The sequence below is a fragment of the Phacochoerus africanus genome, chromosome 1 (assembly GCF_016906955.1).
Source record: "Phacochoerus africanus isolate WHEZ1 chromosome 1, ROS_Pafr_v1, whole genome shotgun sequence".
Lineage (NCBI taxonomy): Eukaryota > Metazoa > Chordata > Mammalia > Artiodactyla > Suidae > Phacochoerus > Phacochoerus africanus.
Window position 1 is genome coordinate 263,489,580 of NC_062544.1, and position 144,179 is coordinate 263,633,758.

Sequence of the window (144,179 nt, forward strand, 5' to 3'; positions counted from 1 at the left end):
CTAGGCTATTAAACAGAGCATCAGTTTGAGGCATGCATATAAAGCTATGGTTACTCAAACTCCAATTGGTCGATACATTCATTTCACTCACTTGACCTAAACACATTGAGACTTTCCCAGCAAAAATCCAATTTTACCTATCAATCATTGTGGCATATGCTGTGACCAAAATGATGGCTCCTAGTAGCCACTTTCAATGTAGCACAAACATTTGGTTTCTGTGACTAAGATATAACACAGCTAGAAAATTATAAATTGCTTTTTGTTGGTTTGAAGCATGAGTGGGTAGGCAATATCATAAAACTGTCTATTTCATGTGGTTAATTTTTTTGGTTTCTGTAAACATTAATTCACACTTCTTTGGAAAGTTTCACTAACAGAAAAAATAACTAATGAAATACTGATTGTGTCATAACTTTTTTCCATCACCTTTTGTGAGATCATAAATATAGGTTGACATTTCTTCCCTTTAACATGTAACCTTTGAAGGGTATCAAATAACCCACAGATGATAGGTTTAAAATTACAGTAAGGATGGGTTAATTACTTGGAGCATCATCTTGATAGGAAATTCGTATCCAATCATTTGGAATTCATACACAATCTTCTTTATGAAATGAGGTAATAAGTCAAAGTGCCCTAGATGCCTGAAAAATAGCAGGGTCCTCTTCTACAACTCTGACCTTTTTCAAGTTTACATTTCCATTGTGTGTGATGATTATAAGAAGTATTGCTGTGTTTCTGGCTTCTTGGTATGCAGGATTTGCAGCTGAACATTTAGAGAGACATTGTTATATATCAGAAACAAATTTTAAGTCAGATACAAATTTATAGGGAATTGTGCTTCTAAGACTGTTAGACATCATTCATTCTCTTTTTATAAATATTAAGAATCAGAGAAATGGGAGCCCGGGAATGGGGCATAAAAACCTCCTAAAGAGATGGTATAAATTAATATCTCAGATTCAAAATTGGCCTCCATGGCCTAGCATTAAATGCCCTCACTTTTCTCTCCTTCGCATCAGGATTCAACATTCTTTTTTGAAGGCAAACTTGTTTTCAACTATCCCCATCTCAATAGGGGTTCCATATTGAAAGAGGAGCTAGGTTTTAAAGAACAGCTGCTTTTTTAATCTTGAAAAACAGACAGGAGAACTGCTAATAAGGTGAAAATTCAAAAGGGAAAAATACACAATAAAGGGTGTATAGTATATAGTAGCTGTTGTCATTTATATTTTATGCTACTTTTCATTTTGGTATAAGAAAAATGTGCATTTTTTGTTTTTATGAAAATAATTCTATCTAAATATCTTCACTTACATAAGATGTACACAGCCAATTCTAACTAGTATATATATATATATATATATATGATTATATATACATATATAATCATATATATATATATATATATATATATATATCCTGCAAGTTTATTCAACAGAAGCAATTTTTTGAGTTTCTAATATTTTCAGGCATTGTGTTAGGTGTGGTGATACTAGGTGAATAAAACCAGACCTGGACTCAGATTTCACATAGAGGATTGCATCATAATCTAAATACTTATAAGCATAAAGCTGTACCACAAAATCATAACTGTAACTAAAACATAAAGCAGCGCAGTACTATGAGCATAGGCAGTAAGAGGATATAATAAGAAATGCTATTTGAGAAGGGGTCTGGAGGATTAGTAGAAATTAAATAAATGGCAAAACTGAAGAGTCACAAAGACCGTTATAAGCAAGAGTGGCACAGGTAGAAACCTTGTAACAGGATGCAGTAAGGTATTATAGAATGTGAACAAAGTTCAGTGTGTCTAGAGCAGGGAAGGGGAGGTTGTAGAAAAGCCTGGTAACTTCTCACCAAAATAAGTTTATTCTCCCTGAAGACAGCATGACTTCTTTCCCATTCTGCCTTATAATTGTGTGTGGCCACATGACCGAATTTTACTAGTAAAAATGAATGGGAGTTATATGTGGCAGCCCCTAGAACTTCTCCTTCTCATGCTTCTCTAGGATGGTTGCCTTCCCACCAACTCGTTGATCATTGTGCTAACCTTGGGAATCACATGTTGATAAGGACAAAGCCTCCATAACATTCTCTTACTAAATAACTGCACAGAGTGATTGTTCTTAGTGTGCATCAGAGTCACCCCAAAACTTGTTCAGTCACAGATCACTTGGGTTTCTCATACATTAGGATAGGGTGGACTCTGAGAATGTGCGTGTACCACTAGTTCCCAGGTGACAATGATGCCGCTGGTCTAGTGACCATGGTTTAAGATCATTTGCATACAGCAGGGCACTCTCTTGTGAAAAATCTGAGGACTCTCATGTGTGAAGCATATGATTTCTACTGTTTCTTTTGTTTTCCTATTGTGTAATTTTAGCTTATTTGTTAAAATAGACACTGTGTCCTGAATCAATATGGAAATGAGTGTAATATAAGGTGGATATTACTCCTCTTTGGAAAGATGTCTATTTTCTAAACACTATCATTGGTTTATATAGGCAGCATGTGATTCAGTGCTGATTAATGTGAATGAAGAAGAAGTTTTTTTGTGGAATGATGGTGAGAACTTTACTTTTTTACCTCCACATCTATTCAGCAGATATTGTGGAGATGGTCAGTTTCTGCCCTGCTGCAAGATGATGTCTAGAACTGCTGCAGCCACACTGTGATAATGCTATGAAACAGAATGAGGACAAAGTCACCCAAATAAATGTAAAAATATTGTCCCCAAGAATGAAAGTCCCCCCAGAATGATGGAATGGAGACAAGAAACATTAGAAACCAACCCAATTTAAGGACATCGGACTGTGCCAAATGACATTACCTCAGTGGTTCTTATCCTAGGCGAGTTAGTTAAAAAAATTTTATGAAGAAAATGTATGTAGTGTTAAAAGTTTTTTGTGCAAATAAAATTAAATAGAATAAAGGAGTTGTATTCTGAAATGATGTACCATTGAGCTAGTATACTTAGGTACTCAAGTTTTTCTTCCATGAATAGTTATCTGTAATTTTTTCAAAGCTACTAGAACTAGAAAGTAATCTCTCCAACTCCAGTTAGCTAAGAATAACTCATAGCATTACTATTTTATTATATAACTATTTAGCAATATTTATCCAAATATATGAAACTTTGGTGTTGCTGCCATTTAATGTATAAAATGTCATTACTCCCAGTTGAAATCAGTCATTATATAGAATGTTTCAGACAGAAAAGAAAAAAATGTATTCTTAAAAATTAGATAATTGTAGGATTTACATTAATAAAAATTAATTTAGATGAAAAATCTTGTCTAGAATTTTAAAAGATTAGTCGTTTGTAAAGTCAGTTTTCCCAGGGAAAGATAATTTAAACATGCATACCTGATCCAGTGAACATGGATAAAGTTTGAAGGCATTTCTGACAGAAAACATAATAAAAAAATGAAAGAAAATAAACTCAGGATAATTATACCTGACTAATAGTAACACAAGTAAATTTATAGATTACTAAATATATTGAGAAATTATTAAGATTATGGGATCCCAATTCCCTTTCTCATGATAGATGATGTTTCCTTCCTCCTATGCAGAACCAATTCATCATTTATTCCCTGGATAGGAATCCCTCCATCTTTCTGCAGGATTTATATAATTTTTCTCTTTCTACTCTTCTTCCAACTCACTCTTTCCCCTGTTTTTATGTCATAATCATTTCAAAAGAGTCTGGTGTTTTTTCATCTAAAAAAGAAAAAAAAACAAATTCCCTCATCCAACTATTCTCTTCCTCATGGTTACCTCATTTATTTAGGAAGACTTTCCCAAATATAAATATCAGGGTTAAAAATTCACATAATACCGACAGGTATGTTAGGCCAACAGTAAAGGTCTCTAAATATCTGTTTAAGTTGTATACTTTAGGTACAAAGTCAGTTTCTCGTATTAGTCACCTATCAATAGCTTTCACTTATCTTTCTCAAACGCTATGGTGTTTTGGTATATCTTTACCTTCCTATTTTTGTTCCAGGCAGAGAATAAAGCAATATTTTACTTAATTGTCCAATAAAAACCCAGTACTAGAAGATCATGAGAAATAACAGCTGACATCCAACTCAATGTCAAGATGATTGGAAAGAATCGTGGAAACAGAGTCAAGTTCTAGAGCGATATGATTCAAAATCACATCTATGGACTTTGCTCTTGGAAACATGGATTACCAATGAGAAATTTGTTGAATATGTTGCCTCCTTTTAATTTATTATATACACTGGACCCAGGGTGATTTTTTAAGAAAAATAGTCTGTTCATGCGGATTCACCGTTTAACATAATTGAAAGTTTTCCCTTTGCCCTTAAAAGTTAAATACTAAACATCATTTCCTGATATTATCTGACTCTTGTTTCTCTCTTTAGACTTGATTTATACTTCTTTCTCCATTGTCATTTAAAACCTTCTGTGTAGCACTGGGAACTATGTCTAGTCACTTATGATGGAGCATGACAATGTATGAAAATAGAATGTGTGCATGTATGCGTAACTGGGTAACCATGCTGTACAGCAGAAAAAAATTATATTGGGGAAATAACTATTAAAAAAATAATAATAATAAAAAGAAAAAAAAAACAAAAAATCCATCCAGGGAGTTCCCATCACGGCACAGTGGAAATGAATCTGACTAGGAACCATGAGGTTGTGGGTTCGATCCCTGGCCTTGCTCGGTGGGTTAAGGATTTGGCATTGCCATGAGCTGTGTTGTAGGTTGCAGATGCAGGTCAGATCCTGCATTGCTGTGGCTGTGGCACAGGCCAGCAGCTGTAGCTCTGATTAGACCCCTAGCCTGGGAACTTCCATATGCCACAGGTGCGGCCCTAAAAAGCAAAAAAAAGATTTTCTATTTCCTGCCTCAGTCAATTTATCTTGCCATTTTTTTGTTCTTGAAGTGTGCTTTCCACTTTTTGTGGTTAACCCCTGATAATTATCTTTTCTAGTACTCATTTTTCTTCCCTCCCACCTCACTTTCAAGATTAAAGTACATTCTGATAGTGATGACACTTCTTTTTACTGAATTTTATTGAAGTACAGTTGACTTACAAGGTTGTATTAATATCAGTTGTACAGCAAAGTAGAATAAGTTTTATATACACATATTCTATACTTTTTTACCAAATAGGTAATCTTAGAATATTGAGTATAGTTCCCTATGGTACAATAGGTCGTTGTTAGTTATCTATTTTATATACTATAGTGTGTACATATTAATCCCATCCTCCAAACTTGATAGCACTTGCTTTCATTTATTAAACATCTATTTTCCCTACTAGACTGTAATCTTGATGAGAGTAGGCATTATGCTTATTTTATCTTCAGCATCTTATAATGTCTCTCAGAGTGAGTTTTGCATTTTTATTTGTAAAATGAATGAATAAATGACTCCAAATTGGTATAGGTGAGTATTTTATTTGTATTTTTATTCTTATTTTCTTCTTTCTTATATTTTAAGTCCATATAAAATATTACTGATTACACATTTGTAACTATGTACATGGTTCTAACCTAGTTAGTATGTTAAATATCCAGCTAAAAATATCCTTGTTCACAAACCATATACATTTATCTTGTATAAGGTTTATTTATATATGTTATACATCTTTTTAAACTGTCCTGAAACAAGTTTATTTAAGCATATGTATCTTTAGAGTTCTCATTGTGGTGCAGCAGGTAAAGGATCCAGTGTTGTCCCTGCTCAGGTTGCTACTAAGGCATGGGTTCGATATCTGGCCTGGGAAATTCCATATGCCATGAGTAACCTGTTATATGTATCTTCATTGTCACTCTGTCACACTTATTTCATAGTTTGTCAAAAGTAAAATATATTCTCCAAGAGACATATACTATCTCTATGTGTGTGCATATGTACATATATATATATATGTACGTATATATATATATATGTGTGTGTGTGTGTGTGTTTGTGTGTGCAAGAAAATAGATGGAATCTGACAGAATTTTCAAAAGCCTGATTTCAAGCATTGTCTCCAGGTAAACATAATTGGTAATTCACTTAACTTTGCTGCCCTTTGATTTCTACTTTGATAAATTGGAATAGTTACAGCATGCTTCTAACCTATTTCTAATGATCTGACAAGATGCTATTTATGAAATTCCTTTGTAAATTTTAAATTTTATTTAAATTGATCCTATCATTAGTTATTTTTTTCATAAAACCTGCAAAATTATTCCACATCTTTATCTTACAATGAACTCAAATATGGCTTTTAAAAATAGTATGAGAAAGAAAAATACATATTGCTGGCTGTACTTAATAAAATGAGTATTCTCATTTTTTGAGTGCAATATATTTGATTTTGAGTATTTTCTTTTCTTTTTGTATTTTTAGACTTTTGTCTCCACTCACTAAATCCTTACACACCCTCATATATTTCCCCTTTAGACCAAGTATCTAATTGCTATTTTTATTCTCTGCTTTATAATAGCTGTCATTGGATAATGGAAGAATCAATCAAACTTTTTTCCTTCATGTCCCTGCAGCCACAGAACTTTATTATTTTTACTCCAGTGACACTGAGAAGCTTGAATCACTATTGACAAAACATCAGGTCTTTTTGAAAAACCTTGCTATGATAGCCCTCAAAGCTTAACCATTTCACATCTTTTACAGCCGCAGAAACTCAAAATTTATTTTCCTCACAAACACATACATTTTAATCCCTTGGAAAATAATTCTGTTGCATTTGAAATGCAGTCACCATAATTGACTTCCAAAGCACAGAACTAGGCTTCATCTCTGTATCTGAGAGTAGAATCAAACCCCAAACAAAAAGAACTTCATAATCAGTTTTTAAAGATTTTTTTTTTTTTTTAGAAGTAGAAGCAGATCTTGGGAGCAATCTTATTTTATTTCTATTATTGATAGAAAAGTTAAGTTTCTGGCTGAAATAGTAGAAAAGCTTACTTGTAGATAAATAAATGCTTTAACCCTGGAAATAATTCACACTTAAACCTTGTTCATCATGGATATTGATTACTTGAAAATTCTCTAAACCACATGCATACCAAAATCTCTTCCTGTTGAAATACTTCTAATATTATTCCTGAAGCTTTATTTTTTATGTGGCAAAATAAATAATAGCCTTTTTCCCCCATAGGTCACACAACCTAGTGCATATCTTCAATTTTTTTTCCCAAATCTATCATCTAAGCCCTAAATGTGCTTTTTTTTGTTTGCTCATTGGTTTGTTTTCTGTGATCCTCATTTGCTCTTTATCCCTGAGAAAATTTATCTGAATCTTGAGCCTTGTCATTAAACAGTGCTTCTTAGACAAGACTACATCATTCAATAGTTTATCTCATTCTTAGTTATTAAAGTATGATGAAAATTGATAGAGAAAAAATTGTAATGTAGTGAAATAGAAAAACAGATTATGAAGAGTGGCTATATAAAAATATTTGTCTTACAAAGTCTATTCATGTGATTATCTTTTGGTCCTCAAAGCAACATAAACTTGTGCTAAATACACAGTTTCTGATGTTGGCATCTTCCTCTTTTTGCAATTATGAATTATTGTCACATTTATTTATTCAGTTTTGTGTAAACAGTTGAGAGATGTGTGACTCTTAACTCACATTTCCCAACCACTGTTCTGGATTTCTTTATATTGAAGCATACTGCCTATTCTTTAAATACAAACATAGAAGTTCTCACCCTCCTTTCTTTCTTGAAGTTTGATATTCTTTCTGTTGCCAATGAATTTTTCTAGACCCTTCCTTTTACTTTTATTCTTTGAAGTCAATGTCTTTAGTATCTGTGGCATCAGGCTTACATGTTAGCATTTTAAAAATTCAGTGGTATTTGGTGATTTCCAAAACTTTAAATACCATTACATTAGAATAAAAAAAAATAAGATAGTGGTAAAATAGAGAATATTTCTATTTTTAAAATATCTCTTGGAGTTCACGTCGTGGCGCAGTGGTTAACGAATCCAACTAGGAACCATGAGGTTGCGGGTTCAATCCCTGGCCTTGCTCAGTGGATTAAAGATCCGGCATTGCCGTGAGCTGTGGTGTAGTTCGCAGATGTGGCTTGGATCCCGCGTTGCTGTGGCTCTGGTGTGGGCCGGCGGCTACAGCTCCAATTGGACCCCTAGCCTGGGAACCTCCATATGCCGCAGTATACAAATATTGCAAGTATATTCTCAATAAAACCAGTTTCAATGTTTTTTGAGTTCAGGGTTAAATTTTTAATTGATTTCATGTATATCTCATAATGGTAGCCTGATGAATCATAGAGACAACTTGAAAAATTAGTAATATTAGTTATTAAAGGAAATATATATATGTATACATATTTATACACACACGTGTGCAAGCATTTCCTATATATCTTTGTCATTCTCCTCACTTATCATATTATATATATGCATGTTTGTATAGATATAGATATGCAGAGAGTTATATGAATATTATAGCTATACCTGCTTATTTATATAGAAGTAAATTGCAAATCCTCCTTTCAAGTTGAATTCTTTGTAATGTGTTTACATTTATTATCATTATTGTTTTGAAATACAACACAAATTTGAAAACAAACACAATTTTTATTTTCTCACATGACATATGCAAACCCAAAAACTTTAGTTTATTTTTGTCTAAATATAAAGTATTTATGTGGAAGGAAGTGTGTGCAAATAAAATAGAAGTGAAGTTGAATTTCTTTCTCCAAAAGACGGAATTAAGAGTGACACAAAATACTAAATTTGTGTAACCTCCATGATCCAGCTAGCAAAACTGAACTTTCCAAAGGAGACAAATATAGATTGATGTTTTAAAAATTACTACGGGGCATAAACTATGCTTTCACTGTACAACAAGCCTGACCTATTAGCAGAAAATGTCCATGAAAAATTGGCATTTTTAAACAAATTTACATCGCATCATCACTGTTATGCATCTTGTTATAGACATAGTTGATGATTTGAAATCATGATTGATTTAAGAGCACTGTAAAAACGAGGCAGAAAAATACCACGGAGTCCATTTATGACAACCAATAATTACCCCGAAAATTAAATTGTATGAAATTGGAAAAGTGTTTTTTTAAAGAGTCCATGACATCAGTAATTACACTGAAAATGAAAAGACTGTTTTAAAAGATTTGTTTTCATATATAACTCCACCTTGGGATATTATATGTTCTTCATCTTCACTTTCAAAGCTAGCAACCATTATTTTATAGGCATCTGTTTTAAAGTCAAGTAAAGGGAAAAAAAAGGCTTTCTTCAAACTGTGGGTATGAAGAGAAAGAAAAGATGGGGAAGGGATTTTTTGTTAATATCCATACAATACCATACAATACAATTTCTGTCACTTCTTCTTTCTGTATAACATTTGTTCCGATGAGAGTTGGTAATTTCATTCATTTTATCATTCTAGTGGATTAAAAAGTCCTTGCTGAATATGTTATTGTGTTTCATTGGTTAAACACAGACACATATACAAACAAAAACATGCATACTTTTAAATGGTTCTATTAATTCTACAATCTGGATAGTTTTATCAATAAATGTTTAAAACTTACACTCAGTAGCAACCACAGAACTAAATAATTTATTCTTTAGAGAGATACTTTATTATAGAGTGTATGAAAATACTGAAATTTACTTTATATATTATTATACACCATTCGAGTCAGAATATTGTATTTGTTTATTATATATAATTATGAATAAATCCAATGTAAATATAATTTACTAAAATTATAAATGCTATAGTTTATAATTTGAATTAATAATCTAAAATACATTTAAAAGATTGGTTATATACTCTTTTCCAATTCAAATACTTTTCCAGTAATATCAATATTTTTCTCCTAATGTCTCCCAAAACTTTTTTAGTGATAGAAATTGAAAATATTTTGAATCATCCTCAAATTGTTCTGCCTTTGACCAGAAGTAATCTTTCAAAAGCAATGCTTTCAAAATGCCCTTTCCCATTTCAATAATTTGCAATGAGTCTTTGCTTTCTATAAGTAAAGTCCAAAATAAAATTACCTTAAAACAAATTTAACTTTATAGATGTGCTTTGAACATTTATACCTTGAATTTTTTAAGATAGAAATGAATAACCTGGAAGGTATTAATAAATTATTTTACCACTATATGGGAAAGTTCAATTTTGAAAAAAATATAAATAGAAGCACATAAAAAGGAAATAAGTGGTCATCTATTCCAAAAGTATGGGTATAAGAATAGTATGCTTTGATATATTTGGTGATGTATTCTAACATTCAGTAAATTTGCAGATCCAAACTATTAAATAAATGGCATGCTTCACTTTAAGAACAAGATGAAAGCTTCCAACAATAATAGGGTCATTACAACTTTAATCTTGAATCTGGTTTTATTTTTCAAACCATAGTGAGACACTATTCTAAGACATAGGCATCTCCCAGAGAGAAAAGAGAGACTCAAGTTCAAGATATTTTTCCATGTCAGAAGCATAGATTGGAAAATTTTACACAGGAAAAGAAGAATCAGAATGTCATATAGAAAGAACTCCATCTGGACAGAGATGGGGTGGAAAGGGTAAGAAAGAATGTGATAAAACATTTCAAAGAGGTCAGTGTCTTTATTTCTTCTATTTCTCTTTTATACTTCTCCCTCTAAATAGCACTGTGAAAAAAAATACAGATATATTTGAAGGAAGCCAAGGATATCAAAGTTGATAGATGGCTTTCCTGAGAATAGCCCAAAGGTCCTTAAGTTTCCTAACAAAGCTCATATTCACACACTCAGCTTGGGGTAATACCTAGTAGGTAGTAATAGAGAAATATTGCCCAAGGAAGGCGTCTAGTTGAATGAATCTATGAGAGACTGTAATGAAAAAGTGACCCAGAATTTCATGCATGCTCAAATTTGGAGAACATTTAAATATAAGCTAGGAGTGTCTATGAACAACAAATTCAGAGGCAACAAATAGAGTTAACAACATTTGTTATCACAGCCAAACAGATTTCAGCATTTTGACTGAAGGACCAGTCAAAACCAGGTCCACCTCATAGGTTCCAGTTCAGTGAACAAAATTAGCCAATAGAGGATCTGTCTCCTTTACTGCACTGCTATTTGATCATCAGATCCCTTAACCCTAAATATATCCAGATATAATCTTGGAAGTAATTAGGAGATCAAAGGGGTGAGGTGATATACAAGTGTGAATAATGATTAGAAAGAGACTATTTACATGGGAGAAACTGAGCTGCAATTAATTGGAAAGTTCAGTTCGTCTCTTCATCCTCAAAGGATAGTCATCTAGGAGACAAATTAAGTATATTTCAAAAAATTTTAAAAAAATACTAAATTTTCTTTATACATTTTAGTCATGTTAATTTTGTTGCTTGTTATGTGGTGCATTAGTTTCCTGTTGCTGAGGTAGCTAATTACTACAAACTGATTTAACAGAAAGTAAATTTATACTTAACAGTTATGTATGGCAGATGTCTAAAATCAAGGTCATAAGCAGGGACTCCCTCATTCTGAAGTTCTGGGAGACAATCTATTTCCTTACCTTTTCCAGTATCTGAGCCTACCTGCATGACTTTTCTCATTACCCCTTCCTCTATCTTCAAACAAGCAGGGTAGTATCCTCAAGTTTCTTTTTCTCTGAACTCTGACACTCCTGCCTCCTTCTTATTATAAAGACTCTTCCAGTTACAGTGGCCCCTCTGTGATGACACCTAACCATCTCCCCAACTGAAAATCTTTAATTTAATGAACTCCATACAATTATTTTTGCCACATACATTAGCATTTTCACAGGTTTGGGGGATTAAGATGGGGACAACTTTGGGAGGGGCATTACTCTGCCTATCACACGCATGATGTATAGATAAAAAGAAAAAATCCAAACATCTGTTTCTGCCATCAGATCATCATTACTCCAACATAAAGAAAAACATTGAGATTTGTTGGAGAAACAAACATATCACGCATGTATGGGGTTAGGGTATTTTTGATTTATTCATTTCAAGATCATCTGAAAAACGTGTTTTTTTTTTTTTAAGTTCTGTACTTAATACATTATTGTGGGTATTTGGAGCTTTTGAATAGCTCCCAGAATATAAAGTTAAGGTGCCTCTTACTCCTTGAAATGTGCCTCAAATAAATAGTAAAGAGACTTGGTCAGAGACACTTAGTTTTCTTTTAATAGCCATACTCCTCGTCTTCACAAATAACAAAACACATTTTGATCCAGTAACATTTCCAATTTGTTCAAAGCTTACATTTTCCATCCCTGATTTTTGGTAGGGTTAAAAACAAGACAAACAACAATGAGTAATTTCTATGTTTAATGAGGCCTGAACCCAGGTTCCATAGTAGTGTCTAGCACCGAATAAGAGACCTAAAAAGAATGAGAGTGTGCTACATCTAATCCACGGAGATTCTAGCCTTACTAGAGATGTCCTCTCTCCAACTCAGTATGGGTATAATAGAACCACCATAGCCAAAATTGTTCTGTGGTCAGAGAGGAAGGGAAGTCTCACTGGTAACTGGAGTTGTCTGATGAATGCCAGGAGTACAGCTTAGTCGTCTATATTGCTGATTCTATAGATTAATATGAATTTCTATGTTGATAGTAGCAGCCTAAACATATATTTCCACTGTGATAGTCCAAATTTTAAATTTTGAGGGCCCTTAAAATTAAAGAAGGAAATCAGACGTTATAGTTGAATTCTGAGTGGTATAATTTTGATCATCTACTCAGGGATAGCAAAGGGCAATGTATTATTACAAGAGTTACTCAGACTATTTCATATCTGAGACCTACATTGCCTATTGACTTTTTTTTTTTTTTCCATTTTTGGGGCCACACCTGAGGCATGTGGAAATTCCCAGGCCAGGGGTCAAATCAGAGCTGCAGCTGCTGGCCTTCGCCACAGCCACAGTGACACCAGATCTGGGTTGTGTCAGTGACCTACACCATAGCTCACAGTAACAATGGATCCTTTAACCCACTGAGTGAGGTCAGAGAGCAAACCAGCATCATCATGGATACTAGTCAGGTTTTAATTGCTGAGCCACAAAGGGAACTTCCCACAATTTTCTCCTTAAATAATCCATAGGATGTTCTAATGGACTGATCTCATTATGATCCTCGAAGTGCCATGGGCTACTCATGCACCATTGCTCAAGTTTTTAATCCTCCAGAATGCCCGTCTCATCCTTCTTCATATAATCTAAATTAAGTTCATAAATCAAGGAGTTCAACAAATATTTTATGGCTAACTTTGGTTATATATTCATTTGGTTATATATTATACATATTTTATATGTTATATATTATATGTAACACATATAATATATTATATATATTATGTATTCATTTGGTTATATATTATAAAGTCTCTGGAATGATAGTAAAATAATCTTTCAGAGTTTATCAAGAAATTATTTTTATTTTACACACATACACACACAGAGAGTATTCTGAAGTCTGAATAGAAGCAGAAACTTCTAAAGTTCCATTGCATTTTAAAATGGAAAACCATGACATAATCTCCTGGCCTGTGCGCAAATTGTCAAATTTCAACCCAGAATTTTTACTCATTCACACACAAATCAGTAGTGACTGAGTCTGACTAGATAGATAGATGACAGAGATAGACAGATAGAAAACAGATAGATGATGGAAGATGATAGAAAGTAATACATATTTTAAAATTTATATTTTGCTATTTGCTAGGCAAATTTATGTATATAAATATGTATATCTAGTATAAATTTACATTATATATATATCTACTTTACATGTTTATTTTTGTAGTTATTCTAAATTAAAACTCCCTGTATAATTCATAGTAATTTATCAAATCTACTTACTTTTCTTTCAGTGGCAATTTGTCATATTGTCAAAATTATTTCTTAATCTACTGGCTTCATCTGCTCAGGTTACTGTAGCAATGAACCATAGACTGGTGGCTAAACATAAATTTATTTTCTCACAGTTCTCGTGGCTGAGAATCTGAGAACAGGATATCAACATGGTCAGCTTCCCTTACAAGCTCTCTTTTCCTCTTGCAGACAGTCATCTTCTGGCTATGCTCTCACATGGTGGAGAAAGAATGAACCCTCCTAACTCTCTTCTTATTAGGACACTAATCCCATCATGGGGCCCCAGCCTCACAGTCTCTTCTAAATCTATTTATATCCCAAACATACCGCCTTCACATTCCATCAAACTTCAGCATATGAATTTGGAAGAGCACAATTCAGGTCACATATGGCAATATAATCAATATAATACATTTACTTTTTCTTCTTTTTTTTTTGTCTTTTGTCTTTTTAGGGCTCTACCCGTGGCACATGGAGGTTCCCAGGCCAGCAGTCTAATCAGAGCTGTTGCCACCAGCCTACACCAGAACCACAACAACACCAGATCTGAGCCACGTCTGTGATCTACTCCACAGCTCCTGGTTATGTCCGATCCTCCTTAACCCACTGAGCAAAGCCAGGGATCAAACCCGCATCCTCATGGTTCCTAGTCAGACTTGCTTCTGCTGTGCCGCAACAGGAACTCCTACTTCTATTTTTCAAACTTACATTTTTAGTTCTCCTAAAATATTTTTGGTATAAATGGAGAGATACTTTTTCTAATAAGACATATGGAAAAATTCATTTTTTGAACAAGTCCCATAATATCCATCACCAGCGTCTACTGTAGTTTCAAAATGATTCCAATTTTATAAGAAATAGCAAGTGCTTTGGGACAAAATAAAGAGCAAATTTTCAGTTAGTAAATTCGTACTGGAGATTTTTGTGCTTCCTCCAAATTTTTACTGAACTCATGTTTACTCCTTAATTTGATTTTTTCAGTGCTATCAAAGGTTGAAATTCCAATCCCCACATCATGACCGCATTGCCTCTCTATCTTGCAGGTGTTATTCTCAAACCTATCAGCCTGGGTCAGGATGACACTTCTTTACCACTTAATTCCAATGGTCTATCAGTTCGGTTAAAAGGGTATGGTCAGTGGAGGTCTAGACAGAAGCAAAATATGATTTCAATCAGAAGTATGTGTGAGTACAAAGACCTGAGTAACCTAACAAAATACAGCCATAATAAGTTTCCAATCCTATATGGCCTCATCCCAGGATTCAAAAAGAAAAAGTCATTAACAAAAAGTAATGTGTCTCTTAACATTCATTAAAGTAGATCCTCAGCAAACACTTTCCCCTTCTTATTTTCCATATCTCCCATTGCATGAAGTGGCCCCGAATCTTTCCCATCTTCTAACTCACTCTCCCTTACTCACCAGTATTCATATGAGCTATCTATGTACCCTTCTATTTTTATTCCAAAGCCCATCTCATCCAATACACTGATCTTTCTTCCACCATGGGAAAATTCATTCTACTATTTATATCATTCCTTACCTTCTTTTCAGTAATACCTCCCTCTGAGGTACAAAATGACTTCTGAGGATCCACTATAATATATTATCCTGGTAGCTTGAATGTGATTCACTTAAACCATTGTTTATCTTGAGGCTCTCTGACATTTACACTTGCTAAATATCATTTTCCAAATTTAATGGCTCCTAACAGCAACAATTCGTTTAGCTCATGATTCTGCAGACTGGCAATTTGTGTTGCATTTAATTAATTCTTTTGGTACCTCTGCCCACAGTAAGCTGACAGATTATTTGTTTAGGTCACTGGTTTATGAAACCCTTGGCTGGAAATTCTGTTGACATGGACCCTTCTCCATGTAGTTGCTTTTTGCCCACCAGCCTAGCCTGCATTTATTCACTTGGCTCCAGGGTTACAAAGGCATTAAGAGAAGAAGACCTAAGCTGCGAGGGCTTCTCAAGTCTCTGCCTCTGCTGCATTTGCTACATATCCATTGTTCATGGTAAATCACATGGCTACTGTGAAAGTCAGGGGCACATAAACGTCACCTCTTGATAGTGGAAGCTAAAAATCATCCAGTAGGGGAGAAGGAAGGGAGACTCTGTGGCCACGTCTTCCATCTGCCACCTTCTTTTCTTGATGGTGTTTCATCTGAATAATGTAGTGATGGAGCTCATAGCTTGTTCAAGATAGCAAGAATCACACCCTGATTTTGATGTCCTAAGTGGTATTTTAAAAATAAATCCATCCTTGTAAAGGTTAGTTTTCCCATATGGCCCAGGTTGCTATTTTCTCCTTTCTGAAATTAAGACTATGAAAATTGATGAATTGAGACTCAAAATAGAACAACAGCACTTATAAGTTTCTTGGTTACTCCTAGTTCTTTAAATCTCTTTCTGTTGAAGCCTTATTTTCTTTTTTTTCCCCCTTTGTGACTGATGGAATTGTACACAAATAGTAATACAATTAAATTAGGTTATTTTACAAATTAATACCTTTGGGATGCTATTTCACAAGTTAACTTTCTGTTTCAGATATTTCAATTCATTGACTTCTTGTATTAAAGCAAATAGACACCTAGATAAATACATACATGTGAATATGTGTATGTTTAGTATATATGCATGTATAAGTATATACATAAGTTAAAAACATGCATTTATTTTACATATACGTGTGTGTCATTTAAAATAGTTATACCTTTAAAATGCCTGTACCTTTATGGGACAAATTGAAAATGAATTTTTTAAATGATCTCAAGGGTAATCATAAAAGTTTAAAGGGACTTCAAAAAAAGTGAGTTTAAAAGTGCTTTTCTTCCAAATATATAACATCATGTACTGGCCTTTATTTTCTTCAGATGGGAATATGTCTAGATGCCTTTTTTTTAAGGGCTGCACCTGCAGCATATGGAAGTTCCCAGGCTAGAGGTCAAATTGGAGATGCATCTGCCTGCCTACACCACAGCCACAAGAACACCAGATGATTTAACCCACTGAGGGAGGCCAGGGATCAAACCCACCTCCTCATGGATACTAGTTGGATTCTTAACCCACTGAGCCACAATGGGAACTCTTAGATAGATTTATATCATTTTTGAAAAAGCTTTCATTGAACCAGAGAAATATGTGTGTCGTTTAAAATGGTTATGGTTACTAATGATAGTACTTTTTGCCTTTATTGACTCTCAGCTCTCAAAACATAAGATTTACTAACTGTTAATTCTTCAATTCAGAGAACTGGGGAAAAGTGCCACATTTGGTTGTGGATTTTATGGCAAAAATTTTGTACTGATTGGAGTTCCCATTGAGGCTCAGTGGGTTAAGAACCTGACTAGTATACGATAATGCAGATTTAATCCCTGGCCTTGCTCAGTTGGTTAAAGGAGTCAGGATTGCTATGAGCTGTGGTGTAGGTTGCAGACACAGCTCAGATCTGGGGTTGCTGTAGCTGTGGCTATGGACAGCAGCTGCAGTTCCAACATGATCCCTAGACTGGGAGTTTCCATATGCCACAGGTGTGGCCCTAAAAAAAGCAATGAAAATGTACTGATGTTTGTGATTGGATGTGTGTATGTATTTATATATGCCGAAGCCAGCTCAGCCTGATGGGGCTGAAGAACGGGTGCTGTGAAACTTAAGGAAAAAAGTTAACATAAAACAAGACACAGAGACATTTACCTTAAGTAAAAGTGGGAATGGGGGGGACTCAAGGTCTCAGGGATCAGAGCACCTCCTCAAGAAACCACACTGCTTTTATTGTATTCTTTAGGATTATGTCAAGTGAGAAGGGGGTTGTAGGTGCAAGATATAGGTTTTTTTAAGTTATTTTAAAAGTCACATAGCCGGCTGCTGATTAAGCTTTTATTCTGAACTTTAGGCATTTCACAATCATTAGATTTGAGGAGTCTTGGCATCAGCTATCTATTCATAGCATCTAGAGAATTACCCTTGTGCTTCTGCAAAGGGCATGACTATCTGCAGCAACCCTGTGTGCCTAGATTTGCTAATGCATATCTTGCTAATGACCCCCCTCATAAACCCCTTGGGGCCATGAGGCTCCTCTTTCTTTTATTCTTAAGAGGACATATCATGCTGTGCAAATCTGCGTGCCAATCTGCACATGTCCCTCTTGCCTAGACCAACGCGTTAAGTCCTCATTTAGCTGACCCTATGAATAACTTATGCCTTTAGGTCTTTGTTCTTAAGATCAAGTCATTTACCAGCACTGCGACTGTTTTCCAAGCAGGAAGATGGAGTAAAGTAAAGCAGGACAAGATGGAGTTCTCAGCAAAGAGGCTAAGAAAATATTGTAGAAACATGTCTCGCAATATATATATATATGCATATATATGCATGTGTGTATATATACATATATATGCTTTAATAAGTCAGTATTAACACTATAATAATATCGCTTTCACTTATTCGTTGGTAATGCTATTCAGAATAGGCTAAAACAAAGCAGTAACTGATTCAGAAGAAGTTCATAGGAAAGCTGTGTATGAGACTGTCACTCATTCTCTCTTTTAAGATGATAAGAAGAATAGAATGGAGAAAAACTTTTTTGATCTCTGTTTTGTAAACTTAAAACTTAAGGAAACATAGCATTAAATTATGTGGGAGTTCCTGTCACTGCCTCAGCAGTAATGAACCCAACTAGTATCCGTGATAATGCAGGTTCAATCCCCAGCCTAGCTCAATGGGTTAAGGATCTGGCTTTGTAGTGAGCTTCGGTGTAGGTCACAGACGTGACTTGGATCTTGCATTGCTGTGGCTGTGGCATAGGCCAGCAACTGCAGCTCTGATTCAACCCCTTAGCCTGGGAACGTCCATATGCAGCATGTGTGGACCTAAAAATAAATAATAATAATAATAATAAAGTATCATGTTGCTATTCATACGAAAAAATGATACAGCTTCTGAGTTCATGAACAAATTTCTTCCCATATATTGCCCCACGAAATTTGACACCTGGATTTGTTGTTGCAAGGAGCAGGTGCCTAAAATTACAGCATTATTCAAGTCATCAACAGAGGGTAAAGAAGAGAGCACTGAGTGATACTTTAAAAAAGAAATCTGGAGTTCCTGTCGTGGCTCAGTGGTTAATGAACCTGACTAGCATTCATGAGGATGAAGGTTCGATCCCTAGCCTTGCTCAGTGGGTTAAGGATCCAGCATTGCTATGAGCCGTGGTGTAGGTAGCAGATGAGGCTCTGATCCTGTTGCTGTGGCTCTGGTGTAGGCCAGCGGCTACAGCTCCAATTGGACCCCTAGCCTGGGAACCTCCATATGCTGCAGGTGCAGCCCTAGAAAAGATAAACATAAATACATACCTACATACATACATAAATTTAAAAAAAAAGAAATCTTATAATCAGCCACCATTTGATGCTTGTATCTCCTTCCATTCTTCCAATTTCCCCCATGATTGGAGGAGCTTAGTAGTTGTTGAAACAGGCCATCAAGCAGTGGTTCCATTAAGCAGTGGTGTCATCAAAGGCAGTCCAAGATCCTTTAAAAAAAATCTCATCTGCGATAAAGACTCTCCTCCAAAAATGTGTCCACATATTCTTATCCCCAGGGCGTCCAGGCTCACATTGTTTTATTCCTACAAGTGTCCCGGATAAAAAGACTATGAATAGAAAATTTTTCGGTAGACTTTTTATTTACCTCTAAATCCCTACTTCTTATTTAAGAACAATAATCCTGTTTTCAAAATATATATTAGAAAGAGTTGTAATACATACTTTCAAAGGACAATACACTTAATATCTACCTCCTTTTCAAAACAACATTTCAACTTCATTTCTCATACACAACAATTCCAATCAGAATTCTGTTATTCTTATTTTTGTTTTTGTTAAGGGTTTTTCTTCTTTCTTCTTTCTTTTTTTTTTTTAAATCAATGAATACAACTGCCCTTCTGTTTTTATTTCTAACAAATAGAAAATAAATCTCCCCAAATATATGTATAGCTAGCATGGATGTCTGTATAAAATGTGATAAAATAAATGTCAGATGTAGACTGCATTCCTAAGTGATTTGACTTGGGAACAATCTCTTCACCAATAAGATTATTATGAGGGGTAATATGCATGGTGGTTTAGAATATATTTTTAGAAAATAGATTGAGTAGGTTTAATTTCTGTTTTTGAAGTGTTAATTTAGAAATGTTACTTAATCTGTCCTTCATTTTCCTTACATTCAAAATAAACAACAGGTATACAAATGAGATCTTTTTGAGAATTAAATGAGTTAGTAAGTGAAAAGAACATATGACAGCATCTTGGTCCATGGTAACTATTCAATAAAATTGAACATATAAGTGTGTATGTGTGTGTTTGATGGCATAGTATAAAATTTTAATTGAGCTAAAAAATTTGGTAATTGAAATATCAATTATACATTTTATATTAATATACACTATAGAAAATCTATATATATTTCTCATATAAAGAGTCTTTTTAAGGTTGCATATGTGCTAATATAAGTCTAATATTTGGGCCCCAAATTGCCTCAACACATATTTTCCATTATAATATTCTAACTGAAAATCTAATAAACCTCAATCAGTTCTTGCTCTCAGTTCTTGAGACAGACACTCAAAGAGAATTAAAATATAAATTATACTCATTGCAGAAAAAAAAATTCTTCTAGTTATTTCAAAGAGAATGAATTTATTACAGTTACTTAATTACAGACAACCAACGGAAGGGCTGTTGCAGTGGTAGTAAAAGAGGCCTCTACCTGCTTTCAGGAAACCTGGAAAGAACTCGGATGAGTCCTGATGACCAGCTGCATGTAAATGGAGGGAACCATCCTCAGGACGATAGGCAGAAGCTGCTGGCAAACCCCCACCCTTGACTCTGTGATGATGTTGGCGCATGCTCGAACCGTGAGGCACCTCAAATTCAGCCTGTAGCTCCTTAGATTCAGAACAAGTTTCTCTAGATTTTCATCAGTATATTAAGGAATTTGGACATTTCTCCAAATATCTGCCGTATAGCTCTAAAACTTCATGACTTTGCAAAATTTCAAATCGTATTGCCATGACAGATCCACATTTACAGAAGCGTGAGTCACATGCTTTACCGAGTATGAGTCACAGAGTGCCTCAACGTGCTTTTTATATTGTTGTACAGTAAGTTTTCAAAAATCTTCTATTTAAACTCAAGAGAGCAGCCAATGTTTTTTCCCTAACAACTGTCAGCTGCTGCACCTAGCTCACGGATACAACCCTGTTTGTATTCTGACATGTGATATTGATTCATATTTTGTCAAGGCATGTCACTATCAAAAGCCACAAAGAAAAAGAAAACGTCCAGATATATGCCAAGAGTGGGATTGCGGGGTCATATGGAAGTTCTATGTATAGATTTCTAAGGTATCTCCAAACTGTTCTCCATAGTGGCTGTACTAGTTTACATTCCCACCAACAGTGCAGGAGGGTTCCCTTTTTTCCACAGCCCCTCCAGCACTTGCTATTTGCGGATTTATTAATGATGGCCATTCTGACAAAACTCTACTTAAAAGAGACACATGCACCCGCATGTTCATTGCAGCACTATTCACAATGGAAACAACCCAAATGTCTATTGACAGATGATTGGATTCGGAAGAAGTGGTATATATACACAATGGAATACTACTCAGCCATAAAAAAGAACGACATCATGCCATTTGCAGCAACATGGATGGAACTAGAGACTCTCATGCTGAATGAAATGAGCCAGAAAGACAAAGACAAATACCATATGATATCACTTATAACTGGAATCTAATATCCAGCACAAATGAACATCTCCTCAGAAAAGAAAATCATGGACTTGGAGAAAAGACCTGTGGCTGCCTGATGGGAGGGGGAGGGAAGGGGAGGGATCGGGAGCTTGGGCTTATCAGACACAACTTAGAATAGATTTACAAGGAGATCCTGCTGAGTAGCATTGAGAACTATGTCTAGACATGCATGTTGCAACAGAACAAAAGGTGGGGAAAAAAATGTAATTGTAATGTATACATGTAAGGATAACTTGATCCCCTTGCTGTACAGTGGGAAAATTAAAAAAAAAAAAAAAAGAAGAAGAAATCGTGACTTCCTTGGGGTCACCATGCAAAAGAGCCACAGTAATTGTGATTAAGGGAGATCTTTCCAATCATCAAAAATACATAATCAAGTTATTGCTTCATTCAGATTTTTTGTGATTTATTTGTTTATTTCAAAATTTAAGATCAATATTTAGTTAACAAAATTATTTTTTGATTATAACAGGAAAAAAAATTACAAGACTATTTGCTCAAATACCAGAAGAGACTGGTAGAATTTTAGAAATATTTTACTTAAAAAGCTACACTAAATCAGAAACACTTGGTTAAGCTACTTCTGAGAGACCAGAGAGCAAATGAAATGGAGGCTATAAAAATGCTTAAGAAGCCAAGTAATTCAGAAGTGATTAATGATAATGGTGATATAGATAAGACCTTTTGAGATAAATACACAACTGGGTTTAGAAAATACAACAAGGAGTAATTAGATTAAACTGAGTTATAAACAATGATCATGTAAAAAAGATACCAAAAATAACAGATTTTGATTTTATACTTGTATTGCTGAAAGCATAAATTGTTGCATAAATGGAGAAACTGGTATGATTTAAGTACTTTTGAAGCAGAAAACTCATTTAGTTATTTTATGAGATAAAGACACTCATTGTAAATCATTCCCACATTTGTATGAGGGCAAAATAAATTGCCTTGATAAAATCAAACTGATTTAATATACACTTCTTTAATAGCACTGGGTGAATTTAAATTATCTTATATCTTGGATCAAGGCTAAACCGAATTTCTCTCTCACAGGGAAACACACGCCCACACCACCATACACATACACTTACAAAATTTCAGTGTGAACTCAAAATACCTATAGGTTCTTCATAAAAAGACTTTGTAGGTGATAATATTTATAATTCATATATTTCTGCATTATAATAAAAAGATAAATATAATTTTAAGAAATATTTAGTTATTATGAAATAATTCAAGGACATGGTTTTTAAACTACTCCAACCTAAACATGGTGATTCCTCCTTAAAGACAAATTTGCACCCCTAGATTTTTTTTTACTTTAGCAGTTTTAACTTGACTCCAGTTTTTCATTTCACATCATAACATTTCCCACAATAACAATTGAAAACAATAGGTCTGTTAAAATTTTAATGACTATCTAAAAGAAGTCCAAATTTTATACCCATATTTTGAGAAAGATTAAAATATTAAATATTGTGTTTTATAATTTTTGTAGTTTCTAAAGTGGGTACCATTTCTTATTTGAATTCAATACTACTGTAAGATATACTGAACAGTAATTATTATAGTAGAGAAATAAAGCTCAGAGAGGTAACTAAGTTTCCACAAACCATAGAGCTAGAAAATAAACAGCACACAAATCTTGTTCTGAAGGCTTTATTCTAGAACAAATAGCCTTTCTCTTATTTAAGGATTCTTGAAAAGTGCAAGTTAAAATGAGCTTAAATAGACAAATAAATATTCTGTATATACAAAAAGAAGGATACATAATATTTTATTATTTTAACAAAGCATATTTTTTTCCTATTAACTGAATACTTCAAAGAATATGGACTGTTGCAAGAGTTAAAGTCATTTCATATTATCATAACCTGTGCTTTTCAGTCATTCTTCGGCAGTCCTCCTTTTTAACTAAAGGTAGGGCTTTGAATTGCTAGTCAACATTTCAGATAATTTTATTTGTACAATGTTTAATTAATGTATATAGCTTCTTTCTCAGAATTCAAATACGCATATCTCGCTGTAATGTCACTTAATCTAAAGGGACCGTTTGCCATTTTATTCCATCCTTGGCCTATTTCTCTGCTCTATCTTGGGAGTCTGAACTCAGGAGGTCTTCTTTCCCAACCTCACAGGTTATCTGGCTTTTCTCTGTGTTTTGTTCCTGGCAAGCAAGGAAACTGAGCAACCAAGTTATTTCTTTGCCTCCTACTCAGTCTCAGGCAGCATCTCCAGCAGAGGCAATATCTCCTTCAAATAATTTCAATCAAACACCTGAAACCAGCCTCAATCATGGGAGCTTGGTCTCTGGGCTCCATTATCACCACCCTCTCTCCAAGCCTTTGCCATTCTTGATTGTGGGAACGTCCTACTGTTGCTAATTTCTGCGTTGTAATACCTTCCCTTGTGTGGCATCTCAGCATTTTCTTTATGGTTTAAGCAATACCTTGCATTATAGTTCCTTCATTTTTACACACTGACATTCTTGGTTTGTTGTAATTGTTCTTCTAAGCTTTGACTAACTGAAATGTTTTCTAACATATTTGTCATTAATGTCATGAATATTAACTGAGTCCATTTTAACAGATTGCTGGTTTGTATGTTTGGCATTAAATAATATAATATTACAAAGCCACAGTCATCAGGACAGTGTGGTACTGGTGCCAAAACAGACATACAGACCAATGGAACAGAATAGAGAAAGCAGAAATAAACCCAGACACCTATGGGGCAATTAATCTTTGAGAAAGGAGGCAAGAACATAAAATGGGAAAAAGACACTTTATTCAGCAAGCATTGCTGGGAAACCTGGACAGTGCATGCACATCAATGAAACTAGAAAAACCCTCACACCATGCACAAAAATAAACTCAAAATGGCTGAAAGACTTAAATATAAGACAAGACACCATCAAACTCCTAGAAGACAGCATAGGCAAAGCATTCTCTGACATCAACCTTATGAATATTTTCTCAGGTCAGTCTCCCAAAGTAACAGAAATAAGAGCAAAAATGAACCAGTGGGACCTAATCAAACTGACAAGCTTTTGCACAGTAAAGGAAACCAAAAATAAAATAAAAAGACAACTTACAGAATGGGAGAAAATAATTTCAAATGATGTAACTGACAAGGGATTAATCTCTAAAATATACAAGCAATTTATACAACTCAACAGCAAAAAAAGCCAACAACCCAATGGAAAAATTGGGCAAAAGACCTCAAAAGACATTTTTCCAAGAGGATATACAGATGGCCAACAAGCACATGACAAAATGCTCAACATCCCTTGATTATTAGCGAAATACAAATCAAAACTATCATGAGATGCTACCTCACACCAGTTAGGATGGCCATCATTAAGAAGTCCACAAATAAATGCTGGAGGGGGTGTGGAGAAAAGGTAATCCTCCTACACTGTTGGTGGGAATGTAAGCTGGTACAACCACTATGGAGAATAGTATGGAGGTACCTTAAAACTCTATACATAGAACTACCATATGACCCAGCAATCCCACTCTTGGGCCTATATCCAGATAAAACTTTCCTTAAAAAAACACATGCACCCACATGTTCATTGCAGCACTATTCACAATAGTCAAAACATGGAAACAACCCAAATTTCCATCGTCAAATAATTGGATTAGGAAGCTGTGGTGTATATACAAAATGGAATACTATTCAGCCATTAAAAAAGAACAAAAAATGCCATTTGCAGCAACATGGATGGGACTAAAGACTCTTGTACTGAGTGAAGTAAGTCAGAATGAGAAAGACAAATATCATATGATATTACTTATATCTGGGATCTTACATAAGGCACAAAGGAACCTTTCCTCAGAAAAGAAAATCATGGACTTGGAGAACAGACTTGTGGTTGCCAAGGGGCAGGGGGAGGGAGTGGGGTGGATTGGGAGCTTGGGGTTAATAGATGCAAACCATTGCCTTTGGAATGGATTAGCAGGGAGATCCTGCTGTGTAGCACTGGGAACTATGTCTATTCACTTATGATAGAGCATGATAATGTGAGAAAATGGAATGTGTATGTGTATGTGTAACTGTGTTACCATGCCATACAGTAGAAAAAAAAATTGTATTAGGGATATAACAATAAAAAAATAAAATAAAATAAAGGGCATGGTTCATGGTACAATATAATAATGTCATATGTAGAATCTCATTAACTGATAAAACCTGGCAATTTTTAGTATTTCAGTAGATATATATTCAAATACAGAAAAAAAAGGTAAGGTGTGTTTTAAAATTGTACAATTTATAGCAATTGTCTTTTTTGACCAATGCCCATTTTAGTATGGTATTTAAAACTACATCTTCATTTATAATTTCCTAGCGAAAATTATGAGGGACCAAAAAAACCCCCCAGATTCCATGTAACTTCTATGAATATTTAATTAATAAAAGTGTTCAGCAGACTGCACTTATAAGTTGTTTTATATAGCTCTGTGTTGGCAGAGTCTGGCAAGCTAAAAAATGCATATGTTTGTGTAGCATAGAAAAATGCATGCAGGCTCTGAGGCTGAGTAAGTATTACAGGACTTGGTTCACTGGGGATACATTGCCTTCTAGGTCTGCTATATTTGAATGGATGCATCACTTCATTTATAACCAAAAGGGAAATAAAAGCTCACTGTTTCTACACAATGAGTTAATGAACAGCATAAATAGTTCATATAACTTCTAGTTGTGCATCATCTACCCACTAACAATCCATGTAATATATGAAAAAGTGATATTACTCTTTTTGAAATAAATGTTTATATGGAGGCCATTATTTTTTGCTTTTGTGTATCACGTGAGGTTTTAATGCCTTCATATCTCAAATTTGCTTACTTTAATATTCAGTAATAATGACATACCTGGATTTCAGCTTACCAAATACTCTTTCTGGATTTCTATTATTCCTCTTTGTCTATACCATGTCTTTATTTAGTTGCCATTTATTTTAGTATTGTGTTCTAATCTTCCTTAGAATCATGACATCATTTTAAGACATTTATTTTTGACATTAATTTTCTAACTCTGGAAACAATACTTATCACATTATGCTCTAAACAAGCTTGTGTTTAGATTTCTCTTAAGTAATAATATAGTAATTCTACCAAGAAATTTGGCAAAAAAAAAATAAAATCTCATATTTCTCCTTGATTCTTTTCACTTCTCTCCAAAACTAGTCAATTACAAAACAAGTATATGCTCTCCTGAAAAATCCCCTGCACCCATCTTTTCCTCTCCATTTGCTTTTCCACTATCTAGTACTCTTAACTCTTTTCCTTTCAATCTAAAGTTGTAATTGTATACTGATATCACGAGGTTTTCTTTCTCTATTACAATAAAAACAAGCTAATGCCATGGTTGTCTCCTGTTTACACTGGTTTTCATTTATCACTCTTCTTTTTGAAGTAATCTTTCCTAAATACTGTAAGAATCCATTCCAGTGTACCGTCAACATTCACTTTCAGTTTCTTGGAGGATAAGATATAATCTACCAACTTGGCCATCAAATTCTTCTATTCATTGTCCTTTGCCTACATTTAAAATTCTAACTGCTGCTTACTATAACTTTCCTACAAAACAGTCACTTTGGCTAAAATGTTTCCATTCATGCTTCTTTGAATATGACAGGTGCATCTCACTTCAACTGTTTGCTCACATGATTTCTTCCAGAAAGAGGAAAAAAAAAAGAGAGAGAGAGAGAGAAGGGAGGGAAGAAGGAAGAGGATGGAGAAAGGAGGAAGGGCAAAAGCAGAAACACATTGTTAACATTCAGGAGTACTTTCTAGTTGTTAAGCACTCAGATGTGCATTAAGATATGGATGAGCTGAGCATTTTCATATGGAAAGAACCTATTATGTAGAGCTTTTAAAAAATACCACTGGATGGTAAATATCTGTGAAACTGTAACACACTAGAGAAAACTGTATTTTTCAGAGCCTCTCTCAGGAAGTATGTGGTGCATAAATGGAAGTAATAATTTTATGAGTTCTTGGATTAGAGATGGAAATTGAGATCTTAAACAATATAATATAGTAGAAATTTATTGCTTTAAATGGTACCAATAGGAGGAAAGTACTGTTAACTTCGGACCTTTTTCAAGGTAGGTGGAGTATATAAGCTCAAACTCAGAACTGAATAGCTTTTCCTAAAAGTTGTGAAAACTAAATGATGCCAGTAGTGATCTTTCTTTTCCTGTCTTCCTTCTATATAGCCTGCATCCTACTCTCTAAATAAAGAGCAAACACTAAAAGAACATTAATTCTCGGGGGCATCAAACTATTAGACAGAAAGAAGATGCACAGATGCTAGTGAGCTTTTGAAGTTATTATATTATTTCAAACACATTTTTATATACTATTCATAAAAGCTCAGGAATTCAGTGTTAGTATTCCCATTTTTCATATGGACATACATAAGCTCTAAAAATTATTAAGAAATAATTCCAGAATCCGTAAGTTTAGATTTGCAAGACAAACCAAAGTTTGTCCCATTTTTACATTTTATGCTCTGCTAAATACATACTCAACACTTATTAACTAAGTGCAACACACAGGTGACATATAATACTACTGATCTCTTTACGAGTCTGATTTTTAAAGTAGATTTACAATTTCTGGATTGGTTCTGATTCCTCCTTCCTCTGCTTTTTCTCCTTCTGCTCAATCTCATGTAATAATCAGATAATTTTAATTATTGATATATTGAGATACATTTTGTTTTAAAGATCAGTAGAAGCATATGTTGATGGATAAAATAATAATTATTTTATTTTTTTTAGTAACTGTAGATGGGTAAGAAAAATGCTTAGAACTACCAATTCATAAGAGAGAGTGTACACTGAGATAACTCAATCAGTGCTGGATATCTCCTTTAAAACAAATCACTGAAAAATTGTAAATTTAATGAAATAACTTGTGTTTCTAAAATGAAAGAATTAATAGGCAATTTATGTCAAGTACGCAAGTTTCTCCTTTGAAGGAGATTATCTGTTTACAGAGCCACTTATAATCAAGAGGGGGCCATTGTGGATTACAGGACAGATGCAGTAGAGAAATAAATGCCCCCTTGGTAGAACGAAGTTTATTGCATGTCTTCATTACGAGACATGAGCAACCAAGGCAAAGGTATTAAGGGAATGAAATTACTTATGAACCAGTTTCCCATGTGGAATTGGGGATTGGATAGCTGTGTGCTTTATTTACCACTATTACTAAAACTGTGCTTATATTTTCAACTATGATTCAGACATAAAGTTTGTTTTTGGTTTAGGTTTTGGTTTGGTTTGGTTGTTATTGTCTTCCCCTTTTAAACTTGTAGGCATTTGAGATACATCTGCAGTAAAAAATCTTAGCTTGAAATTAAATTGTTACCATTCTAGGATTTAGATCTCAGATGTGGAATCACTTGTAGGTAAATGGATGCACTGCCATGGGGTCATTTACTGCAGCCACATAACAACCACATGAATACGAACACTAGTGGGAGATGGAGGCTAAGGTTGCAACAGAGAAGAGGAGAATTGGAAACAAACAAAGCATGAATGGAAAGATTCTAGAGATACTTAGAAGACTATAAACCTTATGCAGATAATTAACATCATCCCTACCCAAGTTATCCAAAAGTAGCTTTAAGAAGTCTAGCTCAATCTTAAATCCAGCACAATCTTTGCTTACCTGGCCATACACACTCCTCTCAGGTTACTATCATGTTAAAGCTCTTGTATAATCTTAAACACCCTTATTTTTTTTTTGTTTGTTTGTTTTTAGGGCCACACCCAGGGCATATGGAGTTTCCCTTGCTAGGGGTTGAATTGGAGCTGTAGCTGCCAGCCATAGCCACAGCAATGTGGGACCTAAGCCATGTCTGTGACCTACACCACAGCTCATGGCAATGCCGGATCCCCAACCCAAAGAACGAGATCAGGGATCAAACCCTCATCCTCATGAACACAATGAGAATTCATTTCTGCTGTGCCATGATGGGATCTCCTTTTTTTTTCTCTTCATTACTAATATTTATATATTTTTAAAATTTTGGAAATGATTTTGAGTAGCATAATGATCAAGGTAGGAGACTGTGGATTTCTTTGAAACAATTCAAAAATTATATCAACTATTTTTTTGCATATATGCAAAGAAAGTACAATTTCATAAAACATGTACTAAATTGACCTTGAACTGTTGTCAGATACAACATGAAATTATGAGATCGATAAACAACTTTGTCAAATTAATGAAAATAGTTATGTATAGCACACAAGAAGCACTAAAAATGTTTAGTGATGCAGTGGAAAAATCCTTTAATTCATAGAACACCATGTTTTTTGGAAGAAAAAACAATTTTTTTGAATTTAAGATGTCAACAATTATTTAGTGTAGATGCCATTAATAATATTAAAATAGCATACAGAATATATGTTTAGCTACTTCTGTCTTTAGAATGAAGATTATGTGAAAATCTTGACTATAACAATGTAATTAATCACTGTTGAAATAAACCAATAAAAATAAATATTATGGATTAAATGTATGAGTTTTTACTCACCCCTAATCATTTCTTCATTAATGGAAAATCTAAACATGCATAAACATATTAAATTATTTTTAGTCATATCTTTGCACAGTTTTAATTTTGAAAGTTATGTATGCAAGGTAGGAGAATGAAATGTTTTATTTAACATTTTACAAGCTGGATTTGCATCTTAAAAAATTAAGCCTATGGTAGGTAGGCCTGCACTTCTAATGCTATCCCTTACTCTGCCAATTTTAAAGGTATATTTTCTTTGAAATCATATCAAATACATAAACAACTGTGTATTCCCTGACAAACTTTTACAATTATACAAAAATATATAAATGAGTACCAAATAAATATTTATCAATTGCATGTTTTCTTGGACCACTTCAGTGGTTTCTCCGGAATGATCTGAATATGTTACAGAATTCTGTGTATATTTAGACACACTTCACTTTATTGTGCTTTATTGCAGTTTTCAGATATCATTTTTTTTTTGGCACATTGGTGATTTGTGGCAATAATGCCTTGACTGAGTCAACCTGTACCATTTTTCCAATAGTATTTGTCTACTTCATATCTCTGTGTTACATTTTGGTAATCCTTGAAATATTTCCAACTTTTTCATTGCTGTTAAATTTGTTACAGTAGGAGTTCCCATCGTGGCGCAGTGGTTAATGAATCCGACTAGGAACCATGAGGTTGCGGGTTCGGTCCCTGCACTTGCTCAGTGGGTTAAGGATCCGGCGTTGCCGTGAGCTGTGGTGTAGGCTGCAGACGCGGCTCGGATCCCGCGTTGCTGTGGCTCTGGCGTAGGCCAGTGGCCACAGCTCCGATTTGACCCCTAGCCTGGGAACCTCCATATGCCGCGGGAGCGGCCCAAAGAAATAGCAAAAAGACAAAAAAAAATTGTTACAGTAGTCTGTGATAAGTGATCTTTGATGTTACTATTGTAACTGTTTTGAGGCACCATGAACCATGCCCATATAAGAGGACAAACTTAATAAATGCTGCATGTGTTCTGACTGTTCCATTGACTGGCAGTTTCCCATCTATCTCCCTCTACTTGGGCTTTGCTATTTCCCTGAGGAAATTAGGCCAATTAATCACCCTACAATGGCCTCTAATTGTTCAAGTGAAAGGAAAAAATTACACTTCTTACATTTTAAATCGAAAGCTATAAATGGATAAGCTTAGTGAGGAAGGAATGTTGAAGGTCAAGAAATGTCAAAAGCTAGGCCTCTTGTGCCAAACAAGAAGCGAAGTTGTGAATGCAAAAGAAAAGTTCTTGAAGGAAATTACAAGTATTACTCCAGCCAACTCATGAAAGGTAAGAAAGAGAACAAGACTAATTGCTGATATGACAAAAATTTTAGTGGTCAGGAGAGAAGATCAAATCAGCTACAACATCCCCTTAACTGAAGTCTTATCCTCCCAGAGCCAGGCACTAACTCTCTCCAATTCTATGAAGGAAGCTGCAGAAGAAAAGTTTGAAGCCAGCAGAGGTTGGTTCATAGGGTATAAGGAAATAGTCCACATAATATAAAAGTGGAAGTTGAAGCAGCAAATGCTGATGTAGAAGCTACAGTTAAATTATCCAGAAGATCTAGCTATAAGATCATTAATGAAGATGGCTACACTAAACAAAGATTATAGACATAACAGCTTCATATTGAAATAAGATGCCATCTAGGACTTTCATAGCTAGAAAGAAAGTCAATGTCAGCCTTCAAAGCTTCACAAGACAGAGTGATCTTCTTGTTATGGGCTAATGCATCTGATGACTTTGAGTTGCTCATTTACCATTCTGAAAATCCCAGGGCCCTCAAGAATTATGCTTGATCTATTCTGCCTGTGTTCTATAAATGGAACAACTAGGTCTGGATGACAGCACATCTGTTTATAACACGGTTTACTGGATATTTTAAACTCACAATTTCGACCTATTGCTTGGGGGGAAAAAAGAGTCTTTTCAAACTATTACTGCTCACTGACAATGCACTTGGTTATCCAAGTGTTCTGATGGAGATGCACAATGAGAATAATGTTGTTTTCATGCCTACTAACACAACATTTATTCTGCAGCCCATGGATCAAGAAATGATTTCAATGCTCAAGTCTTGTTATTCAAGAGATATAGGAGTTCCCATCGTGGCTCAGTGGTTAGCAAATCCGACCAGGAACCATGAGGTTGCAGGTTCAATCCCAGGCCTTGCTCAGTGGGTTAAGGATTCGGCATTGCTGTGAGCTGTGGTATAGTTCGCAGATGCGGCTTGGATCCCACGTTGCTGTGGCTCCAGCAGAGGACAGCAGCTATAGCTCCGATTCGACCCCTAGCCTGGGAATCTCCATATGCTATGGTTGCAGCCCTAAAAAGACAAAAAAAATAAAATTAAAAAAAAGAGAGAAATTTTGTGAGGTTGTAGCTGCCATAGAGAATTATTCCTCTAATATATCTTGATACAGTCAATTGAAAACCTTATGTAAAGGATTCACTATTCTAGGTGCCCTTAAGAACATTCATGATTTGTGGGTAGAGGTCAAAATAACAACATTAATAAGAATTGGAAATAAGTTGATTCTAGCCCTCATGGGTAAGTTTGATCTCCACCGTATCTGCAGTTTTTCCTTCCACTGATGTTCAAGACCAGTGGATGGAGCAATTGCAGATACAGTAGAGATTGCTAGAGAACTAGAGTGAGAAGTGAAACCTGATGATGTGACTGAATTGCTATAATCTCATAATAAAATTTTAACAAATGTGGAGTTGCTTCTTATAGATGAGCAAAGAAATTGGTTCCTTAAGATGGGAACCACTCCTGGTGAAAATTCTGTAAAGACGGTTGACATGCAACAAAGAATAAAAATATTAAATAAATTTAGTTGATAAAGCAGTAGCAGGATTTGAGAGGATTTACCCCAATTTTGAAAGAAGTTTTACTGTGTATAAAAGGCTATCAAACGTCATTGCCTGCTGTAGAGGAATTGTTCATGAAAGGAAGCTATTGCTGTGGCAAACCTCATTGTTGTCTTATTTTAAGATATTGCCACGGGCACCTCAACCTTCAGCAACCACCACTCTGATCAGTCAAGCAGCCATCAAGTTAGAAGCAAAACCTTCCACCAGAAAAAAGATAGTGACTCACTGAAGGCTTAGATGATGGTTAGCATTTTTTAGCAATAAAGAATTTTTTAGTTAAGGTATGTCCATTATTTTATTAGACATAATGCTATTATACACATAATAGACTACATCTTCTTCTAAACATAACTTTTGTATGTACTGGGAAACCAAAATATTAGTGTGAATCACTCTATTGTGATATTCTCTATATTGTGGTGGTCTGGAACCAAGCACAGAATACCTCCAAGATCTGCCTGTATTAGCCTCACTAGTAGTCCAGATTACTGCCTGGAAATCACAAAACATCTCTACCATAGGCCATAGTATAGAAAACCATCAAAAACTCATCTAAACAGTATTTATATTAATATCCTTCACAAGAAAGCCTTATGATTTATTCCAAGTTTGACACATTTTTAAGAAGGGAAAATATATAAATGTATCTCTTTCTCAAATTTGGCTTTTATATGGATATCATATAACATGATAAACTATATGCCATTAATCTTAAACTATCTATAGGATTAGTAGTGAAATTAATTGCCTCTAAAATGATGAATAATTAGGCAAAAGGAGGCAAAAATTTGATTCCTCCAACAGAAAGAAATTTTCTGTAATGGAAACATTTTTAATGCCTTCATGCAAATACTATCTGTTTAAATCAATTTTTAATTGACATAAGGAATCAAAATGATAACTTTCCCATCCACATTCTTCATTTTCTCATCCACACTGACTCCTAGTTCTTGTCTGTAGAGTCCCAGTCCCTCTCGAATATAGTGATTTTTCATTCAGACAAACATACCCCTGGCGAAGGCAGACTGAAATGTAATGTCAGTGGTTCCAGGAGTCAAGGAGTAGTAATGCATTAAGATTAGTACACAGCACACTCAGTAAAACAAAGCAAAGCCAAAGTGAATAAAATAGATTTTTAAGGGATTATAGCTTACATGGCTTTGCCCCCACTAGGAATATAACCTTAATTATCAGAATTAGAAAAGTTTAGCCCATACAAATACCTATCATTTGTCTACCTTCTATTATTTATCTAACATCTTATTGAAGAAATAATGATAACTGTCAAAACTTTGCCAGGTAACATCTCAACGCTGAGTATAATTGACTTTTCTCTTTGTCGTTTTTATCTCACTTATTCTTCTGAGTGTCTCTTTTTTAGGGGTTGTGGGGTGTGGGGATAAGAGTGCTATATTTGTTCATGAAGATAGTCAGCTTTTTTGTATCTTGTATTTGCCTTCTCTAATCTTTCTCAAATTATTATTATCATTATTAGTTTTGTCTTTTTAGGGCTGCACCCATGGCATGTGGAGGTTCCCAGGCTAGGGGTCGAATTGGAGCTGTAGACACTGGCCTACAGCAATGCAGCCACAGCAATGCAGGATCCAAGCCACATCTGCGACCTGCACCACAGTTCATGGCAATACCGGATCCTTAACCCACTGAGTGAGGCCAGGGATTGAACCCACCTCCTCATGGATACTAGTCAAGATTCATTTATATTGAACCACGATGGTTACTCCTCAAATTATTTTTAATAGTGAATTACAATCTCACAGAAGCTTCTTCCTTCCAACTGTTTAGAAAATGTTTGTTTCCTTTAGTTAACTTTGGTAGGCTTCCTTCTTTTTTCTTTAACCTGGATGTCCTTTGTTATGTTACATCTAAAGATGAAAGTAATCTCTGGTCCTCTTTCCATAACAACAATATGACAATGGGGTTAAGGAGGAAAAGGACATAACAGATATTTAGCTACTTTGAATACTTAGTCACTTTACAGAAAAATACACAATCTCTTGCTCAGTATCCTGGGTTCCTTCTACATTGTTAGCAAAGTTGTGATGAAGTTATATGTGAAATTATTCCTACTTATGAAGAAGTTACCCATAAAAGATCATTTCGTTGTGTGAAAAGATTGTTATCTGTGGTTTTAGTGAAAATATGACCAGATTAAAGAGACAACGTTGAAGATCAGTTCTACCAAAATAGAACTACTCATTTCCTTGAGAAGCACATAAGAAATTGATTATCCTAGTGACTTTTTTTTTTGTATTAAACAAACTATCAGAAATTTAGATCCAAATGAACATTTGAATACCACAGGAAAAAGAGGTCAGATCTTGCCTTAGGTTTCAAGGTAATAAATAAAAAGTGCTATCAGTAATTCAAAGATGTTACTAAAGGTCCAAACTTTGATTGTTCTCTTTTTTATCTTACCTTCAGAATATGTTTTTAGGTTCTACAAGCAATATCTTATTAATCATTATGCTATTTTTCATAAGTGAGGAATGGGATTCTATATCATGATTATTGACATTAATTCCACAGCTGAACATTAATCTAATTTCAAAAGTCAAATTCTGTTATTAAAGACAAAGATGGGCAGTTCTCATGGCTCAGCAGTAATGCACCCTAGTATCCACGACATTAGGATTCGACACAGGTACAATCCCTGGCCTCACTCAGTGAATTAAGGATCCAGCAATATTGTGAGCTGTGGTGTAGGTCTCAGAAACAATTTGGATCCTGCAGTACTGTGCTGTTGCATAGATTGGTGGCTACAGCTCCAATTTGACCTTCAGCTTAGGAACTTCCATATACCATGGTTCTAAAAAGAGAAACAAACAAACAGAAAGACAAAGATGTACATAATTAATACATAATTTTAAAGATTTACATAGTATTTAAAGAAAACATCAAATGACAGGGATATAGGAAATTATATTGAGTTCCTGTTACATACCACAACTTGTAGAGATGCTTATGAATTTTTAAATGATTTAAAGACCTAAATGGAAGACTGGATACTATAAAAGACCTAGAGGAAAACATAGGTAGAAAACTATTTGACATAAATCACAGCAATATTGTTTTGGATCCATCTCCTAAGGTAAAGGAAATAAAAGCAAGAATAAACAAATGGGACCTAATTATAGTTAAAAGATTTGCACACCAAGGAAACAATGGACAAAAAGAAGACAGCCTACCAAATGGGAGAAAATACTTGTAAATGATGTGACTGATAAGGAATTGATATTCAACATATATAAATAGCTCATACAATTCAACATCTAAAAACAAACAACACAATGTAAAAATGGGCAGAAAACTGAGTAGACATTTTTCCCTAGAGGAAATGCAGATGACCAACAAGCACATAAAAAAAAATGCTCACCACTGCTAATCACCAGGGAAATGCAAATCAAAACCACAATAAGGTATTGCATCATACCTACCAAGCATTGGTGAGGAAATGGAGAAAAGGGAACCCTTATACACCATTGGTGGTAATGTAAATTAGTTCAGCCAGTGTGGATGTTTCTTCAAAAACTAAAAGTTGAACTACCATATGTCTTAGCAATTCCACTCCTGATATATAGCCAAAAACAAACAAGCAACCCCTGCCCTCCCAAAAGCATTAATTTGAAAAGATGCATGCACTGCAATGTTCATAGCAGCATTGTTTACAATTACCATGATATGAAATCAGCCTTCATGCCCATCAACAGAGGAATGTATAAAGAAGAGACACACACACACACACACACACGCACCTGCAATGGAATACTACTCAGCCATAGAAAATAAAGGAATTTTTCCATTTCCTAAATATGGATGGACATAGAATGTATTATAAATGAAATGAACTAAGTCATATAGTGAAAGTCCAATATTTTACCATATCATTTATATGTGGAATATAAACAAACTAATGAATACAACAGAAAAGAATCTGACACTTTTGAGATAGTAGTGGGGGCAATAAAAGAATAGGGGAGTAAGAAGTACAAACTATTATGCATAAAATAAGAATAAGGTACAAGAATATATTGTACAGCAGGAATATAGCCAACATTTTATAATAACTATAAAGGCAATAAGTCCTTTATAAATTGTGAATCACTCTATTGTATACATTTACCTTATATAATATTGTATAGAAACTATATTTCAATAAAAAAAGAATCTCTGTCTACAATATAGACAATATTGTCCATATATTTTGAAGTTCAGAGAAACTAAGTAATTATCTAAGTTCAAAGGCATAAAGGAAAAAAATTGAATAAAGTTTATTTAGCAGCTTAAGGTATATAGATGCCAATTTATTTTACACATTTAATGCCATACATTAAACACAATTTAAATAATCTTATTTATGAACATAGGGAAAATATAAACAAGTTAATAAAAAAGAACCCAATGACCTTTCAAATGAGTAATGCACAAATACCAGGAATTTTTACGTCAATTGCTCAGGTGTAGTTCAGAAACATAAAACACTTTAGCATAATTGATAACATCATCAAATTATAGGAAAAAATCATGATGTTGACAATAGTGAATTCACTTTATAAAATACAGCAGTCCTTCTTAGTAAATATACTAAACAAAATATAAATAAATATTTAAATTAATTAATTTTCCAGAATCTATAGTAAGAGCTGGATGGCCAGTGTTAAGATTACTGTACAGTGTTAATAAACAATGCAAGAAAAAGTAAAAGAATGCAAAAATTATCATTGAACCACAAGAAATAGACCGTATTTTATTTGTAATGCTACAATTGTATATCTAGAAAAATCTAAGAAACTAGAAAATTACAGAGACATAAGTAATACAAAATAATAAAATGAGTATAAAGTGGCTGATTTATAATTATTGTAAAATACACGGTTCTATAGCTGTGTTCACATTTAAATAGAAATTTTAAAAAGTGGTAAAAATAACCTCTTACAATAAAAAGGAAAATTCTGCAATCTGTACAAATAAATTTTTAAAATCACATTTTTTCACGAAGATAATCATGTGATCTTACTGAAAGAAACAATAACTGAACAAATAGAACTGTATGAGTTTGACTTTAATCTTCTTTGAAAAAGCAAATATTGTGCTATTTTGTCTGAAATTTAACATCTTTGTCCATGAAGGAGATTGCTGTGTACTTTTCCTTTGCTAAAGTATCCTATAATGTACTTTACCATCAGTCTGGGTTATATTTTTCTAAGAATTAATTAATACCATATAATTTTTTACCGCCATATGTTTGAACATAATACTTCATTATTTACTTTATAAACTCTATCTTCCTGTAATTTTTTCTCTTTTTTTCTAATATTGATGACTCCTTCCTTTCTTCTTCATCAGATTTGCAACAGTATGCTTTCAGTTCTCTGTGTTATTGTTGTTTTGTTTTGCATAGAGAAGGTAGTAGAGACATATTTCATTGCTATCCTGTTTTAAATCTCCATTTGTCATTTCAATTATTCTTGCTATTAGCTATATTAATTGATTCTTTCCATTTCCTTTGTGTATTTTGGTATTTTATTTATTGTTATATATTTAGTTTATTAACTTTAGACATCATGTCATTTAAACCTAGATATTTGTGACAATATATCACAAATGTTGATATGTAGCATTATGTATACTTATATTTAGCAATTAACATAAATTCAGAAATATATTGTTAGTTAATTGTCTATCTGTGAATTTATGAAAGAGACCTGGCATATAATAAAAATAGATTCAAATTATAATAATTTTGTAAGTTGGATGGGGAAATTGAAGGAATATAATTTGTGAATAAGGTAATATAAGCATGGATTCCACTGCATTAAACTGAAACAACATTAAATCACTATATAAAAACTAATGCTGATTGACAGCAAAAAAAAGTTTTAATTATTTTGCTATGCAACCAAACATCCAGATGAGTATCCAAAAGAACTCAAAATAAGTATTTTCAGTTGTCAAAAAGTAATCAAAACATATCCAAACAAATTAATTCCTTAGTTTCAGAATGGAAATTAACAGAAAACTACCTTGGAGATGAGATAAAAACAGTTTTTCTGACAACATATCCAAGCACAAGTTCAATATGTTACTTACCATCTCAGGCTAAAAATATCAGTAGTTAATGAAAAACAAATCCAAAAACATGTCTATCAAATAGTTTCATATCAGGATTGGGTCTTCAAGCATTTGTTCCTATAAGAAGTAAAATTCAGTAACTCATAATTCAGATCTGAGTCCCTTATTAAATAACTGTGTAACTCAAGCACTTTGGCACTCCACAATTCATTTTTTCAGTATTAAAATTTTTATTAAAAATTAAAGTTTTGCTGTATATGTTGCTTACATTTTAGAAACATTTATTTTTAAAAATTGGCAAATTGTTCACTCATTTTTTATTTACTAACACTGCTCAGGTGAAATGATTTAATTTGAGCAACAGGGATTTTTTAAACATTTGACTCTCATGTAGACCTTTGTTGCTGGTACTCTAGTTAGCATCAGGAAACATCTAAGCATTTAAAGACATCTGCATGGTGTTCCAGATGCTAAGTCTGATGTGTAAAACAGATGCTCCTTTTAAAGTGGGGGTAGGATATTCTTCTTGTTGCATCTTGAATAATTAATCATAACCAATTTAAAATGGTAGAGCAGTAGGGGTGTGTGTGTGTTCACTGAAATAGGAAAAAAATGGATGGCTAGTTTAAAGGCAGATTATTAGAGTTGTTCAGTAGGCAGCAACTATATGATGGCACTAGGGAAGAAGTTGAGGTGAATAAATAAATTTGAGAATGTCAATTCAAAGTGCTGTCATGGTATTATTTATTTTATCAACACTACATTTTTATAGAGACATATAGCTAAGTGCGTTGGTTATCTGGTTCTATGTAACAAGTAGCAGCTTATACAACACACATTTAATTTCTCATAGATTCTGTGTGAAAGGATTGCAACATGGCTTAGCTGAATATTCTCCTTTAGATCTCCAAAAGGCTGCAATCAAGGTAACTGTTGGGCCTATGGTCTAAGCTCAAATCTTTACTGGGGAAGGATACACTTCCAGGTTGTTGGAAAAATATGTTTTTTTGTGGTTTGTTGGACTGAGGGCCTCTGTTTTTTTTCTGGTTGTTGACTGGAGGCTGCCCTTAGTTCCTGGATATTCGGGCTTTTTCATATGGCAACTCACAATGCTGCAGTGTGCTGCATAAAAGCCAATGCTGAGGAAAGTCTACAGTGATCCTATAGGGAAGACAAAAGTTAAAATCTCATGAAATGTGGTCACAGAAGTGATGCCCCATAGTTTTGATGTATTCCAGAGATTAAAACTGTCTCAAGCACTATGAACATTCCAGGGGAAAGGGTTACACAATAGTGTGACTACTAGGAGGTGGATCACTTGGGGCCTCTTGAAAGCATATAAAATTTCATTTTAGCTCATTAAAATAGAAATTAATTTAAAACAATGTTATTGTGATAGCCGCCATTGTTAAAATGCCAAAGAGGCAGATTCAAAAGTAAGCTTTCCAAATTCCCCAAAGTAACAAAAAAACTCATCCAGTCCACAGTGCGATCTCCTGTATCTGCCATGACTAGAAAGCTGAGGACCCAGAAGGCTGCAGCTACAATGGTGGGCACCCAGTTCCTTGTTAGGACTCACCTTAACAAAATCGATGTCTGCACCCCAGCACTCACCTTTGAAGATAAGTTCTGGTCAATGTGACCACCACTAAACTCCATATCTATAAACACAAATGTCACCAGCACCATTAATTCCAGCAGAAAAGCAAATGAAACATCATTTTCATCACATGAAGCTCATTTTCACCTTTCAAATCTCAGGTATAAATAAGTGCTTGGTGGAAGTTATGTTGCTGGCAGCAAAGTTTTGAGAAACTCTGGAATACATTATATTTAGCTTTCTAAATAAATTTATATTAAAGCATACTATAGGAGTTTGGGAGTTTGGTTAAAATAACTTTCTAAATAAATTTATATTAAACATACTATAGGAGTTTGGGAGTGTTGGGTAACATAACCTTCTTTATTTCCGTAATTCTCACAACACTGGCCACTCTGAGCCACTAAACACACAATCCCCACAATCCCTCTCTAGTTGAACTTCTAATCTGTAATAAAACACTAGCTATATTCCCCCAAGACAATGTAACTATACTATCTACAATAAATGTAGCTATACTTTCTACAGTAGAGTGCTTACCTCCTTCCCTAAATAGGAGAATGATTAGTCATTGAAACCATTTTGAATGAAGGTTATGTTTCTTCTCTCTTAGTCTAAACAGATATCCTGACACTAGAGAAAGGAACATTAAGTCATATGTTATACTACCAAAATGTCTCATAAAAAATTTCAGAGGAAAATTATTATTATATATACTTTCTGTTTATCTGGCTAGCTAGCTCACCCAAGATATAATGAAAAGAATATGGGTAAATTCTATTTGTAGCAACTGATAGCTCTCATTCATTCAACTTGTCATGAAACCAGATGTATTCTCTGTCATATTTTTTATTGTTCATTTCATGTTTCTTTCCTGCCCTACGCCAACCTCTTAGTTTTTTCAGTATTATTTTACTGATGATAAAACCCAAAATATATTTAAAAAATTAGAACATTTTTAAGACTTTCTTGCCTGAGGTTCATGAAATCTTCTATTACATTTCCCAATTGTGCCGATATTATGAATCTCTTCAGAAAATTCCTTGGCTTTTAGAGATATGTCTCTATGCCAAGATTGTATATTACCATTGAAAATCAGAAAAAAAAAAAAAAAGAAAATCAGAAGAGTCTACAAACATCTATCAGTAAATTGGCTCCTCCATGACCCAGGGATTTCTATGTATTTTCCAAAATGATTAACTCTAGGCACAGTCATAACAGTTGAGCAATAATCCATGCTTGGTGTCAAAGCTCTCACTACTCACAAAGCCAGGAACTTATAATATATCTCTACCACAGCTGTCACAGGTAGTAAACCAAGCCTCAGAATGAAGCAGCAGAAGCCAAATCAGAGTCTCCGCTTAAGCTAGTTGAATTTGACTTCACAAATGCCACATATGGACATATAGTTGATGTAATTTTAGACACAACAGGTAGTAAAGGAGACTGGGAAATGTAATCCTTAGCCCTTCATCCATTAAGCATGGAGTAGACAAACTACAAAAGTTGGAATGAGGATGACAAAGTCATAGTGGTCAAGAGGAGGAACAATCTTATTTTGTGAATGAATAGAGTAAAACACAAGATGCCCAAAGAATTCAAATGACAGAATTCCTCAGTTAAAAAAGATGAAAATTTTACTGTACCAGAGACTGTTATCCCCCACCCCCTCCAGTATCCATTGGCTCTTCTTCATCTTAATATAATGTGAGTTTTAGAGTTTTAGATGCTTCCATGGCCAGCTAGGTTGACACTGTATTTCCAAGCCTCCCTTAAAGGAAAATGTGGCCATAGGATGGAGGGATAAAACATTACCGAAAGGCAGTTTTTGTTCTCCACTCTCTTCACCTTCTTATAGGCTAGAGCATGAACATAGGGATATGACTAGGATTTGGTAATCTGGATAAAGACAACATTTAGGGAATGAAAGGATGATAAAAAGAAATCTAGGTCTATGAATTGCCTAAGGGAGCAGCGCTATTTGTTTATCTTAGAACTTTTCTGACTGCCTCTGGACTTACTTGAGGGAGAGAAATAAAAAGACCCTCTTTCTTTTCTTTTTGCTTCTTTTTCTTTTTTTTTTTTTAATTTATATTAGAGAAGCTTAACCAATACCTTAAGTAAAGCAAAGCAAGAGGTATCATTTAAGTAAACTGGGAGAAGAAAATTTCCAGAAGGAAAGGTAATTCACAGTGTCAAATTGTACAAAATGCCCATTAAGATAAGGATCATAATATATCCATTAAATTTATCAATCAGCAAGCAATAACTGATAAAATGGGGTTGGACCTGAGTGTTGCGGGAAAATTTTAGATGCGTAGCAGATTAGAATAATAGGAAGTGTGAACTGCAGACTCCAGGTTACCACTCTATTTTTGCAGATCATTTTCAAATATAGAACTGGATTGTGACAAATATATTTTTAATAGCTCAAACTGCTTTTAGCTTTAAATTTGTTGTCTGTTGTAACAGCATGTTTTCTATGCATACACAACCTGTTATTTTGTTCTTTACATGATTTCTTTATAAAAGTATGGGCATAAGAGAGTATTTGACCTTTCACCATTTCGATTTAACCCATTCAAGCAAATCATCATACTCTCAAAAACACCAGATTTGGGTTCCAATAGATGCATCTTTTTATCCCAACTTTGTCTCTGTCACTTAATAGCACTTTGAGGTTTTGGGGCTGTTTCTACATGTATAAAGTGCCAATAGTTACAGTGAAATCCTATAATTGTGAATACTAAATTAATTTATTATATATACATATCACATTCTCTGTATAAATAAACATATATATTAGAAAAATACTTGGTCTTTAATAAGCTCTTAAATTGTCATGGTCATAATTATGTTCTTAATTACAATCATCATCATTATCTTGATAATTAATTATGTAAATGTCTAAAAATGTTCAAAGTTAGAATTTAGATGAGACTGCAAATATATTACTAGGCTTCTCTATACTAAATATTTCATTCTTTGTGCAATAATAGATACTAAAAAATAGGTAGTCAACACTATACTTTGGGGTCTCCCATTATTATTTGAACCTAGATAATTTTATACAAGATAGATACAAACATATTTATGATATAATTTTGTCTACATCTATTTCTTTTTTTGCTTATCACTAGTATAGTTCGAAGAACTATTCAGCTGCACCAATGTGAATTTACAATTCTAAGATTAAACTATGTTTCTAGACTCAGAATTCTAAGAGGTTCTCAGTCCATTGCAAATAAATTGTGAAGATCTTTTTCTTAGTATGTGGCTCTGATTTTATTTATTATATTTGTTTATTGTAGTTACTATTTATTAACCATCATTTGGCGGTTCTAATCTCTGTCTATGTATTATTGTAGTTTATTTTCATGGCAACCCAATAAAAACACATATTCCTTTTAGATTATAAAGCTTAGAACATTGAGGTTTTCTAGGGTTTTCGTCAGAATTTAGATGGTTGGGGTCTTGAGGCTGTATGTTTTTTGTGTCCCCACGTAAGATGTTTTGATTAACGCAGAAACTAAAAAGCCAGGTACTCTAGAATCATTTGCTCTAATTCTGTGACTCTCAAAGGTGAAGAGAATGAAAATAAATTCAACTCTCATTATTTCTTTTAAAGAGAATTGTCAAATGTTATACTTAAGGCCCTGTGATTGAACATTATAATTACTAACTTAATTTTCTTCCATCTCCCCAAAATTAATATTCCAAATAATTACTCTCATCTTATTATTTATTTCTATTCCCCAAATAAAATAGCATTGGTGTGTTCTTGGCAGCAAAATGATAAGAGTGGGTTATGGAAAAATGTGATAACAAAATAGAGCTTAACATAATTTATTTCAATGCAAACATATGTTTTTTACTGCCAGGAATATTTTTACCTTCCCACTCTCATCTTCCAGCTTCTTCTGCAGAATGTCCTAACATTTCTTTTGGAGAGGAATATACACATTTAAATACACATATCTATATAGTGTAAAATTTGTATAGTGAAAATTATGTATGTGGGTTTTTTGGTTATGTGTATTTTACTAAACATAATATTAAAGGTATTGCCCCCCCCAAAAAAAACCTCTTAAACTGGCTAGAGATTGAAAGATGTGGGATAAAGTAACAAAAATATTATTGAAATAACTTAGATCAACTAACATCCATAGAGGAGTTCCCCTGGTGGCTCAGCAGGTTAAGAAACTGCAGTGACTCAGGTTATTGCTGTGGCATGCGTTCCATCCCTGGCCTGGAAGCTCTGCGTGCCACAAGTGCAGCCAAAAAATAAATAACTAAATAACATCCACAGAAAAAATAATATGTGATGTTTCTGCAGTTCTGCCGTACTGCAACGTCTTTACCTGACTGCATGCAGAATGAGGGTTTAAATGCTCTTGGACTGTAGCCTACATCACTGCTGTGCAGAGGTGTGTGAGTCCTTAGGATTTTTAGAGGGGGCCACTTGGTGAAAAAGAGACATCTCGAGGAAGTGGGCTAAAAGTTTTACATTTTTGTATATGAGTTGGAATCCACTCCAATGAAAAAGTTTTGCAAACCACACTTTTTAAAATGTATCATGCTCCTAAGGAAAAGTAGCTCCGAAAGCTAAAGGGAAGGTTTTAACAGAATAGTGAATTAAATGACATATGTTAATTATTGTGTATCTTAAAGACATATGATGATAACCACATCTATATTAGTCTACTATATAAATATAAAATAATTTTATATAATCAACAAACTCCAGCATTTGACTTGAGAGTTTATTTCAGTTTCTTAAATATTATCATATGTAATTATAAATACAAATGGTTTTTAATTAAAAAACTTTTTTATTGGAATAGGAAAAAAACACTAGAGCCACATGTGGTTAAAGAACTTTCTTTTCATTCTTTTGAGATTTTCTTATTTTTGTACAGGCTAATTCATGTATATATATGTATATATATTTTTTTTCCATTATGGCTGGTCTATAGCATTCTGTCAATTTCCTACTGTACATCATGGTGACCCAGTTACACATACATGTACACGTTCTTTTTTCTCACATTATCATGCTCCATCATAAGTGACCAGACATAGTTCCCAGTGCTACACAGCAGGGTCTCACTGCTAATCCATTCCATAGGCAATAGTCTGCATCAATTAACCCCAAGCTCCCAATCCATCCCACTCCCTCCCCATTGGCAACCACAAGTATACTCTGCAAGTCCATGATTCTTCTGTGGAAAGGTTCATTTGTGCCATGTATTAGATAATAGATATAAGTGATATTTTATGGTATTTTTCTTTCTCTTTCTGACTTGCTTCACTCAGTATGAGAGATTCTAGTTCCATCCATGTTGCTGCAAATGGCATTATTTTGTTCTTTTGTATGGCTGAGTAGTATTCCATTGTGTATCTATGCCATAGCTTCCTAATCCAATTATCTGTTGATGGACAATTGGGTTGTTTCCATGTCTTGGCTATTGTAAATAGTGCTGCAGTGAATATATAGGTACATGTGTCTTTTTTAAGGAAAGTTTTGTCTGGATATAGGCCCAAGAGTGGGATTGCTGCATCATGTGGTAGTTCTATGTATAGAGTTTTAAGGTACCTCCATACTATTCTCCATAGTGGTTGTACCAGCTTACATTCCCACCAACACCCCCTACAGCATTTATTTGTGGACTTATTAATGATGGCCATTCTGACTGGTGTGAGGTGGTATCTCATGGTAGTTTTGATTTGCCTTTCTCTAATAATCAGGGATGTTGAGCATTTCTTCATGTACTTGTTGGCCATCTGTACATCCTCCTGGAAAAATGTCTTTTGAGGTCTTTTGCCCAATTTTTCCATTGGGTTGTTGGCTTTTTTGCTGTTGAGTTGTATAAGTTGTTTGTATATTCTAGAGATTAATCCCTTGTCAGTTGCATCATTTGAAATTATTTCTCTCATTCTGTAAGTTGTTTTTTTTGTTTCCTTTGTTTCCTTTTCTGTGCAAAAAGCTTGTCAATTTGATTAGGTCCCATTGGTTTATTTTTGCTTTTATTTCTGTTGCTTTGGGAGACTGACCTAAGAAAATAGTCATAAGGTTGATGTCAGAGAATGTTTTGCCTATGCTGTCTTCTAGGAGTTTGATAGTGTCTTGTCTAATATTTAAGTCTTTAAGCCATTTTGTGTTTATTTTTGTGCATGGTGTGGGGGTGTTTTTAACTGATATTTAGGTTGAAAATTATTACGTGTCTAACTCACTTCTTTATCCTTGGCACATAATTAAATTATACTTTCATTCTCCCCTTGCAGGTAAATGTAGCTGATCTTATTACTAAGTTTTAGTTAAGTGAATTCAATAAAGGAACACATCTTTTTTCTCATCCTTATTGGAGGAGGTAATCAAGAGGACATCACTCTCAGGTGACCCAAGAACTGGACCTGAGCAATCCCTCCCCCCACCCCTGTATCCTCTATCCCCCAGCTCCCTGTCCTGGGAACACATGCTCTCCCCACCATTCCCACAGTGGAAGGCCTTTTCAATGGGCTCAGGCTTGACAAAGCAATGCATTGTTGAAACCAATGTGATGGTATGTATAACTAACCAGTTAAGGCCTCTGTATGAACTTTCAAGATTCTACTCTTGTGTAAAGATCTTGAGCTGCCCAAACAAGCCTCTTATGTAAGTTCCCTTCCTTATTAAACATGTGACCCACCAGTCTAAAATTGTCTGTGTCTTTCTGAGGTCTCTAGGTGTCTTCCACCTATGGAGGCCAATTTCAGATTACATCCTGGAACTTCCAAGGTTGTGAAGCAACAGGACTGTATCATAAAAATATTCCTCACTAGATCCTTAATATTCTTTTCTATTTGGCTAGATGAATGGATTTAAAATGACGGATTAGAAGGTTGGATGGTAAAGACAGTGAACACACAGACAGTCCCTGGGTGACTACTTGGGGGAGACCTGTCCACCAGTCAGGGACATTAGATGGAATTTGATGTCTAAATTGGCATATAACCACAGAGCATAATCTCATAATAGCAGATAGTGTATCTTAATTCTTAAGTTAAAAATATGTTCCTTGTACCTAAATGACAAGAAACTAAGAAGCCCATTCAACTGGTGATTGAATGGAAACTGATATTAGATGCTAAACACATGGAGACCCAAGTTATGTAGCAGAAAGAATCTCCTGTTTACCCATGAGGTGGCTCAAAGCAAGTGGATGAAAAGAATTGACATGTGGGTCAGCATTTATTTGTTGCAATGGGGAAGATTAACAAGGAAAAAAAAATAAAGATCTCAGGATATAACTGAATAGTTTGAGAGGGTAAGTAAAAAAGAAGAGCAGATAATTCAAAAACCAACAATATTTAGAGGTAGAAAGAGTCAACTATTTCAAGATCTCAGAGAGAAATAAAAAGAAGATAGATTTAAAAAAAAATCTTCTTAAAATTTATCAGGAAAGTCAGCCATACAGTAATGGAAAATTTTAAATCTGTCCTTTTCATCCTGTCTGATGGTTTCAGATGATTATCAGAAAGTCTCTTATGTTCACAGAGAAGAATGGGCAGACAAGGAATAATACTTTATTTCTTATGTGAAGATTTCCATTTTCATCAATATCAGTATCAACATCAATTTCCAAGTCAGAACACATCTAAGAAATTCTAGGAGCCATATGGCAATGATGATGTAGCTACTGATGTCTGTATATGCACATATAACCTTGGACAATTGGTTCTGTGGCTTGAAAATAAGGAGACAGTATTTGATTACTCTTAAAATATATTATATCACCAATGCTTCTGATAGTCTAGAGTCCAATATTGTATGAAAAAATACAGAGAGGGAAAACTCTGAGTTGGAATTCAGAAGTCAGACTTTAAAACTGAATGAGTTTCAGGCACACTTTATCCAGTCTACTTCATGTATGTATTCCTTTTCATTATGTGAAATAATGATAGATCATAAAATGTATATTTAAATAAGTCAAATATAGATTTTTTTGAGAAATAAAAATTATAAAAATGTAAGAGACAAAGTCATAAGTGATACGAAAGCATTGTCAGGCATTTTTCCCTGAGTCATACATAAAATAAAATAATAGAGTCTTAAAACAGATGGCATTTTAGATGTTTTAAAATGCAGTAAATGTTTAAAGAACTTAAGTACATTTATTGGCACATGGCATGAAATAGAAGAGAACAGATCAGAGCCATGCTAAATTTATAGGGAGTAATATTCCCAGGAAAACAATTAACACTAGAAAATGAATATTTCACTCTTTAAGGCTTAAGACATTTCTTGTTTTTTTCCAAATTTGCCCAAGCATGAAAGGGGATATGAAATGTACCTTAACCTGAAGAGGGCATCTCTGCAATGTAAACTCAGATGTAAACATGAGATTACTGACTGAAAAGGAACTGCCCTGCAGTATCTGAGAACAAGGGACCAGGGAGTATTCTCCAGACAGCACTAATAGGGTTAATTACAGGTATCTCCCCATTTCAGGGCTGAGAAATATTTCCATGTTGGCTTGCCAAGATTTCACAACTTCTGCAAATCAGTGATTACTATATGGCTCCCTTTCTTCCTTTTCTTTTTCTTTTTTTCTTTTTGTCTTTTTAGGGCCACACCTGCAGCATATGGAGGTTCCCAGGCTAGGGGTTGAATCAGAGTTGTAGCTGCTGGCCTACACCCCAGCCACAGCAAGGCCAGATCTGAGCCGCGTCTGTGACTTACACCACAACTCACAGCAATGCCAATCCTTAACCCACTGAGTTAGGCCAGGGATCAAACCCACAACCTCATGGTTTCTAGTCAGATTTTGTTTCTACTGCACCACGATAGGAACTCTGTCTTTTTTCTTTCTTAAATTGAAAATTCTCTTTCCTCTCTTGAATGTAGTTATCCTGTCCTGAATTAATCTTATATATTTGCTGAGAGAAGAGAAAACTTGATTTTTGAACTCATGGGACAATAGTTCATGTATATCCCATTGTAATGGAGGGAACTATGTGACACCTGGGATGATAAACTTCCAGCTTGATGGGACTGGACATTATCTGTGAAATATGTCGAGTTGTTCTATGTGTGAGAAGGTTGACATAGATAATTGGTAAAGTGGGAGTTGTGGCCAAGATTTCTTTGGGCTCAGGAATTATCTTCTTGGACACAGTATGTGTCACTCCTTTGAAGTTGTTTGTGGCCTTGTGGCTGAGTTTTTAGTGGTAGGATTTGTGTAGATGGGTGTGTGCTAACTCCAGGCCTAAATTTCCATGGATCCTTCTCCATGTTCTTTCCCTTTCTATGTGATCAATGCAGAAATGCATGGCAACTTTAGAAGCTATCTATAAAAGTTGGTAAAATAAGAGGAAGTTTGGAGCCCAATTCCTTAAATCATAGCATCAAAGACAGATACACTCATTTCATACAAATAAGAAATAAATCATAATATGTAAATCCAATACGATTTGAGATTTTGGGAGTCCTTGTCATGGCTCAGCAGGTTAAGAACCTGACATAGTGTCCACGATGATGTGGGTTTGATCCTTGGCCTTGCTCAGTGGGTTAAGGATACTGCATTGCCTGCAGCTATAGCTTCAAGTTGAACCCTAGACTGGGAACTTCCATATGTTGCAGGTGTGGCCATAAAAAGAAAAAAAAAAAGATTTTAGGTTTATCTCTTACAGCAATATTTTACCTAAATTAATACAATATTAGTTAAATAAACTCTAGAATATATTTTTGAGGCAGAGACAACATGGTCAGCAAACTTTTGTCTGTGATCAGAAAACAAATAATCCAATTAAAAATGTACAAAGTTATGGAGTTCCCATTGTGACTTAGTGGGTTAAGAACCCCATTAGTATGGATGCAGTTTGATCCCCAGCCTTGTTCAGTGGTAAGAATCTGGCATTGCTGCAAGCTGCAGCATAGGTTGCAGAAGCAGCACGAATCTTGTGTTGCTGTGGCTGTGGCACAGGCCAGCAGCTGCAGCTCTGGCTCAATCCCTAGGCTGGGAACTTCCATATGCCACAGGTGCAGACCTAAAAAAAAAAAAAAGTACAAAGTTGAACAGACACTTAATCGGAAAAAAAGCATATGGATAACAAATATGAAAAGATGCTCAACATCACTAACCATTACAGAATTCAAATTAAAACAATGAATAATATGAAATAGCTGTTAAAATGACTAATATAAAAAAACCATTGGTAGCATCAAATGCCTGTGAGGATGTTGAGAAACTGATACTTATCCAGAAATTACAGTCCTGAACAGTAACCCTAGAGAAATGAAAACATAGGCTCACACAAAAACTTGCACATAAATGCTCATAGCCACTTTCTGTAATAATTCAAATTGGAAGGAAGCCAAATGTTCTTTAATAGGTGAACTAAACATCCTGTGGTATATCTATACCAATAACTACTACCTATCAATAAAAAGGAACAAATTCTGATGCACATAACTTATAACTCCAGGGCATTATACTGAAAGACAAAATACACTATCAAATAATTACATATGATATCATCCCGTTTATATTCTCAACTTTCTCAAAATGACAATGTTATAGAGATAGAGAACAGATCAGTAGTGAAAAAGTTTAAGGAATAATAAGCAGCTCTAGCTAAAACAGCATAGCATGAAGAAGCTCTGTTGTGCTGAATGAACAGTTCTGTGTCTTGAATATGGCAGTGATTATAAAATATATACATGTGATAAAAGTCATAAAATTAAAGATATACCATGTGATAAATGCATGCAAAATCTGTGAATTGCGGCATGGTCAAAGTGCCCTCATCATGACATTTTCTGCCTCTCTATAGGACAGTGATCAGAGACATCTGACTTCTTACAGGAAAATAATGCAATCACAAATCCAGTTTCAATGAAGTGCAGAGGATTGGGGCCCTGCAAAACTTGGAGTATTTCTAGACCGCTTTTGATATTCTATGCCTGCTTCCTGGCTCTGAGCAGGCTCAGGGCTTCAGCTTCTTACCTCTGTGATTATATTCCATTTCATGGACCAAGAGATCTTTATCTTGCTCCTGAGGACAAGTATGAATTTTTATAGTTATCTTTTCAGAGCGAAGGAATATTAACATGCAAATTTACATTACCATCTTGACTGGAATGAGCATTGCTTTCTCTGCCAGTATGCTCAAAGAATTCTTTCTGTATCTTTGAAATTCTACATGTTAAACAGTCGGTAATGATCTGTCTCAGTCTTCCTGTTTCATTTTTCACAGGATGTGGTTCACTTTCATTTTGCAGATTTGCTTCCTCTTTTTTTTCTCCAGGGAAATGGTCTATGCTGCATCTTTGAAGAATTTTCTATTCCAATTGTTGTATTCTGAACGTGACAAACACTTGTAATCTTCTGTTTGTCTGTGTAGCCAAAGTCTATTATAATTATCTCTAGTTATTTATTTCTTAATTGCTTCTTTGCTTTTTCCCCTGTATTCACTGATGATTTCAAATCATTTATCAGTTTTAGAAAAGCAATTTTAATTGAATATAAACCTTGAAATCTCAAGTGTTACCGTAGCTTTTTTTTTTTTTTTTTTCATGTAAGTTTGGTTTGGGCTTTTCTTGAACAGGTGACTTAGGAATGGAGTATATCTCCTTCTTGTGTAACGCTACTTTATCTGCATATGGCTTCTAGAATCATCACTGCATGAGCATCCACTCACAGTATATTGGCAAGACTATCACATGACTTCCACACAACTTCAAGGGTGGTTGGGATATGAAAGAATGCAGAATAACTGGAGAGCATGCCATGTATTTGGAACAGAGAAAGCTAAGATAAGTGTAATACGTTTTTGTTTTTGGTGAAAGAGTAAGGATTCTTTCAAAGATATATGATATACTAACTAAAAGGGAGTCCTACTGGTACGATGTGGAAATTTAAGTTATTAACATGTTAGGTTTCTAATGAATCAATTATTAACAACTGAATCTGATAGAAGAGCTACGAGTCTATTATGGAAGTAAAAATCTGTTAAAAAAATAGATATCATGCATTCATGAATATCTACTATCTATAAAAATGCTGTATATGTATACTTATAAAATTGTTAATGGGATACTAACCTTGGAATTTTTAAAATAATTATGTTGGGGAAATTTTCTGTGAAAAGAGAGAGTATGATTAGCATCAAGTTCTATCCGTCTATGTATGAATAAACAATATAGAGTGCTACTGACCATAAGATGATAAAAGGTGAAAATACAAAGATGTTTTTCTTTTTATTGACAAATAAAGACATTTAGGAAAATATATGGGAAATTCAGGTAAATGTCCATCAGTACTGATAAAAAGTATGATTAATTAATTTGTAGAAAGAAAAATCTATTATATCTATAAAAGTAGTAGATACTACTACTAATAATAATATTCTCTTCTAGGATTTTTATGGTGTCTTGTCATACTTAAGTCTTTAAGTCATTTTGAGTTTATTTTTGTGCATAGTATGAGGGTGTGTTCTAGTTTCATTGATTTACATGCAGTTGTCCAGTTTTCCCAACACCACTCTTAAAGAGACTTCTTCCCATTTTATATTCTTGTCTCCTTTATTGAAGATTAATTGACAATAAGTGTCTGCGTTTATTTCTGGGCTCTCTATTCTGATCTATCAGCCTGTATGTAGGTCTGTTTTTGTACGAGTAGCATACTGTCTTATTACTGTAGCTTTGTAATATTGTCTGAAGTCTGGAATAGTTATGCCTCTCTTGATATAAAGTGGCATTCCCCCTGCTCTGGCCCAGTTAGCCTCCATTATGGAATCCTTGTTACATGCTTCAAAGAATTTATTGACGTTTTCAGTCATAATATTTTTTGTGTTCTTGTTCCTTATGTAGCACCATCAGAAAAATGCACATTTATTATGAGAGGAGCCATGTCTTTCTGGTTTACATTTGCAACCTCAGAACATAGCATAAGTCATACGACATTGGAAGGCATTATTCACTGTTTTTGAATAAAGGCATGAAGGAATACATTAGAAACCATGAAGTTAATGGAATGTTTGGAGTCAATGACAGATGATTAGCTAAGAGAAATGAAATATTTTTTCCTTTTTTATTTTTTTATGATAAGGTTAATAATAGAAACAATATGCACAAAAGAGATAAATAATTTTATGAGATCAATGATATACTATTCAGTAATTACATTGTTATATTCACTTTCAGTTTAAGTTTGTTCCATGAAGGGAAAAAAAAGACACCAATTCATTCCTCTAACAAAGGGAATATTTACTGCAGATCTGCATTAAAGAAATTCCCACTCTAATATTTAATCTGCTATAACTATATTTAATATCCCTATGTACTTCTTCTGGGAATAATGATCCTACTTAATATATTTTCCTAAATAAATATAAAGAAAAGCACAGCTATTGCTTTCCAAAATATCTGTAAAGAAACACACATAGAAATGTTATTCTGTATTTCCTACTCCAAACATAAGGGATAACACACTGTACTAAGTTCTAATAATTAAAAAAAAAAACAAATATGGTAGATATTTTGCTAGTAAATTTTTACCACAATAACTTTTGAACATTACTTATTTTTATACCAAGAAATTTAATCATTGTTATAATTATTATTATTTTTTATTTTTATGGCCACATCTGTGGCAAATGGAAGTTCCTGGTCTAGGGTTCAAATTAGAACTGCAGCTTCAGGCCTACACTGCATCCATGCAATACTAGATCCAAGCAACGTCTATGACCTGTGCTGCAGCTTGCAGCAACACCAAATCCTTAAACCACTGAGGGTGGTCAGGGATCAAATCTACATCTTATTGCTGGTTCTTATGCTGAGCCACAACAGGAAGTCCATCACTGTTATTTTGTTTCTAACTTAACATTCACCTGTGCATCATTTCTTTTTTCCAGAACTATTTATATTTTGGAATGAGAAAAACTATTTCCATAGAATCAAAATACAAAAGCTTAATTGTGGATAACATATACTATATGTGTGAACTGAAACATGGTAGTTATGTATGTGGGTGTACTAATAGGTAAGATAAAGGTAAATATATTACAATGTTTTTGCCTTGGTGTTTTATCAGACAGTTCAATAAACACAAAGTATCCAGGTACCCAGAATATAATACATGTTTGAGTTAAAGTTTTTAATGTATCATCTTGTAAATAATTGGAAAGAATTTTAAACCTATTAAAGAAGATAAACACATTTGTATCATGTTTTAGATTGTACATATAAGCAATACCATATGATATTTGTCTTTGGTTTACTTCGCTTAGTGTGATAATTTTTAGGTCCATGCATATTGATGCCAATAGCATTATTTCATTCTTTTTTTTTGTGGCCAAGCAACATCCATTGTGTGTGTATATATGTACCACATCTTCTTTATCCATTCATCTGTCCATGGACAAGTTGTTTCTATATCTTGCCAATTGTAACTAGAGCTGTTATGAACATTGAGGTGCATACATTTTTTCAAATTATGTTTTTCTCCAGATGGAGGCCTAGGAGTGGGATTGCAGGACAATATGTTAGCTCTATTTTTAGTTTTTTAAGGAATTTCCATACTCTTCTACATAGTGGCTGTATCAATTTACATGCCACTTATTGACAAAACAGAGATAGATTCACAGACATAGAAAACAAACTTATGGTTACCAAAGGGGAGAGGGGAGGGATAATATACATACACTACTATATATAACATAGATAACCAAAAAGGACCTATTGTATAGGATAAGGAACTATACTCAATATCTTGTAATAACCTATAAGAGAAAATAAAAAAATATAATTGGATCACTATGCTGTATACCTGAAACTAATGCAATATTGTAAATCAAATATTTTTAATACTTTTTAAACAAAGAAGTGAAATACAAAGTATCATGAAAATCTCTTTTGCAATGTCCTGCTAGTTTCCATATATTCAAAAAATGTTTAGCTCCATATTTTTAAGCAGATCATGTTTCTATATACAAAAATCAGAGCTAATTGTATATAATATACATATACACACATATATACTTGTGTGGGCATGTGTGGTGTGCAATAAGGAAAGGGTTTAAATGAATATAAAGTATGTTATGCTCATGGTCAATAAATATACTTACACTGTGCCTCAATAAGAGGATTTTTGAAAAAATCTTTGTCCTTTAAATATCTCATAACAAACATAAACTGTAAATAAATATAGATTGGTAATACGTTAAAAATGCAAGCTTTGTCTAAAGACATAATGCTCTGAAAAACATTATGTTCTCAAAGAGTTTTTTTCCCCCATCATCTTTCCTGAACAGCTGAAGATAAATCTTCAGAATCATTCTGAAATATCATTTCATGATATTTATTTATCACTATTCTGGAGAACTGAACTTTCAACATTAAAATTGTAATGTTAATTTACCGAATATTGAATGTTCTAGAAATCATTCCAAAGGCAAACTGAACTTTCCATAAAATTACTACTCAAGTAATCTTAACTTTTTAAAATTAAGTCCCTGTTATTACATATATATATTTTTTTAATTTTTATTTCCTCAATACAATATTTTTTTTTGCTACTGTGCAGCATGGTGACCCAGTTACACATACATGTACACATTATATTTTCACACATTATCTTGTTCCATCATAAGTGACTAGACAGAGTTCCCAGTGCTACACAGCAGGATCTCATTGCTATTCCACTTCAAAGGCAATAGTTTGTATCCATTAACAGAAGCTCCCAATCCACCCCACTCCCTCCCCTTGCCCCTTGGCAACCACAAGTCTGTTCTCCAAGTCCATGATTTTCTTTTCTGTGGAAAGGTTCCTTTGTGCCTTATATTGGATTCCAGATATAAGTGATATCATATGATATTTGTCTTTCTCTTTCTGACTTACTTCACTCAGGAGGAGAGTCTCTAGTCCCATCCATGTTGCTGCAAATGGCATTATTTTGTTCTTTTGTATGGCTGAGTAGTATTCCATTGTGTATCTATACCACATCTTCCTAATCCAATCCTCTGTCGATGGACATTTGGGTTTTTTCCATGTCTTGGCTATTGTGAATAGTGCTGCAACGAACATTGCAGGTGCATGTATCTTTTTTAAGGGAACTTTTGTCGGGAAATATGCCCAGGAGTGGGATTGCTGGGTCATATGGTAGTTCTAGGTAGATTTCTAAGTTATGTCCATACTATTCTCCATAGCGGTTTTACCAGCTTACACTCCCACCAACGTTGCAGGAGGGTTCCCTTTGCTCCACACACCCTCCAGCATTTATTATTTATAGACTTATTAATGATGGCCATTCTGACTGGTGTGAGGTGGTATCTCGCGGTAGTTTTGATTTGCATTTCTCTAATAATCAATGATGTTGAGCATTTTTTCATGTGCTTGTTGGCCATCTGTATATCTTCCTTGGAGAAATGTCTATTCAGGTCTTTTGCCCAATTTTTCCATTGGGTTGTTGGTTTTTGCTGTTGAGCTGTAGAAGTTGTTTGTATACCAGAGAGATTAAGCCCTTGTCATTTGACACAATTTTCTCCTATTCTGTAAGTTATTGAGTTGTATAGGTTTTTTTTTGTTTGATTTTTTGTTTTTTTGTTTTTGCTGTCGAGTAGTATAAGTTGCTTGTATACTTTAGAGATTAAGCCCCTGTCCATAGCGTCATTTGACACTATTTTCCTCCCATTCTATAAGTTGTCTCTTTGTTTTCTTTTTGGTTTCCTTTGCTGCACAAAAGCTTGTCAGTTTGATTAGTTTCCATTTGTTTGTTTTTGCTCTTATTTCTGTTGCTTTGGGAGACTGACCTAAGAAAATAGTCATAAGGTTGATGTCAGAGAATGTTTTGCCTATGTTGTCTTCCAGGATTTTGATGGTGTCTTGTCTTATATTTAAGTCTTTAAGACATTTTGAGTTTATTTTTGTGCCTGGTGTGAGGGTGTGTTCTAGTTTCATTGATTTGCATGCAGCTGTCCAGGTTTCCCAGCAATACTTGCTGAAAAGACTATCTTTTTCCCATTTTATGTTCTTGCCACCTTTCTCAAAGATTAATTGCCCACAGGTGTCTAGATTTATTTCTGGGTTCTCTATTTTTTTCCATTGTCCTATGTGTCTGTTTTGGTACCAGTACCACAATGTCTTGATGACTGTGGCTTTGTAATAGTGCCTGAAGTCTGGGAGAGTTATACCTCCTGCTTGGTTTTGGTTCCTCAGAATTGCTTTGGCAATTCTGGGTCTTTTGTGATTCTCTATAAATTTTTGTATTGTTTGTTCTAGTTCTGTGAAAAATGTCATGGGTAATTTGACAGGGATTGCATTGACTCTGTAGATAGATTTGGGTAGTATGGTCATTTCTAAAATATTAATTTTTCCAACCCAGGAGCATGGTGATTTCCATTTCCCATCTTCTTTACATCATCTTTAATTCCCTTGATTAAAGTTTTATAGTTCTCAGCATATAAGTCCTTTACCTCCTTGGTCAGGTGTACACCTAGGTATTTGATTTTTGGGGTGCAATTTTAAAAGGTATTGTATTTTTGTATTCCTTTTCTAATATTTCATTGTTAGTACATGAAATGCGTCTGCTTTCTGAATGTTAATCTTATATCCTGCTACTTTGCAGAATTTGTTGATCAATCCAAGCAGTTTTTGGGTTGAGTCCTTAGGGTTTTCTATATAAAGTATCATGCCATCTGCATACAGTGACAGTTTTACCTCTTCTCTTCCTATTTGGATGCCTTTTATTTCTTTTGTTTGTCTGATTGCTGTGGCTAGCACTTCCAGTACTATGTTGAATAACATAGTGGTGAGAGCGGACATCCTTGCCTTGTTCCAGATTTAGTGGGAAGGTTTTAGCTTTTCTCCATTGAGTATTTGCTGTGGATTTGTCATAAATGGCTTTTATTATGTTAAGATATATTCCCTCTATACGTACTTCGGTAAGAATTTTTATCATGAATGGATGTTGGACATTGTCAAATGCTTTCTCTGCATCTATTGAGATGATCATGTAGTTTTTGACTTTTCTTTTGTTAATGTGGTGTATGATGCTGATTGATTTGCATATGTTGAACCATTCTTGTGCACCTGGGATGAATCCCACCTGGTCATAGTGTGTGATCTTTTTGATGTGTTGTTGGATTCGGCTGGCTAAAATTTTGTTGAGAATTTTTGCGTCTATATTCATCAAAGATATTGACCTATAGTTTTCTTTCTGGGTGGTATCTTTGTCTGTTTTTGGAATAGGGTTATGGGGGTATCATAGAATGTCTTTGGAAGTGTCCCTTCTTCAAACTTTTGAAAAAGTTGAAGAAGAATGGGTATAAGTTCTTCTTTTTATGTTTGGTAGTATTCACTTGTGAAGCCATCTGGACCTGGACTTTTATTTGTAGGGAGTGTTTTTATGACATATTCAGTTTCATTTCTAGTAATCGGTCTGTTCAGTTGATCTGTTTCTTCTAGATTCAGTTTTGGCAGGGTGTAAGTCTCTAGAAAATTGTCCATTTCTTCTAGGTTGTCAAATTTGTTGGCATATAATTGTTCATCATTTCTCTCATGGTTTTTGTATTTCTGCAGTATCTCCTTTTTCATTTCTTATTTTGTTTATTTGGGTTTTTTCTCTCCTCTTTTGGTGAGTCTAGCCAGAGGTTTGTCAATTTGTTTACCTTTTCAAAGAATCGGCTCTTGGTTTAATTGATTTTATCTATTGTTTTTTTGAATCTCTATTTTATTGATTTCCTCTTTGATCTTTATGATTTCCTTGCTTCTGGTGGCTTTAGGATTTGTTTCTTCTTTTTCTAATTTATTTTGGTGTTGGATTAAGTAGTCAATTTGAGATTTTTCTTCATTTTTGAGGAAGGCCTGTATTGCCATGAATTTCCCTCTGAGCATTGCTTTTGCAGAATGCCATTGATTTGAGTGGTTTTATCTTCATTATAATTTGTCTCTAAGTATATTTTAATTTCCTTCTTGATTTCCTAATTGACCCATTTGTTTTTTAGTAGCATGTTGTTTAGTCTCCATGTAGTCAGTTTTTTCACTTTTCTTTTCTTGTGGTTGATTTCCAGTTTCATGCTACTGTGGTCAGAGAAGATACTTGAAATAATTTGTATATTCTTAAATTTGTCAAGGTTAGCTTTGTAACCCAGTATATGATCAATTCTTGAGAATGTTCCATGTGCACTTGAGAAGAATATATATTCTGATTTTTTTTTTTTTGCACATAATGTAAAAATGCCCATTAAGTCTAACTTTTCTACTGTGTCCTTTAGGATCTCTGTTGGCTTATTGATTTTCTGTCTAGAGGATCTGTCCATTGATGTGAGTGGGGTGTTAAAGTCTCCTACTATGATTGTATTCCCATCAATTTCTCCTTTTATGTCTGTTAGTATTTATTGTTGGTATCTGGGTGCTCCTATATTAGGGGCGTATATATTGATGATTGTAATATCCTCCTCTTGAATGGATCCTTTAACCATTAAATAGTGTCCTTCTTTGTCTTTCTTTATGGCCTTCATTTTAAAGTCTATTTTGTCTGATATGAGTATTGCAACTCCTGCTTTCCGTCTTGTCCATTGGCATGAAGTATCTTTTCCTATCTCCCCACTTTCAATCTATATGTGTTCTTTGCCCTAAGGTGAGTCTCTTGTAGGCAGCAGATTGAAGGTTTTTGCTTTTGTAGCCAATCTGCCACTCTGTGTCTTTTGATTGGAGCATTCAGTCCATTGACATTTAAGGTGGTTATTGACAGATATGTATATATTGCCATTTTAAACCTTGTTTTCCAGTTGATTCTGTGTTTCTCTTTTTTTCTCTTCATTTTTGGTTGGATGGTTTCCATTTATTTTATGCTTGAGGATTTTTCATTTCCTGTGAATGTAAGGTTCGGTTTTGATTTGTGGTTGCCCTGTTTTTTAAGTACATTAAGCCCTTCCTATATCTGCTTGCTTTAACCTGATAGTCATATAGGCTCAGACACATCATTAAAATAAAAAAAAGAATCTATATTTTCTTACTTTCCCTCCCCACATTGTATGATTTTGATGTCTCTCTCTCTCTTTCTTTTAACGTCTGCATGTTTAGATCTGTATGCTGGCTTACTTAAGTGACTGCTTTCCAATTGTGGTTTCCTCCAGTCTAATTCTTCCTTTTCTCTCTCTCTCTCTCTTTTTAATTTAGAGAAGCCCTTTCAGTATTTCTTTTAGAATGGGTTTAGTATTGTTGTACTCTTTTAGCTTTTCCTTGTTGGAGAAATTCTTTATTACTCCTTCTATTTTAAATGATATTTTTGCTGGATAGAGCATTCTAGGTTGCAATTTTTGTTTCCTTTCAGCACTTTAAATATATTTTGTCACTCCCTTCTGGCCTGTAGTATTTCTGTAGAGAAGTCAGCTGATAGCCTTAGGGGGGTTCCCTTATAATTAACACTTTGCTTTTCTCTTGCTGCCTTTAGAATCCTCTCTTTATCTGTAACTTTTGCCATTTTTATTATAATATGTCTTGGTGTGGGCCTCTTTGGGTTCAACCTTTTTGGGGCCTTCTGTGCCTCCTGTATCTTGATACCAGCATCTTTTAGATTTGGAAAGTTTTCAGCCATAATTTTTTCAAATTTATCTTCAATCCCCTTTTCTTTTTCTTTTCCTTCTGGAATACCTATTATGCATAGATTGGCCCGCTTTGTATTATCCCATGTGTCTCTTACATTGCTTTCACGTTTTTTCATTTGGTTTTCTGTCTGCTGTCCTGATTGGATGATTTCCCTTATTTTACCTTCCTCGTCATTAATTTGTTCTTTTGCATTATTCATTCTGCTCTTTATTGCATTAAGCTCAGTTTGTATCTCTGCAAATGAATTTTCTACTTTTTCTTGGCTCCTCTTTATATTTTCTAGTTCCTTTCTAAAGGAATTTGCATTACTGTTCATATCCTCTCTTAATTTCTTTAGTATTTTCACTACCTCCCTTTTGAACTCAAAGTCTGTCAGACCGTAGAGGTCTCTTTCATTGTTGACTGCTTTAGATGAATTCTCCTGTTTCTTTAACATGGAGTGGTTTTCATGATTCTTCATATTGCTTGAGTTTTTCTTTTTCTGTGAGTTTGGAGAAGCCAAACTGTAGTCTTGTAAGGCTATTCCTATGCAAGAATACCCCTTTGTATTTTTTTTGGGGGGGTTACTATTTATTTGTGTGGGAGTTTTAATATTTGTTGTCTCTTTCTTCAGTGTGAGCAAGCTATTATCCCCAGGATGCTCAGTGTGTTTTCAGAGAGAAGGAGGCAATGGGTAGGGCTAGCAGTCAGTGCCTGGTCATTGGGCTCTCAACAGCAGCAAGCATGTGCAGAAAGGTAGCACAGGGTACTCCTAATTGCAGGGCCCTGGTAAGTGGTCATAAGCTCTAGGCAGATCTTCAAGGTGACCAGAGCATTTGGCAGTAGCAACAGCAGGGTGTGTGAGTTCCCAGGGGACTGAGAGCAACAACAGCTTGTGTTTGATTGCAATGCCCTCCTCTGAGGTGATTGGAACTGCAGGTGGTTCCCATAGAGGGATCCCTATTGGGAGCAAGCCATGACTATCTCTAGAGTCAGTGATAACTGCAGTGGTTTGCTCCTTCCCCCTATAGACCATGCATGAAGCAAACTGTCTCATTTAGCCTACATATGATGTGTTGTACAGGGTGCTCCTAGTTGCAGGATCCTGGGAAGTGACAGAGATCAGGCATGTGGATATTGCAAAGAATATTTGGCATTGGCAGCAGCAGGGCAGGTATGTTCCTGGGGGTGCGAGAGCACCAACAGGTGATGTTCAGTCATAATGCCCTCCTCTGTGGTGCCCTTTAGGTGAATGGGGCTGGAAGTGATTTTTGTTCAGGTACCTCCAATGGCAATGGGCCATGCTCACCTCTGGAATAAGGGATAACTGTGGCGGTTTGCCCCTGCTGCCTGCAGACCATGCAAGAAGCACCCTGTCCCACTTAGCCCATGCAGGAGGTGCTGCACCAGTTGCTCCCAGTTGTAGGATCTTGGGAAGGGACAGTGACCAAGTGTCTGGCTACCACACAGAGCATTTGGCAGTGGCAGATGCAGGATGGGTGTGTTCCCTGGGGAGTGAGAGCAACAGTGTATGGAGCTTGGCTACAATGCCCTCTTTTTCTCTTTTTTGCCAACCCCTGAGGTGACTGGGGTCTCTGGTGTAGCTCACTCACAGGACCCCAGTGGTGGCAAGCCATGACTCCCTCTGGCCTCCGAGATGACCACTTCAGTCTGTCCCTGCCACCTGTAGATTGTGCAAGAGGCACCATGTCACACTTAGCTCCCTTATGCCCTTAGCCCACACAATAGTTGCCTGCCACCAGGAGCCTACACTAGAAGTGCCTAATCTCCCCTAAATGAGCAAGAGGCTTCTTGCTGCCCATGGCCTCTGCAGAGCTGCCCCCTACCCCCCACAAACCCAAGGGCATGCACACACTCTGACAGAGGGAGTTTCCTATGGCCATCTGCCCTTCCTCCTAACCCCCCCAACAATGGCACCCTGCCTCTCCTGCAGGTCTGGACCTTCTCCCAGGTTCCCTCTCCTGTGGCATTCCCCCACTTAGCCCATGGCACACTACTCCTTAGCCCCTCATGCCCTCCACTGTTCTCTCCCTGGGGCTGACCTCTGGAACCTGAGTCTCAGTGCCCAGCCCCCACCCAAGCAACTCAGGCTGTGGTGTCCAGGCCGGTGGTTCAGGTGGTCCATGCAGCTCTCACTCTGCTCTGCTGTTCTCAGTCCAGCTGCTGCACTTTTCTCGGCGACTTTGAGGTCCTGCCAACTCAGCTGATCTTTCGTCAGTTAGGTGGCTTCCCAGCAGGTGGGTTCCTTTTCTCCTTCACACAGCTCATTCTTGGGAATGCTAGTCCCATTCTGATTCCTTTTTGCTCTCTCTTTTCTTTTGTTCTACCCAGTTATGTCAAGAGTTTCTTGCCCTTTTTGGAGGTTTAAGTTCTTCTGCCAGCATTCAGTTGATTTTCTGTGTGAGTCGTTTTACGTGTAGATATGTTTTTGTGATGTGTTTGTGGGAGAAGGTGTGCATGACCGCTTTCTCCTCTGCCATCTTGCTCCACCTCCATATATATCTTTTTAATTTAAGTAAAATTTTATCCTTCCACTCAATTATAGCTGATTCATCTTCCACCAGTTCCTTTAAAAGAGAGCACTTGGTTTCAGCAATTTCTTAAGTGAATTTTTTCCCTAATATTCATGCTAACTATGTCCAGTATTTTTCAGTTGACAACCAAAATATTGATGTTATAACTGTTTCTACTTATGTGACTTATAATCCTGAAAGAGCCTCACTGATTTATGGAAGATACTTCAACTTCCATTAAATACTCCTTTTAATGATCTTGAGTACTACCTTTTTCACAAGAGCATCAAAATTTCTAAATAAAGTCTGATAGAAATGTCTGAAGGGACCAAGCCTTTATTTCATCAGTAACGGGAATAGAAATTTATTTTTTTTATGATTGAATGTACTGCCTTTTGGGGCAATGATTCACTCCCTATTTGGGTTACTTATGCCAGGATATTTATGTCTGGAATACTTTTATTCATCATAAACTCCTGAGTTTTTGTTTATGTTAAAAACAGATAAAATAAGAAAGTACTGATTAATAAATTCAGCAAAGTAGCAGGATATAAGATTAACATTCAGAAGTCAGTTGCATTTCTGTACACCAGCAATGAAATATTAGAAAAGGAATACAAAGATATAATACCTTTTAAAATTGCACCTCACAAAATCAAATACCTCGGAATACACCTGACCAAGGAGGTAAAGGACCTATATGCCGAGAACTATAAAACTTTAATCAAAGAAATCAAAGAAGATGTAAAGAAATGGAAAGATATTCCATGCACCTGGATTGGGAAAATCAATATTGTAAAAATGGCCATACTACCCAAAGCAATCTACAGATTCCATGCAATCCCTATCAGATTACCCCTGACATTTTTCACAGAACTAGAACAAACAATCCAAACATTTCTATGGAAGAACAAAAGACCCAGAATCGCCAAAGCAATCCTGAGAAACAAAAACCAAGCAGGAGGCATCACTCTCCCAGACTTCAAGAAATACTACAAAGCCACAGTCATCAAAACAGTGTGGTACTGGTATCAAAACAGACAGACAGACGAATGGAATAGAATAGAGAATCCGGAAATAAACCCTGACACCTATGGTCAATTAATCTTTGACAAGGGAAGCAAGAACATCAAATGGGAAAAAGAACGTCTATTCAGCAAGCATTGCTGGGAAACCTGGACAGCTGCATGCAAAGCAATGAGACTAGAACATACCCTCACACCATGCACACAAATAAACTCCAAATGGCTGAAAGACTTAAATATACGACAGGACACCATCAAACTCCTAGAAGAAAACATAGGCAAAACACTCTGACATCAACCTCATGAATATTTTCTCAGGTCAGTCTCCCAAAGCAATACAAATTAGAGCAAAAATAAACCCATGGGACCTCATCAAACTGAAAAGCTTTTGCACAGCAAAGGAAACCCAAAAGAAAACAAAAAGACAACTTTCAGAATGGGAAAAAATAGTTTCCAATGATGCAACCTACAAGGGCTTAATCTCTAGAATATATAAACAACTTATACAACCCAACAGCAAAAAAGCCAGTCAAGCAATGGAAAAATGGGCAAAAGACCTGAATAGACATTTCTCCAAAGAAGATATACAGATGGCCAACAAACACATGAAAAAATGCTCAACGTCGTTGATTATAAGAAAAATGCAAATCAAAACTACCATGAGATACCACCTCACACCAGTCAGAATGGCCATCATTAATAAATCCACAAATAACAAGTGCTGGAGGGGCTGTGGAGAACAGGGAACCCTCCTGCACTGTTGGTGGGAATGTAAACTGGTACAGCCACTATGGAGAACAGTGTGGAGATACCTTAGAAATCTATACATAGAACTTCCATATGACCCCGCAATCCCACTCGGGCATATATCCGGACAAAACTCTACTTAAAAGAGACACATGCACCCGCATGTTCATTGCAGCACTATTCACAATAGCCAGGACGTGGAAACAACCCAAACGTCCATCGACAGATGATTGGATTCGGAAGATGAGGTATATATACACAATGGAATACTACTCAGCCATGAAAAAGAACAACATCATGCCATTTGCAGCAACATGGGTGGAACTAGAGAATCTCATACTGAGTGAAATGAGCCAGAAAGACAAAGACAAATACCATATGATATCACTTATAACTGGAATCTAATATCCAGCACAAATGAACATCTCCTCAGAAAAGAAAATCATGGACTTGGAGAAGAGACTTGTGGCTGCCTGATGGGAGGGGGAGGGAGTGGGAGGGATGGGGAGCTTGGGCTTATCAGACACAACTTAGAATAGATTTACAAGGAGATCCTGCTGAGTAGCATTGAGAACTTTGTCTAGATACTCATGTTGCAGCAGAACAAAGGGTGGGGGAAAAAATGTAATTGTAATGTATACATGTAAGGGTAACTTGATCCCCTTGCTGTACAGTGGGAAAATAAAAAAATAAAAAAATAAATAATAATAAAAGAAAAAGAATCTGAGAAAGAATGGATATGTGTATATGTATGGCTGGGTCACTTTGTTGTCCCGCAGAAATTATCACAACCTTGTAAATTAACTATACTTCAATAAACTTAAAAAAAATCCCCAAAAAAAAAGAAAGTACAGTCCTTTTAAAAGTTAATTTTCATGGAGGACTCCTAATCCATTTTTTCCTCACTTTTTTTTTCATTCCTTATTAGCTAGTTTTTCCATCAGGCTCCATAAGCCAGAACACCATTGTTGAATTTTCTGGAAATATATTTATTTAGGTGCCAGATAGTGGAATCTAAATAAATTAAAAATTAAAACACTCGGAATTTCCATTGTGGCCCAGTGGAAACGAATCCAACTAGTACCCATGAGAATGCGTGTTTGATCCCTGGCCTGGATCAATGGGTTAGGGATCCAGTATTGCCATGAGCTGTGGTGTACATCGCAGTTGTTGCTCGGATCCCACATTGCTGTTGCTGTGGCTGTGGTGTAGGCCGGCAGCTCCATCTCCGATTCTACCCCTAGCCTAGGAACTTCCATATGCCATGGGTGCAGCCCTAGAAAACAAAACAAACAAATAAACAAAAAACCCTAAAATTCTCAGTTCTTCAGTATCAAACGCGTTTGTTAAAATAATGAATTTATTTTACACCTCTTCATTTTAGTAAATTATAAACTATATAAAAGCAAATAGGTAATTCATTTATCTAGTGCAGTGTGTTGGGAAAAGGTTTTTAGACACTCTCACTCTGTTTATCTACTTGTTTCCTGAACATGACAAAGAGATTTTTGTTGTATTCCTCAGGAAAAAGAATTACTACTAAAATTGGAATTAATTAAATAACAATTAAATATATATTTTTCTCAGAGAACTGATATTTCTACTGAAAAATGTATCATTTAGTTGTTTTAAAAACAAAATTTAAAGGGCAAATGCCCTGATGCTAGTACTCCTGATTTTTCCAAAACCATATTTTCTAAAATACTAGGAAATGTGTTTATTTATAAGGGCTTTACTTCTTGCATGTTTACCTCCATGGAATATAAGCTTCTTAAAATAACTTTTACAATTAACAAATACATGAATGAATGAGCAAGTTGATTTTTTGCTTCGTTCCTGGATTGCTTGGTAATTTCAAATACTATGGTTTCTTTTACAATTTCAATTCATTTTAAACAAGTAAATAAAAATAACCTGGTATCATGTGAACTTTTTTATGGAAATGTAGAGTGAACAGAAATATTCTAAATTAATAGAAAATAAAATTTACAATGACGGGAATATGTTGAGATTAATTTGGCAAAAATTATAAAGTTATGAAAGAATATTAAAGTATAAATGACATTCAGTAATTTGATCATGAATTAAAACAAAGGGACTAAATTCATATTTCAAGAATTTGGGGGAATTAATTTTTACAAGGTCTTAATGATTTTAAGTAGTTCTCTTTATATGAACATTTAATGTACATTGACTGCCTACTCTGGACTCATCATTTTACCTACAATAGTTTTCCAAAATTCCTTTTGTATTATTACAGCTAGAAAATAGCCATTGACTATAGGTTAAATATTTTCCAAATAGAAAGTTTTTACATATTTCATTACATAAAAGCTAAATTTCATAATTTCTAAATGTTAACGAGGACAACAATATCTCTTCCAGGGTAACCTCTATAATCCTTAATCCTACTACAACACTTACAACTTCATAGATATGTTTGCCCCCACCTGATTCTGTTTCTTACTGTGGATATGTCAAAAAGTTAATCACATTCTAAAATTGAAAACCCGTCCTGGTATCAAGTATTCTGCTCAGCTCTATAATTGTATCCCACCTTTTTCAGGAAGATGCTATGAAACATGTCGAGAATTGAGTTCCTCTGTTCCCAGTTAGGTGTCACTAACTGGGAGAGTGTGTGTGTGTGGTGTGTGTGTGTGTGTGTGAGTGTGAGAGAGAGAGAGAGATAATAGAGCTAAGAGGGAGATAATCTAATCAAATTTCCTCTTACTTTGTATTTGAATAATTAAGAGAATTACTGAGTACCAGATTAAAAAATCAACATCGGAAACCATATTTCTGACTCCCATCTCATAGGTCTTTCTTCATTATACAATCAGATTCTAAAGCTTCTCATAAGAATTTGAAAAATTGAATTTCTTCTGTGGTGCATATGCATTCATTTTAAAGTACTATTTTTTTCCTTTCCTTACCTACAATAATTCTATGTGTTTCATTATCCAAACCTTATGACATTTGAATTTATTGTGAACTTACTAAATCCTAGCAAAAAGTAACTGAACATTCACAATAGTAGTTTCCCCACAAACTCAATGACTGTTTTCTAATATTACACTGATTAATAAAATTATTTTTACATAACAAGATCTCTTTTCTTTATGAAATTATGTGAAATAGCCTCATATATATTGAAGAATAGTATACTGACTTTCTCAAATCATAGTGCTTTGTCGTGTAATTCCTGAAATAAAATTTTTCAATAACAGAGATGAATATGTTAGCAACTGTTACTGACAAAAAGATGTTTGTGAACAATGTCTACCTACGACTCACCATCTTATGTGGCACTAAACATGACAATAATTTAAAAGATTTGATGAACTTTAGGGCAAAGGCACTAACCAATCAATAATATTTGAAGTGAAATACTTAGTTTTAAATTAAATAACAATGTTTATTGTTAACAGCAGAATTTCAAAATCTAGATATTTGATTCTTAAAAGAATCTGAGATGCTCTTCCATAAACAGGCAAATCCAATTTCTGAAATATTTATGTGGGAAGATTGATATTATATTTATCAATTTAACTCAGTTCCTTGAGTTTTTAGAATAACCATAAGGTTGATATCTATTGCCAAGAGAAGTGGTAAAAATTTTGTTACAGTTCTGAATTTTCAAAACATTTTAAAATATAAATTAGTTGAAAGTTTTTCTACACATGTTAGAGGTGCTACAAAATAATATCCAATGAAAGAAATTAAGATTTCATTATCAAACTAATACATGAGATTTGAATACGAAGCATGTATTTGCATTAGAAAATACTTTATATTTGGTACATGCATAGTTTTATAGAATAAATAATATATAGCTTTTCATCTATAATTATTTGAAAGCTTTCTATAAACACATATTATGGTTGATATTTCCGCTATGATGACATCACTAAGATGGATTGTAATCAACCTAAATATAGAACAAAGATACACAAGATCAGTTATGTATTGCAGCCACTATTTTCTAAGAAGTAAAACTATAGTCACATATTCAGAAAAATTTGATATAGACATAGTCCATATAAACATAGTCTACCTATTCACTTAAAATACTTTCACATCAAAAATTCAATTTCAGTGCTAAAAATAAATATTTAAATAATACCAGTTTTTATTCCCTGGCTGTCTTTATTAGAATTTTACACTGGCTCTTTTCTTATTTTTCCTTTTCTTATTTATCTCCTGAACAACATTATTTTGAAATAAAGACTCTGTGTTTGGAATAGAAGTTAATTAAAAATGAAAACAAGAAATATACATTTTAATAAAACTCTCCTATATTGCACTCCTTTAATATATGTGGGTGTTATATTTTTTTTCTGGTTGGCTTCCTGTCAACTAGGAATAACTAGGTAATTAAGAAGCAATTTCACATAAAGAAAACAATTAATTGCCTTGCTGTAGTACTTTTAGGCTTGAAAAAGCAAGAGCCACTAATTATCTTGCTAAGAGAAACTGATTATCCTTTTACTTATAGAATATTGAGCCTCCCATCACTTGTAAAATAATTAGGTTCCACAGAGGCTCTGCTAAAAATTTCACTTCTGTATGTAATTATTGTCAGCATTCTTTGATATTCATGCTATGATCTTAAGTTTTTAATAAAACAATTCTCCCTCAGGACTGTTTAAATAACTTTATTTTTTAAATGACAGTTAATACAGGTTTGCATTTATAGTTTATCCTTGAAAGAGTTATTTCTTTCTTTTACAAAGGCCAAGAATTTAAAAAAAGATGAACATGAATGGAAAAAGTAAAAATCTGTAAATAATAATAAGTATCATGCCATATCAATAGAGAAATACATTTAAAAAATCTGTGTAATGGTAGAGAACACTAGTACATATGATTTATTAAAATGTATAAAGAAAAGTTACTTACATCTGGCTTCAGATTGCAGTATAATTTCTCCCTACTTCTGCCTTTTCAGTTTCTCTCCATCAACTAAAGAGAAGATGAGTTTCAATTCCATGAACATATGTAATCTGCCTGCTGGTTGGAGGCCACTAGAAGCAGTGTGGGTAGCAGATTAAAGTCAGCTTTGGGGAGTTCCCATTGTGGCACAGCAGGAACAAATCCAACTAGTAACCATGAGGTTGTGAGTTTGATGCCTGGCCTTGCTCTGTGGGTTAAGGCTCAGTGGGTTAAGGATCCAGTGTTGCCATGAGCTCTGGTTGCAGACAAGGTTAGGATCTGGCATTGCTGTGGCTGTGCTGTAGGCTGGCAACTGCAGCTCCAGTTTTACCCCTAGCCTGGGAACCTCTATATGCTGTGAGTGAGCCCTAAAAAGAAAAAAAAAAAAAAAAACCTAAAAACAAATACAAAAGTCAGCTTTGGGTTTAATATTAATCAAAATAAATGGCATATGAAACAGAGAGGTAGATAGGAACGTTTTAATTTTAACTAAAATTAAATGTGAAAATATAGATTCATCAGAAAGGCCATTTGGAAAATAATATCTTTTATATTACAAATAGTTTTATCACCATAGATTTGTGATATCAACTGCTCCTTTTTCATTACATGCAAAAATGAATCTAGGTTTTAAGAAAAAAAGTAGTTTGGGACATTCTCTGATGGTGCAGCAGATTAAAGATCTGGCTTTGCCTCAATTGAGGTGCAGGTCACGACTGCTGTGTGAATTTGATTCCTGGTCCAGGCACGTAACACAAGCCATAGGTACACCCAAAAAGAAAAAAAGAAAAAAAGTAGTCTGCATTCATATATTACATTTCCTAAATGGGTTATCGTCTACTAACAGAATTAGAATATTATTTTTCTTACATAAAGATTATAGTCAAAATTTGCATTTGCATTGATATAACAAATCTGAAAATATCCACAATAATGTTGGAAGAGGGTTTTAGTAAAATATTACTTATCTAATTCGTGTTAAAGTACTAAAATAATTGTAATGAAATAAGCAAACAGAAAAAGAAATCTTGTTATTTGCTGATGAAAACTGAATATTTTGATGCAACTATTTCCAATAATATGTGCGTGATCTTGATATGATTTTTAGTTTAAATTTAAGCATTTTTTCTTTTATGTGCTCTTAGCCAGTGTGACTAGTAGAACTCTTAATTTTCTACAATGATTTCAACCCTGTGGCATATACTCCCTGTTTTAGGCCTGTTTTATGCCTGCAAATATGATGGGCTAGTAACACCAGCGATTACATTATGTTATACGGCATAGTGACTTTGAGACAGGGAAATTATCCTGGGTGTGCTTTAATTAATAGATGAACCTTTAAAAGTGACTATTGTGTTCTTAGATTGGAAGAATTAGTATCATTAAAATAACCATACCCCAAGGCATATATTCTATTAACATATTTCTTAAACTAAGCAATTTTCAGTTTTGTAATGAATCACAATTGATGAATGCTTCTTTGAAAGTTAATGTACAAGAGAGACAATGACTAATTCCATCATATTTTTTCTTTTCTTGATTAAAAATGATTTTTGTGATCAAGTAACTTTTCCAAAGTAACACAAAATGTTAAGATCCTTAACTTCAATACCTTGTTTCCATTCAGGGTCTCTTGAAACCAACAAACAGGATTTCTTCCTCCCACTCCTCTAGCTCCCCCTCACCCCTGCTCTAGGGAGTATATGAGCTATCATCAAAAAGAACACAAATAACAAATGTCAGTGAAGCTGTAGAGGAAAATGGAACCTAGTACACTGTTGGGTGTGAATGTAAATTGGTTCAGCCCTCATGGGAAACCATATAGAGGCATCTCAAAAAAACTAAAAATAGAACTACCATATGACCCAGTGATCTCACTCCTGAATATATATCTGAATAATTCAAAAACACTACTATGAAATGATACATACACTTCTATGTTCATAGCAGCATTATTTACAATTGTTAATACATAGCAGCAACCTAAGTGTTCATCAACAGATGAGTGGACAAAGAAAGTCTGGTATGTGCATACAATGGAATAGTGTTTAGCCATAAAAAAAAGAATGAAATTTTGCTAGTTGGGGCAACAAGGATGGACTTGGATGGTATTATGCTAAATGAAATGCCAGACAGAGAAAGGCAAATACTGTATGGTTTCACTTATATAAGTAATCTAAAAAAAAAAATACAACAAACTAGTGACTAAAACAAAAAAGAAGCAGGCTCACAGGTGTAGAGAATAAACTAGCGGTGACCATTAGGATGAGGAAAGGGGGGAAGGGCAATTTAAGGTTATTATGGGATTATATGAATTCATGTGTGTGAAACTTTTGACATTTCAATTTTCTTCCTAAGATTTTATATGATTTTTATCATTTTCATTATAAAATATTTATTTTTATTTATTTTTAAAGTAAAATATTTATTTATTTAACATTTATTCGTTTTTAAACTTAGGAAAATGAATAAGCCTAACAGAAAAAAACTATCCAATAAAGTGAAATATTATAATCCAGAATGTGGATTTGAGATGTTAGGTCATGTAATAAGCTTGAGATTTCCAGATGAAATATTATGATCAATCTCATAAGAGATTTAGCAACTTTAACAATGTTTTTAGGCCAAGTGCCCTTGGCTTTGATGATCTCTACTTTATGTTTTTTTTATTTTTTATTTATTTATTTTCTCTATTCTTTCTTTATTTTTTGGGTTATTTTGCTGATACTTAACAAATTTTATAGAAAGACACTTCATGTGTATATTTTATCTTTCTTTATTTTCAATACATATAGTACAGCTCTTAATGTACCTAAAATGTCTGACTCAGCTGGCTTTTAAGTATTGAGTTATAATATTAGTGTTATAATTAAATTGAACTATTTTCTAATTATATTGTAATTTACTTCAGACATAGTTTAGCTTGAAGTGTTCCCTATATATAGAAATTTTCTAGCTATCTTTATGTGCTTAATATCAATTTAATAATACCCTGATAAGAAAATTTGTTCCGTATGATTCATTTTTGAAATTTATTTTTACTTATTTTACTTGCATAAATGTGTTGTGCACACATTTAAAGACTCACATTTTTAGTTACTGGTTGAACTCTAAAGAGTTGTCCATTTTTGCATATGCTAAATATCAAGAGGCTCTAGGGTTCCAGGTAAGCATTTCCAAAAGGATGTTAGATATAAGTGTCTCAAGATGGGTTATTATTCTCTAGATAGTAATTTATGCAAGAGAATAATACACTTGGGGATAAAATAAGATGTCTTATGTAAGAACGACATGATATCAAATTGAAGGAATAAGCATAGGAAATTGAGTCCATAAGGGAGACTTACAAAATGGATGAGTTTCTTCACTTACTCATCATTTTATTAAATTTCCCCAGGGAAAAGTTTCCTTGTAAGCAAGACCATATTATTTATTAAACTAATTCTAAAGTGTTTTATATATTTTGTTGTTATTAAGAGTAGTCTCTTTTTTCTTTTTAAGCTGATTATTTTTGATACAAAGGCAAATTATCACCCATATTACTGAACTTTTCTATTAGTTGTATTATATTTTGTGTTGAATTCCAATAAGTAGTTCTTTTTTCCTCTTTAAGTATAATACCAGGTGTGAAAAATATTATTTCATGGTTTAAAATTTTTTACATATTAGAATAGTAAAAATTATAGCACACAGTTTGATTCTGTGGCTAGATGTAGTATGAAGACTCTAGTATCTTTATTTTTTCTAAGCACTTCTCTGTTGTAGGAAGCTGGATTGTCTTTATCTGCAATTAATTTTAAATTTTAACTTATTCATCTAGCATCTAAGGAGATGACTGTGTCATCAAATATCCTGGCAAATATTACTCATTTCTGCTTTCTAGGATCAACTTTTTCAATTATTATAATCAAATTGAGAATTTTTATATAGAGATTTAGACACACACACTCACATAGCTGAATTAGCTAGAAATGAAGAATTGTTATTTTAATTTTATGGCTATAGGTTAATGCTTTACATCAGAAATGGATATGTTATATGTTAAAGCCCCACAGAAAATTCATGTCACCTGTTTTAGGTGAGTTAAATATGGCTGAGAATTTTTTAGAAAAAGTGTTTATAAAGTAAGGACTGTTAAAAATATTACTTATCTATTTACAAGCTACATTAAAGAAGCTTTTTGAAATGATATTTTGCTATTAGGCTAAAATTATAGAATCATGGACACCTTTAGAATTTTACTTTATGAAAATATATTTATAATTTAATGAAGTACTATTTTAATAATTAGAGCAGAATATATTTGCTGAATAAATGAATGAGCAATTGCATAAGCAATTTTATATTAGAGCAATTTTAGATGACATTCTAAGTGCCTTTGTGAAAATAAAAGAAACGTTTGTATAGTTTGTCATTTTAAACTTTTATTATATTTTAGTGTTGGCCTGTCGTGAAGTTTTTAAATGAGCACTAATTAATGTTTTTTTCTTATTGTTTTACATTTCTATTGTAATTTAAACAGTTGCATGTTCGAGTTCTTCTGAGCTTCTTTATAGAAAAATAGCTTGGTAGGCACTTGTTCAAGTAAGCAGTCATTTTAAACTGTGGCTTTTCAATAGTTTTTTTTAGAAATTACTTTTTAAAACTTTGGAGACATAGAATACCAATAATGTGGATAAGGTTACAAGACAGTGTATTGAAAAAGTTGTCAGACATTCTCTGGAAAGTTCTAAACTACACAAATAATTTATTGGCTGGCATGACTTTACAAGCAAAATATTTATTTTTTCTTTTAATTTGTAAAAATAAAAGGACCACAAAATTTACTTAATAGAGACTGTAATTTTCTTACATAGATAAGAGTCTATATATTTTGTTGCTTGTAGATATCCACAAATGAATTCTAAACTCTAAAATCATGTATATAATTGGAAAATAAAAGAGAGTAAGCAAATAAGCATTTAGTCAAATCCTAATTATAGCTTTTTTCTTTATAGTTAAAATATTTAGATGTCTAGTCTGCATTTTAATTAAGCAATGAATATCATTTAGAAATAATCTTTATATGAATTCATACTTACTGAAATATCTGGTATATTTCTGGTTCCACTAATATTCTGAAAGCTATTGGAATTAAACTCTAGAAAATATTGTACCATTCTACAAATACCTTTTAAAATAAAATTCTACAAATAGGCCCCATGCTGGATAATGCACTTAATCCTGTAGCATATTATTTTTATAAAAACAAACAAACAAAAACCTTCTCTAACAACATATTTACTTCACTGTACGAGTAGAAAATTAAGTAATGTTTGTAAAGTATAGTAATTTAAAATTTTTAGGATGTCAATAATTAAAGCCTTCGACTTAAAAATATGCAAAACGTACAAGCTGAAGGTTTTATTTGGGGCAAAATAAGGACTATAACCCAGGAGGCAGCATTTCAGGTAGCTCTGAAAAACTTCTCCAAAGAAGGAGGTAGGAAGGTGAGTATGTATGTGATTTTGATGGAGGGGTAGATACCTGTAACCAAGCACACATTTTTACATGAAGTCACTACTAGTCATGAGGAGCAGGTATCACCATGGAGGATTTGGTGCTTTTCTAGATACAAGGAGATGCAATCATTGGACTCACAAAATCTTATCTTGAAATATCTAACTTATCTTAAGACTGTTCTGCCAGTTTTTCTAGAGCACAGAGCCAGTTTTTCCTGATCTCCACCCTGAGCTCTTTTCAGAGGGTGTTGAGAGTCAGCAGTTGCTGTGGCTCATGATTCAATCTATGTGGAGTCAGATAGCAATTGCCAATCCTCAGTTCACAAAGTTTAATTCCCTCCACCACAGGGGAAGAAGTGACTTTCCATGAAGTACTGAAATAAATACTCGCTGTCTATGAGTAAATAGAATGAAAGAAGGAAAGATACATTTGTGTTACAAAACATAATTAAATTAACATTTTTAAAGCTATTAGGTATTTTTGGCATCCAAATAACCTGGGGGAAAGGAAAGACCCAGCTCTTCCCCTCTTGCCATCCTGTCCACCTAAGATGAAAAACAAAAAAACTGAATGCCGTGTGAAGCTCATAGTCTAGAGGCACAGGCTCGTTAAAAACTGAGAAGGAATCATAGAGAACATTCTCCCCCAGGCATCTTACCACTACATTACTTAAAATTATAGGATAGAACCTTGAACATACATAACAAAAGGAAGAGCATCAGAGAAGGAACGGTAAAAGTAAAATAAAACCATTAATTTTCATATTCCTAATTGAGTTAACAGCTTATTTAAAGTAATAATAGCATCAATATATTCAGTTATACACTTGTGTATAAGTGAAAGGAATGACAGCAATGATAAAAGAGATGGGAGGAGGGAATCAAGATTATTTGGTTATTATAAGCTACTTGAACTACGTTTGAAGCAGCATAGTGTTATTTGGGAATGGACTTAAATTAGTTGCAAATGTACATTGCAAAGACTAGGGTGACCAAGAAAAATAGTTTTTAAAGAAGTACAATTGATATACTAAGAAAAGAGAGAAAATGGAATCATATAAAATCCTCAGTTAAAACCACAAAAGAGAGAAAAAGATTGGAAAACAAGAATAGGCATAAAGAACACAGTAAATACTATGGTAAATATTAATTCAATCATATCAATAACCTCATTAAGTGTCAATGGTTCCTCAGCAAAATATTAGCAATTGAGAATTGTATACAAGGAATTAAATCACCAAGATCCAATGGAATTTATCAGGTATGCAGGTTGGTTCAATATTTGAAAATCAATCAATGTATATCAACAAGCTAAAGAAAATAAATCACATCATCATATCAACAGACACAGAAAAAGTGTTTGATAAAACTAGCCAATCATTCATGATAAAAACTCTCAACAAATTTAAAATAGAAAGGAACTTCTTCAACATGACAAACAATAACTATAAAAATATATAGCTTATATATATAGCTCATTTCATATTTAATGGTGAGAAACTTGATGTGGATATCCCCTTCCACCACAATATGGAAAATCTACACACTGTAGGCTTTCAATTATATGAATTCTGGAAAAGGCAAAACTATTTATACAGTAAAAAATAAAATAAAATAAAAATAAAAATTAGGAGTTCCCATCATGGCTCAGTGGTTAACGAATCTGACTAGGAACCGTGAGGTTGTAGGTTCAATCCCTGGCCTTGCTCAGTGGGTTAAGGATCTGGTGTTGCCATGAGCTGTGGTGTAGGTCGCAGACACGGCTCAAATCTGGCGTTGCTGAGCTATGGAGTACCCATAGCTGGGAATCTCCACATGCGTCGGGTGCAGCCCTAGAAAAGACAAAAAAGAAAAAAAGAAATCTGTGTTCCTCAGGGGTGGCAGTGGGGAAGAGAGGAATAAGCAGAGATCAGAGAACAGAGGATTTTTGGAGCAGTGCAATCTGTATTGGTTGTGTGGATCTATATCAGTTGATATATGTCATTATAAATTTATCCAAACCCACAGAATATGCAAAACCAAGAGTCAATCATAATTCAAACTAAAGACTTTAGGTGATAATGATGTGTCAGTGTAGGTGCATTGATTGTAACAAAAGTATCCCTCTGGTGCAGGATGTGGATAGTTTGGGAGGATGTTCATGTGAGAGGGAGGTAAGGGGTACGTGGGAGACCTCTGTACCTTCTACTCAATTTATCTCTGAACCTAAAACTGCTCTAAAAATATCCAAGTCAATTAAAATTATTTTGAATAAATAAGTAATTATCTCTAGATAAGTGCTTATTCTCTGGAGTGGTTATCAACTTGGGGCAATTTTGTCCCTCACCCCTGTGACAATGCCTGGAGACTTTTGTGATTCTCATATTTGGGATGAGGGGTGTTGCTACTGGCACCCACTGCTAGGGGCCCAGGATGCTGCTAAACACACAAAAATGTACAGATCGCACCCTCACCACCACCCAATGTGTTTTCCAGCCCCAAATGTCCATAGTGTCAGAATGAGAAACATTGCCCTGAACCATGCAAAATGCACTCTCCTTGAAGGGTGCAATTTTTCTAAAACTCTTAAAAATCTGGAACCTTTCTTTAAAATTGTACTTATTTTCTGCAGGGACATGTATGTATATTCCTGTATGAGATTGAAAATTACATGTCATTATGAATGCCAAATTGTATGTAAGGCATTATCATTAGAATCTATATGAAAATCTATGAAAAATTATTTTGCCAGAATGAGCTTTTTTGTTTTACTCAGATCCTCAAAGGATTGGGTGATGACCACCTGCATTGGTGAGGGCTACTTTACTCTGTCTACTCATTTGAATACTAATCTCTTCCCCCAAAAAACTCACGAAAGTATCCAGATATACCGCTTTACCAGCCATTTGGGAATCTCTTACGCTAGTCAAGTTGACACAGAAACTTGACCATTAAGGAAATGCCACCCTAGGAAGTTCACCATAAATACTCTTTTAATTTACCAATACATAGAGTTGTTAGATTTAGTAAATAAAAATATAGGATCCTCTGTTAAAATTGTATTTCAAGTAGGTAAAACAAAAATAAATTTTTAGTATAAGTATGGTCCATGCAATATTTGGGACATATTTATACCAACAAACGTTATTTTGCTTACCTGAAATTCAAACATAACTGCTTGCCCTGTAATTCACCCGGTGACCCTCTCCTCTCTCTGATCTTTGCATCTTTGTATGTATTGTTGTTAACACATTTTGTGTTACATTAGTCTACTGGAAAAAAAAAAAAAACATATTTCTGGTTTTCAATAACAATTCAAGATCTGGAAAGGAAATGGTGCTTAAAGAGAAATCATAGAAAAGAACATCGTTTAGGAGGGCTTTTAAATGGCATATCTATTAAAGAGTAGAAAGATATATATATATTTCTCCCCTGTGCTTAACAATTTACTTGAAAAAAAAGAGGGAGAATTTACTTGGAAACAATCACAGTCTTATGACTTTTCAAGATTCAATTATATTGCATTAATGTAATTTTACTTTTTCTTTGGTGGAAATTAATGACAAATGAAAAGTATAATTAAAATGCTTCTGCAAGAGTTCCCGTCATGGTGCAGTGGTTAACGAATCCGACTTGGAACCGTGAGATTGCGGGTTTGATCCCTGGCCTTGCTCAGTGTGTTAAGGATCCAGCATTGCTGTGAGCTGTGGTGTAGTTTGCAGACACGGCTCAGATCCCGTGTTGCTGTGGCTCTGGCATAGGCCAGAGGCTACAGCTCCAATTAGACCCCTAGCCTGGGAACCTCCATATGCCATGGGTGTGGCCCTAGAAAAGACAAGAAATAAATAAATTAATTAAATTAAATGCTTCTGCAAAATTTAATTGGAAAAAACATGTCTTGACTGAAGAAGACTAATTTGAATTTTTTTTAAATGTCAGCATTTATTTCATCTTTTGGAGAAATGAAAAACCCTCATTAATCAACTACTAACAAAATGATTTCTAAAAGTACATGTTTATCCATTAGCAAATATTGAATTGCTTGATTTGGTGATTTGTTTTGAGTCTGGAGCCATCATGATGATGACATAATCATATTAAATTTATTAAAATTAAGTGTCAGTTGATTTCCATATGTGTTAGAGAAGTGTTAATTACTCCTCCCTAGCTTGGGTTATAATGAGTTAAGAAGGACTCCACTAGGGATACTGGTATAAAGTTTATATATTACCCATGTGCATTTTTTCCCATTGACATGTTTCTGCTAAACTGTATGTTGCACAGACTTAATGTCAAATGAAGTTTTGTTTGCTCTTTATTGCATTGAAAACAGTTGCACGCACACAGTAGACTTACCTTCCTGTAGTAGGCTGTGAAGATAGCTTCTGTGTGTGTGTGTGTGTGTGTGTGTGTGTGTGAAGGGGGGTGTCTCTCAATGGTAGATGTGAATGAATAATGATAGAAAGTCTGGCAGATTTTAAAATTTTCTACAAGGGTGAGGATGCTTCCAGAATTTTATTTCAGTTGAATAATCAGAGGCTATGTTGAAATGTACAGTCTTTAAATGCTTTGTCTTTTCAGGATCTCAACAAACATTATTTCTCTGCAAGGTGTGAATCCACTCTAGTCTTCCAAATTCCAGGTTGCCTGATGCCTGGACCAATGTCCCGAGGATATATCTGTTGAAGTGAGGTAACAAGGAAGAAAGAAAAATCATTTTCATAATTTATTTAAGTTACTGGAAGAATCCTAATTACACGGGTGCACAGAGGCAAATGGAAATGAGCTGGAATAGTTTAGGATGCCCACTTCTTGTTCAATTCTTCTTTTCTTGTAATTGACCCATGCTGATGGGATCAATCTGCTGACAAATGGTTTTATTTTATATTATCTGTGATTGGTTAACATTGCTATATTGTGGCTGAGGTCAGAGGTTTATTTAAACCATCAGCTGGAATCTAATGCTAGGTGATCATTTGTAGATATACATTTCTGGAAGCATTTTCACTTGAGTACCCTTTTAGTTTCTTTTTTCCATACAACTACAGTTTTCCTATCAACTACTTGTGAAATGAGAATAAATTTTATTTTGCATTCCTCATATTTTGGTTTATTATTACATTCACGGGTTTTAAAGTCACATGTATTTTCAAATAGGCCAATGTTTGAAAGTAGATTAGGTCTTAAATCAAAAGCATTGATTGTATTGATTTTAATAGCAAGTGTTATTTTTCTCTTTCTTCACGGCCACAAACCAATGTGGCATTTTGCAATTGATAGTTTCTTAGACCTAAATAAATATGGTAGTTTGTGTAAGGCAGATTTTATCATCCATTAATGTATTTCTTCTGCCAGACTTCTTAACATTCAGATTTTTACAAAGTCCTCCAAAATTTTGTGATTCTCTCAATTGTAATATTTAGCTCCAGTGCTGTTTTGTATGTGTGTATGTAATTTTTTTACACATATTAATGGACATTTTGAGATAGAAAACTTGGGTGTTTCAGTTGTTCCGCTGACTTTATGTAGTTAATATAAAATAATCTTTAGTTCATGTCCCTTCCTTTTAATAGCATATCTTGGGAAAGAAAAAGAAGCCAGAATCTTCTATTGAGCTTCTCTACCTCGGTGGAGCCAAAGAAGGAACCTGAAAGTGTATTTAGGTAGATTATTTTTTGGAACAGAGATGCTAAAATTCTGTTCTTGCTTTTCTTGACAGCTCTAATTATTTCTCAAACTCCGAAAGTCAATTTACTTTTCTAAAATTTTAAATATTGTCTAAACATTGGCATACGTGATATAAAATTATTGATAAAAATGAAGACATTTTTGTCAAAATTTCACTCTCTCATTGGAAATCTTCCTAGAATGAAGCAATTAGATAATAACAAATTCTAACAAAAAATTATCATTAATGTATAAATAAACATTTAAAGAAATCACAAATCTATAAGAATCAATATAATTACTTCTGAAATCCAAAGGAAGAAGATTCCAGAATCTTTTCAATAAAAGCCTGCTTTCAGGGTATTTATAATGCACATTTATAGATGTATGTTTGAGGACTTGGTTGTTGTTGTCATCATTGACTGATTCTACAACACTTGATTTTATTTGTGTGTAAACAATGTCAAAAATAAAAATAAAGGAAAGTTAAATTCAATTATAAAATGCCAAGCCCAAAAGTACACTTTTGTAGTGCTCTATCTGATATGAAGATAAAATCATTAAGTTTAGGAGGAGAGTGACTGGAAGCAGAGACCTCATGGAAACCATTTTGCTTTTTTGCCCTAAAGATAAGACTGAAGCTTAGTAGGTGTACTGATTACAATTAAGAGAAAATCATAAAGATTGTGAAGTAGAAATAATGTCTAAAATGAATTATTTCAAATTTATGCATTGAAACTTTAATGCTCCTTTTTGTTTACTAAGAATTAAAAATAAATATGATTTTTTGTACAAAATGTTATCTCCAAGTTGGCATCCTAGAATTTATGTATGAATACATAAAACATATCTATATAATTTTAAGTAAAAGGGCATTAATTTATACCAAATAACTATGACCTTGGAAGATAATATATCCAAGTCCTTATGACTGATAACTGATGCAAAAATATAGGAAAAAGACATATACATCAATATATGTAAACACACACACACACACACTCACACACATATAAATAGGTTTACATATATGGCATATTGAAATTCTCATTTTAGGTGTCAAAACCAAGCTGCAGCTGCTGGCTCACACCACAGACACAGCAATATGGCATCTGAGCCATATCTGTGATCTACACTACAGCTCATGGCAACACTGCACACTTAACTCACGGACCCTGTCTAGGGATTGAACCCGCATCTTCATGAATACTAATTAGGTTCCTGAGCCACAAGGGGAACTCCTATAAAATATATTTGAATTTATCACATGTAGATATACTAACAATATTGTTAAGATGTAGTTGACATACCACATAATTCACCCATTTAAAGTATGCAATTCAGTTGTTTTTGTATATTCACAGTGTTGTGTAACCATCACCACAATCAATTTTAGGACATTTTCATCACCCTCAAAGAAAACATTTAGTAGTCATCTCTTACCCCCTGCCAACCCTGGACAACCACACCTGTTTTCAGTGTCTAAAATCTTAATTTGAATATAGTTTAAGGTTTTTTTTTCCCCTCAGTGTGAATATTACCTTCAAAGGGGAAAAATAGTTTTAACAGAATAGGAATAATTTAAATTATATTGGAAAAATAGTTTTGCCATGAAGGGGGATATAAGGAAAGCCCTGCATGCAGGCAATTAGCATCTCAGTATGTTGTCCATTATAGTAATATGTACATCATTCAGAAACCTAAATAAAGGAGAAAATTGCCTCCAGTAAATTGGACAGCATAAGCACACACAGAGCATATAATTAATAGAAAGATGGAAGGATGTATTCATTAGGCATTTTTGTACTATACTAATAAGGGTTATTCTTCCTCATAGAGATAAAAATGGAAAACTAAGTTTAATGTTATGTTTTGTACAAAAAAAAGAAGTACTAAGCATTTGGAATTGACAACATACGGTTCTGAAGTTATTACATTTTAAAAAATATATAGCACCCAAATAAATCATTATCAAATTATTACCAAGGAGAGCAATACAATAATAAAATAGTCTTTTTCATGGATGCAAGTCATTCTTCATAAATGTTTGTGTTTCACTCCCAAAGGTTGTTTTGAGGCCATGTTAACTTGGCATAGATATTTATCCTCATCCAGCTTCTAAGCTTAATAAGTGTCAACATATTTGATCTGTTAAGAAAATAAAAGAAAACACATCTCATTGTGTTCATCTATCTGTGGATAGTCATGATAAGAATGCACTTGAATTCCTCTCCTGTCATCCAAACTAAAACCTAAAATTGTTTGTGACGGATACTGCTGCTCTTTATCTCTTCTTATCAAACAAAAAATATACTTCTCACATTTCTTGGTCAAAGGAAATTACCTGGCCACTCTTCACTTTAAAGCAGGTGCTGTTTGTCCTTGCCAGACCATGTCTTAAAGAATCAGTGTTTGATTTTCCATGTTCTCTGTTCTTGGCTCATCATATTTCCATAAAATCTTAGGAGAAATGTGTCAATCCTCCATGCCACCAACCCCCAACCTTACACACACACGCACACACACACACACACACACACAAAGCCACCAAATACATTGGAGTTTGACTGACATTGCATTCGATCAAAAGATTTATTTGGGGAGAAATGGCAATTGTACAAAGGTTAGATTTCCAAACGAGGAACATGGCATATGCTCTCATTACTCTAGGTATTTTACAATGATTTATGCATTTCTATGTAGAGGTCTTATACTTCTTCTAGTAGATTTACTTCTAAGTATTTATTTCTGTTATTATTAAACTGTCATTTTTAAAAATAGCATTTTCTCAACTTCTGCTATTGGTACATAGAAATAAAATTGATTTTTCTTGATTAAGCTTGTATTGAACAATCTTAAAAAATTTACTTATTAATTCAAACAATATGACTACACATTAGAGATTTACCTCACATCTAATAATTAGATAGTCAAATATGCCTTTTAAATCTTTTTACCTAATTTTTCCTCACTTCACCTTGGCCTGAAAGGAATGGGAAACGGTATTTCTCCTATGAATTTGGACTCCTTGTTAAACAAGAAACAAGAAATAGCACAAGCAGTGAGAAGAGTTTTGATCTAGAACTTATAGCTCAGTCATAGCTCAGGGCACCTGGAAGATACTGGGGAAGTCATTTTAGCTTTATATGTATCACTTTCTTCACCCATAAGATAATGTTAAAGATACTTCTTATTATAACATTCTTTGAATTTGATCTAAGACTCATTCTCATATGATTTTAAACTTATAAAATTGCTTAATCTTACCATAATATAAACTAAACTTTATGTCTAACTTCAGAGGACTTCTATTTTCTAAAGCTATTAAGAATAACAATTTTTAAAAAACTGAAAAGAATATGTTAACTTAAATTATCCCAAAAGACTGATATCCAGGCTTGTTAAACCTACCCACATAGGTCACGCAAAATATTTTCATACTGAAAATGTTTCAATGGATAATTTTTTTTCTGTCCTTGGAACATTAATCTCTCTCATGAACAATTTTTACACATGTATATATTTTAATGTTTTGAATCCATGGAGACATGCTTTAGAGTCAAGTGCTGCTTCGTTGAAATATTTAAACCTAAATGGACCGCACTTACTGAAAATAAGACTGACATCACCACCCCATTCCACACACCATATGTCACTGAATAGCCTCCACTCTCTGCCAGAATGTAATTCAAATCAGTGACCTAGAAATAAAAGACTACATATCCCATTACCAGTCAATCCCCTGAGCCATTCGGTCTCTACTCAGTAATATTTTAATAAATCATTTCCGTTTATATTGATGAACTGTTAATGCAAATTGTAAGTAAAAGGACAGTTGACTTTTATTAGCAAAGACATGAATATATAATATGTGACACCAAAAATTTCATGCTCTATGCCCAATATGATACAATATAACTCATTCACCAGAGAAAAAGACGAAACAGTAGTAATTTTACAGAACTTCATGAATTCACATTTTTTACATCAGATTTAATGTCTTATGTGATTTCTAAACAATTGGCTATGAGAGACAAAATTTATAGAATTGGGGTGCCATTCTATGTAATTTTTTAGTTTATGTTAATTAATAAGAGTAGTTCTAATGATGGAGTGAGTTTAACTTCTAGTCACTCTTTTAAAAGCCAGTGGATTGAATATTGTTGGTTTACATCTCTAATAGCGATTCGATACACATGATGTGATTCTATCTGCCCCCATCCTTTATGGCTTTCTTATACAGATAGTATCATTCATATTATTGTGACATTAATTAACAGCCAATATTTTAGAATTTTTGAAGTTATAAATTGCTATCATTAATTATGTCTTTACATGTCCTCCAAACGCTGTTATTTATATATTTAGTTGTTAAATCACTTTCCATTATTTTAGCTACTTTAGGCATTATAAAAAATTCTGTGAATACAAAAATAAAGACAAAAAAGCCCAATGCCTAATGAGTAAGTTAGCAAGTGTTCTTTCTTTTGTAAGTAATATTATTAGTCTCAGTTCCTTGATTCTATCAAGAATCAAAAATGAATCCTCTTTAAATGTGAAGAAAATAAAATACAGATTTCAAAAATATGCTCTACTTGAGTCAAACTCTGATGAATGAGGGAAAATAAACACTATAGTAAGACTTCTCAAAGTGTGTCCACTGTAGAGTCTGTTAAAATACTAATGGTGATTTTGATCAAAATATTTCCTTGATGAGAAAATTTTGTTTCATGTTATATTTTCTTATAAAAGTTTCACAATAAGCCTTAAACTCCTCAGAAATATGGCAACAAATAATTTGAATTTATTCCTAAACTTCCTTAAACACAAAATCATTTTCTTTATGGAAAACCAACAGTAATATAATGTGGATACTGTTCTTCTATAGATTAATAGAAGCATTGAACTAGACATAATGGAAATGGTTTCTGAAAGCCTTCTGAGACTTTTATAGATATCATTTTATCTACCTCAAAGTCTATATTAATAATAAACCACTAACATTAAAACAAGCTATATTGTTCCATTTCACTTATTGAAATGCAACTTATCAGTTAAGAACCCAGACTTCCTAATTAAAAATGTGCATGTTAGCAAGAGTCCCAAGTGATCTGTAAGCATATTAAAGTTTGAAGCACTAAGGTAGATCAGTAGTTCTCAAAGTATGTTCCCCAGACTAGGGTCCCATCATTACCTGGAAACTTGTTAGAAATGAAAATTCTTAGGTCCTAGCTCATACCTACTGGGTCCAAAACTGGGTCTAAAGCAATGTCCTATGCTTAACAAGTCTTTCTAGAAAATTTGAGAATTACTGTTCAACAATTGGTTTACATCAGGTCTTCTGGGGGTTCCTTTTAATAGTAAAAAAATTATTATCTAGGTCTTATGCTCAAACCAAGTAAATAAGAATGTGGATAAAACGACAGAAAAGGTGTTGATCATGAGAACACTTCATAACTTTCCGAAGTAATAGTCGTTTGCTGCCAAGATTGAGAATCACTGATTTTCGTGAAAATTCCATCTGTGCTGTGAAGATGGAAATATCTCATAAAGATAAAAGATTCATCTAAGGATCAAAGCAGTGAGATCACAACAGACATATCTATCATGTTAGCAGAGTAACTCAAAATATCCCCACTAAAGAAATGGAATTATCTGAGTCGTTTTTGCCATAGCAAAAGAGTCTCCTGGAATTACATCCCACTGGTATATAGGAAGGACTGGGAGGGGGAACTCTCACATCTTTAAACAAGCAACTTGTTTTCCTCAACCAGACCCCCAACACACTCCCTTTGCTTTTCTAAAGCTTCACAGCTAGCACTGGGTATACTTGTACAATTACAAAACCTAAATATCAAGAGCTATCTCTTAAGTCATTTAAAACTCTTAATTTCCATGCTCTCCTCTGTCTCCAAGTCCTCTGTAAACATACAGGTGATACTGCTCTGTGTATTATAGAAACTCAAGACTATTTTAGTTCCAAAAAAGAAAAGCGTACATACAATGGGAAAAATATCTTCATGAAACTTTCTTGAAAATAGGAAAATAATCAGTTTAGTTGATATGTGTCAGGGGCATCTAACAATGAAATTATATGATGTGGCAATACAGAAGTCTTAGAAGCATATTTAGGAATTCCCATTGTGGTTCACTGGGTTAATAACCCAACTAGTATTCATGAGGATGAAGTTCAACCCTTGGCCTTGTTCAGTGAGTAAAGGATCCTGTGTTGCCAAATGTGCCACGTGGGTCACAGATGCGGCTTGGATCTGGTGTTGCTATGGCTGTAGTGTAGGTCTGAAGCTATGGTTCAAATTCAACCCCTAGCTTGGAAACTTCCAAATGCTGCAGGTGTGGCCCTAAAAAGAAAAAAAAAAAGAAAGAATTTAAGTAACTTTGTTTTCCAATATTGATTTCTGGCCAAGACTCCATGAATTTGACCAATTGCACCTCTTTTCGGAGAAGGCTAACCATGTTGGTTTCCCTTTTCTCTTTTCTTTCTTTATCTTCTCTTTACTCGACTGACTCAAGATATCTAACTTTGCATGTTGGTGTTGAGCATAAGACACCTCTTCCTGAAAGGAACCAAAGTCACCAAGATGACTAGAAGATGAAACTGACTTCACTCTAGCAAGAACTATTCTGATTACAAAGTCACTGATTTATATAAGGTGGCCAGATGTACAGATTTGTATGAGACATTTCCAGTATATACTTGAATAAGCCATTCTTTCCAGATGGATGTTTTCTGCTTTTTTAAAATTTTTTAACAAATTATTATTAATATTTGTATTAAAACTTGCCAGTTTTGCTTTAGTGGGACTTGACTTATACTTCCAGCTTCTGCTTTGTTATCACCCAGTCATAAGGAAGACACATGTGCCTGCATAGAGTGAGGTGAATGGATGCCTCATGTTAGCTCTCAGTTAAATCTCAAAGACAATCACTCCTTTGACAACTCTTTCATTATACTGAGTAACTTCACCTCCTTTTCAAAGATAGCATGCAGGTGCCTACTGATGAAAAGAATTGCACTCAGGATGTAACTGTCAGGGAATGCCAAATACTCTTTTCGGTGATGGCAGGAAAAATATTCAGTGCTGCTGCCTCTGCCAGCCACTTGATGTATGAACCAAGGTATCAGAGTCCATGCTGTGATTAGCACAGCACCATCAGGCCATACTAGTCTGGGGGGTCAGTGGAAAAAGTGAAAAATTATAGATTTTGTATCTAAGAAAAGCATATCCAGGGAACAGAGGCCGAGCAGACCTGCTGTAGAGTGTGAGAGTTGTCGGAATGCATGTACTACAGTAGAGTTGTCATTGTTTGGTATAAATCTGTATTTGATATATTTCACTGTTCAGTAGCAGTTTTTTTTTATTTTAAATGCTGTCTCTTGACTTTCAGCACATAAGATCAACATACAGAAAAAAAAAAACAGAAGAAAATTTCAATTACAGAAATGAAAGTAAACATTTTCAATTTTGACATTTTCAAATGGATATTGTCAAGTGAAAGCACTCCAGGCAGAAGGTGGTTACTTCAGTTTTTGTGACAGTTATGAATAAAGCTGCTATAAGTATTTCTGTATAGACTTTTGTATATGCGTGGATATCAACATTCAAATCAGTGGAGAAAATACCTAAGATCATAATTGCTGCATAAAATTATAAGACTATGCTTAGCTTTGTTACAAACTGCCAAATTGTCTTCTAAAATTACCATCGTTACAAAATATTCTTACTATATTATAAATATATGAAATAACCTCATGGAAGAGCATGAGGGAAAATGTTTCTGACTTAGGCTACTTTGAATACGAGTGGAGTCTGTAAAATCTAAAAGCAAGAGGAACTGCATATAAGCACTGAATTCTACAGGTAATTTTTTTCATAGGAGTACAGGTTAACAGTTATGAGAGTATAGTCTTGTAAACTCTTGTATTCAAGAAGAAAAAATGAGTTTGGTATGGTATGTACATAATTCATTGTTGCAGCCAAAGAATCTGTGATATTCTACCATTTGAAATAGAGCCCAGGATTAAGTTTAAAATATTGTTTATGTGTATGTGTGTGTGTGTTTCCCTTTTGTGCGTAAACATAGTATATTATTATGTAAGAAAGTAAACCTTTTTATAATTACATTGATAGTAAATACAAAAATAAATCTTTCATCATGGCACCCCGATCGGGGTGATAAATTATGAGGTACCCATTTTTAAATAGCAGAATGTTATTATAAATGTTGGTTTTACTATGTTTTCTTTTTGCATTCCTTTTTTTTCTTTTTTTTTCTTTTTTTTTTCTTTTTTTTTTAAAGTATCCGTTGCCAGGCTCGGAGATTGTACTCAATTCTTTCTCCCAGTGGGTTAAAATCCAAATATTTAAACATGTAATGTTTATACTTAACCTAAACCCTACTGGTGATTTGTATGGTTTGAATGTAATTTCAACCACAATGAATTAACACCTGTCCATAAACTTGTTCTTTGACTGACTCTGTCACTCCCTTAAATTATTCTTAAAGCTTCCATCAAGTCCTTCAAACACAGCCCAATCTTTACCCCAAATCTCTCTCACAGAGCCTACCACTTAAATTAGGGGAAAATCTTCTTGAGAAGATTAAATGTCACAAAAACAAGGTGAAATGAATAAAGATGTGAGGGAAGAAAGGGTATGTGTTACTGCAGTGATGCACAAATAGCAGGTGGTCAATAAATGCTCATAGAATGAATGAAGGGCTGAATTGCAAGTGTTAATTGGAAATTGAGGAAGTATTAGCCTAAATAATAGGGATGCCAGTGTGTTTTAAGACATAAAAGAGCATTCAATAGCAACTATGTTCCATGTAGAAACACTTTGATTTTGATCTATAAAAACACTTTACAGGATTTTATGTGGCTTTTTATACAATATTTATTACCTTTTCTTATGGTTATTTACTGGGCTTAACTTTCTTGTCACTTTTCTGGTTAACAATAGCATAAAATATGGCATTTCTAGTGATCCTTAGGGGTTCACTTCTTTTTTATGCTGCATTTTTAACCAGGCTCTTAATGTACACTATAAAAATACTCATATTTCAAGTATTTCTAATGGAGTTATCATAAGTAGAATAGTTTCCCTCTTGAGTGTTATAACACTGTTTGATTTAATTAAACTGATCAAATTAAAGCAAATGGTGGTATAACCCCCAGTGTAATGTATATTCCAGTTCTGGAAACTGCCATTGGCATTCAGTAGTGTTTGCACTCTACATTTGAAGTATTTTCAGATCTCACTTTGTAATAAAGTATTCACTTCTGCCAAATAAAATAAATCCTGACAATTTGAGAAGTTTTAGTTAATATAAAATGTATTTCCTTAATAGTAAATAAATTAATTTGTGAGTATTGTTTTACTTCCCTGAGTTATAATTATATAGATGAATACTTAAATGCATGGATGAGAAATTTTTGAGAAATTCTTCCAAATGTTGAAGATGGTTTATTTTCTTAAATTTCAAATACACTGTGAAAGTACATTCATGCTTAAGATTTAAGAAATTATGTTATGGAAGGGAATATATAGATCTTATGATATATCAAGGATGATAAAATCATTGATATGATTTTAAAATATTAAAAATTTCAAGACTTTAAAGATCTTCTTTTGTCCTCTCCCCAATTTTTAGAAATCTAAATTAGTGCAGATGTTATCTTGCTTAATATTTATTTTCATTTTTACTTCAAATAGGCTCAGATATTTGAGAAAACTCATGTGACCTATCCAACTGTAAAATAACTCTATCCTCTGCAATAGATATCTAAATAAGCTTCAGTATTGAAACAGCCTCACAAACGTAGAGAACAGACTTGCAGTTGCCCCGGGGGATGGAGGAGGGGTGGATTGAGAGTTTTTGATTTGCAGATGCAAAGTATTATATACAGAATGGATAAACAACAATGTCCTACTCTATAGCACAGGGACCTATATTTAATTTCAATGTATGTAATTATAATATATAATATAATCATGTAATTATAATTCAATATAAACTATAATGGAAAACAACATGAAAAATAGTGTATATATGTGTATAACTGAAGCACTTTGCTGTACAGTAGAAATTAACACAACTTTGTAAATCAACTATACTTCAATAAAATAAATTAAAAAAACAAATAAGCTAACATATTAATTTATCCATAAATATCAATAAATATATTATTTATAAATTTAAATGTACTATACCAGATCACCATATTATACATTTTTCTACTTATATTGTAAACACTATTTAGTATATACATTTAAGCAGCATATGTATAATTTCTAATATTCTCATAACTTTCAGGAAAATTTTACTAGACTTCATATACAAAGACTGGGTTGTTATGGTTGTTATTTTTAACCTAGCTTCAACAATTAACTGACTGAATGTTTTAGAAAAAGTCATGAGGGAGTTCCCGTCGTGGCGCAGTGGTTAACGAATCAGACTAGGAACCATGAGGTTGCGTGTTCGGTCCCTGACCTTGCTCAATGGGTTAACGATCCGGCGTTGCCCTGAGCTGTGGTGTAGGTTGCAGACGCGGCTCAGATCCCGCGTTGCTGTGGCTCTGGCGTAGGCCGGTGGCTACAGCTCCGATTCAACCCCTAGCCTGGGAACCTCCATATGCCGCGGGAGCGGCCCAAGAAATAGCAACAACAACAACAAAAAGACAAAAAAAAAAGTCATGAAATTTTCCATCCCCAATTGTTTTCATATATTGAATGACAGAGGAAAGAGTATGGAGGATGCATGGAGAAACTGACAAAGGTGAGGACAATGACAACCAAGCATAAGGGGAAGCAAAAATAACTAATATTAAACTAAATATTTATATTTTGGTATAGTAATAGAATGAATATTGATTGATTGAGCTATGTTTTTAGATTATTTTTAAATATTTATATTTTTTTCTATCAGTCTTATATCTGGGATATAACCAAAGTAGAAGTGTATTCTCTTTATTTTAGAAAGGAGACTGGTCAGTTTAGGAAATGTAACTATATGTTAAAAGCCAAGCTAGAGATGGGAAACCAGACTTCCGTAGCACAAAGGTTGCTTGCACTGCTCTTTCACATCTTCTGATTAATTCAGTAATTCAGGATCTGACTGGTGTATCCATGAAAGCAGAGGAAACTTTTACTCTATTTGCATGACTGAAGCACTTAACCCTGCTTATTATGCAGGTCCCAGGTGAGTCTTTTTAGACACTGGGGTGACAAATATAAAGAACCCCACCTATAGTAGATATAAGAAAAAAAAGACTCCAGAGGTAGCCAGTACCTGTCATTCTAACACCTTCCAAATTGGAGCAAAGTTTGAAGTGATGGTCCACGTGATGGGCCAGATAGAAAAGAAATCGATATCAAGATGTAGTAAATAGATTCAAAGTTAAGGGAGAAATTGGAGGCTTGGAAATCCCAATGAGATGATAAAGCAGCTATAGTGAAAATAGCAGAAAGAGAAAACTAGAAGGATACACGTTTGCTGGCAAATAATGGGATATTGATCTTTAAGTTTCAGAAATGATCACTCTATGATTCTGAGCACACCCATTCTATAGAACATAGCAATCACTCTGCCCCATGCTATGAGAAAAATTACAGTGATGTGTTCTTTGTCTCTCTGTCTGCCTTTTTTTTTTTCATTGTGTGTGCAGGGGGTTGTTTTTGTGTGTGCATGTGTATGTGTCTTGATTGTCGTTGGTGCATTCTAAGTTCTTTTTTTTCCCACTGATTTTTTATTACTCTATGATTTTATTACATTTACACTTGTACAATGATCATCACAATCCAATTTTATAGGATTTCCATCCAACAACCCCAACGCATCCCCCCAACCCCCAAACTGTCTCCTTTGGAAACCATAAGTTTTTCAAAGTCTGTGAGTCATTACTATTCTGCAAAGAAGTTAAGTCTGTCCTTTTTTCAGATTCCACATGTCAGTGAATGCATTTGATGTTGGTATCTCATTGTCTGACTGACTTCACTTAGCATGATAATTTCTAGGTCCATCAATATAGCTAAAAATGATGTTAGTTCATTCGTTTTAATGGCTGAGTAATATTCCATTATGATATGTACCATCTCTTCTTTATCCATGCTTTTGTTGATGGACATTTAGGTTGTTTCCATATCTTGGACATTGTGAATAGTGCTGCAATGAACATTGGACTACATGTGTCTTTTCAAGTCATGGTTTTCTCTGGATAGATGCCCAGGAGTTGGTTTGCTGGATCAAATGGTAGTTCAATTTTTAGTTTTCTGAGAAATCTCAATATTGTTTTCCACAGTGGTTGCACATATTTACAATCCCACCAACAGTGTACTAGGGTTCCTTTTTCTTCACACCCTCTCCAGTACTTATTGTCTGTAGACTTTTGGATGATGGCCATTCTGGCTGGTGTAAGGCAGTACCTCATGGTGGTTATGATTTGCATTTCTCTAATAATGAGTGATGTTGAAGATCTTTTCATGTGTTTTTTGTCCATCTGTATGTCTTCTTCAGAGAATTGTCTGTTTAGATCTTCTGCCCAATTTTGATGGGGTTGTTTGTTTCTTTGGTATTGAGTGGTAGGAGGTGTTCATAAATTTTGAGGATTAATCTGTTGTCAGTCGATTCATTTGCAAAGATTTTCTCCCATTCTGTGGGTTGTCTTTTCATTTTGTTTAGGGTTTCCTCTGATGTGCAGAAACTTTTAAGTTTAATTAAGTCCCACTTGTTTATTTTTGTTTTTACTGTCATTACTCTAAGAGGTGGATCTGAGAAGATGTTGCTGTCATTTATGTCAGAGAGTGTTTGGCCTGTGTTTTCCTTGAAGCGTTTTATAGTGTCTGGTCTTATAGCTAGGTCTTTATTTGGAGTTTATTTTTGTGTATGGTGTTAGGGAGTGTTCTAATTTCATCCTTTTCCATGTAGCCGTTCAGTTTTCCCAGCATCACTTATTGAACAGGGTGTCTTTTCTCCATTGTATATTCTTGCCTCATTGTCATAGATGAGTTGGCTGTAAGTGTGGGGGTTTAATTCTGGGCTTTCTATCCTGTTCCACTGATCTATATTTCTATCTTTGTGCCAGTACCATACAGTTTTGATGCCTGTAGCTTTGTAGTGTTGTCTGAAGTCAGGGAGCCTGATTCCTCCAGTTCCGTTTTTCTTTTTCAGGATGTCTTTGGCTCTTCTGGGTCTTTTGTGCTTCCAAACAAACTTTATAATATTTTGTTGGAGTTCTGTGAAAACTGTCCCTGGTGATTTGATAGGGATTGAATTGAATCTGTAGATTGCCTTGGGTAGTATAGTCATTTTGCTAATATTGACTCTTCCAATCCAAGAGCCTGATATGTCCTTCCATCTATTTGTGTCATCTTTGATTTCTTTCATCAGTGTCAAATAGTTTTCAGAGTACAGGTCTTTTGTCTCTTTAGGTAGGTTTACTCCTAGGTGTTTTATTCTTTTGGATGTGATGGTAAATGGGATTGCTTCCCTAATTGCTCTTTCTGATCTTTCATTGCTAGCATATAGAAATGCTGTCGATTTCTGTGTATTAATTCTGTATCCTGCGACTTCGCCAAATTCATTGATGAGCTCTAAGAGTTTTCTGGTAGAAAAACTTGAGGATTCTCTAGGTATAGTATCATGTCATCTGCTAATAGCGATAGTTTTACTTCTTCCTTTCCAATTTGGATTCCTTTTATTTCTTTTTATTCTCTGATTGCCATGGCTAGGACTTCCAAATCTGTCTTCAATAGTAGTGGCAAGAGAAGACATCCTTGTCTTGTTCCTGATCTCAGCAGGAATTCTTTCAGCTTTTCACCATTGAGAATGATGTTTTCTGTGAGTTTATCATATATGGCCTTTATTATGTTGACGTAGTTTCCCTCTATCCCCACTTTCTGAAGGGTTTTTATCAGAAATGGGTGTTGGATTTTGTCAAAGGCTTTTTCCATGTCTATTGAGAGGATCATATGGTTTTTATTCTTCAGTTTGTTAATGTGGTGTATCACACTGATGGATTTGCGGATGTTGAAGAATCCTTGCATCCCTGGGATAAATCCCACTTGATCATGATGTACAATCCTTTTAATGTATTGTTGGATGCAGTTTGCTAGTATTTTGTTGATGATTTTTGCATTTATGTTCATCATTGAAATTGGCCTGTAGTTTTCTTTTTTTGTGGTATCTTTGTCTGGTTTTGGTATCAGGGTGATGGTGGCCTCATAGAATGAGTTTGGGAGTGTCCCTTCCTCTGTGATTTTTTTGGAATAATTTCAGAAGGAGAGGTGTTAGCTCTTCTCTAAATGTTTGATAGAATTTGCCTGTGAAGCCATCTGGTCCTGGACTTTTGTTTGTTGGAAGTTTTTTAATCACAGTTTCAATTTCAGTTCTTGTGATGGGTCCATTCATCTTTTCTATTTCATCTGGGTTTAGTCTTGGAAGATTGTACTTTTCTAAGAATTTGTCCATTTCTTCTAGGTTTCCATTTTATTGGCATATAGTTTCATATAGTAGTCTCTTGTGATCCTTTGTATTTGTGTGATGTCCATTGTTACTTTTCCTTCTTCATTTCTAATTCTATTGATTTGAGTCCTCTCAAGTATGGCTTGATAAGTATGGCTAAGGGTTTATCAATTTTGTTGATCTTTTCAAAGAACCAGATTTTCATTTCATTGATCTTTTCTATGGTTTTCTTTGTTTTTATTTCATTGATTTCTGCTCTGATTTTTATGATTTCTTTCCTTCTACTAACTTTAGGTCTTGTCTTTTCTTCTCTCTCTATCTGCTTTAGATGGAAAGTTAGCTTGTTTATTTGAGCTTTTTCTTGTTTCCTGAGGTGGGCTTGAATTGCTATAAACTTCGCTCTTAGAATGGCTTTTGTTGCATCCCATAGGTTTTGGAGTGTTGTATCTTTGTTGTCATTTGCTTCTAGGTATTTTTAATTTCTTCTTTGATTTCTTCAGTTACCCATTGGTTGTTTAGTAGTATGTTGTTTAGTCTCCATGTTTTTGTGTTTTTTGCAGTTTTTTTCTTATTGTTGATTTCTAAAAGCTGTATGAAATTAGAATTTACCTGGATGTGGAAGAATCGGTTGGTAAGAAACTGAAGTGGATAATTTGCAACACCATCCACTACCCAGTTAGTTAAGATGGAAATCCCTACCTCCATCTAATCAAGCACCAAGTTTTCTGCATTCTAACTTCTGAACATTCTTGAAATCGTTTCACTTCCTTTCTCTCCATTTCTGATCATACCACCATCATCTCTCACTTAGATAACTCCCTTCCAATCTGGTTTATCTGTTTCTAATCTTGTTTTCTTCCATTTACTTATTGCAAATGCAGTGAGTGCTTTTGTTAAAGAGAGAGATAAAGAGAAGTGAGAGAAAAAATTTGACCTAAAACCTCACAGCTTTAAAACCTTTCTTACTCTCCCCTGGACTGAAAAAATTATAATTTCTTGAATACTTTCACTTATCTCCTGCCTCATTCACATGCTGTTCACTCTGCATGGATTTTTTTATGTTATGCTTTATGTAAAACTTAATACTCAATCATCTTTATAGAAACCTTCCATTGATGCTGGACTAGCTTGGTTTAACTTGTATAGTTTCCCACAGAACATTGTATATTCCTTTCAGAACCCCCTTCCGACACTTGGGTGATGAAGTAGTCTATAATATTAGACTTCTTCCTGGAGTAATCTAATCTCTATGATAGTTGTACATTTACTGTGTTTGAACAGTAGTAATATTTTTAAGTTGAAGATATTTCAGAGAGTGCATTGATGACATTGTCCATATGGATATTAGAGTAAATTAGAAATGCAATTGTAAGATTATAAGTCATAATGTCATAATGATAGTAGTATGTCAAGTAATCATTATAGCAATCCTGTGAGACAGATACAATATGTTTTCACACAGTACAGGTAAGGAAACAGAAGAAAAATAAGTAACTTGGTTATTATTACTTAACTATTTATTTGCAGAATCAGGGGTTAAAATTAAGGCAGTCTGTGATACACTATGATCTTTGCAAATGTTTTTGAAGAATGCTGAGAATTAAAAAAGTAGATAGTTTCTAGAAAAAGTGATAGATGCTATAATATTCAGAAGTATGAAACTCTAAAGGGAAGAAGGTTTGTACTCAAATGAAACAGTCACTGTGGGAGAAGAGAAGTTATGTAGAAAAGTCTTAGAGGATAGAGATATTTTATTAAATGAAGTATAAGAAGGCCATATTGTAAGAAGTGTTATGAATTTAAAAAAGCTTCCAGAATTAATTTTGTTAAAATGGCCATACTATCCAAAGCAAACTACAGATTTAATGTGATCCCTATACCCACGACATTTTTTCAGAACTAGAACAAAAAATCCTAAAATTTTAATGGAAACATAAATGGCCCAGAATTGCCAAAGCAATCCTGAAGAAAAAGAATAAAGCAGGAAGCATAATCCTCCAATACTTCAGATAATACTACAAAGCTACAGTTATCAAAATGATGTGGGATTGGCACAAAAACAGACATATGGATTAATCACAGAATGGACAGCCCAGAAATAAAAAGCACACACCTATGGTGAATTAATCTTTGACAAAGAGATTCAAGAATATAGAATGGAGAAAAGACAGTCTCTTTGACAATGGCATTGGGAAAATTGGACAGCTGCATGTAAATCAATGAAGTTCAAACACATCCTCATACCATACACAAATATAAATTCAAAATGGCTTAAAGACTTAAACATAAAGCATGACACCATAAAACTCCTAGAAGAGATCATAGGCAACATTCTCTTATATAAGTCATACAAATGTCTTCTTAGGTCAGTCTTCCAAGGCAATATAAATAAAAACAAAAATAAACAAATGAGAACTAATTGAATTTACAAGATTTTTGCAAATAAAGGAAGTCATTAACAAAACGAAAAGACACCTAAAGAATAGGAGAAAATATTTGCAAATAATGTGACCAACAAGGGCTTCATTTCCAAAATATACAAACAACTCGGGCAATTCAGCAACAACAAAAAACAAACAACCCAAGTGAAACATGGGTAGAAGACCTAAGTAGACATTTCTCCAAAGAAGAAATACATATGACCAACAGGCACATTGAAATAGCTAATTGGAAAAATGCAAATCAAAACTTCAATGAAGCATACCACTTCACGCCAGTCAGAATGGCAATCATTAAAAAGTCTAAAAGTAGCAAATGCTAGAATGGGTGTAGGGAACACTCCTACACTGTTGGTAGGATTGTAAATTGGTGCAACCAGTGTGGAAAATACTAGAGAAGTTCCTCATAAAAGTAAAAATAGAATTACCATAAGATCCAGCAATTCCACTCCTTGGCATATATCCAGACAAAACTGTTGAAAAAGACACACATACCCCTATGTTCAAAGCAGCACTATTTACAATAGCCAAGACATGAAAACAACCTAAATGTCCATCAGCAGATCAACGGCTTAAGAATGATACATATATACAACGGAATTCTACTCAGCCGTATAAAAGAATGAAATAATGCCATTCGTAGCAACATGGATACAATTAGAGATTATCACACTTAGTAAAGTAAATCAGAAATAGATATCAAATATCATATGATACAATTTATATGTGGAATCTAAAATATGACACATGAACCTGTCTGTGAAACAGAAACAGATTCAGGGACATAGGGAATAGACTTATAGTTGCCAGTATAGGGAAGGGATGGAATGGGAGGTTAGGGTAGCAGATGTGAGCTATTATATGTAGAATAGATGAACAAAAATGTCTCACCACATAGCTCAGGGAACAATATACAATATCCTATATGATAAACCATAATGGAAAAATATTTAAAAATATGTCAAAAACAAACAGTGTGCTACAAACGTGATACTTAGTCTTGAAAATCCTCATGACATCATGTGTTTTTCACATTCCATATCATAAAGTTTTTTCATCTACTGTCTTTTATATTACTGTGTAACCACTTGCCTTATTATAGATATGGTTTTTGTCATTTTTTTGTGTGTGTTTTTTTAGGACCACACCTGTGGCATATGGAGGTTCCCAGGATAGGGGTCTAATCAGAGCTGCAGCTGCTAACCTACGCCAGAGACACAGCAACTCAGATCTGAGCTGAGTCTGTAACCTACACCACAGTTCACGGCAACACCGGATCTTTAACCCACTGAGCAAGGCTAGGGATCAAACCTGCTACCTCATGGTTCCCAGTCAGATACGTTAACCACTGAGCCACGACGGGAACTCCTGGTTTTGGTCATTTTTAACTAAAGGGGATAAAAGTTAATAAAAGAGAACAAAAGTATTAAAGCAATTTAAATTTTTTTCTTATAAATATATATATATCTAGGTTAGTGAAGATATATAGTGAATATTTGTACATGCATATCTGTACAGCTTTTTAAAACATTAATTCTAGTAGGTACCAATTTTCTTATTAGGAAGCATGTATATTAGCAGAATTATGATTATTTCTTTTTCAGTTTAATAAATTATTTTAAAATTATTTAAATAAAATGCTTATAGGATTCATCTTGGATTTAATTCTGATTTTCATGAGCATTTTTTGCCAATGGAAAAAGGTTAAAGAAAATTTTTTATTTGCTTAGAATAGATATTTGTGCCCTTGATTAAAATGCTATATTCTAACATATTCCTTTTGTCATCTATTGAACTGATTGTGTATCTACAAAATTTTCTTCTTATGCAATAAGAAAAATATATAATAGATTTGATATTTTTTACATTTAAGTCATATTGATGAATTATTCTTTTAACGTACAGCTTTGTTCAAATATGCTATTATTTTGCATATTTAAATAAGAAACTTTTTTGTCTTTTTTTGTCAACTTATATAAGAATGTCACAATCTTCACAGTCTTCTTCTTTATGCTCTATAAGAATGTAAAATTCTATCTAACGGATAGCTTACCCTAAACTTTTAACACAACTGAAATATAAACTTTTCTGGGCTCAAGGAAACTAATGAATAATTTACTATATGTAAGAAAAACAATAGGTCTTTTAACATATTTACTTCATTTCCTTCCACATTTTGTACAAGAAGAACCTGAGCCTCAGAAAGACTGCATAATTTCCACAGGACTCATACACTAGTAAACCAAAGAGCTCAGATTTATGCTAATATATGTGTCCTCATGAGCATTGTTCTTTAAATCTTAGCATTCAAACCCAAAGCATTTTTTTAAGAACAAATAAATAAGAGCCCTTTATAAACACCCAAGTCCTAAAAGGAAAAAAGTCCGGGCCTTATAAAAATTGCTGCATTACTTTCAAAGGTCTTGTGATGAGTGTAGTTTTACACTCGGTGAAAAAATATGCAATCATATATCTTCTCTTCTAGGTTTTGCCATATTTCCACGCTCTTTTCTTTTCTTTTCAGATATTTTAAGATATTTAAATAAAGGAGAAAGTTCTACAAAATGTCTTGAAGGACAATATAATTAATGAAGTCTTTAATGAGTTAAGTTTTCAGAACTGTGCATTCTAGTGACACTCCATTGAAATACCCAATTAAAAGATAATTAGGATAAATCATGGTGAGAAAGGAGATAACCTCACATCTCCAAGTACAGACCATTGTGCCTCACATAAAACTTTCAAGGTGACTCTTCTGGCATCTCCAGAATAATTGGAATTAAGTACAAAGATGATAATCATTTTAATATTTAACAAATTTATTTTAAAATGTGCAATTTTAAAATTTATGAGATGAGAAATCTATTTTTTAAAAATGATTTGTTAATGTTTTCTCAAAGTAGAAGATATCAGTTATTTTCATCGCCACTTTAAAATAGTCATAGTTTATTCATTCATTCATTTTTACACTCATTAATTCATAGAATATTGATTGTCAACTGTGAACCATGGCAGAATCAAGATTTCTGTTGACAATATAGATTGAACTTGGCTTGTAGTTAAAAATATGTATCAAGTTTTTCTCACATCTTTAAAACTTCAACACTAAGTGTTTATTGTAGAAACAGATTACCTAAATATAACTTCCTTGAGAGACATAAATAATTTGGAATATTATTAGATATAACTTAAAATCTTTAATTGCCTGAACTTCTAAATAAAATTCTAACCTGCATCCCACTAGATACAATTATTATAAGAACATTTCTAAATCATTAAAAATAAGAAAAAAAATTATCTTCAGATGGCAGACGTTATTAGTACCAACAAATTTAAGACACCTATACGTGTTTGTAAATAAATTATCAGGGCAAATCAAGGGGGAAGCCTGTGCATGAGTTTATCTGCATGTTTATAAGTATATACATGTACTTATATAAATATGTATAAATAAGTTTGTTTTTGTGAGTGTTTGCATTCAAAATATAATAATGGAGCTCAACTACTGAGAGTCAACTCCTGCCTCTTCCTCTTACTATCTGTGATTTTAAATAAGTAGCTTCCACTATTTCACCTTATTTATCTTATATTAAAATATAAATAATACCGATTCCTACCTGGAAGAGTTTTTGTAAGGATTAAATGAATGACCATATGAAAATAATGAGCAAAATGCCTAGTTACAATGAGCACTTAATGAATACTGAAAAATACTATGTGTATTTACTGTGATTGGACTTATGAGTATTTCCAAGGGTGGAAGAGACACGGAGAAGAAATAATTTCTTTAGATCTGAAATTTTGGAAACCTTTGTTAAGGTTTGAGAGAAAAATATGCAAGGTACCATGAGAAGTTATGGTTTAATTACTGAATAAAACTCTCAAGTCCTAAATAGTATATGTCCAGAGTTGATCATAATCAAAATGAAAACTGAGGATATGATTGCATTTTACAAAACATCATATATAGGAATTCCCCTTCATGGCTCAGTGGTTAACAAACCCAACTAGGATCTGTGAGGACGCAGGTTCAATTCCTGGCCTCACTCAGTGGGCATTGCGGTGAGCTGTGGAGTGGGTCACAAATGCAGCTTGGATCCCGCGTTACTGTGGCTGTGGCTAGGCCAGCAGCTATAGCTCTGATTTGCCCCTAGCCTTGGAACCTCCATATGCTATGGGTGTGGCCCTAAAAAGACAAAAAAGACACACACACTCACACAAAACACCATATATATAATTACATATTCTATATATATAATATTATAAATATACATTTTATTGGTAATTTGAATGACAGTGGTCATTGTGTTTTTTAAGCAGCAGGAGCTCTCAAACTCTCCCAAAGACCTCTGCACATAGAAAAAGTGGCATGGGCCACCATCTCAACAGAGAACTTGTAAAAAAGTGATGGAGGTCTATGAATATTAGAGTGAGTAATGTACTGGTCCCAATTGTTTACTTTATATGAGTAAACAATAGAAAATCAAACAGGGGTGGCATTAGTGGGTTTATTTCTCCACTTGTATTCCATGTCAGGATGGATTTGTGGGACTCTATCTAGTTTGCTAATTAATGTTAACATTGTTTTTAGTATGATCTGTTGCCTGATCCTTGAAAGCAGATTTCTGCATTGTTCTTTGTTTTGTTTTGTTTTTTTTCAAAATCATGATCCACTTCTTTATAACTTTCTATAAGCCTCATCTTTCAAATAATGGAGCTTCTTTTGCTCTCTCTGGGGCCAGGCAACCATAGACTTCAATCAGCCCATGAGCAGGTACTTAATAACCTTAGTATACTCATTTATTGCTTGTCTGAGGTTTCTGAATGTCTTACTACTATTTGTCCCTCCTCCTCCAATTTTATGCTCTTTTCTATTGGTTGAGAAATATTTTCCTGTTACTGAACTTTAAAAATCATCATAGTTGTTATAATTCTCAATCAGTTCTTCAGTGAAATTCTATGGGCAGAAACTTCTGAATAAATTATGCTCACCTTCCGTTTATACAATTTTTAGCATAGCATATGGCCATACATAATAAATATTATTTTTCCAACCTTACTTGCATCCAAGAATAACCATATAAATAGCTCAAGCCAATGATATGTACATGGACATCTGGAATCTGGCCATTGAGAAGCAAGATGAGATATACTATTTCAAGTCCTTTTCATCTCTTTCCTTCCTTGCTTACAGAAGAACTGTCAACAAGGACTCTGAGGTTAGGAATCAAGTGGTAATTAACTGCATGCCTGTTTACTAAATGAAATAGGAAAAAATAGCAAATTTATTTTGTCTCTTCTAGGAGCTCACTGATCTCAGTCAAATAAGTTGTTTGAGCCAAGAAGAGAAAAACAAATGTCAGTTTTATAGCACCAGCCCTGCCTGTTATCTCTGTTGAAATGCTTTTCTTTCAGATGTTGTTATGGCTAACTCCTTTACTTATTTTCACTTATAATCTGGTACCATATTCTCTAGTACCCCTGATTCCTTTATTTTGACTTACTACCCTCCTCCATTGTACTTCTTCTTATCTAACACATTATATAATTTATTAATGTAGCATGATTAGTACTTACTCCATTAAGATGTATTTCCAAGAAGAGATCTTTATTTCCTTTGCCACTGATGTGTTTCACATGACTAGCACAGGGCAGGAGACAAGAACTTCAACTAATGTTTCTGAAGGAGAAAAGGAAAAAAAATGGTCAATCCAGATAGAGAAAACTGCAGATGAAGACCATGAGTTGGAAGTATTCCATGAGAATATATATTTTAAATTACAGAATGGCTGCAACTTAGAATAAAATGAAAAAGCATCATGACTTGAAACAATATTGGGAAAGACCAAGTAATGCAGAAATTTGTAGTTCTTCTAAAGATCTGGAACATTTAAATATTATTAGAAGCCAACAGGAGGAGGGTAAAGTTTGGAATATTAGCAAAAGAGTAACTGGAATGATAAACCATGATATTTACTTCAGAAAGAGTGAACAAAGACAAAAGATATATATCCTTTGTTTCTATCTGTCTATCCGTCTATCTATCTGCAATGTAGAGTTCAATAAAACAATGAACTCATTGACTAAAGAGTTATATTGTTGGTGGCAAGATTATAAGTGCATTAAACAGGGCAAAATTAGAGCTTTTTATCAGAATATCTGAGCTAATGACTTCAGTAACTGATCATTTCAAGTGACAATAATATCCAGGGTTTGGTTCTGTAATGGGGATAGAGCTGAAGTGGAGAATCAGACTGAGGAAAATACCAATGGAATGAGAAAGTCAAGCAAATAGGAGATGACCACATAGGAGGAATGTTGAGCATTTAAGTAATAAACAGTATTTTGAAGAGGAATAGCTGACATTAAAATAAAAATAAACAGAGTTTCCCAGTGGTTCAGCAGGTTAAGGACCTGGCATTGTCACTTTGGGGCCTTGGGTTGCTGCTATGGTGCAGGCTTGAGCCATTACAGACAAGAGCAAGAAGAATTATCAGGAGAGGAAAGTAGACATGTGGTATATAAATCATGTTTACAAAAGCATTATGACATAGTCATCATTTTCACTTATAGAAAGAGATCAAGGTCCAAACAAGAAAAGCAGTATACCCTGGATTGAATAGCAAATAGTCACAGAGCCCTATTTCTCACCTAAGCATCTTTTTCAGGCTAAGTATTTTTCTTTACATTTATCTAAGTGGTCAGAAGATTTACTGTTAAAGTAATTGGTTTACTCTTCAGACCCCAGCATTCATTAGGGACTTTCTCTGAGGATAATTGTCAGAATGCAATGATTTAAGTAACATAAAGCAATTAAAGTGTACGTCACATAGTACACAGCAATAAATGATAGCCAATATTATAAGAATCATCATTGCCATTATTTTTACTGCTCTTATCATTAGTGAGTTTCAGGGCAAGTTATTTCACTTCTTTTAAACCTATTTTCCTCTTCAATAAAATGAAAAAACTATGCTTGTTTTTGTGAATTAAGGATAAAGTTCACATCAAAAATTCAGAGTAAAGATTAGGCATGATAATGGATGGAAACATTCTGAAAAAACACATAACCTTGGATGTTAGAATTATTGAGTAAAATATTTTGAATCTCATGGAGCTGAACCCTTCACCAGCATAGCTTATTTGTTTCTGTTATCATTGTAAAATATAATTCCAAGGCTTGAATACAGTATTCTAGAGGTTTCTGTTACAGCTGTTGCTTGTACTGGTCTTAACTGTATCTATTTCTTAGGGAAGTTTCATGCCACATTTAGCAGCTAGATTGCATTGCAGTTTCATACTGAATTAGTATTCAATTAAAACTACCAAGCCTTTTTTTTAATCCCCTCATGAACTTCTTAAATCTCTACTCTACCTATTGTTTGCTTAGATAATTACAAAAGAAATCTTAGAGAAGCACGTATGGTAACAGACTAGACAAATTACTTTTACTTTTATGTATAATAATTAATATTGTATATTCAATATGCTTTGAAAGGATTTCAATACTGAGGGAGAAGGGTTAGTAATACTTACACTAGCAATTCTAAAAAATAAGTTCTTTTGCATACTCTGTAAAGTTACTGAAACTAGCATTGCGTACTGTAAGAGATATTTGTAATTTCTAGGTCAGACAGAAATTAAGGGAGGGCTTAGTGGACATAGATATCCTTATATAACTTCTCCATATTATCAACAAACTTTGATCAATCATGTGCTAATTTGCCTTTGAGGGAAGAGGAAATGGTTCTGCATCCTATAAGGAGAATATATCAGCACTTATATTTAATTTATATAATGAAGCTTTAAATATTTTTAAATGGAATCAGGATGTAATCCAATTGAAAAAGTAACTTCTAACATTTCACTTTCCACAAATATACATTCACTGTGGTGATGAATGGCCTGCTTAAATGATAACTAATTTGATTTCAAATGGAGAAAGTGTTTGCAAACTCCACTTAAAGTATCAATTTTATATACTCTTGTCCTTTTCTTTCACTCTTTAAACATTGTCAAAAACATGATTTTTTTTTTGTGTGTCCAGAAGCTTTGCATTGCCTAGACAAAAAGTTTTTATCAACTATGAAATAAGGTGATTGTGGTTTAAAGTTGGCCTCCTTAGTCTTGACTATTCTACCTGGACATTGTACACTGCACATGTGCTAGGTGAACTGAGGTCTAACTCAATCATTTTGTGAAAAATTTGTGGTGGTCTTTCTTTACTTTCTCTCCCTGCTTTCTTTTCCTTTCTTTCTTTTTCCAGTAGGTAATCTCAAGATGTGAATACAAAGTTTTCAACCATATTTTTAGTTCTTTACAGCTAAAATCCTCTGAAAATATTAATATTATCAAATAGAGAAGAATCATTGAATCTATGAAAATAGAGAAGTCGCGTCCTTGAAATAGACCAAGAGACAGAAGAAGAAAGACTATTAGATGTGGATGGGCATGGGAAAATATGTAGAAAAAATAAATTGTTTGTAATGTAATGTTTAAGAGAACTTTTTGAAGGAAAACAGAAGATGATATCCAAAGAAAACTATTCTCGTAAGTAGAAATTCTTATGAAAGATACAAAGGGAAATGCCTACATTACCTATCTTGAAATTTCAACATGCAAATAATAGGAGTTAAAATAAAAAAGAAGACTTAAAGGGAAGAAACATATCGAAGAATTAATGCTAGAAAATTTCTTACAGCCAAGGGATGGAAACATGCTCAAAATGATGTTGTGAGCTATTGAAGACAAGACAGAGTATTAGGAAACAAAGAGGTTAAACGGAGAGAAATTCTGAGGAATTATATTAGGAAACACCAAGGATGACCATCTTCTTCTGATTTAGAGGACAAGCAGCCCATATTGAAGCAAGATGACAAAGGACTTCGAGAAATTAGTTTCCAAAGAGAAATGAAAATGAAGCTGATAGAAAACTGTCTTTTTTCATTTTAGAAAACTGTCTTTTTTCATTTTCCTAGCAGAATATTATCATAGATAAATTATGACGAATATGATGACAGGTACAAATCAAATTAAGTTCATAAGACAGATGATTACTAATTCCAAGGAAAACAAAATAATTATGACAGTAAATGTAATCATACTACAGTACATAGTTCAGCTATATTTACTTTGAGTTAATATAATCACAATATTGACTTAACAAAGCAACACAAAACCTATACTGGAAGATAACGTGAAAATTGTTACATCTAACCATGTGTGGAGTAGAGGCAAGAGATGAGAATATAAGAGAACAGTATGTCCTTCTTCCAATGAAATATGTTAATACAAATTTCAAAAACTAAAAATTAGGATACATGCATGTTACTTAGAAATGTGTAGATAAATCCCAGAAGAAAAACTTAAAATCTTGAAAGTCATTTTCTCTTAGGCGTAAAATTGGAAGGGAAGATTTGATCTACGGACTGGAGACGTCATTCCAGCATAATTGGGCAACTTTAATTTGTAATGATGTACAGATATTTATTTGACAAATACAAAAAATAAAATGCCATTTTAAATACTGATGACCTTGACAATGTCAAGAAAATTAACTTTTCAAAGGTCAGCTTATACTACAAAGAAATATAAGTATAATGTAAAGAAATATAAGTATAGTGACCTATATTTATACTTCTTTATAGTATGATAAGTATGGTGATCTCTGCCTACACTTTGCTGCTGTCATGAGCAGCACCAAGTGTACTCTCACTTAGAAAGCAGCAGTTTAACTGCATTGGTATGTGTGCAGTCAATCAAATGAAATTCAAATATCTTGTCTTATAACCAAGGGTCTGAGTTCAAATGCAGGAATGTTAAATCTAGAACAATAGATCTGAACATGAGTATTTTGATAAAATAAGCAGAATAGAACCACATCAACCTCCAAGAAAACTATGTAAAAATGGTAGGCTTAGTTCTCAGGTGGCAGTGACTAGAAAATGTATATGGGGACAAACATTTTCTAAAAAAAGTCTTCCTTCTGGGAAAATGATATTTCAAAATAGCGAATAGAGGGGTGAATTCTAGGTTTTGATACAGGATTTCAGTAGTCAACTGAAGAACAATGTTCACATGGGGAATAGAATGGTGAGACATATGTATTAGTTAACTTCTGCCCCTCCTGCTATAAAAGCAATCCTGTGAACCATAAACCACCGCCACCTCTCTCTCAACCCCATTCCTAGCAGCCACCCAGATCCAAGGAAGGTAGCATGATACTGCTGCTCCTATCACCTGCTCTAGGTACACATGTGCCACTGCCACCCCTGAGAACTCCAGGACTGGGCACCAGCTGTTGCATTTTCATACTTGCTGTCAAGGAGATGATAAACATAGAAAGTTAGGCATTATGAGGTGACAAAGAAATAACTTTCAGAAAAAAAGAATAAGAGAAAAAACACAAATACTTTTTTTTTTGATCTTTTTAAGGCCACAACCACAGCATGTGGAAGTTCCCAGGTAAGGGGTAAAATCAGAGTTGCATCTGCCAGCCACAGCCACAGCCACAGCAACGCAGGATCCAAGCTGTGTCACAGCTTAGAGCAATGCAGTCTCCTTTAACCCACTGAGTGAGGCCAGGGATTGAACCCACATCCTCATGGGTACTAATTGGGTTCATTACCACTGATCCACAACAGGAAGTCCTATTTTTAAAATGTTTAATCAATTGAAGTTAGCTGCAGGAATGTTGTTTGTCAGAAAAGGACTGTATTCAGTGAGTACGTAACTAGAAAATCTAGCTAGTTTGCTGAAGGCCAAAATACACAGATGACATTAAAATTTCATGAAGATTAGATGAGGCCCCTGGACTAAAGGTTAGGGATTTGCATCAGCTGAGATCATGAAGATGGCTTTCAGAATGAGATAATATCAGGGAGCAATGGTCAACAGTTACAGAAGGAAAATGACAGCTGCAAGACTAAGGAGTCTTATCTGTAGGCTCCGAGATCTTAAGGAAGATAACATTCAATAATTTAGATTGCTCTCAAGAAAGACTACCATGATAGTGTGTGAAGTTAGAATTTGTAACCTCAGAATATAAATTCCTTGAATTGGTCCTCTTCTCTCAGCAGAAATCTCAAGAGGTTCATGACAGCTTGAAACAGGTGATGAGCCTCCTCCTTTCCTCCAGGAAAGAGGTGTGGTATCATTTGGCTATTAGATCATGACAGCCGTGATACTTAGGGACTGGTATCATTTGGCAATTAGATCATGACAGCAGTGATACTTAGGGATTGATTTTGGCCATTCCCATCTTTCTAAGAACCAGAAGGCTGATCCAAAGGGAAACGTATGTAAACGAAAGTAGGACTTCACAACATTATAATTCTATAATAGCATAATAAACAATAAAGAAATTCCAGTTGAAGACATTAGAAAGCACTACACTCAACTGCTCATCTTTTATAAATCCTGTATTTGAACAAAATCAAAGAAGATCTGTCTCTGGACGTATGATTTCAGAGAACTGGAAAAATGACAGCTTAAGGAAATTAATTAATCATCTTTAAGAAATATACCAAAAATAGGAGTTCCCATCATGGCTCGGTGGTTAACAAATCTGACTAGGAATCATGAGGTTGCAGGTTCAATCTCTGGCCTTGCGGGTTAAGGATCCAGCATTGCTGTGAGCTGTGGTGTATGTAGGTCACAGACGTGGCTTGGATCTGGCATTGCTGTGGCTCTGGTGTAGGCTAGTGGCTACAGCTCCGATTAGACCCCTAGCCTGGGAACCTCCATATGCCACGGGTGCACCCTAGAAAAGACAGAAATATACTAATAATACATTTTATACAAAAAGCCCCCACAACAGTAATGTAGGAAACTATGTTCTTTTTCTCCCCTTTCTTTTTTTTCACCCTCAAGACATGAAATAAATGTGTTGACTTTGTGTTAATTCATGGATTTGAATACTAAAGATTACCATAATTTTCTACAGGTATGTTATCATTCAACACAATGCTTTATTTAAAGGTAAGAAAAAATAGTGATTAAAAATGAGATTTTGACCTGCCTAACTTGTGTTGCACACCGGCTCCTTGGCTAGGGAAGGGCAGGCTACTTAATTAATTGTATTCTATCAGCCATCCTCCAGTGAGGAAGAGATGATTCACCCAAGAAAAAATTACAATGCTATTATAAAGGACATCATGTGACATCAGTTTAAAAAAAAAGAAAATAATCATTATATGGGAAAAAATCCATTCGTAGATATTCAATGCTAACCTCTTAAAATGTCACTTATTTCTTCTTGAAAATTTTTTACAGCTAAAGAAAAGATGATTTAAAATTAATAAACTAAAAGAGAATATAAGACATTCTGAAATATTTGAATTAGTTAAATATTTGCTAAGTATGACTAATAACATATAAGAAAAAATAATTTTAGGTTGCCATTTAAGATAGGATGAAGAAAAAGGGAATGGAAAGAGGGACTGAGTCCAAATATTTCATAGGAAAGGTCAATATACATCACTGAATTCCTGATTTAATAAGCAGAAAAATAAAGATGAAAAAATATATTGGCTAAAATAAAATATTCTAATTACGGTTTTCAGAAGAGTCCTTGACGTTTTCTGGAATAACTAGAAAATATTGAGAGATGGCTAGTAGAAGAGAGGTAAAACAAAATGAATTATTCCAGCTCCCCAAATAAAACAAATAGAAATTCTAGTAATACAACCAAGAAAAGAGAGGAAGATAACTAAAAAAAAAAAAATTACTTAGAGAACAAAAAGAAGTCATAAGTTTTCAACCAAAATGCTCTGATGAATCCCAATCAGTGTCTGGATTTGTTGCTCAAAGCATCTGCCTTTTGAGATGTCTTCCTTGCAATTTCTGTCTCCATCTAGTACTTGGGACATGCTGGGTCCTGGGCTGAGTATCTCAGCCAGTACCATGACCCAGATCTTAGTATGCCTTGGACCCCAAATGAAGCAATATTCTTTGACTCTCTTCCCAACCATGAGCTCATTCGTGCATTTATGTTTGACTAGATGCCCCAAGGAGTTCTGAGACTCAGGGACTACAAGGCTGTCCTAGGGCCCCACTCTTCATAGCCACTGTGGCCAGTAAGGTATTTATTTCTTCTGTGTATTATATGACATTGGATCACTGAGATAGCACTAAGGATGGTCATTTGGCATTACTCTCAGCCAAGTCAAAATCAGAAGCAGTTTATGGACTGCTGGTAGTTCTTCACTGACCTTAGACTTGAGTCATGTGTATGACATGTGATTTGGATTTGGCCCATCAATGTCCCAATCACATAGCTATCTCTGGTCTATAGCACCAGAGGGATACAGAAGTAGCCATGGGCCTTTACCTTATGTCTTCACTCATCTGCCACTAGATCTCAGAGAGGTGTCTCCAACTCCTGATGCAGGCACCTTATCAGTGTTAGGCTTCCTTCCAGAGACCACTGGCCATATCTCTTCTGAAGGTTTTAAGACCCCTGTCATACTCTGCTACACTAACTGGTCCTTCTATTGATGTCCTTTCTTGCTTCTGATACAAATGATGAGGTGATGACATCATGATCTACTGGGTAAATATTAAGCCATGCTGGGTAAGGGATGGACATTCTTTGTGCAAATGGAACTGCTTTATTCGATCTGTTGACAGACCTCTCACTTATCCTTTCTGGAGTGGTTCAGCCTTGATAAATTATACACAGGAATGCAGTGATTGAAAGCTAATGAGTTCAAGAGAAGGCATATTATTCAGAATGTGCTGTTTAGATTTTTAAAAAAGTTTTATTGAAGTATAGTTGATGTACAATGTTGTGATGATTTCTGCTATACAACAAGGTGATTTAATTATATATATACACACATCCATTCTTTTTCAGCTTCTTTTCCCATATAGGTTATCACAGAATATTGGGTAGAATTCCCTGGGCTATCTGGCAGATCCCTGCTGGCCAGACCTCAGTGTGCATATGCCAATTCCAAACCTCCAATCCATCCCTCTCCACACCTGTTCTCATTGGTAAACACAAATTTGTTTTCAAAGTCTATGAATAGTCTGTTTCTGTTCTGAAAGTAAGTTCATCTGTATCTTTATTTTTTATATTCCACATATAAGTGATATATGATGTTTGCCTTTCTCTGACTTACTCCATTCAATATGATAATCTCTAGGTCTATCCATGTTGCTGCATTATTTCTCATTTTTATCTGCATACTCTGAGAGAGACTTGCATTTGTAATTGTCATCAACAAAGCACAGAAACAACTTTTGACGGAATCACTGGAAGTCAGTATTAATGCATGCGTGGTGCAGATTCATGAGTAGTAAAAAGTCATCATTAAATAAAGGGTATTAGGGCAAGAAAATTCACATTGTTTGGTGGCAGGGGCTGATCCTAGATAAAATTAATAAAGGAAAAATACCACAATTGTGAGGAAACCCTACAAAAGGCAGAAGAAATGAGATACAGCAGAGAAGGGACAGACTTCAACTATTCATTCCAAATAATCCAAGTAGTCATCCCAAATAGGAGGAGGAGAGGCGGTTATCTCCCACTGTATTAGAAAACAAAGAATGTTAACAAGCATTCATTGAATAGGAGGAAGTTACAGAATATCTTCTTTCATGGCTTTTATGTTTCCTCCATGAAGTAGAGATGAAATCACCTGCTACTAGTTTGTGGGAGAAAAGTATATGGTCTCCAACGAGACTTCCAGGAGTACTTTTGCCTTATGATTTCAGTGTTATTTTGAAAAACTTATGGTTTCCAAAGGAAACAGTTCAGGGGATGGGGGGATGCGCTGGGGTTGTGGGATGGAAATACTATAGTATGATTTCATTGTAATGTAGTGACTCTGATGTAACAGTGTACATGGATACAGTGAACACAGAAAGGAGTGGCCACAATAAACCCTTCTGGGGACTGTTTCTTTGAGCTAAGGCTTAGTAAGTTTTAGTTATATGAAAAAGTGGGGAGATTGTGTCAGTTAGAGAGAAGTACATTGAAACACTTTAATTATCTCTGTGTAATGAACCACTGAGTTTAATGATTTAAAAAATCAGCCATTTATGTAGCTCTCAATTCTTACCATTGGTAATTGGACTTGACTCAGCCTTCTGGTACTTCTGATCTTAACTGAGCTTTTAAATTCATTTACAAGGTTCAGGGCAGCTCTGCTTCTAGGGCATTGGCTGGCTTTTGACCAATACAAGGGAACAGTGCAAGAATGCTCAGCCTCATGTTTCTCTTCATGGAGGCCAGCCCCAGCTTGTTCACAAGGAGATTTCTCAAGGATTCAAAAAGGAATGTCTTTATTTAATGGAATCAAGACATTCAAAACCAGGCTTGGAATTAATGTATTCTATTTCCACATGTGCTATTGACAAAAGTGTTGGCCACAGGAAGTCACAAGGTCAGTCTAGATTCGGGAGAAAACAGATAGATATACTTATTTATCAAAGGTTCTGCAGTCTCATTTTTAAAAGCACAAATCCAGAGAAGACTGGAAGTGTGTGACCACTCCTTGCCCCCCGCCCCCATACACACACATCTAAATATCTATTGCATTTTATCCTATGAGTAAAGGCTTCCAGGCATGAGAACACTCTGTATAGGTACAACCAGCTTTATTAATACAACTAAGCTTTTATAAAAAACTAAAACTTTAAGTGACAAGAACAAAAAAGCAGAAGTTAGAAAAGATGATGCTGGAGAGGTATATAACAGTCCAGAAACAGGGAAGTCAACTTAAAAAGGTAGGACTTTTTTACAGGTTATGTCCCCCCAAAACACTAATGTGTAGAAATCTCTCATTGAACAAATTGGAGATATAAATATACATTAACATTAATATTTTATAATACATTAATAATTATACATATAGAAATATGATGGGAAAGTATTATTTGCTCAAAAATGAAAGGGGAAATCCTCAGAATTTACCAGATACTCTTGGAGATTTTTAAGATATTTCAAGCCTGCAAGAGGAAAGATTATTTATGTTTATTTAAACAAAGAATATTTTTCCTTTTTACTAAATCCTATACATTGAAGAAGGACAGTAGATTGGGTATATTATGTAAATAAGAGGGATAAAATACATTAAACCTATTGTTACATGGTAAGATTTTTCCTTTAGATAGACTACTCTGGCAGTAGGCAGGATAAAAGATAAAAATGAGTAAGAAAACAGGTATGCTGGAAAATAGGTGACCATTGCAAAAAATAAAATTTCACACTCTGGCATTGGTGGTAGGAATAGAGAAAGAAGTCCTTTGAGTAAGGTACACACCTTACTCATGGATTAGATATGAGGCGTGAGAGAGAGTGAGATTTTTTGAAGGACTCTTAAATTTTCAGATTGCCTAATAAGTCTTGTCACCAGGATAAACAACAGGAATATCCTTGATTCTCTTTTGCCCACTACAGAGCTGTTTGTATCAATTATCAGATTTCAATGACATTTTAAATGTTTTAGATTCAGCCCAACCAGAACTGGCATTCAGATTGAAAGTAGAAACCAACCAAAGAGTTAATCTATTGGGAGTAGGATTAAGCATAGAGTTGTAAAATGAGAAAGAGTTTTTTGTTTGTTTGTTTGTTTTTAATCATATCTTTCACTTAAGGGTAGTTAGATAAAAATTTTAATGTAGTACACATAGAAAGGACGAAATAAGGTCAAGTTTTTCTATTTTATTCCACTGTAAGTCCATTTAACAATATTGTAATCCAAATCCATATTATTACATTTGCAGGCAGTAAATAAGGATTATAATAACTAGAAGAATGTTTATGCCAGGAAATTACTTTCAACACATCCATATATATACAGAAAATTATGGCCAAAGCAATTTTTGGTAGTACGTACTTTGGGATAAATTTGAAGACAAATGACTTCATAAGGAAGAAATATTGTATAAGAGGAAGTAAATTTGCTGTTTTTTTTGTGCAGGAAGATGTGCTGAACTTGGAGAGATGCGTTTATGGAGGAGAAAAGAAACTTTAAAATTTGTTGACCAAAGTTGAAGTTCCCAAGAGTCTGCATCATTGATGTTCCACATTTCAAATATTAAATACTGTTTCCTAATATATGAAAAACTTTAATCAATGTAAGTTATTGTATATTAATATCTATGCAAGAGAACAGTAGAGATTATCTTATGTGTAGGAAGATATCCTCTATCTGTTTTCAAGTAATAGTGCCTTAATAGCAAAGTTTTTGTTTTTCTTATAATGTTGATGTTCAGAGATCTTAAAATTACTGATATATCAGTTTAATTCTTTGTAGAAGTGAATATTTTCAGAAATGTATCTTGTCACATATACTGTAAATATCCATGTGCAAGCCCACAGAGAGACACACACTGATTAGATACAACAAGGAGAAGCTACTTCCTTGAAAGCAAAGATTTTCACGTTATCTTCTCTAAAAGTGCAGTTTCAGAATGACTTTGGGGTCAAATGACAACCCATCATTTTTATTTTTCATAAACTGACTAACATAAGAGTTTCAAGTTTTTCTAATATATAACTTAGAGTAAAGCATAAACTCCTGTGATAAAGCAAATGGAATTTTTGCAAAAGAGAAACACTGTAGGAGTTCCTGATGTGGTGCAATGGAAATGAATCTGACTAGGAACCATGAGGTTGCGTGTTTGATCCCTGGCCTCACTCAGTGTGTTAAGGATCCAGCTGTTGCTATGAGCTGTGGTGTAGGTTGCAGATGTGGCTCGGATCTAACGTTGCTGTGGCTGTGGTTTATGCAGGTGGCTGTGACTGTGGCATAGGCAGGTGGCTGTGGCTCCGATTCAACCCCTAGCCTGGGAACTTCCATGTGCTGTGGTTGTGGCCCTAAAAAGCAAAAATAATAATAATAATAATAATAATAATAATAATAATAATAATATAAAACACTGTAGATTAGAAGTTTAAAAAATCAGGATAAATTCCTCTTCACTAAAAGAAAAAAAAAATCAGTTACTTCAATGTCTAATCATGAGGAAAAGATATTGCTAGTTTCCATAGTAACCAAGTCCTGAATATACTTCATTCATTTTTTTCCCCACCAGAATCTGCCCCATTATGGTGAAAAGAAATTCAGTGTCACATCAATGAAAACTCTAATATTTATAGATCTAAATACATTTTTCTGTCTAGGGTGACTAAGTAAACATGCTGAAATCTAGCATAAGCTTGAACAAAAAAACTTAATTTAAATGTGATAAGAACTGAAGTTTCTCTTAAATTTTACTTATGTATGCAGCATCCATTATTTGAGCTTTCGAGAGAAATGTTTTTTTCATCTACTTTGACAGGCTCAGCTCTTTGGAGAGTTATTTTATCTCCTCTAGTCAGAAGTTGTATTCAGTGGCACTTCTGGCACAAACTTAAAAGTCAAAATACAAAGGAACTAGCACATTTATTCTTGTCTGGCAAAGATAAGATTTATTCTGTGTGGTATAAAAACACCTGACAAACTATCTACTTGATATTGAACTTTCAAAATACTTTCATAGTATATTTACTAGTGGGAAAAATATTAACATAATTGACTACTGCTTGTGTTTCCCTTGATTACTTATAAAAATATAAATTTCTAGCTATTTTACATAATTTGACATTGTTGTGGTTGACCCATCTGTGGTTGATCACAATTTACAAATAAATTATTTTATTTTGGAAGCACTTGAACTTCTCAAGCTTTGTCATAGACTAAGTCATGTAGTTCAAGTATGTAATTTTGACACAATTATCATATGTGAGAATATTTCATATTTTGCATTTATTGTTTCACTGATATATTTCCATTGGGCCCTCTGTATTTTTCTGTATAACAACTCTATCATTTGTTTCTAATATCCATTGATTTGTAATCCTTAGAAAAATCTAAGTTTCATGCAACAAATACATCTCTTTTGTTTTCTGCTTTTTCCCAGTATCCAACATAGGATCTGGCACACAGGAGAGCCCAATAAATATATGGTGAATGATAAGATGAATAATGAGCTAATACAAATTTTTCTTTTTCTATTTCTTGCTCATTTTAACCAAATTCCATTGATTATATTGATATTATCACCTTTATATTCAAGATGTAAAGGTATCTGGAAATGAGTACGCATAGCTAAAAGATATTAACCAATCATTAAGTCTGTGGCTTATTACAGTTTATAGAAATAACCAATATAAAATATACAACAGAGTATGATGATTGGAAGAAAAATAAACATATTGAAATTGGCAATATTTTCAGGAAAAGAGAAATAAAAGAAACAAAAAGAAGAGAATAATAGAGGTCAAAAGTTTTCAGTATTTTTGTTTGTTTGTTTGTTTTTGTTCTTTTTCCCCATTTTCTTCCACAAAGGTTTGGGATTTTAAGCAGATTTAATAGTAAAATTTGGAGCCAAACAATTAGGTAAAGAGACATTATAGATGTATGTTTCACATAGTATATGGATATTCCATTCATCACTGTAAACTACCAAATCTGTGATTGGTATTTTTCTAATTACTCTGTTTATAGGAGTAAACAAACAAACAAATCCTCCATTCTCAGGATTATATTCTAGCAAAATTACAGAAAATATACTTGTAAAATATATTTAAAAACACAGCATATTGAGACTAATGTAGAGAGTAGTTGGGATAAGGGATTATTTTATAAGGGATTATCAAAAAACATCACTGGTAAAATGCCATTTGAGCAGAGAACTCAAAAAACCAATAATTGAATTGGGCAGATATCTAAGGAAACATTTCCAGACAAAGGAAATAACAACATTTTGTGAGGTGAAATTACGCTTAGCACATTCAAGAAATAGTGACAGAACCCAAGAGCCTGTGAAGTTCGCATAGAGGGAGCAAAGGTCAGAAAACTAGAATCTAAGATGATAGACTTAACAGGGAATCCAACTGCAAAAGACCTTGTAAGTCGTGGACGGAAGTTCGGGTTTTATACTGAGTGAGATAAAGTTGTTAACTGGTTTTGAGTAGAGGAGTGATGTGTGCTGACTGACAGTTTAATAGGATCTTTCTACCTGCTCCCCGGAGATTAGGTTTTATGAGGGCAAAGGTGGAAGAAAAGAACCATCCAAGAGGCTGTTGCAATAATCCAGCTGAGAGGTTATTGTATTTGAGCTAGAGTAGTAGTGATGGAGATGGTGGAAATGAATTAGACTCTAGACATACTTTAAAAATAGAACAGAGAATAGTTGCTGATAGAATGTATATGAGCTGTGGTGGGGAGGGGAGGGAAAAGATAAGCGATGGGTCAGAAAAACTGAGAGATGACGTTTCCATTGACTGAGAAGGAAAGAGGAGCAAAAGTGGGGGCAGCGGTATAGATTACAACCGTATTTTTTTTCATGCCTAAATTTGAGATGTTTATCATATATCTAACTTAGAGATGTCAAATACATATTTGGCTATGTTTTATCAGACTGTGAGAGAAAGAGGAAAAGAGGAAGGGTAGATGTCAGAAACAGAATTGGTTGTGATGGGAGAAAGTTTTGCAACTGGAATAAGGCTCTTCTCAGAGCCTGGTCCTTGTCCTTCCATAGGAGCTAAGAAAGAGCTATTTCCCTAAATGTTTGAATTTCAAAGAGATGCCTCCCAAATCTAGGAGGAAACTTATCTGGGCTGAAACAAATGATCTAAAAAGATGCCTCTCTCATGAGGTTTAGGAGGGAGTAAAAAGTGCATGCTTTTGGCTTTCTTGGGCAGGCATTTTAAGGGCTCAAGTTTATTTTAAGGGCAAAGTCTTGAGTCCACAGAAGCCATGCTATACTTTGGTGAAGTCTCTTAGCATGGGGCAGAGCGAGAGCAATAGGGTTGGACAGAATCTCTATAGTGAGATTTTGTAGTTCTCATAGATCATTTTGGGGAGAATGAACACTACAGTAATTGAATTTTCTGATACATGTACATAATGTATCTTCCAAGTCTTCTTTAATTTTTCTTAGTTTCTTTTCAGTGTATTGATGGTAAATGTATATGATGAAATTGGCTTTATGCATTTTGTTTAGTGTTTTTTTGGTTCATTTTAATTGTTATAGCATATTAGAAATGAAAGTGATTATTTTATGTTAACCTGGAATCCTGTGACTACATAACCTTGGTAAATTCATTTTTTAGCTCTTATTTTTTTAAATATTTTAAAAATATTTTCTCTTGCTTCAGTGTGAAGGGTGAACCCAAAATGAAGAGTGTAGATGAACTGGGAACTGACAGCTCAGAATAGAGACATTCATTAGAACACTGATTTACTAATACCAATAAGAAATCTTAAGGTCTTAACCAAAGCAATGCATTGGGAAGAAAAGGGTGATGAAATTTTTCAGGATATTTGAAATGTAGAATATAGGATTGCTGTAATAAAATAAATAAGCATTAGGAAAGAAAGCAAGAAAGATGAAAGCCATGTGACTCAGCATGTTATCAAATCAATTACCAAATTTCAGAGTTTTGCCTATGGTTAGGTCCAATTTGAATCTATCCTTTTCCTGAATCTTTTTTTTTTTAATTTCTTTATCTAACTACTACTTATGATTTAAGTACTAGTGAAACTGTAACAGTTTCCTCGGTCCCTGTCTCACCATAACAAAGCATTGGAATGGCAGACATTTTACAAATTTATTAAAGTGAAAGTACATTTTCAGAGAGAGAGAGTGGACTCACACGTGCAGGTTAAAAAGAGGGCCCATGGAGTTCCCATCATGGCGCAGTGGTTAACGAATCCGACTAGGAACCATGAGGTTGCGGGTTCGGTCCCTGCCCTTGCTCAGTGGGTTAACGATCCGGCGTTGCCGTGACCTGTGGTGTAGGTTGTAGACGCGGCTCGGATCCTGCGTTGCTGTGGCTCTTGTGTAGGCCGGTGGCTACAGCTCCAATTGGACCCCTAGCCTGGGAACCTCCATATGCCTCAGGAGCGGCCCAAGAAATAGCAAAAAAAAGACAACAACAACAACAACAACAACAAAAAGACGGCCCAACTCACTCTGCAATAGTCTTTATACCCCACAATGCAACCAGAGTGGAGACCCAATTTGATCTTCTGATTGGTTTCAGCAGGATACCTTGTCTGCATGGGTAACAGGTTATATGGTGACAGGTTGAGGAATGGGCGACATTCCTTCTCTAGTAGCCAGTGAGCAGCCAGGCTGGTCAAGTTGGGAGAAGGGGCATTACAATGAGACATGTCCAGAGGCTTTTGGGTTTAATCTCCTTGAAGGGGAATTGAAGCCTAAAATGCAGGTTCAAACATTACATCTAATTTGAAGCTTTTTCTTGACACAAGAGCCTATATTAGATGCCCACATATGTGTTTCTCTGCCATCATTCTCTGGGCACTCATGGTAGTAATTACAATCTGTCTCCCTTTCCCATTGTTTTCTCTTTATCACTGAAATATATGTTCCATAAATGATAGATCTTTGTCTACATCATTTCATTTAGATTCCCTACTTGCTAGTATTGCATTTTGGGCATTAGAGTGATAAATATTTGTAAAGGAAATAAAAATAAATAAATAAAAGAAGAAATAAACAAGACTACTATAAATGTGTGATTATGAATTACGCTTTTTAAATTTAAGAGGCAAAATCTACATTTCCTATGACTGAAATCACAAAAATAAATTCCTACAATACAGATTTCCACAGCAACTCTAAAAAACACTTTAGAGTGCTATGCCCATGATGTATGTGATTTCTTTAATCATGTCTCCCCTGTGAGTTATATTACCTGCTCTACAGAGTGTGTGGGCAGCCATTTTGCTTCTCAGAGCACTGCAAGTGTTAGTTTTGATATGTGACTTAGTCCTTAGCTATCTTTAAGATCATTTTTCTTCACATATGCAGCTATAACCTTTGAGAATTTCTAGTGTTTCTAATCTAATATTTCCTGAATTAGAGTGCTGAGAGCAGAATGAAAGTATTCAAGGAGAAAGATGCTTACCATAATATGATTCTTAGCTCAAAAATTCATTCATCCATGTCTTTAAAAAGACCCAAGACAACCGACCTTCAGGTCATGGGAGCAAGTCACATATTATAGAGAAGGATGATCTGAGACTATAAATAATTTCCAGTAGTACATCATTTCTTTTAAAAGAAATAATAGCTTTAAAGTGTAGTAACTGTGGACCCAAAGGAAACATTTTTTGGATTGCTTTACTATAACAGTTTTTTAAAGGGCCCAGAGAGCAATGGAAAGTAGATAGCTGCCCTCCCCACCCCCCACATCTACTGAATTGATAGTGAGGCTAAGCCAGTTTAGTCCTTTCTGTAGCGAATGACTGGAAATCTGAGGGACCTTCATTGGCACGATTGCTAAGATGTGGTGGGGTTCTTTCTCTGAGGTTTTAATACTACAGAAGATATTTATATCTTAATCAATTTTAGTTATTGATAAGACAAAGAAGGCAAATTCATGTAGTCATGACTTGGGGATGGAATAAGATATCCATATATTTAGGTAGTTAAAAGCATCTGGATTTTTAAAAAAATTATGCTCAGTTTTTTTATGGGAGTGCTTGGGATTTGCATTTGAAAGATGTGGTCTCTATCCTGATTTTATTCCTACCTCGTTGTGAATCTTGGCAAATAAAATCTGTCTCTGAACATCATATTTTGCCAGGTATAATGAGAAAAGTTCATTAGCTGACCCTGAGTCTAGTTACTTCATCAAGACTTAATTACAAGAAACAAGACCTGACCTAGTTTAACAGAAAAATAAGCTTATTGAAGAGTATTATGCAGTATGACTTATCTTCATGAAGACATGAATACCAGGCCGAAAGCATGCCCAGCCAGGACTAATACTCCATTGAATCCACAAAGACATCTTTGCTGCAGCTACTGAAAGCATCAAGTGGTTTCATTTCTGCCTCTGCCACTGCTGCATGAAAGAGGGCTGTCTCTGACCCCACCTCTTTCAGAAAGAATGCTACTCTCATTTCTGATCTAAAATCACACCTACTAACCTGATAAGAAGAGTCAGGTCACATGCCTGTGAAGCCTAGAAAGTAGTTTTTGGCCTACCCTTAGAAAAGCATGGACTCAGGTTGTTTCTTCTGCAAATATAGAAAGATTGCTTGGAAGATTTTGGTAGTTACAAAACACAAAATTAAGCTTCAGCTGTACACCTTCAGTCCTAAAATGATGGATAACTATAGGAAAAAAAATCACTCATATGTGATTGATTAAATTTTGTACTTTGCGCAGAGTTATTTTGACATCATGAAAAGGAAGATTTGATCAACCACATTTGCAACAACAAATGGGTTTTGAAAGTCCTTTTTACCCAAGGCTTTTGGTTAGGAAAGGGAGGCACAAAGGTCCTTATGCTTCATGATCAATACACTTTGCTAGTTCAAGTATTGACATCATCAACACATTCAATTGAATAGAAAAATCCTATGTCAAAAAGATGTTTTGTCATAATTTGAGTAATAGAAAAATTCAGCTAATTATCTGTTGAATGATAAAATAGAGGATTTTTTTAATTATCCTTAAGGCTGGAGCCAAAACTTTTGGTAAACATCCAAAAGCCCAGAGCAGCATAAAGAATTAAAATAATGAAATTTCTCTTCAGATTTTGACCAAGTGTGCCTTGTTTTATTTTATATGTATTTTTATTTATTAGGTAATATATAAACATTTTGATATCTTATCTATGACACTTCCATCATATTAGTACATAAGTATAAAAGTATGAAATTATTTTGAAAGTCTAGTTGGGGAATATTAGTATTTCCTTTCCTTCCCATGGAGTAATCTTGGCAAGAATTCTGAAACTATAAAGTGAATTTTAATTAGGATTTCCTTTGCATATCACCTAGGTTTTTGCCAGAGTTATGTATTGCAGAGTTAGTTATCAATTTTAGCCCTTGTGGGTGACCAGCTCCTCTTCTGTTATTGTATATCCTAAAGAGCTGGTCTGAGCACAGAACTTCTTCGAAGCAAACATGACTCTCATGGTAGGATCAGTTCAAAAGTGTATGCATTTCTTTTCCTTCTCTCTGTATTATACCACTTCTATGCCTATTAATTTATTAATTTCAATAAATATTCCTGGCAGAAAAATAAAGCTGATAATGCCTCCATGACTGGAAACACATTTTTTAATATTATCACTTAATACTACAGACTGGATGAATCAGTCTGCAAATTAAATTTTAAATTTATATTGCAGATAAATGAAGAAATAATTATATTAGTTGGCACATTAATAATGTATCTTCAATAATTACTCCTCATTTTAGTAACTACATTGAATTCAATAATCGCACAAAGATCTTAAGAATGAGGGAGAGGCACTTATATATTAGAGTCCAAAACCAAAACAACAAAACCCTGACACACTCCCTTTGTCCTCTTTTTATTAATTTTAAGCAGATATCAATGTGTTATCTGCTCTATTCATACTTTCTCTATTTCTTCCCTTGAACCAACATTCATGTTTCCTACGTAGGGGTTAGGTACCGATAAAACTTTTGTGTGTGTTTCTGCACTGTTAGAGCTTTCTGAAAATATTTTGTTGAAATGTGAGAACTTGGTCTATGAGAAAGCATTATAAAATAATTTGCTACTACATTCATAGTGAGAAAATGTCACATGTTTTCTGGTTGTTCCATCATTATTCTTGGTTTCTTCTGAGATGGTTGAGATGGTTCATGAATCACACGCTTAATCTCTTCAAAGAGACGTCTGTGTGAATGACTATTCTATTCCTTGTGAAGCATTAACCAAAGGTGAAACCACATTTTGGACCTGTTTGGAATATGCTTTTCTCAAAGTGGATCTCTTAATTTTAGCTTCTTTTAACATTTGGATATAATTATACTTTCTAAAAACATTAAGTTCTGGGTTTTGTTTTTTTAACAGTTCTTCCTTCAATTTATCAACAGAAATGCTCGAGTTTGTACTAAAAGTGATAGAAAAGAACAAAATGAGGGAAAATATATCAGACTCTCACCATTCAACAGGGCAGAAACAGACTACAGAATTCAATTGCAGCAATCATATCACTCCTAAGAAAGATAAGGGATGACTCCTGAGCAGAACCTCAGGTCCAAAGGGTGCAGCCTTGGACCCAGTGATAGGAGCTATGGACCTAGAGGATGGAGTCAAGACCCACAGAGGACTTGAAACCTGATGGAGTCGGTTCGGTTGGATTTTAAAATTGCTTGGGACTGATTTCTTTCTTCTTTATTTTTCTCTCTTTTAGTATGCAGGTGTCTATAACTATTATCTTATGTCTGTCCCATTGTTGTACTTTGGTAGCAGAAAATTTGTTCTAGGATAGACCATATTCAGAATTTCTTCCATATCTTAATTAGAAGGTTTAGATAATGGGATTCAGGACTTTTGAATTCATAATAAGATTTTACATTTAAATGTCACTGTAACAGGTTGAGATCTTTGGGGATATTGAGGTGGGGTGATTGGTTTTTATGTGGAACAATGTGAGTCTTTAGGTGTCAAAGGGAAGACTGTGGTAGGGTGAAAAACAGCCAAGGAAAATATTAGTCCTTAATCCTTGGAATCTGTGAATGTTACCTATATGGAAAAAAGAAAAGACTTTCACATGCAATTGGGTAAATAATCATGAGATGGAGAGATTATTCTGGGGTATTTGGGTGAGCCATAATAATAATCACAAGCTTCTTGTAAAAGCAAAGTAGAGGATGATTTTAATATAGGAGAAGAATATGATAACTAAATCAACATGATAGCTGAGGTTGTAAAGATGAATAAAGGGATTTCTAGCCAAAAAATATGTGGAACATAGTATCGGAAGCTAGAAAAGACAGGAAATAAATTTTTGCCTTACAGCCTGTGGAGGGAGTGTGGCATTGCCGTGGTCTTGATTTAGGCCTAATGAAATTGATTTCAGACTTTTTTGTTCCAAAGCTGTAAAAAGAATGAATGTACATTATTTTAAGTCGTTAAATTTTTGGTAATTTGTTTCCAAATTAGGAAACTAATACATTGAGTAAACTTAGTATTTGGGCTGTGATCATTCTCCCTCCTCCTTTTGTCCCTACAAACAGCTACCAAAGCTTCATTGTCTCACTGACCTATATTTGGGTTCACTATTCATCTTACCAATTTCTCTCATTAAACTTATCTTTTTTAATAATTTTTTATTCTAGTTTAGTACTTGAATAATACATTGTTTCCCCCATTTATTATTTTCCTATAGTATTTGTCATTATCTGATGAGTTATAGGATTATGTAGCCTGTTACATTAAGTGACTTAGGATGATCTTTGTTATAAGAATAAATCAAAAGAAACCAAAGTAGTCAAATCATTTGAGATCATCAATGTTGGTATAGTATTAGACATAAGTAGAAAGGAAGCAAGTTGCTTTAGAGCCGGGTAGAGAAATTAGGACCAGTCATTACAGAGAAAAGGAAAGTACCTAACAAAAGCCACTGTCCCTCTCTCCAAGGACTCCCCCAGTTCCCCAGGGAAAAAATTGAATGGTGCCCTTAGTAATGGGAAAAGAAACCAGGATAGAAACAGTATCATTAACAAATAAATAGGTTTCATTTAAGGCTATTAACTGAAAAATTTCTGAATGTTGGAAGTTCTGGCTTAGAACAGAAAGAGAGCTTAGCAAGCACTGGGGAAAGCATAGACAAGGAAGAAAGAATGGGAAGATGTGCTTGAAGAAAAAGTTTGATTATGATGGATATACACACCCACACATATATATATACACATATATAAACACGCATATATATATGTGTATATGTGTAAAATACATACACATATCTGTATACACACACACACACACACATATACACATATCAAAGTTGAAATTTAGAAGTTAATGTCTAATGAGTATTTTATGCCACCCTAAATATGAGTGTTTCATACATATTTTTATATTATCTCAATTAATTATTTCAATATTATGCCTTAAGGAGTAATTATTATTACCATATTATAGTATGGAAATTGAGGTAGGGGAGTGAATTAACTTGCTCAAAAGGAAAAGGATTGTAACTGGACTTAGCAGCAGGATTAGATATTCTGTTTCCTTTTTTCCTTAGAAACTACATAGACAACCATATGATTTATTGACACCTCACTTAACACAAGAGCCTTCTTCTGTAACTGTAATAAGTGTTAACATCATCTTGAGGACATTAGAAAGGATTTAATAAATACTTGTTGTTCATGAATGTCTTTGTTCCTCTGACAAGGAGAACACATAAATATATGGAAGTTATTAACAGCAAAATATTGATATAAGCATTATAATACCATCAGAATCACTCACAAGGAACAAAAATGATAATGAGATTTCTTTGGTATTTATCCAGAGGTCTAGTGATTCCTTATGTTTATTTATTATGTTTATGTTTATTTTACCATTATATGATTTAAAATGCAACAATAATGCTGTAGTAATGGCCCTGTCCAGCTATGCTGCTAGAAACTCTTCCCACACATCCCATCTCTTTTACTTGCCAAGCATTAAACAGGTCATGTAATGCATGAAGTCACCTGGACTACAAAATGATTATCATTTACTTCCTGGCTGACCAATTCAGGTACAGTAATTAGAAAAGTGGCAAGGTCAAAGGAAAATTCATTTACTGTGTGTTCATTTGCACTTTGTAAAATGATTCAAACAATATATCCTTTGGAATATATCCATAAACTCAGTCACACTAAACTGTTTATTTTTGTAAGTTATATCTGCAAATGAATAAGTATTAAATAAAATAATGAGCTTCCTTAAATTTACAAAATGAGAGGCTATAGTTCAAGAATAACTCCCTATTACCAAATGTTTTCCTAGTTGACTAATTCAATTTAAAAATAAAACTTCCATAATTTTATATAGATTCAGAAAATACTATTCTAATTTACCCACAGGGTGTATAGCGAGAATAGTTAGAACACACATATAGAGTAAGTAATTATAAAATTGGTCTGTCTTCAGTGTTTTTCATGGACCTTACACCTATTATGAATCTATTTTGTAACTGGAATAATTAAAATACCTTATGGTGAGCTAGCAATCTAAAACAAAGTAAAGATTATGTTATAAAAGTAAAATTTGGCACCATTAACAACATAAAAGTTTTTTTTTTAATTTCCCCAATATATTATTTTTTTCTACTGTACAGCATGGTGACCCAGTTACAAATACATGTACATTCTTTGTTCTCACATTATCAGGCTCCATCATAAGTAACTAGACATAGTTTCCAGGCACTGACTTCTGGTCCTACTCATTGCTTCCTTCTCCCTGAAAACACACTGAGCATTCTGGGGATAACAGCCTGCTCACACTGAAGAAAGAAACAGCAAATATTCAAACTCCCACACAAATAAATAGTAAGCCCCTCAAAAAAATTAAAAAGGGGTATTCTCACATAGAAGTAGCCTTACAAGACTACAGTTTGGCTTCCACAATCTCATAAAAAAAGAAAAACACAAGTAAGATGAAGAAGCTCAGAAACAATTCCCAGTTAAAGTAACAGAAGAATTCACCTAAAGTAGTCAACAATGAAACAGACCTCTACAGTCTGACAGATTTTGCGTTCAAAAGGAAGATAGTGAAAATACTGAAGGAATTAAGAGAAGATATGAACAGCAACACAAATTCCTTTAGAAAGGAACTAGAAAATATAATGAGGAGCCAAGAAAAACTAGAAAATTCATTTGCAGAGATGCAAAAAGAGCTGAAGGCAATAAAGACCAGAATGAATAATGCAGAGGAATGAATTAGTGACGTGGAAGATAAAATAATGGAAATCAAACAATCAGGACAGCAAACAGAAAACCAAATGAAAAAACATGAGAGCAACATAAGAGACCTATGGGATAATATAAAGTGGGCCAATCTATGCATAATAGGAATTTCAGAAGGAGAAGAAAAAGAAAAGGAGATTGAAAATATATTTGAAGAAATTATGGCTGAAAACTTTCCAAATCTAAATGATACTGATAACAAGATACAGGAAGCACAGAGGGCCCCAAACAGGATGAAACCAAACAGGCCCACACCAACACGTATTATAGTAAAAATGGCTAAAGATAAAGAGAGGATTCTAAAGGCAGCAAGAGAAAAGCAAAGCATTAATTATAAGGCAAACGACATAGGGCTATCAGCTTATTTCTCTACAGAAACACTACAGGCCAGAAGGGAGTGGCAAGATATATTTAAGTGCTGAAAGGAAAAAATACTCTATACAGCAAAAATACTCTATCCAGCAAAAATATCATTTAAAATAGAAGGGGAAATAATTTTTCCAACAAACAAAATCTAAAAGAATACAGCAATACTAAACTCATTCTTAAAGAAATAATGAAAAGAGCTTCTCTATATTAAAAAAAAAAGAAAAGAAGAAAAAGAAGAACTAGGATGGAGGAAACCACAATTGGAAAGCAGTCACTTAAATAAGCCAGCATACAGATCTAAACATGCAGACATTAAAAAAAAAAAAAAAAGACATCAAAATCATACAATGTGGGGAGGGAAAGTAAGAAAATATAGATTCTTTTTTTTATTTTAATGATGTGTCTGAGCCTATATGACTATCAGGTTAAGGCAAGCAGATATAGGAAGGGCTTAACGTGCTGAAAAAACAGGGCAACTACAAATCAAAACTGAACCTTACATTCACAGAAAATGAAAAATCCTCAAGCATAAAATAAATGGAAACCATCCAACCAAAAATGAAGAGAAAAAAAGAGAAACACAGAATCAACTGGAAAACAAGGTTTAAAATGGCAATATATACATATCTGTCAATAACCACCTTAAATGTCAATGGACTGAATGCTCCAATCAAAAGACACAGAGTGGCAGATTGGCTACAAAAGCAAAAACCTTCAATCTGCTCTCTGTAAGAGACTCACCTTAGGGCAAAGAACACATATAGATTGAAAGTGAGGAGATAGGAAAAGATACTTCATGCCAATGGACAAGACGGAAAGCAGGAGTTGCAATACTCATATCAGACAAAATAGACTTTAAAATGAAGGCCATAAAGAAAGACAAAGAAGGACACTATTTAATGGTTAAAGGATCCATTCAAGAGGAGGATATTACAATCATCAATATATATGCCCCTAATATAGGAGCACCCAGATACCAACAATAAATACTAACAGACATAAAAGGAGAAATTGATGGGAATACAATCATAGTAGGAGACTTTAACACCCCACTCACATCAATGGACTGATCCTCTAGACAGAAAATCAATAAAGCAACAGAGATCCTAAAGGACACAGTAGAAAAGTTAGACTTAATCAACATTTTCAGGACATTACATCCAAAAAAATCAGAATATATATTCTTCTCAAGTGCACATGGAACATTCTCAAGAACTGATCACATACTGGGTCACAAAGTTAACCACGAAAAATTTAAAAGTATACAAATTATTTCAAGTATTTTCTCTGGCCATAATGGCATGAAACTAGAACTCAACCACAAGAAAAGAAATGTGAAATTCATAGTCATTATGGCATGAAACTAGAAATCAACCGTAAGAAAAGAAATGTGAAATTCATGGCAACACAAGCTTTCCTCAAAAAAGAAGAAAAACCTCAAATTGACAACTTAACCCACTACCTAAATGAATTAGAAAAAGAAGAACAAACAAAACCTAAAGTCAGCAGAAGGAAGGAAATCATAAAGATCAAAGAGGAAATCAATAACAGAGAGATAAAAAAAATCAATAAAAACAAGAGCTGGTACTTTGAAAAGGTAAACAAAATTAGCAAACCTCTGGCTGGACTTGCCAAGAAGAGGAGAGAAAAAAACTCAAATAAACAACAGGAAAGTTAAAGAAAAAATGCACTTGATAAAATCTTAGACAATTTATTTCATCTTTTAAATGAATAAGTTAAGTATATGCAAAGTATAGTTTAGGTGATAAAAAAAGTGGTATTATAGGATTTCCTGTCATGGTTCAGCAGTTAATGAATCCGACTAGCATCCATGAAGATCCCTGACCTTGCTCAGGGGGTTGGGGGCTCAGCGTTGCCGTGAGCTGTGGTGTAGGTCGCAGATGCTGCTCAGATCCTTTGTTGCTGTGGCTGTGGCTATGGCATAGGCTGGAGGCTACAACTCCCATTCGATCCCTAGCCTGAGAACTTCCATATGCCATGTGTGCAGCCCTAAAAAAAAAAGACAAAAAAAAAGTGGTATTATAAACAACTTTAATTTTAGACAAATAATGAAGAATATATCTTGTGTTAATTTTAATTTTATAACATTTTTATTTGCCTTAATATGATTGATATGTGAAAATGTATTTTTCTCAAAAACTTATTCAAACATGGAACAATTTTACAATAAAATTTTAACATGTACATTAAAAAACAACAAATTGTAAGAGTTAGTTTTATGTGTCAATCTAGCTATCCTATCATACTCAGTTATCAACCTCTGACCTGGGTATTGCTGTGAAGTTATTTTGCAAATATAGTGTGAGATAATAGAAAATATATATTGGTCTCTGTCCCCTGTTCCTGGCACAGAGCTCCTGAAACCTTATAATCTCCTAAATGGGAAGAACACAAAGAGCATCTTTTGCTCAGATAATTGGTTTTTGACCCCAGTTCCTGACACAGGGATTCTGAAATCCTTGTAGCTGCCTGGGTGATAGGAATGTCTTTGTTCTAAGGTGGTAACTTTGGGTGGGCTCCTAGATGAGCACCGGTCACCAAAAAGACCAAGCCGTGATTAGAAATGTGGAATCTTCATCTTTCTCTCCATTCTCTTGAGAAAGGAGAAGGGCTAGAAACAGAGTTAAGAATTAATCATGCCTACATGATGAAGCCTCCATAAAATTTCCAAAAGTATGGAGTTTGGGAGCTTCTGAGGCGGTGAACACATCCACATACCAGGAAGGCCATTCACTCCAATTCCACAGCTCCTGTGTTCGTAATACTCCCAAACCTCGCCCCAGGTATCTCTTCATCTGGCTATTCAATTGTATACTTTATCATATCCTTCAATAAGCCAGCAAACATAAGTATATGTTTCCCTGAGTCTGGGAGCCTCCCTAGCAAATTAATCAAACCTGAGGAGGAGTTCATTGGAACCTCAGATTTATAGCCAATCAGCAGCACAGATGACAAACTAGACCTGCATTTGGCATCTGAAATGGTGTTGGACCGACCTCATAGGACTGAGCACTTAACCTGATATGGGACCGGATGCAATTTTCAGGTAGATAGTGTCCCAATGCAGTTAAATTTTAGAGCACTGAAGAGAATGGCACAGGGTGAGGGGTGGGGTGGGAGGAAGACCCCACACATCTGGCATCAGAAGTATTGTGAGTATTGCAGTAATGTGAAAATAAAGAAGAAACAAAGGGGGAGGACTGAGTGTTCTCAAAACCTTGTGGTTAACAGCTACAATCAATTGACTTTAAGTGAAAGGGGTTGGTTACACACCATGATATGGGAAGCTTTCATCCAAACTGCTGAAGGCCTTAAGAGCAAAAAATAAGGTTTCCCAGAGAAGAGGATATTCTGGCTCAAGACTGTACTGAGTTTTCATGCTATCAGTCTGCCCAACAAATTTCAGACTTGCCGGTCCCTACAATTTTGTAAGACAATTCCTTAAAATAAATTATATATTTGAAATCAAATTTAAGTTTCTATATTTATATCTTATTATTCTTTCTGGAGGGCACTGGTACAAATTTGGGTGGCAAGAATTGGGATGCTTCTATAACAAATATCTAGATTGCATAAGTGACTTTGGAATAGATAAGAGATAAAGGCTGGAAAAGTTTTGAGGTGGATGATTAAAAAAAAAAAAAAAGCCTGATTTCTTGAAGAAACTATTAGCATAAAATATGGCTAGAAAATGCCATCCAGGTAGAAGATCAGAAAACAATAAGGACAGTTGTAGAGAAAGCTTTTAGTCTTCATGGGTACATATCTAATCATAGAATGTTGGTAAAAACATAAATATTAAAGGTGCTTCCGTTGAGAGCTCACATGGGAATGAGAAACATGTTAATAGACATTGAAGGAAAGTGATCCTTGTTAATACATAGTAATAAATAAGGCTAAATTGTGTTCTGGTGTGGGTAGAAAATACAATTTTTTAGAGATGAGATTACATGTTTAGTCGAGGAGAGTGCCAAGCAAAGTGTGAAAGATGTGGCTTGGCTTCTCCTTGCTGCTTATAGTAGAATAGGAGAGGGAAGAGATACCTTTAAGAAGAAGCCTTTAAGCAAAAAGGAACCAGAACTCTACAATTTGGAAAATTCTCAGCCTATCTATATTGCAAAAGATCCTAAAGCATGTGCTGGAGGGAAAACCTAGAGTGTGGCTAGACATCCTTCTGCTGGAAAGATTAGATGTGTGGCTCATGGATCCCATCAACCATCTCATTAGAGGGAGGAGTAGAGATAGATCATCCAGGAGGGCTCTTGGAGGATCATTGTGTCTAATAACATGGATCCTCTGACCTAGACGGATGGACCACAGGGGTTTTCAAAACAAAACAAGACAGAACAATGAGAGTTTGGACTGAAAGAAATAGAGAAGGGATAAAATGAAAGAAGGCTGATGAGGAGTTCCCGTGGTGGCTCAGTGGTCAATGCATCCAACTGGGAACCATGAGGTTGCAGGTTGGATTCCTGGCCTTGCTCAGTGAGTTAAGGATCCCACGTTGCTGTGAGCTGTGGTGTAGGTTGCAGATGCGGCTCAGATCCCACGTTGCTGTGGCTCTGGCGTAGGCCAGAGGCTACAGCTCTGATTTGACCCCTAGCCTGGGAACCTCCATATGCTGCGGGGGAGGGCCCAAGAAAAATGGCAAAAAAAAAAAAAAAGAAGGCTGTTGGATTTCTGGGGTTCTATAGGCAGGAAATGGAATGATAGAGACACTGTACTATGAACATGTGCTAACCTTCAGGGAAAGGGAAGAATGACTCCAAGGACAGATGAGATTTCATATTTAGAGTTAACGCTGAAAAATGTTAAGATATGGGGGGAGGTTGGGACGGGGTGAATGCATTTTCTTTGTGGGGCAGACTTGAATTTTGGAGAGTGAGTAGAGAAAACTGTACTGGGTTAAGTAGTATCTCTATATATTTAATAGAGTCTACCAAAATTCATGTCCACCCAGAACCTCAAAATATGACCTTTTTTTGGAAATAAGTTCTTTGAGTTGCAATTACTTAAGATGCAGTCATATTGGGTTAGAGTAGGCCCTAAATCTAACTGACAGGGGACCTTATAAGAAAACATAGAGACACATACACAGAATAAGGTCATGTGAAGCTCAAGGCAGTGACTGGAGTGATCTGCAAGCCAAGGAACACCAAGGATGGCTAGATACTATCAGAAACTAAGAGAGGCATGGAACACATTTTCCCTCTGAACCTCCAGAAGGAATCATCCCTATAGACATTTTGATTTCAGATTCATAGCCTCCTGACAAGTAATTTCTCTTACGACACTAGGTTCTCTCTTAGGACACATTGTTTTCTTACAATGACACTAGGAAACTAATAGATCAAGTAATAAAACTTGGTTTAATTTTAGGACATGATCAATAAATTGTTATCTGATGCTTTCTTAGGTAAAAGAAAGCAGAAATGAATGTCTTATACTTAATGACGTTTACGTAGAGAATAATGGAATGTATGAAAAACAAAAATTAATATTCTTACTATCTGTACATTCAGTGAAGAAGTATTTTTATTATTTTTAAATAATAAAATAGTGATAAATGAATGTGCTAATGTATTGCATTTGGATGAAATCTGTTACTTTGACTAGAAATAATTCAACACAATGCCTTTAGATATTATTTCTCTCTAAACTACTTTTTATATATAATCAATCTTTTAATAGGTGTTTATTTTATTAAATATATATATAATCTAAGTATATTTGTATAAATAAAACTTAGAGCTTAGCAATTTGCTAGAGGCATGGATGTCAAATACTATTGGATACTATTTATTTATTTATTTTATTACTCAATGAATTTTATTACATTTATAGTTGTACAATGATCATCACAATCCCATTTTATAGCATTTCCATCCCAAACCTCCAGTGCATCCCCTCACCCCCCAACCTGTCTCATTTGGAAAACTTAAGTTTTTCCAAGTCTGTGAATCAGTATCTGTTCTGCAAAGAAGTTCATTGTGTCCTTTTTTTAGATTCCACATGTACATTATAGCATATTATGTTGGTGTCTCACTGCCTGACTGACTTCACTCAGCATGATAATTGATACTTTTAAATAAATAATCATATATAATTTTAGCTGTTTTTAAAAATAATAAATTGAATCTGGCATAACCTAATCATTAATTAGAACAGCTATTATACTGGTAACATAAATAATTACAGATATAAGAATGTAAAATTAATAGGATGAAGGTCCCATTAGTACTTTGGGAACTAAAAAGGCACTGAAGCTGCATTTTCTATTAAAACGAATGAAACGCTAAAATATAATTCATAATATTTTGCATTTATCTCTGGGTAAGAAAAAAGGATACATTGCATTATGAAACCTTCTTTTTATCTTTTCCAATTACCCTGCAGCATTCAGAAAACACATTTTCCCACTTTTAATTAAAGTTACACATGATCAGCTTTAACTACTAAACACAAATAAACCTTTATAATGCGTATGTTATTTATTGCATCTACAAATATCCAAAGATTTTAAAAGATTTTCTTGCTGATAACTGACTGTTAAAAAAATTAGAATAACATATAGGGTGATCTATACCAAGTTTTCCTAAATATTGATGTATGTACTGAATTCAACATACCATTATTTCACCCAAAGTAATAATTTAATATTTTAAATTTTTGACATTGATTTTTTTTAATAGAAGGACCTTATTTTGACTTTAAACATTAACTTCATGTTGCAGAATTTTTTTGAGGGATGAAGAGTTTACTGTCATATTCACTGCTAGGAAATACTTATTAGCCACTTATTATATACTGAACACTGTTATATTCAGATAAATTAATACAAAGCTTCCTCAATTGGTGGAAATAAAAGATAAGTCACATCTACACTACAATGTAACTAAATTAAATAAGGTATGGCAGAATGTATTGGAAGCCAAGAAGAATTAAAACGTACCGGATTATTTAGAATGATTATATAAGAGAAGATATTGAAGATATTTGAGGTCAAAAGCATGGAACTCAAGTGGTAACTAATGTCATAATCTAAACAAGAGATGATGATTCCTTGGACCAGAAAAGGTTATGAAAACTGGTTTGACTCTGAGGGTTGAATTAACAGGAAATAATGATGGAACACATGGAGTTGAATGAAAGAGAGTCAAGGATGACATTTTTAAAAATATATTCCCTTTTGCTGAAATTGGGATGCCTTTGGGTAGATGATGTGTTTAGAAGGGATTAGGAATCCCTTTCGTACATCTTGAGCCTAAAATATGTATTGGTCATCTAGATTGAGACAGAGAGTGGGCAGTAGATTTCTGAGTCAAAATCTCAGGGATATTTATATTGGGGAGTCATAAGCCCTTTTTTTTTAATTGAAGGAAGGATATTTGATTTACAATGTCATGTTAGTTTTAGCCATACAGCCCAATGAAATATTCTTTTTCAGATTATTTTCCCTTTAAGTTATTATAAAATATTAAGTAGAGTTCCCTGTGCTATACAGTAGGTCCTGTTGGTTATCTATTTTATATACAGTACTGTGTATATTTAATCCAATCCTCCTAATTTATCTCTATCCTCCTTTCCCTTTGGTAACCGTATGATTGTTTTCTACATCTGTGGGCCTATTTCTGTTGTGCAAATAAGTTCATTTGTGTCCTTTATCCAGACATAAAAGGAGAAACTGATAGTAACACGAAAATAGTAAAGGAGTTTAATACCCCACCTACCTCAGTGGACAAATCATGTAGACAGAAAATTCAATAAGAAACACAGGCCTGGGGAGTTCCCGTTGTGGCTCAGTGGTTAACGAATCTGACTAGGAACCATGAGGTTACAGGTTTGATCCCTGGCCTTGCTCAGTGGGTTAACGATCCGGCATTGCTGTGATCTGTGGTGTGTAAGTCACAGACGCGGCTCAGATCCTACATTGCTGTGGCTCTGGTGTAGGCTGGCAGCTACAGCTCTGATTAGACCCCTAGCCGGGGAAACTCCCATATGCCATGGGAGCAGCCCAAGAAATGGCAAAAAGACAAAAAAAAAAAAGAAAGAAAAAAGTATCACAGGCCTGAAATAACACATTAGGCTTGATGGACTTGATAGTTATAGAGCATTCCAACCAAAAGCAACAGAGTACACATTCTTTTCAAGTGCACATGGAACATTCTCCAGGATAGATCATATGCTGGGCCACACAGCAAGCCTTGGTAGGTTTAAGTAGTATTTGATGCCTTAGGATTGATGAAATCACAATGGAGTGAGTCTACATCAGGATTCTCAAGTTGATATGGCAGATTGGATAATTCTTTGTTTTGGAAGTCTGTCCTGTATATTGCGGGATGTTTATCAGCATCCCTGGACTCTACCCACAATATTCCAGGGGTAGCCACTTGTTGTGGAAACCCCAAATGTCATCATATAGTGATGAGACTGTCATCATCACTACCCCCATGAGAAAAAAAAAAAAAAAAACTGTCTCCAATTCAGAACCACTGCCCTAGATACAAGAAAGCTGCAGGAGTACATTTCAGGATACTCCATTTTGTTTGTTTGTTTTTGTTTTGTATTTTATGGTTTAGGAACCATCAGCCAGAAACCTCTTAATGAACAAGTTTTCATTAAACTTGTTATTTGATTTTTCACCCTACTATTTGCTAATTCCCTTACTTACATTTTCATAAATATACATTTCTTCATTTATTTCCCTCTAAGATATCATTGAAAGTCATTGTCAAGTGCTTTGATAAAATGTTTTAGTTCAGTAACCTGTCAGCAAAAGAAACAAGGCTAATCTAAAATGACATGCTTTTGGTGAACCAGTTCTATTTCTTTGTGATCATTCTGTCCTGTCAGTACTTCTAAACAGCCCTGTAAATATTCATTCTTCAATCTTGCTCAGATATAACATCAAGCCAAATCTGACTATTTTCAGAATCCCCTGACTCTGAGTTTACAAAAATGCTTCCACTTTCATTAACTTTCTACAACAGAAGTGAAGAGTATATATATATATAAATGGTCTCAAAACTTTGCATAGTTCATAAGATCCTCAAATGTTTAGGAGTTAAGAAGAACCAGAGAAACCAGCAAATTATCTACAGAAAGGTCAGAGATAGAAAAGAAACCAATAAATAAGAATGGTACTCTGAAAATCAACTGAAGAATTTTCCCCAGAATAGAAGATAAACTGTGTCAAAAGCTGTGGTTTGGGAAAAAAATAGCTGAAATAAGGCTTGTCTATTGTTTTTGTAATTACAAGATGACTGAAAATTTTATCAAGAGCACTTTTGGTGGAGTAGTGAGGAAATATGGATATTTATGCCAAGTTACTCCCCATAGATTAAATGAAGATAATAGAATTAAAAGTCCAAATTGCAATGGGGAAACCATACTTCTAGCACTTGAACCCTTCAGTTAATCTTAACATCACTTAAAGTGATGCTTTTAAAAGTAGACAGTATGTTTTTGTGATTTGATGTCATGTATAAAGTGTTAGGTAATATTATAGCTATAGAGTTGAACCCACATTTAATAAGACCTCTACATGTAACTTACAGTTTACAGAAATAATAGAGTCAAAGGAATAAGTTAAATGACAGTACAACAAAACAACTAGAAAAAATGACATTCTCTAAGGCACTTGACATCAGCAATCATTCCATGACACAGATATAAATGTCTGAGGGACATGTAAGAATAAATTAGGTTTGAGACCAATTTGCAATTCATAGACCTTATCAGATCCTAACTTTTTAATAAGCTAAGTGTAAAAAAGTGAGACATTCAGAAAGATTTGACTATAGAGTAAATATTAGATTATATAAAGAGAATTAATGCTATTTTTGCTGTTAGGTTTGACAATAGACTGTTGTTGTGTAAGAGAATGTGCAGTATTTAGGATGTGTACTAAAAGGCTCCCTCTATTTTTGGATGTGTGACTGCTGACATCTTCCAAACCTCACTGCTCCCGCTTCCCTCTTCCTCACTTCTGGGCAAGCTGAGAAGAGAATCAGAATGCCCCATTTCTGGTGCTGATGGGAGAGTCAAAACATACAAGCCCATGAACACTTGTCAGAACCTTCATCCCAACTCCAGTCCCCCTGATCACAATAAAAATCGCAAGTTAGACTCTCTTCCTTGTTCTCAAGGCATTTTTCAGACTAGATTGAAAAAGTGTGCCTTCTCCCCCAAATGCCTCATTATGTGATTAATAAACTTATTCATATACTTCTGATGTATATATCTTGATATCTTTGTATCAAGATATCAGTCTTGATATCTGAACCAGTTCGGGGGTGGGGTGGGGAGACTACTCCTTCTTCTCAGAGTAACCACAACAGGATGCAATGCCATGTCTAAAATTCACTGGAATATACTTTGAAAGAAAAACGAAAGAAGGAGGAAAAAGAGGAATAAAAGAAGGCAGGAAATAAACAGGGATGGACAAAATTTAAGCATTACATGTTGCTAAAGTGCCCCAAATGTGTGATTTAAATAATAGCTGAGTGATAGTGAAAAGGGTTATCATGATTGCTCTTCTGTTTCTTGACAGGCATTACCTACCGCATGACCTACTTTTTCGCAGTGGACTAGTATCAGTCCAAGCATATACAGTCCAAGCATATACAATATCTTGTATATTGAAGTTAGAATACTTGAAGCTCTAATAAATTACACATTCATTCAAATGCCTGGGTCTTTCCAGCCCAGATCCTTTTAGCTCATCCCTGTCTTTGCCCCTTTCCTGAATTATGTCCATAATTCCTGCAGGTCTTAAATAGATTCTACCCTCTCTCCTCTTATGTCATACATTTTTTTCATCTCTAGCTGAGGTTTCCCAGTTATGGTTACTAGAAAACAAACAAATAAACAATCAAAAAACAAGAAAATAAACTAAAACTCTGCAAGATATTCCCTTCCGGAGTTCCCGTTGTGGTGCAGTGGTTAACGAATCCGACTAGGAACCATGAGGTTGCGGGTTCGGTCCCTGCCCTTGCTCCGTGGGTTAACGATCCGGCGTTGCCGTGAGCTGTGGTGTAGGTTGCAGACACGGCTTGGATCCCACGTTGCTGTGGCTCTGGCTTAGGCCAGTGGCTACAGCTCCGATTCAACCCCTAGCCTGTGAACCTCCATATGCCGTGGGAGCGGCCCAAGAAATAGCAACAACAACAACAACAACAAAAAGACAAAAAAAAAAAGATATTCCCTTCCTAAAATTCCAATTAAGGAGTTTGACATAATCTCACTTTACATTAGAATATTCTTTTTTTCCCAATGGTTTGTGTATCATCACCACAGCAATGGAAGATTAAGAGTTCTTCGCCACTCTCTCAGTCCATTATCTCCCCTCTCAGTGGTCTCCGGCCCAAGTCTGGAAGGATTGTAAAAGCTTTTCCAAGCCAGTTGGGAAGCTGAGTTTTGTTCCATACTTTATAGTAGAATTCTGTGTTCTGTGCATATCAAATTTTGGTTCTTGCCTCCACCAAAAAGTTTTTTCTTTTCTTTTCTTTTCTTTTTTTATAAATGAGAACTTTTTCCTTCACAACTATTCCTGTTAGCGACTACTTTTAAAATCATAACTAGATATCGACTTCTTTATTCTCTGTCAAGTACCCTACATGCCCTTCCCCCTCTTTCTAAACCACTACAAAGGATGTCTCTGTCTACAAAAGTTTCAAGGTAGTAAGAATGACTACAAATTATTTCAAAATCTATTTTGTCACATATACATGTAAGTAATCACATTCTCTGGTTGCATAAGAAATACTCAATAGTCACCAATTGTGAGATTATTCATGTAAACAGGCCTATAAATACACTGCAAATGTGTCTAATAAAAGTCTTTCATTATTTGCTTAATCATATATGAATTTATTTAAGAAAATTTTATATAGTTCCCCCATTTAGATATAATTAAGCATTTTTAAAGCTACAAAATTAAATAAAACACATCTCTTTCTTTCAAAGAACTCACAGTTGTGAGGAAAAATAGTTCAATAGCTAATAATGAAGACATAGAGAAACATACATATCATACATATAGAGTTTTGTGGGAACATTGAGTATTGACCCAGCATAGAAGGGTTAAGTTGATCTTGACCTTACACTGAAAGGAAGCTGGTCACTTGGAGAGATAATAGACAGTCCCACTGTATTATAATTAGTGATGGGTGAAAGAATGAAAGTCAAAAACTTGTTGCAGAATGCATTTGAGGGAATCATCATCCTAATGGTGATGGGACGAGGAAAGTAGTCTCAGAGGAGGTCAAGAGAGAGTATCAGAGAATTAAATGTGTGGGCTCAGGTGAACAAAGAAAGAAGAATATTTCAGGCAGTGCACTTCCACTCTTCAGGTCACAGATCAAATGTAAATTTCTCTAGGTGTCTTTACTGATTCCCATATTAAAGTATGTCCTTCCTTAATACAATATTTAACAATTAGCACAATTGCTGTTTTCTGTAATGACCTGCAACGTGTTACAGAAAACTACGATTTACCTTTAGTGGCAGGCAAATTACTTTTTACTAAGACAGTGCCTTTGAAGAAATTTACTTTAAAGAAAGAGGATGAAGTGAATACTTTCAAGCACATAAAAAGGTCTAGGACAATAAGTTGAAAATGTAACCTAGATTAATAGTGGATAAACATTAGTGCCTTTAACAACATTGTTTGTAAAGTGATGAGAGTTGTCTCTAGAATGAAGGGTTTGAACCATGGGATGTGAAGGATTGAGATCAAGAAATGCAGACATAGATGTAAGAAGCTGGATAAGAATAATAAAAGAACAGTTAATGGAAGAACTCTAGGGGGAAAGACAAGATTTTTGTGGAGTTTTTTGTTTGTTTTCTTCTCAAGGATAGAGATTTGAACATACTTTAATGCAGACTGAGGTCAAATGGATATGCTGAAGATACAAATTAGCTTCAAACATAAAGTGAAGTGTCTTCTAAGGCTAAGGGCCAGAAAAATATGTATTTCAGTGGAATTGGATTTGTTCATTGATATCACCTAAAGGCTTCATTTTCTCTAGGCATGAGATAAGGTTATGATTGAATATTGAAAAGAATGATAAATAATTGGAAGATAGTCAATGAGAATAAATCTAAAGAAACTTGGTGGTCTTGAGATTCTGACTATAGTCGAAGTCCCCATATCCTTTTTCTACAACTCTGTGTAACTATACACCATTCTCTAATAGTGCTTAAGCTCCAGGGTTAGTATTAAATAAAAATGGACTGTAGCATTGACTCAGAGAAGCCTAGATAAGCCTGATGCTTTGTGGAGGGAATAAGGGTTGAAGGTTCTGTGATGTTAATGAGTAAGTGCAACAGAAGTGAAACATGAAAAAAAATAGAAGAATGGCAATATATGGGATACAAGGATTTATATTTTCTAAATTTAAGCTCTTCCAGATGCAGAGTATAAAGGGCAATGCAATTTGAGTGTCCTATTAGTTTTGAGAATTGTTTCACAATAGACCTGCCAAAATGGGATATTAAACTGTCTTAAATTATCACTGGCATTCAGAGTAATGACTGAAAGTGTTCCTGATTCCTATTTGAAAGACGTCACGGGATGAAGGATTCTAACTCGATTAAAGAAGAGTCTTTCAGTCAGATTGCCTGAAACTCTCAAGAGCATGTACATGTATCAGAGATTCAGAAAAGGAAGTGATGATGGAGAGAATATCTAAATCCACTCCTGGCTCTGTGGCGCATGTCTGACGGGAATAATTCCACAGTGGAGGGACGTCCTCAGGAGAGAATCAAATTCTAGTCAAAGCAGGCAGGTGGGAGAGCTTTGTAGAAAAGGTAGAGTGTGACTGGGCAATTTTATTTACAATGGCACAGGTGTTCCAACCATCAGAAAAAGGACTGGAGGGAAATTGGTACCGGGACCCTTTAAAGGCTGGAAGCTGCTATAAGGAGATGAGAAAATAAGAGAACATAAAAATTCATTGAGAATGAGAGGAATGGATCCCCGAGGACTAAATGCTGAGAGGCATGTTTAAAAATGACCAGATTCACATTTTCTAAATCCAGCAGAAGTCACTTTGGGGACAGATTGAGAGTTGATCTCTAAGAACACTTGGCCTACTGAGCAGGTACAAGTGGATAACAGTAACCCTGTTCTTAGCCAGGGATGTCTTATTCTCATAGAAGAAATTTGGTAAAAGAGTAGACAGATGACTTTTTTTGTGTAAGAAATATGTCAAAGTATTCAGAAGATTAGAGAGAGTGCTGTTTTAAGAGACTGATCTTGTTAAAGCTTAAGAGGAGAAATTTTGTCTTAGGATGGAGTTTGGGACCTATTCTTTTACTTTATTTTTTAATTTTTTAATTTTATTTATTTATTTATTTATCTATTTTGCTTTTTAGGGCCACACCTGCGGCATATGGGGAGTCCCAGGCTAGCGGTCAAATAGGAGCTGCAGCTGCTGGCCTACACCACAGCTCACAGCAAGGACGGATCCTTAACCCACTGAGCAAGGCCAGGGTTTGAACCCACAACCCCACAGTTCCCAGTTGGATTCGTTTCTGCTGTGCCATGGCGGGAACTCCTGGACCTATTTTGATTAAGAGTCATACCCTAAGAATCCTGCTTATTTGAAAAGATGAATATCATTTACCATGCATCATACGAGGTAAGCAAATAAAGACTAGGGCAACACAAAACTGAAGTTGTGAAAGGTGATATTGTTTTAAAATAATAAATTTCAATATCATATAAATGCAAGTTCTATCATTTTGGAGGGGGGCATGCCCATGGCATATGGAAGTTCCAGGGCCCGGGATTGAACCTGCACCACAGCAGCAATACCACTGCAGTGACAACGCCAGATCCTTAACCTGCTATACCACAAGGGTATGCCTCTATTATTTTAATATATGTTTCTTGTGTGTATTAATCTCTTCTCATAGAAAGAGAAGAAATGGGATGTCCATATACATATAAAGACTTATTTTAAGGAATTACTCACACAGTTATGGAGGCTGGCAAGTTCATAATCTTCAGGTTGAGCTAGCAGGCTAGGGAGCAGGGAGGAACTGATGTTGAAGTTCAAGTCCAAAGACTTTCTGCTGCAGAACTGACTGCTCAGAGGAGATAGTTCTGTTATATTCAGGTCTCCAGTTGATTGGTGAGGTGCAGCCACACTATAGAGGGCAATTTGCTTTACTCAAAGTCTAACAATTTATATACTAATCTCATCCCCAAAACACTCTCACAGAAACATCCAGAATAATATTTGACTACATATTTGGGCACCACAGCCCAGCCAAGTTGACATAAAATTAACCATCAAAGTGG